Raw genomic sequence first — 139,148 nt, 5'->3', positions numbered from 1 at the left:
GCCCAGCTACGCCAGTTCTACACATACACACTGCTCCCAGCCGAGGTGGGTAGCCCAGCAGGCATGAAGGCCAGGGAGGGCGTGGGTTGGGCTGCCTGCAGCTCACCTTCCACTTTCCCTTGCTGCTTGCAGTCCTTCTTCCACACGGTGCTGGAGAACAGCCTGGCCTGTGAGACCCTCGTGGACAACAACCTGCGGGTCACCAACTGGAACCGCAAGCTGGGCTGCAAGTGCCAGTACAAGCACATCGTGGACTGGTGCGGCTGCTCCCCCAACGACTTCAAGCCACAGGACTTCCTCCGGCTGCAGGTGCTTGCCCGAGGCCCCAAGGCCCCTGGCTAGGTCTTCTCCCCTGGCTTTTCACCAGGAAAATGGCAGGGTGGGCCAGTCAGAGAATCTGGGGGGCCGCGGCCTGCAGCAACCCTCAGGGGCCTGGGGCTACAACAGCAGCAGGAAAAGCCGCAGGAGGCTGAGCTCTAGGCAGTGCTGAGGGGCCAGCCCCACCATGCCCTCTGGGGCTTCCAGAGCCCTTCACCCTCCTTGCCTCTCCCGCTCCAGCAAGTCTCCAGACCCACCTTCTTCGCCCGGAAGTTCGAGTCGACTGTGAACCAGGAGGTGCTGGAAATCCTGGACTTCCACCTGTACGGCAGCTACCCCCCCGGCACGCCAGCCCTCAAGGCCTACTGGGAGAACACCTACCATGCGGCTGATGGCCCCAGTGGGCTCAGTGATGTCATGCTCACTGCTTACACAGCCTTCGCCCGCCTCAGCCTGCACCATGCCGCCACTGCTGCACCCCCAATGGGCACCCCATTCTGCAGGTGAGACCCCCTTCTGACATACAGCAGGCCCTTGGGGTGTGGTGCCCTAGGGGGAGGCCAACCAGAGAGTGACGTCCCCTGCCCACAACAAGGCCCCAGTCTGAAGCAGGGAAAAATGCAAATACCGAAAAGACGGCTAGAGCCAGGCATGCAGGTGTTGTGGGGATGAGATCTGGGGAAAGGAAGTGCCTGGGGATGGGACTCCCCAGAGCCCCCTCCCTGGGACTCCAGGCCAAGTCAGGTGTGCTGATGGCATCTCCCTTTCTCCCTGCTGGCACCTTAGGTTTGAGCCCAGGGGCTTGCCGTCCAGCGTGCACCTGTATTTCTATGACGACCATTTCCAGGGCTACCTGGTGACGCAGGCGGTGCAGCCCTCAGCCCAGGGGCCGGCAGAGACGCTTGAGATGTGGCTGATGCCCCAAGGGTCGCTGAAGCTGTTGGGGCGCAGTGACCAGGCCAGCCGGCTCCAGAGTCTGGAGGTGGGACAGGTCCCCCACTTGCTTTCTCCCAACCCCCACCCAGACTTGGGGTAGTGGGAAGAGAGGGACAGACACCAAGGGAGGGGTAAGGTTATTTTTCCCAGTCATGGCAGCCATGGTGATGCCCCCATGCAGACATCCTGTGTCACCCCCCAGCCTGTGCACACTGAGGAGCACCTCCTGGTTGGGGTATGCAGAGGACATGCAGGGAGCAGGGAGGGAATTATCAGTTCCACTACAACACAAGCCCAATCTTCCAGACTACAGAGATTTCGCCTAGAGGGGCAGGGACATTCGAGTTGGGCCATGAAACTACACTTCTGAGTGGCTCCTCATAGTCTCTTTTTTTTTTTTTTTTTTGAGACAGTCTCACTCTGTAGCAGTGGCACAATCTCGGCTCACTGCAACCTCTGCCTCCCAGGTTCAAGCGATTCTCCTACCTCAGCCTCCCGCGTAGCTGGGACTACAGGCGCCTGCCACCACGCCCAGCTAATTTTTTTTTTGTACTTTTAGTAAGAGACAGGGTTTCACCATGTTGACCAGGATGGTCTCGATCTCCTGACCTCGTGATCCACCCACCTCGGCCTCCCAGAGTGCTGGGAATACAGGCGCAAGCCACCGCGCCTGGCCCCTCCTCATAGTCTCTTTCTTAGAGGCTTTGGCTTCATGTGGGAATGGTCTCTGGGCAGGACTTTGAACCTCATCCCTGCCGTATTGTCCCCAATAAGGGGGACTGACCTCCACTGCCTAGCAGTCAGAATGGAAGCCTAGAACGAATCTCAGAGCTGGGAGAGATATTAAAGATCTCCTAGTCTGACCCCTTCATTTTGCAGATGGGGAAACTGAGGCCCAGAAAGAGACAGTGACTGGCCTGAGATTACACAGTGAAAGGCAGCTTCAGAGGAGGGAGAAGGACCTTTCCCCCACACTCCTGCCCAGCTGCCTCTCTCTCTACAGGTTGGCACTGATTGGGACCCCAAAGAGCGTCTTTTCCGGAACTTTGGGGGGTTATTGGGGCCACTGGACGAGCCTGTGGCCGTGCAGCGCTGGGCCCGGGGCCCCAACCTCACAGCCACAGTGGTCTGGATCGACCCAACCTATGTGGTGGCCACATCTTATGACATCACAGTAGATATGGAGACTGAGGTCACGCAATACAAGCCCCCACTGAGCCGGCCCCTGCGGCCAGGGCCCTGGACTGTTCGACTCCTTCAGTTCTGGGAACCGCTGGGTGAGACCCGCTTCCTTGTGCTGCCCTTGACCTTCAACCGCAAACTACCTCTCAGGAAAGGTAAGCGTACAGTTCTCAAATGAGGCCCAGAAGCCAGACAGAATAGGACTCGCCAGAGAGGTGACCTCAAGAAGCCAACCATCAGAGCTGACTCCCATCCCTAGAGTCAGGGAAGCATGGAAGGGCTGGGGCCTTCATCTTCTTTCCTGTAGCATGCAGGGTCCTGCACTGCAGTGTGGTGGAAAAGGGAGCTTTACAGTCATGCACACTTGGTTTGGAACATAACTCTGACGAGTTCATTGGCTTTTTGTCCTTGGAAGTTACCTGGCCTTCCTGGGCCTCAGTCTTAGCACGTGAAGCTGGAATAGTACACCTATCAGGGACCTCCTGGTTCATGCAACACAAATCCACTCAACCTAGCTTGAGTTAAAAAGGGGAGAAGACTGGAAGAATGCAGAGGTCTCCTTCACAAAGCTAGGAAATGTCTCAGGCCTCACTGTGAACCAGAGGTGCTTTCTCCATCTCTCTGGGGCTATCTTGTTCCTCATCCTGTCCTGTCTCTATGCCTTTGCCTCAGGCTCTGGCTCCCCATCCATGGCCTCTCAGTGCAACAGACACTGACCAGAGACTTTTAGTCCCCAGGTTTCACATTCTTGGGACAGCAAATCTGATTGGCTATCCCAGTCCACTGTCTGGCCAGGTGGGCAGGGTCATGTGGCTCTCTGTCCATTTGGCTGAGGCTAAGGGAGCAGGCTCTGAACAGAGACACAGGCTGGGCAAATTTCCTGCAAGGGAGGGCCTAGTATAAGTAACTCCCCCTGGGAGCTATGAGGGATGAGCCTCTGGAGGGAAAGTGGCCGGTATGCAGGAGGTGATCAATTGGTAGGTGTTTCCTTCCCCCACCACGTCCTATCGCAAGAAGGTGGTTAAGAGGTGGGGTACCCTAGAGGAGGAGGGGGTGCTGGTGAGGCTGCAGCAGATCCAGGGCAGGCAAGCTGTGTCCCCCGCACACCTGGACCTCCCAGTCAAGGGAAGAATGGCAACAATGCACAGCAGGTGGGACAGGGGCTGCGCCTCAAGGACAAAGTCAGAGGAGGTACTCTAAGCCAAGGGGACAAAGCTGGCCATTGTCTGTGCATGAAGAGCTGAAGTGCCCGAGTACAGGCTTCTGAGGGCTCCAGGAGCCACCAATGATGGTCAAGAAAGGGTGTGGGACACAAACCAGACTGTTCCCTTCTTTTCTAAAGTGCCTTGAACCCACTGCTTTACTGCATCCTAAAGTTGGGAATCTAAGGCTTACTGCCTTGATTTTATAAAACTCAGTTTTATAGGCACAGAAAGTCCCTTGGATTAGCCCAAGGTCATTCAGCAAGCTGTGACTCACAAGTAGGGCTGCGACAGGAACTGGGGTACCCAGACCCAACTCCTGGGTCTGGCCTCCACGGAGTCTGTTGCAGGGGGTGTGCTTACTGCCTGCTCTGCACCCACAGATGATGCCAGCTGGCTGCACGCAGGGCCACCCCACAACGAGTACATGGAGCAGAGTTTCCAGGGCCTGAGTAGCATCCTGAACCTGCCTCAGCCGGAGCTCGCGGAGGAGGCTGCCCAGCGGCACACACAGCTCACAGGCCCTGCGCTCGAGGCCTGGACAGACAGGGAACTGAGCAGCTTCTGGTCCGTGGCTGGACTGTGTGCCATAGGCCCCTCTCCCTGCCCCTCCCTGGAGCCCTGCAGACTGACCAGCTGGAGCTCTCTGTCCCCCGACCCCAAATCAGAGCTGGGGCCTGTCAAAGCAGACGGGCGACTCAGGTAGCAGGGCCCCAGCCAGTACCCGTGGAGGACCCGGGAAATTGCACCTTACAGACAGTGGAGGGGTGTCCCCTCCCACAGGCAAGAACCAGAGGCCCAGGCTGCACACCCATTTCAGCCATCAAGAACCCACACAGACGGCAGGGAAGGTGGACACAGTATGAACTACTGCTGATGTCTCTGTTGGGGATCAGAGGGCTGGCGGGAACGTGAGAAGGGCGCCAGCAGCATTCCACACCCAGCTCTTCCTCACCTTCCTGTCTAGTTTGAATTTCTTTTTTTTATTATTATTTTTTAATTTAAAAAGGAAAATGGGTGGTTGGGAGAGAAACTAGAACAGAAGATGTGCAATAGGGCTCAGAGCAGCCCCAGGAAGTGGGCCATGTCTGTGGGGAGCAGGGGCTTGCTGAGCCCACCTGCTATTGTTCTGCACGAGGCTGGGCCTGCCTCAGTCTCCAGGGCCTCATGCCCCATTCTGGGCCTGTGGTGCTCGTGGCTGAGGCTCCACAGGGCTGCAAGTGCCCTGCCAGGCTCTAAGGCCCGAAGAACAGGTGATATCGGGGGCACTGCAGAGCTGGGCTCTAGCAGGACAGTTCTTTTGTAGCCAGGGGACCCTAGAAGTGGGGTGGGGCGGCTCCAGGGCTTTCCAGCATACCCTGCCCCTGGATGGGAAAGTCAGGGTCAGGGCCCACTGAGACCCATGCAGAGTTTCCAGGTGTGCACTGGAAGTGAGGTCACATGAGCAGCGTGGGAAGAAGACTCTGTCAAGACTCTCAGAAGAACCTGGAGTAATTGTGCCTGAAGCTCAGCGTGAAGTCTGAAATATGCAACAGAAGAAATATATCTCTATCTCTCTACTCTGGGCTCTGTGTTTTTCCTCCTGGGTGTCAGGAAGCCATCACCATTCATTGGGCCTCCAGAAGTCTTAGCTGGTACTTTGGTAGCCTTGAGAAGGTAAAGATCTCATTCCTCCAGATTAAGAACAGTTTAGAATCCACCCAGAGGGACTCAAGAACCCATCTAGCCTGGGTGCAGGGGTTCACGCCTGTAATCCCAACACTGGGAGGCTGAGGCAGGAAGATTGCCTCAGCCCAGGAGTTTGGGACCAGCCTGGGAAACAGTGAGACCTCGTCTCTACAAAATTTTTTTTTAATTAGCCAGGCGTGGTGGCGCACATCTGTAGTCCCAGCTACTCAGGAGGCTGAAGCAGGAGTTTGAAGCTGCAGTGAGCCAAAATTGCACCACTGCACTCCAGCCTGGGTGACAGAGTGAGACCCTGTCTCAAAAAACATCTAATCCAGCTCCTTTTTCTGAGGGGTAAACAGGCTCAGAGAGGCTCAAAGACTTCTTCTTTGCCACCCAGCAGGCCAGGGGACCAGCAGGACCTGAGCTTAGTTTGAGAGCCCTGACCCAGCACTCCCACCCCCACCACCAGGCCAGGCTGCAGCAGGTGCTGGCTTCTCTATCCTTGGCCTTAGCAGGGCCCATCCTAGAAGCCTGGCCCTGCCACATGGGGCACCTTCAACAGAGGCAATCCCAACCATGGCCTGGTCGTTATGATTGGAGCTTTTTCTTTTCGGGGCAGAAGCAGCAGCAGCCTAGGTCCCTGGTCACTGTCCTGGGACTCATGTTGAAAAGGGTTGTCCATCCTCCCTCCCTTTCCCAAGCCTCCTCTCCCCCTCCCACTTTCCTACCATTGACAGCCAGAGCTCGGTATCAGTCCTTCACAGCTTGCTTAATGTGCGAGCAAGGGTGAAGGTTTCTAGACCTCCAAAGTCACCCTATCAGCCAGCCACACTGAGCTCTGCTTGGGGAACAAATTCCTGCCCAGGCTGCCACATGTCAAGTTCTCCTAGTTGCCAGGAGGGGGCACTCCTGACAACCAACCGATAACAGCACTGGGGTTTTTGTCAGCTGCCATGGTGCTAACCATGCCTGCAGTATCTCAATCCTTACAACTCTTGGAGGGAGGCATTTTTATTATCATCATTTAGCAGATCAGAAAACTGAGGCTTAGAGCTGTGAAATGACGAGCCCAAAGTCACAGCTAACTATTAGATGGTGGCAGCAGCCTTCAGAAAGAGGCAGGAAGCCTCCAGAGCCACTCAGTCACTACACTCTCCTGCTCGCATAAGAGCCTGGCTGGGCAGGTAAGCAGGAAGGAGCTAATGGCAAGAATTCGAAAGAAAAGTTACTTAGGTTCAGAGGCTAAGATAATTCGTTTTTTCTGGCTCCTGTTTTAGTGAACATCTGAAGCTGTACCCTGGTTCTCCAGAATGTTGTGGTTTTTGTTTCCCAATATCAACTCTCAGGTCAATAAGGAGGAAAAATTAACAACTAGGTTCAGCATATTAGGCACAGGCAGTAAATATTAGAACACTTAGACTCTGCTGGCCAAGAGCTCACAAACTAGCCTGTGGGTTTAACCTGGGCTGTGGCTGTGCTGTGTTAGGCTAGCACAACGGTTTTCAAAGTAGTAGTAGTAGTAGTATTTTTAGAGACAGGGTCTGGCTCTGTTGTCCAGGCACGATCACGATCATAGCTCACTGCAGCCTTGACCTCCTGAGCGCGTGATCCTCCTAAGTAGCTAGGGTCACAGATGTGCACGACCATGCCTGGCATGCATGCATGCATTCTTTATTTATTTATTTATTTATTTATTTATTTATTTATTTATTTATTTATTGGCAGAACAGGGGTCTCTCCATGTTGCCCAGGCTGGTCTCAAACTCCTGGCCTCAAGCAGTCCTCCCGCTCCAACCTCCCAAAGCGTTGGGATGACAGGCATCAGCCACTACTCCTGGCCTCAAAGTACCACTAAAAAAAAAAAAAAAAATCTTAGGTAACACATGCACTCGCCGCATCCCTGTCCTTCTCCACCACCATATTAGATCAGGTCGTAGTTCCCCATTATTGTCACCTGCTGTAAACATTTTGAGTTTACATTCTTCAACTCAAGTGAGTCGTGATCCTGACAGAGGATTCTGATTTAACGGTCTGAGGTGGCAACCCACAGTGGTATGCTTTTAAAGCTCCTCAGGCCTTTCTAACAAGCAGGCAGGCAGAACTAGGGAAACGTAACCCCACCCCTGCTGCTCTGGAAGGCCTGTCTTGGCCCCACTGAGTTGGAAGCACTGCAGGACCCAGGACCAGGCTCCAGGACTCCTCCTGACAGGTTCAGAGGGCAGATTTGGGGGTGGAGGTGCTCCTCTCCCATTCTCTCCCCTGTTCAGGTCACTGAGGTGAGAGCTCAGCTTTGCTGCCTGAGTTTCTGGCAGACAGTGTTCTCTATCCCCCACCTTTCTGTAGGGTTAGCTCAGCCTGGAGGCTTGGGTTTTTTGAGGTTTCTTTGAAATCCACTCCTGGCTGGGCCACTGGGGTCAAAATCAGGATTTGGGCCAGGCAGGACACAGAGTGGGGGCGGGGAGCGGGCAAAGGCAGGCTGGGCCCCCAGAGCTGCACAATAACTGCTTTGGAGGGAGGAGAGCCTGGGCAGAGAGGCTTTTGTATTTCATGGCCTGGCGTACCCAGTTTCCAGGGCAACCATGGACACCACCGTTCTGTTAAGAGGTGGAAGCCAAGACCAGAAGACAGCCAATTAACATCCAGAGCCCAGTTATCTGAGCCAATGGGAAGTGGAGGTGGGCAGTGGGGCTGGGAGGGATCTGGGACTGAGAAGTGCAGAGATCTGGGCGAGTTGGAGTCCCACTGGCTGTCAGGTTCAGCAGAAGCAGGGCCTGTTCCCCCCAACCCCTGCTCTGAAGGTTGTAGCAGGACCCTCATAGCTGCCAGGCCTGCAGAGGCAGGAGAGGCTGAGATCCTGGAAAGCTGCTTACAGATGCCCCTGCTCTGAATGAAGCTGTTCCTCTGGGCCAGGGTTCCCAGGGAGGGGTGTGGCACCTCGGGGAGGGTCAGCCCTGTGGCCCTGCTGGCTGCCCTCAAGGCTGATGCCCTTTCTTGGCATCCCCTGCCACTGCTTCTCCGTGTGCAGACATCACCATGGACAACAGCCTCCTGGCCATAGTCGTGGCCACCGGTGAGTACCTACTGCCATTCCGTGTCCCAGGGGTGGGGCAGAGGCACCTTTGGCCCCTCACTGTAGGCAAAGCCCAGATTCTTCATCTATAGGGTCACCTCAAGCAACAGCCCTCCCCAGCCAAGACTTGAGAAGTATGCTGCACATGGCTGGTCTTTGATCCCTCTGGTCCCTTCCCTGTGCCAGGTCCTATGATGCCACAATCTTTGGTAACAAGAGGGGCTGGACACCAGGGGCTGTTGAGCTGGGCTCTTGGGTCCTTTCCTGCCTCCTCAGGATCCACTGTTTCTCAGGGTATCTGCTCCATCCCCTCCCTTTGTGTCTCTGTAAAATCTCCCTTACACACATCACCCCCTGGGCTGCAGGCAGGGAAGGGACAGGGCTACTCTGCTCCCCCTCACAAATCTCTGCCCCAGGGACTTGATGCAGTAGCAAAAAGGGAGCTGCCTGCACCTCAGTTTGCCTTGCTTGTCAAGCTGGTATCAGTACCAGCCAGGTCATTCCTACACCAGCTTCTGGAGTGAATTCCAATCTGGTGAGGAGATGGACCTGCACGTGCTGGGTCCAGGCTGCCCCCTGACGGTGCCTCTGGGGGGAGGGCAGCCTCATCCACGGTGTTCATCATGGCCATCCTGCTGCTGCTGCTGCTGCTGCACCAGCGCGACCCCCAGTGCTGCCAGGTCCTCTGCGCCTGCCACTTCTTCCGGAGTCCCAGCCAATACGTAAGCACCCCGACCCACCAACCCCTTGCCTTCATGCCCCCCACCCCCGACCCAAATCCTGACAAAAGGGCACCTGTGCTCTGGCCAAGGAGAAACAATTGTTCCGTATGGAAAAGAAAGGGCCTTTGGAATCTTTCTCTGCAGCATCCAGCCTGGGTTCCCTCTGAGTCAGGGGAGCAGTGTGGAAAGGGTTAATAACATCTAGGCCCCTCCCTGACCATTGTTAAACATAACTCAGTGCAAGGAGCTGCTCAGCGAAGACAAGGTCTTTTTCCAGCTCCCAGGGGAAAGTGCAGAGCCCCGACTTCTGGGGAAGGGGGTAAGTGGCAACTACAGCACTGTCAGTCCTCTCCCCAGGGACAGCGTGCCATATGGCATCCTGTATAGAAAGGAAACAAAATCTGAGCTGCAGCCCTCCAGTCTCTGACACCATTCCCCAACACTGGGCACCAGACAGGATGGAGGGGTAGAGACAGGAGGTGGTTTTCTCTGACTTTCCCACCAAAGGTCACGAGACCTGGCTACCAGACGGTGACAGAATGAGCTACTGGCCAGAAAGGAGTGGATTCTCTTTACACCCTAGTGCATTTCAGAAATGCTGAGGGTCTGAGCTTTGTGCCTTGGCCCAGGTGGAGAGGATTAAAGGGATGGAGAAAGGGGCATGGAGGGAAATAAAGGGTTTGGAATCTGCTGTCTTGCACACTGACCCTGAGCTTCACCTTGAGCTGTGCTTCATGATCCCAGGGCTGCCCGCCTCCCTACTTCAGCACCATGGGATGCCACACCGAGGTCCAGCCAGTGGAAAGGAGCCAAGAGTCCCAAGGGATACAAGTGAGGCTCCCTGGGCCTGCCACCTGGGATGGGGGAAGAAGTGTGTGCTGGGGTTCTGAAGCCAGGCAAGGGACCTAGCGTGGTTAAGGGGACTAAAAAGAATGCAGGGGAGGGGAAGGATGGGATGAAGACTGGAGAGGCTTCTTGGAGGAGAGGGAGGATGCAATACCCCTGAACTTAAGCTTGCTCTGGGGAAGAGGACCCAGACCGAAGCTGGATAACGCTGGTGCATGCCTCCCTGGCTCCCTTGGCTTTTTTTGGTCACAGGGCCACTCCCATGGGGGTGAGGTATTCTGTGTGGGGCTGCCCAGGAGCCACCAGCTGCCCCTGTGGCAGCCAGTTCGCCTGCCCAGCTATGAGAGTGTTCGAAAGAAGGACCAGCAGCAGCAGATTCACCAGCTGATTGCACAGAGCTTCGGGCTGCGGGCCTGCAGAGAGGTGAATGTCCAGCCTTCTCAGCCCTGGGTGCCCTGGGTAACCAAGCTTTTCACATATCGCATTTTAACACACAATACCCAATTAGAGGCCCTGGGGTCAGGAAAAGGACCACTAGTGGAGAACTCAAGGATATGACTGGAGACCCCAGTTCACCTCTTTGTGTAGATGGTGCAGACCCCAGCCCAAGGAGGCCTAACCAGAGGGGTTTCCATGGAGCCAACATCTCCAGCGGAGATGCAGAAAGCAACAGTCCAAAGAAAGGGTGTTGCATATATGGGAAGAGGGCAAGAAAGTGGCTAATGCCTTTGCTCTCCCATCTCTCCAGCTGCCACCAAGCTATGAGGAAGCCATAAGGTCACTGCCTCCACCACCGGCCAGCTGTGGCTCTACTCAGTCATCCCAGGAAGCAGCCACCTGCCCTGCTCAGGGGAACACCACAGTGTAGGAGGGAGCAACCACCTCTGTCCTGCCCTTCCCCTTTCTCCAGGGGATTGGAAAGGAGAGCACTGAGCCTGTGGAGGTAGCCCCCATCAATCTCCCCTGCCTAAAGACTACCCCAGCTGGGCCTTGGTACCTGATGCCCCCACACAGGGTGCCAAAGTAAACCCCACAAACCCCAGGTCACCTCTGTCAAGGACCTGCAGGAGGTGAGGAATCTAGGGTCGTGTCCTGGGAAAACAAGATGACATGTTCAAGGCAGAACTCCAGAACTGGGAGGCTTCTCTGACCTCAATCCCTGGAGTGTCTACCTTCAGGGCAGAGTAGAGTCCCTGAAAGGAAGCCACTGGACCCAACAGCCCCTGTCTGGGGCTGTAGCCAACACCACCTACCTCCAACAGCCAGGAATGACCATCCAAAATGAGATTTTCTTCCCGGCCCCTTCACTCAAAGCCAAGCCTCTAAAGGTCCTGGCTGGGATGACAATAGAGTGGCCTGACCCCAGCCCACTCTATGCCCTCACCGAGTATTCCTGAAGCCAGATTCTTTGCTACTGTTTATCGTTTGAGATAAATCAAGAACGAGAAGAGAATGTGGGCTTGGTGCGCCTAGCTCTTCAGGTGAGCGGGAAGAAGCCATTTGTTTCCTACTCTGCCCTACCACTGGAAAGACCTCGGTAGTCCAGGGCAGTTGGGGCCTGACTGAGCCTCTCAGAAGCATCTCCTGCCATCCCACAAGCTGTCTCTCTGCCCTAGACCTGGACAGGCAGGGAAGAGGGTTTCCTGTGGCCACCTCTGGGGCTGCAGCCCCAGCTCCCTTTGCATGTGGCTACAGGAGAACATGACTGTGTTGCTTCCTTTACTGGCTGCCCCCACCCCTCCTCCCAGGGCCCAGCCCCTGGCCTTTTCTGGGATCTAAGAGGAGAAGCAGCAATGACACCCTCAAGCACAAGCTCCCCTCCTCCCCCTCTGGAGGACAGTGCCAAAGCAAGTCCCTCCTACAAAGTCCCCCCTTCTCATTTCCTCACTCAGGTATGTTCTTTCCTGCTTTGAGGCTCCCCGTTGGTGTGCACTAGAGAACCTGGGTAAGGACCAACAGATCACCAGGCAGTTCCATCCAGGTGTGTCCCTAAATAGCATGCGTTCATGACGCTGGCTCACTTTATTTTTGGCCCCAGGTCAGGTCTCCCAAAGGCTTTCCCAGCAGTCACTTCGGAGTCTCCTGCAGAGTCACCATCAAGCAGACCTCTTCCTCGGGAGGCCGTGTCGCCACCCCAACCCTTGACTTCTGGTATCACCATCTCCTGTCACCTGGGCTCCAGTCTCTGTCCAATGGCCTCAACAGGACATCAAAGCATAGCTACCAGTTTGAAGGTGCCCTCAGGCTTGGCAGGAACCACGTGGACAAAAGTCTTGTAGAGCACAGCACCCTTGGGCAGCCTGGTGATCAGATCCACAGCCTCCATGTTTCTGGGATGAGGCACGTAGACCTCCTTAGTGTAGCGGACTATCCCCTCTTCCAGGGCATACAGACATTTATTCTTCCCAAGACCCACCTGCAACACACAGACCTGGTCAGCTGGTCAGCGAGGTGGTCCGTCCCAGAATTTTGGGACAGACTTCTTACACAGAGCCAGGCCCTGAGGCTGAAAGGGGGATCAGAGAGCTCCATCTCAGGTTCCCTTTCCCACTGGCTAGCACGTCCAAACCTTCTGCTTCTTTATTGACTCATAACAAATGAGGGAAAAGAAAGCTCCAACAGCCAACATGGGCCACTGCTCAGTCCCAGGGGCTGTTACCTGGAGCCATGTCTATGCAGCTGGTCAGAAGCCACACTGCACAAATCCCAAAACCCAGGAAGATGCCCTAAATCTTCACTTAGACTTAAACAACACTAGAACTGTCATATTAAAACACTAGTTTGATGTACATTTTCATTTAGATAGTGATCTATAAAGTTTAGGCTCTATGGAAAATATAGACCAAAGCTATATGGATAATGCATATGCTAATAAAACAATCATACTACTGCATTAGCTAATACCCATGTAAGCCCTTTAATACAGATTAAGTCATTTAATTCTCACCTAATGAAAGAGGTATTATTTCCAACGCTACTTTTCAGATGTGAAATATGAAGCAGAGAGATTAAACTGTGTTGTATATACAGTTTTTAACCATATTTTTTAGCTTTTTCTTTTAGAACTTCAGGCTGGGTGTGTGGCAAATTTTACCCAGGTAGTCCAGCATTATTCTCTGTCTCTCTGATTAAAAGAATGGGCTCTGGAGCCAGGATGCCGGGTTCAAATACCAGCACTGCTACTTACTCCTGTGTGGTCTTAGGCAAGTTACTTCACTGTGCCTCTATTTTTTCGTCTGTCAAATGGGGATAATATTAACTATTTTACACGGTCATTTTGAGGATTAATGCTCAACAATCATAAAGGGCCTAGAATACTGTCTACCTCAAAATGTGTTAGCTTTGATTATTATTGTTGACATAGCCACACATCTAACGTCTTAAGTTCTAAAAGGTAAAGCTACTACATACATAATCAATTCACATACAAATTAGCATCTTTGAAATAAATACAGGTTACTATCAACCTTTTTGTAACTACTAAAATTATCGAAAAAGGGGTGGGGGAGGGGAAACTGTTTACAAAGGCAACTAATATTTAAAATAATGTGGAGAGTACAGTATCGTTATGTCTCTGTAACAAAGAACTGTCCTACCCTATAAAAATGATGCCAACTTGCTGAAACTGAAATCCCCACCTGGTATGAACCTAATTCCTGGCACACTGAATTCTATTTCATTAAATTCAAGCTATCTTTCAACCATCTGCAAGTAAGTTTATACAAAGGAAGAAGTCTTAGACATAATGAAAAACTAATAAATTGAAATTAGTTTCCCAAGACTAAAATAATATTTTAAATCACCAGGTATCTTGTCCTCCAAGAACTGAGGGTTAGAAAGGAGAACCAAGAATACCAGGCCAATGCAACACCAAGGCAAATCATAGTGATCTGGGAGTTAGGCAGACCTGGTGCAAATCCCAGCAGTCACTTGCTCCTTCCACCCCGTCTAGGTCTCTGGCATTTCACCTTACTCACAGGGATGTGGTAAGGAAGAAATGAGATCGTGTAGGCATGGGAATCAGCACAATGCTTGCCATTTGGTAAGCACTCAATACATGCAACTGTTATTACCATGCTTAGGGGCAAGGAGAGGTCATCCTAGAAAAGGAAAAAAGGGGGCAGCAATGGAGCAACTCACATGGGCACCTGGGTGCCAGCGGAAATGGCGCTGTGTTGCAATGATGTTCCCAGCATGAACATAGTGACCTAGAAGAGAAGTCCACAGTGACTGGGGCAGCATAGCAAACTACCAAGAAAACATGATGGCCCAAATGCTGCACACCAACCTCCAAGCCTGCCCCTGGCCAAAAACAACTCCCAGACAGTCCAACACAAGCAGCGCAGGATCTGCCACCCAGCAGCTCTTGTCTCTAATTGCATGGTTATGGCTCACACCCACCCACTCGATGACCCTTCCTCAGGTCTTATCTGTTCCTTTAAACTGGAGCCAATTATGATGGTAAGGAAGAACAGGGCCAGGCACACGCAGGGTTCTTCTGCTCTCCTAAGGAACATGAGGACAGGGTGCAGCTAGGAAGGGGAAGCCAAGGCACATCCTCACCTTCCATTTTCTTAATGCCTTGGCGTCTGCCTGATGACTTTCCACCGAGGTTTTTGGAGCTACCACCCGACTTCTTGGATGCGTATCTGACAGCAAGAGCTGTAGCCGGAGTGGGGCTTAGCAAGGATGTAACTGCAGAGAAAACAGAAACATTGTTCAGACAGACAGGCTCAAACTATTTCTGCCTCAATGGGCCACATGCTGATAGGTGAGAGGCGGTGGGGAGATGAGAAAGCTGTGTCAGGGGAGCAGAAGTGCCACTGAGTGTATTAGTTCTCAGGGAATACCTCTAAGTCCTTGGCTTTCTCCTTTTGGGGGAGGGGGCGGGGGAGCAGTGAAACACAAATGGAAAAAAATAAACATCATGTGTTCTGGGTTCTGACACATTCAGTCTAAATGTGCTGAGGAGAAATGGACACCAGAGAGCTGCCTGCTTCAGAGGCTCACTCACCCTCATGCACCACGGAGGGGCCAGAACAGACTTGGGGAGCCCAGTACATCCAGAAAGGCTTCTGTTTCAGGCTCACCCACGACTTTCTTTCTTTCTTTTTTTTTTTTTTTAAAGACGGAGTTTCGCTCTTGTTGCCCAAGCTGGAGTGCAATGGCATAGTCCTGGCTCCCTGCAACCTCCGCCTCCCGGATTCAAGCGATTCTCCTGCCTCAGCCTCCCAAGTAGCTGGGATTACAGGTGTACGCCACCACGCCCAGCTAATTTTTCATATTTTTAGTAGAAACGGGGTTTCACCATGTTAGCCAGGCTGGTCTTGAACTCCTGACCTCAGGTGATCCCAAAGTGTTGGGATTACAGGCCTCACGCATGACTTTCTCAGCTGTCCACTCATCCACTGCTCACCAAATACTAGTAAACCAAAAGGATGGCTGGCCTAAAGGTGGCTCCCACAGGGTCCTGGCCATTTCAGAAGGCTGGGCCCTTTCTTCTCAAAGCACATCAAGCAGAGGTCCAACCATGACCCAAACACTGCCCTTGTTAATCTGACCTCTCCATACTCATTCCAAAGTGCTCAATAGCATTCATTTGCAGAAGTAAAATGAACTAGAATTCATACTAAGATGGTAGTCCCTTGCTGTATGACAAGCCTAGGGGTGCAACTCCTTGCCTGCAGGTCTCCAGACACAGCCATGATTTAAGGTCCATGCCAGTGTCTTTAGAGAAGCCTTGTGGGTCTCTGGAGCCTATAAGTTCAGAGTTCCTGAAGCCTGGGTTTCTGACATTTCCATGACACCAGAGACTAGCTGGGGCAAAGGACCAGAGATAAGGACTCAGAAAGACAACATGTTAAAACATGCCCGGCGCCAGGATCTACCTACCTTTAAACATCTATTCATTCATTTACATACTTCCTAAGCTCAGGAGCTGGGCTTTTACTTTACTTACATTATCTCACTCACAAATCTTTGCTCTTCACCCTACTCCCCATCCTCCTCCTCAAAGTAAATGGTGCCACCATTCATCCAGTTGCTTAGGCAGAAACCAGAGTCATTGCGGATTCCTTCTCTTTGCTGACCTCACATATTCAGTTCACCAGCAAGCTCTGTGGATGCTAACTCCAAAACAGATCTCAAATTCATCCGTTTTCCTCCAAGTTCACTGCCACCACAAACATCTTGGCTAAATCATCTCTCCTCAGGGCTATTACGACTTTCCATTTGATTTCCTCATTTCCACTCCTATCCCCTTTAAATTTACATAAGAGCAATAGTTTGCTTCTCAAAATGTAAAACTGGCTCAAGTCACTCTCCTGTCCCTCACTCTACACAGGGCTAGGTCTCCTGTCATTCTTTTTTTGGGGGGGGGAGGGGATAGGGCCCCATTCTGTCGCCCAGGCTGGAGTGCAGTGGTATGAACATAGCTCACTGCAGCCTCGACCTCCCGAGCTCAGGTGATCCTCCCACCTCAGCCTCCTGAGTATCTGAGATCACGGGCAAGCGCCACTACACCCAGCTAATTTTTGTATTTTTTGTAGAGATGGGGTTTTGCCATGTTGCCCAGTTGGTCTTGAACTCCTGGGCTCAAGCGATCCGCCCACCTCGGCCTCCCAAAGTGTTGGGACTACAGGCGTGAGCCATCACGCCCCGCCTCCTGTCATTCTTTAGGTCTTAAATGTTATCTCCTCAGAAGCCTTCCTTCACCGTCCAATCTAAAAAAAGACACACACACAGACACACATTATCTTTCTTCACAGCACTTGCCAGTCTACATCTACTTTATATGTTCATTTATTGGCTTATGCACCAGAGAGAACCGTTCGGGGGCTAGAAGCCAAGTCTTCACGTTTTCTGCTGATTTTCCGAACACCTACCGCCGTGTCTAGCACAAAGTAAGACCTCAATCTGCTGAATCAATAGATTAATTTTTTCAACCCCAATGTGCCAATGTTACTAATACTTCTACAGAGAAAGGATCCACCCAAACCCCCAACCGCCAAGGAACCCGTCCGTGCTGCTGAGGCAGGAGAAAAACAAGTGCTCTTCAAACGCCCTCACTCACGGCTCCACCCAGGATGTGTCACGTGACCAGCGACACCGTCCCTCAAACCTGGAGTACCCCACACACTTCCCCTCGCATCCAAGGTCCTCCGCGGGGATCAGTGTCACCTCCTTCCCTCCCTGCTGGAGCTCCACTCTGCCTCCCCGCCTCGCCCCGCTCTGACTACTGCGTCCCATTACCGGCTGTCCGGGTCCTCAGCGCCAGCACCACCGACGCCATGCTTGCGATCACTCACTTCCGGTCTCGAAAAGTTTCTACTTCCGCTATCAGGAGATCTACTTCCGGGCCCTGCGTGGCAGTTGAAAGAGTGGCGGGAGAAGTTGCAGGTGAGCGTCCCCGGTCGCAGGCCTGCGGATTGGGCAGGGCTTCCCTCCTGAGCACCGCTCTGCAGAGTCTTGGTGGCTAGGGTGTCCAGGAGCCTCTGCAGCGGACCGCCAGCCTGAGAGGCGCAGAGCTTGTCGGGCAGGGGCCCGCTTGTCCCACTCCCCTGATCTGCAGATGTCAACGGAGGCCCAGCGAAGGGTCAGAGATGAGGCCCCCTCCCTAGTCATTCAACTTACTCTACTTAGCCAGCTGTGTGCCAGATGCTGTATTAAGCGCGGTGGATGCATTATTTTATTTAATTCTCACTACCTTATAAAATGGGTGCTGTTACCATCCCTGTTTTACTAAGGAAGAAACTGAGGCCTAGGCAGGTTACATGTCTCCTTCTGGGTCATACCTACAGTGTTAGTAAATGTTCAAGAAATGATTAGCTTTGCATATGACCCAGCAATTCTACTCCTAGGTATATACACGAAAGGGATTTGAAAACATACCCCCACAAAAACTTGTATGTCAGTGTTCATAGCAGCATTATTCATAATAGGCAAAAAAAGGAAACAAATTAAATGTCCAAGTGATGAATGGATAAACAAAATGTAGCATATCCATACAGTGGGATATTATTCAGTCATGAAAAGCAATTAAGTACTGATACAGGCTACATCATAGATAAACCTTGAAAACATGCTGAGTGAAAAAAGTCAGTCACAAAAGGCCACATAGTGTATGATTCTATTTATATGAAATATCCAGAATAGGCAAATGCATAGAGACAGATTTATGGTTGCCAGGAGCTGGGGAGAGGGAGGGAAAGGACAGTGATGGCTTAATGGCTGCAGGAATTCTTTTTGAGGTGATAAAAATAGTGATGATGGTTGCACAACATTGTGAATATACTAAAATCTACTGAACGTACACGTTTAAAAGGATATTATGCTGTGCAAATTATATCTCTATTTTTATTTTTATTTTATTTTTCTTTTGAAGCAGGGTCTCACTCTGTCACCCGGGCTGGAGTGCAGTCGTACAATCACAGCTCACTGCAGCCTTGACCTCCCAGGCTCAAGCAATCCTCCCACCTCAGCCTCCTGAGTATCTGGGACTACAGGTGTGAGCCACCATACCCAGCTAATTTTTGTATTTTTTTGTAGAGATGAGTTCTCACTATGTTGCCCAGGCTGTTCTCGAACTCCTGGGCTCAAGTGATCCTTCTGCTTTGGCCTCCCAAAGTGCTGGGATTATACGCATGAGCTACCATGCCCAGCCTATATCTCAATTTTTAAAAAGAACAGTTTTTGGCCAGGTGCAGTGGTTCACACCTGTAATCTCAGCACTTTGGGAGGCCAAGGCGGGCGGATCACTTGAGGTCAGGAGTTCAAGACTAGCCTGGCGAACATGATGAAAACGTGCCTCTACTAAAAATACAAAAATTAGCCAGGTGTGGTGGTGGGGCGCCTGTAATCCCAGCTACGGCGCCTGTAATCCCAGCTAGGCTGAGGCAGGAGAATCGCTTGAACCTGGGAGTGAGGTTGCAGTGAGCCAAAATTGTGCCACTGCACTCCAACGTGGGTGCCAGAGTGAGACTCCATCTCAAAAAAAAAAAAAGAATAACTTTTGACATCTCCATTTCAAACGTGAAGATCAACAAGGGGTTGGAGGTGTTAAATCTTGTTACCACCTCCCCCCATTAAAATTTTGTAATGGTAACTCTACTTTGTTTATACTTCAGCTTGACCTGGAAAGAATTTGAGGAGGATTCCTGTTAGATTACCAGGAGTTAGAGTTCCAGATTGAATGTGTAGGGGCCATGTCATATTTCTCTGTTTCTGTATTCTCTATATCTTATATTTATGTCATAAAGCCTGGCTATGGAATACAGCTAGTGGACTGAATTGAATGCTCCAGTCTGTGTCGTATGTCTCTTTTCCTTTTAGGGAATTATTTGATAGCACATACTGATGGCTCTAAAGAAGTCATCACCCTCACTGGATTCTGCTGATAGTGACTCTGAGGAGTTGCCAACATTTGCCTTTCTGAAGAAGGAAACATCTTCAACAAAGAGGAGACAGCCTGAAAGGGAAGAGAAGATTGTAATGGTTGACATCTCAGATTGTGAAGCCTCCTGTCCTCCAGCACCAGAGTTACTTTCACCACCTGTCCCAGACATAGCTGAAACTGTCACACAAACACAGCCAGTCAGGTTGCTAAGCAGTGAAAGTGAAGATGAAGAAGAATTTATTCCTCTGGCTCAAAGGCTTACATGTAAGTTTCTGACCCACAAGCAACTGAGCCCTGAGGACTCTAGCTCCCCAGTTAAAAGTGTTTTGGATCATCAAAATAATGAAGGTGCATCATGTGACTGGAAAAAGCAGCCCTTTCCAAAGATCCCTGAAGTTCCCCTCCATGATACCCCAGAGAGGAGTGCAGCAGATAACAAGGACCTGATCTTAGATCCATGCCGTCAGCTTCCAGCCTACCTGTCTACCTGCCCTGGCCAGAGCAGCAGCTTGGCAGTAACCAAAACAAATTCTGACATCCTTCCACCCCAGAAGAAAACCAAGTGGAGTCAGAAGGTCCAGGGAAGAGGCTCACACGGATGCCGGCAGCAGAGACAAGCAAGGCAGAAGGAAAGCACCCTGAGAAGACAGGAAAGAAAGAATGCAGCACTGGTTACCAGGATGAAAGCCCAGAGGCCAGAGGAATGCTTAAAACACATCATTGTAGTGCTGGATCCAGGTCCTCACATGTGTCTTTGTCCTGTGCTGAGTTATCTGCTTTCTGGACCCCCCACTGACAGTCCCTTTTCCATCTGTTGCAGTGCTTTTACAGATGGAAGGTGGGGGCCAGCTCCTAGGAGCACTGCAGACCATGGAGTGCCGCTGTGTGATTGAGGCGCAGGCTGTGCCTTGCAGTGTCACTTGGAGGAGAAGGGCTGGGCCGTCTGAGGTAGGGGTTTTCTGGCTGACATTTCCTCCCTCTCCTCCCCTTACAATTACAGGATAAATATGCTTTTATTTTAAAGGATTCTTATCAGTCAGGGCCCCAGCAGGAAGACAGATGGCACATTCAACTCAGGGTAATTAAAAGAAGATTGAATAAAGGGACTGTTTGCCAAGGCATGGGCAGGGTACAAGGAAACTACCAGTGACAGCATGGTACCTCACAGTAATAACAGCACAACTTACTGTTTTTTGACCTCAGTATTGTTGACATTTTAGATTGGAGAATTCTTTGTTTTGGGGGCTGTCCTATGATGTGCACAATGTTTAGCAGCATTCCTGGCCACTATCTACTAATGTACCCCTCTCAGTCATGACAATAAAAAATGTCTGCAGACACTGCCAGATGTCATTTGTGGGGAAAAATCACCCCCGGTTGAGAACCATTGGCATAGCTGTTACCATCCCTATGCCTGAAGGGATGAGGGGAAGGAGTGGTTAACAGAATTCAGGAGAGAGAAATGGAGAGAGGACCACCTTGAGCGAAGCTATGAGCTGCCACAGAGGGGGACAGCAAACCCTAGGTGACCCCACTGGGAGGGAGCCAGGGGAAAAATACCCTGACTTCACTTTTCTCCTTCCCACTAGTCTTCTCCTCGGGTCCCTGCTGGTGACACCCAGCTGGGAGCCAGAAGACATGTGGGCCCTGTGTTTTTTGTAGAGATTGCAGAGTGTAGCTTGTATTTTTGGTAGACGGGGTTTTGCCATGTTGCCCAGGCTGGTCTTCAACTCCTGAGCTCAAGCAATCCACCTGCCTCGGCCTCTCAAAATGCTGCGATTACAGGTGTGAGGCACCTTGCCTAGCACTAAGATTCTTTTTTATCTCACCAGAAGCATCTTGTATAAAAAAAGAAAAAAGATTTTTTTTTCCTCTCTTTGATTTCTTTTTTTGGATCTGATAACTTTCTCAGTAACTCAGGACAGTTCCCCACACTTTTTACTCTGGGGGTATTAGCAAGCCTTTATATTCATAGAGCAGCTTACCCTCTCAAGGCACTCCCACATTCTCTCTTGTGTTTCCATCAGTCATCCTATAGGGTAGGACTTCTCCCCACATCACAGGTGGGGAAACTGGGGCTCAGAAAAGTTAAAAGCCTTGTTGAGGATCACAACGGGAATGAGAACCCAGAGCTCCCCCAACCTACACTTTGCTGTAATATAGGTCTTGCTTTGCTTATAGGGACCCAATCAGAAAACTTTCTATCAAAGTCCTGTTCCCCAATTACTCCATAATACTGTACTGCTGGAGGATTGTTGGCCTTGAGGCATCCTTGACTTTGATTATGCCCTACCTGTGATAAACAGGAGGTACTCTCATAGACTGAAGTTTCCCTTGTGATTCTTGTCTTTGTCACAAAAAAACCTATCTGTTTGTAAGGACCACTCGGCTCACAGCATCTGCCTTCAAAGCCAGAGTCATTTACTTGTACTAAATCCTTTGGAAGAGTTTCCCTTCCCTCCATTCCCGTATTCAAAATGGCCCCAGCCCCTTTCAACTTGCTATGTTCCTTTCTTTTTTCTTTTTTTTTTTTTTTTTGAGACAGAGTTTCACCCTGCTGCCCAGGCTAGAATGCAATGGCATGGTCTCGGCTCACTGCAGCTTCTGCCTTCTGGGTTCAAGTGATTCTTCTGCCTCAGCCTCCCAAGTAGCTGGGATTACAGGCGTGTACCACGACGCCCAGCTAATATTTTTGTATTTTTAGTAGAGACGGGGTTTCACCATGTTGGCCAGGCTGGTCTCGAACTCCTGACCTCAGGTGATCCGCCCGCCTAGGCCTCCCAAAGTGCTGGGATTGCAATTACAGGTGTGAGCCACCGTGCCTGTCCTGCTATGTTCCTTTTTTTTTTTTTTTTTTTTGATGGAGTCTAGCCCCGTTGCCAGGTTGGGGTGCAGTGTTATGATCTCGGCTCACTGCAACCTCCACCTCCCAGTTTCAAGCAATTCTCCTGCCTCAGCCTCCCGAGTAGCTGGGATTACAGGCACGTACTGCCACACCCAGCTAATTTTTGTATTTTTAGTAGAGATGGGGTTTTACTGTGTTGGCCAGGATGGGCTTGATCTCCGACCTCGTGATCTGCCCACCTCGGCCTCCCAAAGTGCTGGGATTACAGGCGTGAGTCACCACGCCCGGCTGCTATGTTCCTTTCTTATTCACTGTCTCTGAGATGCAGGGCACCAAGACTGAATGATTGAGGGCTGGGAGGGACAGCGACACTGTTTCTTGCCACAGTGACTTCATTCCAGAAAGGATAATGCATAAGGGGTGGGAGTTAGTTCATTCACCCAGAAGACCTGGGCCACTCTCACAGGTGCTCAATACCTGCTGACCTCCCTCCCTGTGCTGTGTTCTGGGTACTTTGGCAGGACGGAGAGGACTGGGTGGAGGAGCCAACAGCACTGGTGTTGCTCCGGGCAGAGGCCTTTGTGTCCATGATCGACAATGGAAAGCAGGTGGGCAGAGCCAGAGGGTGGGAGGACACGGAACAGAGGGCTGACTCTTACTAGGAAGCAAGTATTAATGCAGTTTCTGCCCCTTCATGCAGGGAAGCCTGGACAGCACTATGAAAGGGAAGGAAACGCTTCAGGGCTTTGTAACTGACATCACAGCAAAGACAGCAGGGAAAGCTCTGTCACTGGTGATTGTGGATCAGGAGAAATGCTTCAGGTTTGGATTTGCCCTGGTGATTTCATGTTAAAAGGGGCAGCTCTTGGGCCAAGAGGGGTGAGTTTAGTTTATTCATTGCAGATGTAGGTCACTCTGCAAGGTAGTCCATCTCTAACAAGTCCGGGGGGATGCTCTGGTCCAGTCTTCTTCCGTATCTTCTGCCTGACTTCAGCCTGGACCTGCTGTTCTTTGATTTCCTCCCCTGCACCAGTGCTCAGAATCCTCCAAGAAGAGGGAAACAGGGAGCAAATAAACAGACCAAGAAGCAGCAGCAGAGACAACCAGAGGCCAGCATAGGGTCCATGGTATCCAGGGTAGACGCTGAAGAGGTAAGAACGTCCTGTTGCCTGAATCGGGCTGGGTACTCACTGGTCACCTGAGACTTGCTATTGATAGAGAATAAAATGCCTGCTGCGTACTGTTTTCTGCCTTGGCACTGACTAAGAGAAGGTACCAAACAGGAAGCCAAGGGGCTGGGGTGTGGCTTTAGTGGACAGTGACTTGCAGCTAGTCTCTTCCTACCCTTCCAGTCCATCGTTGCTTTTGGGTTTCTAGGCATTGGTGGATCTGCAGCTACACACAGAAGCTCAGGCTCAAATTGTGCAGAGCTGGAAAGAGCTGGCCGACTTCACATGCGCATTCACAAAGGCTGTGGCTGAGGCGCCCTTCAAGTGAGTAACCCCAGCAAGTCCAGCCTCCACGCTGGGCCTGTCCTTTACCATGGCTCTTGCAGTCAAAGCAAATGTCCCTTTCCCCTCATCTCTGCAGTCAGCCCATTGTCTCTCAAGCTTCAGGCAGAAGGAGCTGACCTCACACTGGGGATTCTTGGGAAGAGTCCTCAAGCCTAGCGCCTTTTCAAATATTCTCCTTTTGCCTATATGTAAGTATGTGTTCTGCAGGCTGACATCATAGGCCAGGTTACCATAGGCCAAGTTACCAGGATTAATTACAGGTCAGATCACAATGTAATAAGCACTAGGAAAGCAAATTTTTAGCCTACTCAGTTCAAGAAGTGTTCATTGTCAGAATTTAAAATAAGTAAATGACCTCAGAGACAATCCAGTCCAAGTCCCTTATTTTATACTTGAGGGGACTGAGGCCTGAAGAGATTGACTTGTCTAAGCTCCTAGCAGTTAGAAGAACCAGAAATAGATTGCAGATTGCCAGATATCCAAAGAATCTGGTATCTTTTCTTCTACTAAAATGGACTAGATGTAGTTTTTAAATGAATCAGCAACTGGCCCTATACCTGGGAACAAAGTGAGCACTCAAATTGTAAAAGGCACAAAAAGGCCAGATGTAACATGGCGCCCACCTCTTCCAAGGTCAGTGGGGGGGTTTTTCAGTTGCCACTTGAGGGGAACAGGTGTAGAAGAGTAATGAGCAACTTACAGCTCTCCAACCATGCTGTTGCAGGAAGTTCCGAGATGAAACTACCTTCTCCTTCTGTGTGGAGAGTGACTGGGCTGGAGGGGTGAAGGTGGACCTTGCTGGCAGGGGACTCGCACTAGTCTGGAGGAGACAGATTCAGCAACTGAACCGAGTCAGCCTGGAAATGGCCAGTGCAGTTGTGAATGCCTATCCCTCCCCACAGCTCCTGGTACAGGTATGCCGCTCCAGGGCTCAGGGGTCACTGCCCATTGCCTGCAGGCTCAGTGGGCCCCCAGATTTCCATGGACAACTGTTGAGGGCCCACAAAGGCCTCACAGGTCAGCAGTGCAGGTCTACTAAGATCGGTGTTGCTAATGCTGACCCAGGGAGGGAGGACAGGTTCTCATGCCCCAAGCCAAGCGTAGCACCCTCCATGCTCATGGAGAAGGGATCACCATGGATGGTACCATATTAAGAGGTCATCTACCACTTCCAGGCTTATCGGCAGTGTTTTTCGGAGCAAGAACGCCAGAATTTGCTCGCAGACATACAGGTGCGCCGTGGGGAAGGTGTGACATCCACTTCTCGCCGCATTGGACCAGAACTATCCAGGCGTATCTACCTTCAGATGACCACTTTACAGCCACATCTCTCTTTAGATAGTGCTGACTGATTCTAGCCCTCAGGGATGAGGATGAAAAGCTGGAAACTTCCACCTCCCCAACCTCAGAGCCTGACTGCAATGAAGAGACTGGCAGCACCTCCTGGAACACAAGCCTAGGTGAGGCCCAGTCTTTCTTGGGTCTTATTATTTGTGAAGGTCTCTCTGCCTGTCAGCTGGGGCAGAGACTGAAATACTGCCACCTACCTTTGGCATTTAATGTTCCTCTCCTGGCAAAAATTCACTGCCACAGACAAACCACCCCCACTCCTACCCAGCCAGCCCTCAAAACACAAAGGAACAAAGACAGTCCACTCAGACACTTATTTAATAACTGTAGAAATCCAAAAGAATTAGCATCAAATCTTGAAGTCGTGAGTGAAGCTGCGGGTTGGCTTGACTGGGCTCAGCCACTGAGCTGCCTCAACCGGCCAAGGAACGGGATTATGATGACTATGCGGACTTCTATATTGTCTTCATCTCACTGTGTGTATTATGTATTTAGTTTCAATAAAGCATTTGTACCAATGGTTCTGGAGCTTGGAGGAAGACTAAAGGAATGTGTAGTGATTCTGAGTAAGGTGTAGACCTACGCAGCAGAGCTATGGGGGAGAAGATTAACAAAGTCCTTTCTTCCAATATCAGGACAGTCATGAGTGGCAGTCCCATCCAAAAGGTCATTAGGGCTAAAAGGCCCTCTGTGTCTCTGAACTATGAGATTCTTGCTCCCTCCGGGGGAGCCAAGGAGCTTGCAACTGGGAGTTTGCAGTGAATGAGCACCATGACACAGTCATTTCTGATCCCTCTATCCAGCTGTTGTGAAAAGATGAAGCAAAGGAGGCAAGAAAATGCTTAATTTAGCAGACAAGAGAATGGACAGTGTGATCCTTGTTTGTGCTAGCCATTGGGTGATGCACCACTTTTCAGCTCCATGATGCTACTTGTTTCCCTTCATATCCTGTTTCCATTTATGCCCTTCAGTTATGGTCTAGAATCAAACAATTCTAAACCTCAGTGTCTTATGAAGCTGACACTTCAAAACCTGCAGAAGCAGGTTGCCTTTGAGGTATTTAGTCACACCAAGTACAACTAGAGCTGTCATAGACAGTGTAGGTTTGCAGAGATCCACCTCCTTGCTTACTGGCAATTAGGGAGTTAATGCTCTAAAATTGAGACAAGGAGCCTGGACTGTTGCCATTTTATGGAAGCCACATAAGTTGGGCAGGACTCTACAGGAGCTGCCCGTGACCTGATGATAGCAAGAGATTTCTATCTCTGAGTCATGAAATCTGTCTACCATGAAAGAGTCTATGCTTCGCCTGAGGAATAATCAATTCTGGTGTGAGTTCTAGTCTCTCAGGACATTATAAAGGAGGGAAAATGACGTAAAGGGAAGAAAGAATACCAGAGTGGGAATCCAGTTTTGCCTCAAAGTAGCTGGGCGACCAGGCAAGTCATGGAAGACCTCAGTTTCTCTGTCTGCAAGTGTTACATTGGACTGGATGGTCATGAAGTCCCTTTCATAGCCAGAGATTTTGTGTGGCTGCTAAAATGCTTACATCTCTGAGGTCCTGAAGAAAACAGGAATACCCCTACCTCCCAGTTTAGACTGGATTTACTGAGCGTGGTGTTCTAGTCCCCCCCAGTTCCTTCTGATCTACCCTGATTCCCAGGGAGGAATGAAAGAAAGGGTTTGTGGCATACAAAAGTATAAATGTAGTGACAGCTGACCATTTAGTAGAAACGAGCCTTGCCTTTACACAGCTTTATATAACAACTAGAAAAGGCTATGTATTCTCTCTCCCCACCCCCAAGCCTACTCCTTTAGGCATGCAGGTAACTGCCCCCCACGCCGCCCCCGCCACCTCCCATTTCTCCTCATTCCACCAGGTAACCCTGACTAAGGAATGAAGAAGTCCTACAAAGAGGAGGTCTCATGTACCAATCTGCAGCCATTTGATGATGGCAGGTAGGTCTGATGCTAAAAAGAGGTTGTGTCCAGCAGAACCCAATTCCATAGGAATCCAAACTCCAAGGCTGGGAGGCAGCAGGTGCTGGGGACAAGCTCACTGCTGAGAGTCGGTCTGGAGGACCCACTGGAGGATCTCATGGCGGCGTAGACCCTGGACCGCATTGTCATAGATGGTGTTCACGCTGGTGCAGAGGGGCTGCTGCTGCAGCTCTGTCACCCGACAAGCAACCAGCCCTCCCGCCACACCAAATAGCAGCAGCAGCAGCAGCAGCTTCAGCACAGCCCAGGAACGAGTGTGCTTCCGGGGTGGTGGCTTGCGGGGACGGGAGCCAGACTTAGATTCTGGAGGAAAAGTAACAGTAGACAAAGCAAGTTCAGTCAGAGGAGACCTGCTCTATACCAATCTCTGCTAGTCTCCTCCGTGCAGATCTACCTACATTCCTTCCTCAAGCAAAAACTCCCCAGGCCCTGAAGAGAAAAAATGTCTCCAGAGACCGAAACAGAAACAACTTTTCCCTTGGATCTCAAGGGGGTAGATTTGAAACTGGCACTCATTCTGCATGTCTCATGTAGCTCACAGCCCTCAGGGTTCTCCTTGTTCTCCTTGGTAACATGGTGATCCACGCCTCTTGGGATCGCAGAGGGAGAGGCTTATCAGGAAGCATCCAGCGCTGACAGAGTACTGTCCACTTGGGGAAACACGGTCAGGATTTATCATTATTGTCATTATTATGATATAATGTGTATATAAAAAGAAAGCCCAAAAGGTAATACACCATATTGTAAGCAGTGATGATTGCTAGGAATGGGGGAGTACAGGTGGTTGCCATTTTCTGATATATGTATCTAGATAGGTATCTTTTCTCAATTCTCTGCAATGAATATATGTTACATTTTTAATTAGAAAAAAATTAGTTTTGAGATTTTTAGACAAAATTTTTAAAAACTTGACTGATCATCCACAATGCCAGGAACTGCATGATCCTGCTTCCTCATTTAATCCTTATCATTACCCTGTATGATCTTCATTTTCAACAAGGAAATTAAAAACCAGTGAGATCAGGAAGGTGGAGGCCTGTGGCCCTGTCCTGTTCAAGACAAGGGTGAGTAGGGGCAGGGCCACAGGCCTCCACTCTCTGTACAGAGCTCCTTCCCTCACCTGCCTCTCCCTCAGGAGTCCCTTTTCACCCAGAGGGTATCTGATCCTCTGCAGCATGTGGAGCCACGTCACTAACAAAATTCAACCATAGTCAGGTAAAACACAAAAATGTGTTTTCTATACAATGTGGCTCCCTGAATGCAGGCCAAATGACTCCTCTAGTGTTCAAGCAGCGAGGGGTCTCACTGTTGCCCAGGCTGGTCGTAAATGATCCTCCTGCTTCAGCCTCCCAAGTAGCTGGGACCACAGGTGTGTGCCACTACACTTGGCTAATTTTTTAATTTATGTAGAGACAGAGTCTCTCTATGTTGCTCAGGCTGGTCTCAAACTCCTGGGCTCAAGTGATCTCTTCTCACCTTAGCCTCCCAAAGCCCTGGGATTAAAGGCCTGAGCCACAGAACCTTACTGTAAGGCACTTTTAAGAGTAAACTTGCTGGGCACAGTGGCTCACACCTGTAATCCCAGCACTTGGGGAGGCCGAGGCAGGCGGATTACCTGAGGTCGGGAGTTTGAGACCAGCCCGACCAACATGGAGAAACCACATCACTACTAAAAATACAAAATTAGCTGGGCGTGGTGGCACATGCCTGTAATCCCAGCTACTTTGGAGGTTGAGGCAAGAGAATCTCTTGAACCCAGGAGACGGAGGTTGCAGTGAGCCGAGATCATGCCATTGCACTCCAGCCTGGGCAACAAGAGTGAAACTCTGTCTCAAAAAAAAAAAAAAAAAGGAAACTTGACCATGTGTGTGATTTTTGCATATCTCAATGATTTCAGACCCTCACCTCTAGAAAAAAGTGAGACTCTGTTCTGGGAATGCTCCAAGACACATCTGACCCAAACACCTGCACAGAAGTATGTGGGCACTGGAGAAACAAACAAGCTGGGCACTGCCTCCCTAGGAGAGTCCCCCATTCCCTGTAACCAAACCTTCTCATCCACTCCCAAGCTTTAGAGTGTACTTTATCTAAGGTTTGCAGGCCTGCTCACCCCAGTTGTCTATGCCTGGAAACATAAGTGTCTCCACTGTACCCCTGCTGGAATCTTACAACAGGCAGAAAACTTACTCGGGGCCTGATTTGCTTCCTTCTTAGGTTTCTTCTCCTGCTCCCGCTTGGCTGCTTTGAGGGCATCATACTCCTTTCTCCGGCGCTCCTTCTCTTCCGCCTTCTCCCGCTTCCGCAGTTCCCGCTCCTGAGCTTCCTTAGCTCGCTGCTTAGCCTCACGCTTCTTCTCTGCCTCTACAACAAAACATACCAAAATTTGACTTCTCTCTCACAAACACTCAGCAGTTTGCTTTCCCAAGTGATTAAAAGTACAGATTCTGCCACCTTTACCCTGGTGCCATGGTTCACGTAAGAAATATTCAAAGGAAACAGCCATCCTTCTGCTCCTGGAAGTAGCCCTCCCCAAAAGCAGCTGCTCTCAGGGTTTGCTGAATGGTTTCTGATTATGAGGTTCCTATCCTCAAGCAGCAGAGAAATTAGGGTAAAATAACAAGGAGGACCTAAGAAAGGCATGAGGGATAAGTGGTGCTCCTCTAGAATTAAGTACTAACTCAGAAGGCATAGCAACTGATTGCCTTCTAGAACTCAGCTATGAAGAGAAAAAACCATGGCAGTTTTCTATGGGACTCCTATCTTCCCAAGCTTCAGAAATGAATGTGGCATGGGGGTACAAGTGAGAAGAGAAAATGAGCACTCAAGTTTAGGGTTAGAAACAATGACTCCAGGAGCAGTAGTTCATGCCTATAACCCTAGGACTTTGGGAGGTGAAGCTGGGAGTATCACTTGAGGCCAGGAGTTCAAGACCAGCCTGGGCAACATAGCAAGACTCTCTCTATAAAAAAATGAAAAACTTAGCTGGGTGTGCTGGCGCATGCCTGTAGTCCCAGCTACCTGGGAGGCTGAAGTGGGAGGATCGATTGAGCTCAGGAAGTGGAGGTTGCAGTGAAACATGATCGTGCCACTGCACTCCAGCCTGAGTGACAGTGAGACCATGCCTCAAAGAAAATAAAAGAAAAAAAGTAACAATGGCAATGTTGTTCTAAAAAAGTGAACCTACCTTCTTACTACTGCACTGACTTTTTTTTTTTTTTTAAAGCTAGTCAAGTGAAGCAGTGGGAGTGGAGAAGGAAGAAAGAAATCTCTAACTGGTTGTGATGAATTAGTTGTAAACACCACTGCACTAGGACCAGCCTGCACTTGACTCGTCTTAAAAAACAAATACTTGAACTCATGAATCTGAGAACTGAACACAGGAACACATTCAGATTTACTCAATGGTTCAAGCATGTTTACAAACTTCCAAATTACAACCTCCAAATTATTGGGTTCTAAAAATGCATTTCCAAATTAGTTATTTGGAAGTCTGAAATACATTTTGCCAAAGCCAGAATGCCACAAATGATGGTTAAATGTCCTTTTAGGGCTTAAAAGCCTATGTTAGCCATAATGTAGCTAAATAGTACTACTGTAAATACTGTAGCTTTCCACTGCTTCTCCATGTAGAAACAAGCTCCAAGTTCCAGCTGGGCACCAGAATGCCAAGAACACACTCCACCCAGCCTCTAGGGAACATGGGCCACTGAGAGGTGAAGGCAACAGGGGTCAGAGTAAACACGGGTATGTCTTGCCACAGTGGCCATGCGTAATAAGGGATGGCTGTAACTTGGCACGGTGCTCTCAGGGACTGCCTGTAATCAGTACTGTACACATCCTTTCTTGAACCACAAGAGTCCTCCAGTGAGGGGCTCAGAAATCAGCCAGCCAGTCAACAGAGCACCTACTATGTGCCAGGGGTTATTTTAAGGGCTTGAGATGCAGCAATGGAGAAAACAGGCCACATTCCAGTGCCTATATCATTTACTTTCTAGAGAAGACAATAAACAGGTGAACGTAACGATGACAGTGATCTGTGCCCTAAAGAAACTAGCAGAGGGGCACCTGTAGTCCCAGCTACTCAGGAGGCTGAGGCAGGAGAATGGCTTGAAGCCAGGAGGCGGAGGTTGCAGTGAGCCGAGATCGTGCCACCGCACTCCAGCCTGGGCAACAGAGTGAGACTCTGTCTCAAAAAATAATTAAAAAAAAAAAAAACTAGCAGAGGGTATGACAGAGTGACAGGTAGAATGGCTACTCTAATCCAGTGGTTCTAAAAGGGTTACAGTTAACCTAAGGCAGCATTTGAGCAGAGATGTGGGATTATGAAGCCAGCACTTAAAGAGACTAAGGGAAAAGGAAACCCAGCAAAGCCCCTGAGTGAGACTGCAGTTGGTGTACTCAAGCTGAAGTTAATGGCCCAGTTTCACTTGTGTGTGCAACAAGGCCGGTGGAGAGCAGGCAAGTAAGCTTGGGCCAAGGTGGGTTTTGCTGGCCTTGTCAATGAGTTTGGATTTCATTCTAAGTTCAGTGGGATGCCATCAGAGGGTTTTAAGCAAGTAGCAGCATAATTATTTATGTTGTAAAAAGATCTCCCAGACTGTTGTGAAGAGAATGAGTTTAAGGAGATGGCAGCATCATGGAGACATGCTGGAAGGCATTGTGGTGGTCCCAGAATGGTGGCTGGTTAGAGATGGCACCGGAGCTGGAGAAACAGTCCCACATAGGACTTGCTGACAGATTGGATGTGGGAATTACAGAAAAAAAGGAGTCATTAACATCTTTCCTATTTTAGGCTTGAATAACTACAGGGAAAGTGATTTCCTATTACAGGGAACACTGGGAGGGACTGAAGGGCCATCAGGAATCTGTTTTAGCCACATTTCATATGAATGCCTATTAACCCTCCAAGCAGAGATGAAATATAAGCAGTTGACTGCCTCTAGAGCTCAGCAGAGAAGCCAGGACTGAAGAGAGATTCATCAGATAAAGATGATACCATCCACCATAATACTGTCCCCCCACCGCCCACTAACTGTTCTTCATGACTATTCTACTGGATCCCGCTCCTGAAGCATGAGAATCCACTGGCTGGGATGAGGACCTGAAAGATAACTACAAGAGGGACAGCCACCTACCACGTTCTACTTCCAGCCGCCGCTGCCTCTCCCGCTCCTGATCTGCCTGCACGGCCTTCATGTGCTGTAACACCTGCAAAGGAAAAGGAGGAAAGTAGTGCTCTTCATAGTCATGTTTGCTCAGGGAAGTCTCAAAAAACAGACTATTTTCAGGCTTCCAGATTATCATGGTAGCAATGTAGAACTAATAAGAGTTAGGCTGAATGTGGTGGCTCACGCCTGTAACTCCAACACTCTGGGAAACCGAGATGGAAGGACTGCTTGAGCCCAGGAGTTCAAGACAAGCCTCGGCAACATAATGAGACCCTGTCTCTACAGAAAAATGTAAAAAATTGGCCAGGCACAGCGGCACATGCCTGTAGTCTCAGCTACTTAGGAGGCCAAGGAGAGAGGATTACTTGAACCCAGAAGGTCAAGGCTGCAGTGAGCTGTGGTCACGCCATGGCACTCCAGTCTGGGTGAAGACTGAGACCCTATCTCAAAACAACAACCACCACCACCACCACCACCACCAAACTAATGGAGTTAATTGTATCTTTGTATCCTAAAATTACTGTGCCAACCTTAGTTGGAGAAGAGTGCTATGAGCCCAGGTCATTAAAACTGTCAGAAAAAAGTGAAACACAATGCCAACTCGAATCTGTAAAAAGTTCTGCCATTTACACTCACTGTCACATGCATGATTCCATATGACCCTCAGCAACAACTTGGGAACAGCACTTCCTCCAACACGCTTTCCTGACTGCCCCTCCTGTGGCTACCTTAAGTCCCCCTCCATCTACTCCTGTGGAATTCAACACAGGACATTGTAGCTACTTGCTACCTATCTGGCTTGGTCTTAAGATGGCAGATTCCTTAATGGCAGGAACCGCTGTCTGGTCTGTAGGTATCACACAGAGGTGTGGCTAGCACAGAGTTTAGCTAATTGCAGGCATTCAATACATACATGAGGAATGGCTAATTCCCATTTCAAAAGGAAGAAAACCAAGACTCATAGGGTGATTTGTCCACTGCTAATGGCCAGAAAGCAGCACAGCTAAGACCTGAGCACAGTCCCCTGCATTCCTAGGGCAGAGCTTGTCGCACACACTTTCACCACATGCAGAGGAGAGCTCCGAGAGAAGCCTACACACAGCATACTTGTACTCGGCAATCTGAGCTCCCCAGATCCACATCAACTCGCTCATGGATGACCTCTAACCACACAGTCACAAAGATTCTCGCTATGGTGGGTGGAGGAGGTAAAGACCTTTTCTGTTTGTATTTTTTTAAAGGTGGTATTCTTTGGCTGTAGGGGACAGAGTGTAAGCTTGGAGCCCAACGCAATCCTGACTACCCCTTATTGTATAACCCTGGCAAGTGACTTAACCTTTCTGAGCCGATTTTCTGATCGAGAAAACAGAGATAAGATATACTTCTATGGAGTGTTGTGAAGAATAAATAATATAACTTGTATTGGCTGCCTTGTATAATCTCTGGCATTATATGTGCTCAGTAAGTACTGCTGCTTATTTTCTTTACCATGTGAGTAAGAAAAAAGAAGAAAACCCAAACTATTAGCAAAAGGGTCTTGTTTTACTACTGCACTTAACAATTACATTTGAATATGCATGCGCACGAGACAGACATGTATATTCATATGTAATTCTTATTTCTAGAAAACTCCAGACACGCATACCTCCAGACAAGCACATACCCATCATAAGAAGTATTCAGGAGCAGACCAGCAAAAGGATCTCCTTTCAAGAGCCTGGTTTGGGCCAGGCGTGGTGGCTCACACCTGTAATCCCACACTTTGGGAGGCCAAGGTGGGCAGATCACTGGAGCCCAGGAGTTCAAGACCAGCCTGACCGATATGGTGAAACTCCCATCTCTACTAAAAAAACAAAAATTAGCTGGGCGTGGTGGTGTGCGCCTGTAATCCCAGCTACTCAGGAGGCTGAGGCAGGAGAATCTCTTGAACCCGGGAGGTGGAGGTTGCAGTGAGCCGAGATTGCGCCACTGCACTCCAGCCTGGACGATAGAGCGTGACTCTGTCTCAAAAAAAAAAAAAAAAAAAGAAAAAGAAAAGAAAAGAAATCAGGTCTGGACCCAGAGTTAGGGCTCAGGGCACTCAGGCAGTAGAGAAGTTATGGGTCCCGTTGCCATGATGCAGGGAGAGTGTGGAAAGTAAGAGTCCAGGGTGTTGGCTGAGGAAGAGGAGTGAGGGGAGTGGATCACCTGAGGTCAGGAGTTCAAGACAAGCCTGGCCAACATGGTGAAACCCCATCTCTACTAAAAATGCAAAAATTAGCCAGTTGTGGTGGCATGCCCCTGTAATCCCAGCTACTTGGGAAGCTGAGGTGGGAGAACTGCTTGAACCCAGGAGGCGCAGGTTGCAGTGAACTGAGAGTGCGCCACTGCCCTCCAGCTTGGGTGACAGAGCAAGACCCCGTGTCAAAAAAACAAAAAAAAATTATCTGAAAACACAGGCAATGCAGAAATGGGACAGACTGTCATAGTCTGGAGTCTGTGAGCTCCTGGAGGGTAAATTTTTGTCTAGCTACTCTAGTTCATAGCATACAGTAAGCACTTGATGAATACATTGAACAAATCATTTTTAAAAGTTGCTTTAATATGTACCACGCAGATTAAGACTAACCCATATACCCACCAGGGTTTAGGTCTTACCTGGTCAGAGCTAGTTAAGACCTAAACTAATTCCTGCAGACAGACGACCTGATTCTGACTGGCCCAGGCCATTTCCCTACAAAGCCTAAAGGTGTGCTGCAGCTCTAGGACAGCTGTGCTAGGGACCATGGCTTTAGTTACCACATCCACTATGCTGCCTGGAGCTTTGTCTGAAAGACATATGCAAATACAAGAGGCCTTTGTACTCAATCAAAATTATTTTTGTATGTCAAAAACTGTGGAATATCATCAATTTCCTATGGTTCCACATATTACCTACTGAATGAATGGATGGATGGATGAATGAAAGGTGTGTATATGCTGAGGGTTTCTTGTGTCAGAGAAATGAAAGTAATGCCGACTCCTCAGGGCTCTGAGGATTGTGAGATGGTGCATGGAAAGCATCCAGAACAAGGAAAGAGTAATCAATGGTAGCTACAGTCAGCCTGCAGAACAGACATCACTCCTACAGCACCCGGTTTTCAAAAGAGGATTTCACTGATCACTTATACTGTTCTCATCTAAGGGAAAACTCTTGTCTTAGCTACTTGGTTGTGTTAACTTTGTGCTTGATTTGTTGTAATAAGAGATGATACAGATGACGAGATTATATAAGAAGCCCTGAGCTAATGATAAGAAGTATCTTACTCTCTTACCCTCTACTTGAGACAGCAGAGACTCATCATTCACCCATGAATTCTAGTATTTAAAGTTAAGTCTTTTTTGTTCAACATGCACCTTAAACATAGCCAAGTTAGTCATCTGGTGCTCAGCTGAAGCAGCAGCAATCTGTTCCAAAGCTGGACGGAAAAAGTGACTATAGTTGGAGTTATTAAGAGATAGGTGTAATGCTGTTCTTAATAGGTAGGGTACGGCACCTTCCAGGCTACTGACCACAGACAATGGTTGTCTTGCATGCTGCTTTCAGTTCCTCACTCCTATGTCAGATGACTCAACTGTAATCAAATACCAGGTCTGCCCAGGACGTGCCTGCTTACAGCTATAACACCTTTATCATCACTTTTATTATCAACATTCCTACGACTGTGCCTCAGAAAGGCCACAGCCCCTAACCCCCGGTACTACTAAAACAACTGTCCACACAGTGTCATGTTGCATCATGCAAGGTCCTGGCTCCTTAAGAGAGGAAGTACTGCAGTAGAGAAGGCAGTCCTGTTCTGCGACTTGCGAAGTGAGTGCAGGCCAGGCATGGTGGCTCACGCCTATAATCCCAGCACTTTGGAAGGCCAAGATGGGCGGATCATTTGAGGTCGGGAGTTCGAGACCAGCCTGGCCAACATGGCGAAACACCATCTCCACTAAAAAATACAAAAATTAGCTGAGCATGGTAGCAGGCGTCTGTAATCTCAGCTACTCGGGAGGCTGAGGCAGGAGAATCGCTTGAACCTGGGAGGCGGAGGTTGGAGTGGGCCGAGATTGTGCCACTTGCACTCCAACCTGGGCAACAGAGCAACTCTGTCTCAAAACAAATAAAAAACAAAAAGATAAAGTAAATGCAGAAACAAAGGTCTCCGTTTGACAGGCTCATAGTGGACATATTTCACTTGGACCTGAATGCTTAACTCCACACAAAGCTCCAGGTGCCCTAGGAGGGAAAAACAGGAGGAGGAGAAATCCCAGGGGAGTGTATAAGGAGCCACTGGGAGGGAGCTTGGTGCTTACCTTGTTTGCACACTGCTTACACTGCTTCTCATCCAAGCAGTCACCTGCCACCTTGGCCAGGACAGGATCCAGGGGGTTATCCTTCAGGTCCAACCACTTCAGGTTCTAAAGAGATGGGCGACGGACAAAGAGGCTCATTAAGCCCGAGTTCACATACATAGTCCCTCAGGGTGAAACAAAATGAGCAGGAAGAATGCCCCTCTGTGTTCCACGTATAGGGAGCGCCATCTGAGGCAGGACCAACAAGGGGGTATTTCTGTCAGCCTTTCTCAGGGCCGTGCTCCAGAGTCCCTGAGTTCTCTGCCACCCTGCCATGAAACACTGGTTCAAGAATTGTTACCTTGAGCTGAGCAAAGCTGACAGGCAAGGTGACCAGCTTGTTGTTGAGGAGATCCAGGTGCTGGAGGTTGACCAGACGGCCAAAGTCTGCCGGCAGCTGCTGCAGCTTGTTCTTACTCAGGTCTAGCTTCACCAGGTGTGTGAGGCCACAGAAATCCGACTAGGATCCAAAGAGAGAACCTAAGCTAGGCTTGTCCAACACACGAGCCACGACAGCTTTAAATGTGGCCCAATACAAATTTGTAACCTTTCTTAAAACATTACGAGATTTTTTTTCCTTTTTCAGCTCATCAGTGTATTTCATGTGTAGCCCAAGACAACTCTTCTTCTTCCAATGTGGCCCAGGGAAGCCACAAGATTGGACACTCCTCATCTAAGCCTTGGGCTCACACACTTCGGTGTAACAGTCTGGAAGCCCTCAAGTCAGAGGTACCCCATGTAAAAATCCTGGCTCTACCGTTAGCAGCCGTTCTTCCTCAAATGAAAATGCAGAGAACACCTACCATTCCTGGTGATAATTACCAAGATGTGTATGGAAAAGGGCTTAGCACAAAGTAGGCACAAAACACTATTCCTTCATCCTCAGTTCTTGCTCCAGCCCACCCTCCACACTGTTCCTGGAGAGGTGTGGTTACCCATTCTGTCCTTCCACAGCACCCTATGCTCACCATTCATAGGATCTGTCAAAACAGCGTGCTCGTTCATTTTCTTAAAAAGATCAGGCACTCCTGGAGTACTCAGTCTGATTCTTGTTATTTGCAGCGCCTAGCACAGTACTTAACACAGGTGCTCAACAGACATTCTGTGAATAACTAACTGAACGGGCTGGGGTCCATCCTACCCAAGTCCTGGCTCTTTCTCAACACAGGTCAAAACATCCCCCTGACATTAAACCTTTGCTAAGCACCCATCTGAAAGCGATGGTACGACCTCAGTTAATGAGGCACTATTCATGCTCTCTAGGGACTTGGAAATGCCAGTGGATCTGCAATGCAGAGTGAAATGGAAGTTGTCAGTACAGACAACAGAACAAGCTCAGATCGAAAAGTGCACTTGGCTGAATGACCATCTGGCAAAGTGTACAGAAGGAGTGCGGCTGCAAGGAATTGCTACCCTGCTTTTATTTTTATTTTTATTTTTTTAGAGGCGGGATCTTGCTATGTTGTCCAGGCTGCTCTCAAACTCCTGGGCTAAGTGATTCTCCCACCTCAGCCTCCTGAGTTACTGGGATTATAGGCATGAACCACAGCTCCCAACATATTCTTCTTTTATTCAACACAAAATACTTTCTGGAAGAAGTGAGATCTCGATGCTTTTTGAATGTCAGAAACAGTTTTTGATGAGCTGTGACAAGGTACTGTGGACGATGAGCAAGGTCTAGGAGAATACTGAGAGGTGAGTGGACTAATAATCCAATGAGGACATCGCCAACTTCTGAATTCGACCTCTGAGCCACAGCCAGGGCCAAAGAGGAAGTCACCCTGGAGTACAGCAAGGAGTGGCACGGCTAGAGTGATGGGTGGAAGTGGCAATAGCACACTTAGGCCTGACGGTGCAGGAGCACTACTATGTCAGAGAGGCTGAGGGGCTGAATGAATCCACTGTCTACACAGGTGGAGCGGAAGGAAAACTAGCAGACGTTGTGCAAGAAAAATAAAAAGGATTTGATCATGGATTGAATGTGCTGACCACATTGAGCAAATCTCAACTAATTCAAGTCCTTTGGGAGAATAATGATAAGGTAGCTGATAAAATCACCTTCTTTCTTGCTCCCCATCAAAAGATGCACAAGGAAGCTGTTCACAGCTTTCTCCCTGGAACGCAGAGCAACTTACAAAATGGTCTCTAGCATCCTCTATGCAGTAGGGAGGTAAACTATTTTTCAGAGGAATAAAATAATGTAGAAAAAAGATGAGCCCAGTAAGTTACTCAGCATCCTGTTGAGTTTAGTTTTCTGTAGCCTGACTTTACCACTGTTCTGAAGAATGAGGCCTCCATCTCAATTCCTTTCCCCCTGAGACTAACCACCCCATTCCACTGTGCCTCCCCTACACACTCAGATTTAGCTATAGCCTGCCTGTAGGCCTATCCTGAAATTATGCCTTATGACACCCTCCCACCCCCCTCTCAACCCCCGAAACAGGAAGGAGATGCATCCGAGGCACCAGAAGGAGTCATGGCTGCATGCCAATCTTACCGGTAGAGTAGTCAGTTTATTACAAGACAGATCCAGGATGGTGGCCTTTGGAAGGGCAGCCTAGGTAAAAGAGGATGAGAAAAACCTGTCAGACCAACACCTGGAACAATTCAGTGACATCTGTTAATGAAGCGTTTTCCAGAGAATGTTCCCATGATTAGGAAAGGCCTTTTAAAATGGCAGTAAAGAGTAATGTTCCTGGGAATAAAAGGAAAAATAAGCCAGTCAACCATGATCTAAGGAAGAATGCAAAGAGAAGGGATGTGGCTGTACAACCTCCAAGAAGGGAAACCTTACGCGAGGCACAGGGACTCACACCTGTAGTCTCATAGTCTCAGCTACTCAGAAAGCTGAGACAGGAGGATCGCTTGAGCCCAGGAGTTTGAGGCCGGCCTGCACAACACAGTGAGACCCCATCTCAAAAAAAAAAAAAAAAAAAAAAAAAAAAAAGAAAGGAAGGCAGGCAGGCAGGCAAGCAAAATTTAGATTCTTAGACATTATTCCTAGCACTTTAAAAATAAATATTACCCAGCGTCCCTCTTATTAGGTTTCAGGGCAGGGACAGTGTCTAATAAAGCTTTCCAATTTCCATATTCCCCAGTTCAGGCCCTTCCTCAGAACAGGTACTCAATATCCACACATGTTGCCTGAATCATGACTGATCGAGTAAGTAGCGGAGTGAATGACAGAGTGAAAAAACAAGGCCCTGCCGGGTGCGGTGGCTCACGCCTGTAATCCCACCACTTTGGGAGGCTGAGGCAGGCAATCACCTGAAGTCAGGAGTTCGAGACCAGCCTGACCAACACGGAGAAACCCTGTCTCTACTAAAAATAGAAAATTATCAAGGCATGGTGGCACACGCTTGTAATCCCAGCTACTTGGGAGGCTGAGGCAGGAGAATCGCTTGAACCCGGGAGGCAGAGGTTTCAGTGAGCCGAGATCACTCCTGGGCAACAACAGCAAAACTCCATCATCAAAAAAAAAAAAAAAAAAAAAAAGGCCCTCACACCCCATCTCTATTTTCCCATGGTGCCCAGGCTGGACAAGCTCAGCAAAACTTTCTCCCTAAGGTTAATGCTGGGCTGTTCAGATGCCTGGAGTATATGGTTTCAGAGAGCAGTCCTAGGGCAGGGTGAAATAAGGCTGGCCATCTATCTTCCTGGGGTAGAAAAGGAGGCATATATTCAGTTAAGGATCCTCTGGCAACCTGCACTTTCTGTCACAAAGTCGTAAAAGTGAAGTTTGACCACCTAAAAAAGTTGTAAATACTACAGTGGGAAAAACACAACAACAGCTACAAGCATCAGTATTTGCTCCTTCCAAGCATTTTCCATTACAATGGTATTTAACCTCCCAATAAGCGTATGAGATGGAAACTATTATCACCATTGTATAGATGAGGAGATCTAGGCATAAAGGCTAACTAGCTTGCCAAGGGCCCTCAGCTATTAAGCAATGGAGCTGGGAGGGGCTGGGAACCCGGTTCTAACCACTGTAATACCCGTCCACGGTGGAAGAAAGACTGGGCCCAGCGCCCAAGGCAAATGTAATTTATCAACGGCAGAAAGCAAAGTGTGGGTCACCCAAAGTGAGTCTAGTAGGGCGTTGGCGGGGGTGGGAGGGGAAACGGAGTGGGAAAAGGAGGGATGTGGGAACTAGCTCCACGCTGACAAAACTAGATGCCTACTAATCTCCCTGGAGCTGTAAGCTTCAGTTTACAGGGGAAAGGTTGGGGGAGAGAGGGGCGAAAGGGACTCCCGCCAGTTTCAGCGGAATTCGGATGACAGTTTACCAGCCAAGCTGGGGGGAGACTTTACTTTCTTCGAGTTAGGCTGCCTCAGGGCTCGGGCAGCCAGCTGGAATTGCCAGCTTCCTAGAAGAGCCAGGTTCTGGGCCACACCCAGGTCTACCAGGAGGCCTACTCCCCTGGAACAAGTCACTCATTCATTCTCGAATACATCCAGTAACTGCTCCGTGTGCTCCTACTCAGAGTCGGGCACGGAGCTGGGCGCTGTGAAAGCCCCCCAAAGGTGACAGATTCGCTTCTTAGCCTGTAAAAAGCCTAGGGCCAGAGAAGCAGATCTTCCCTATGTTCTGGAACTGCGCCAAAGTGACACGTGTACATCCCGGGAAGAACCTTGGGCTGGACGCGGCCTCCTAGGGGACTTAGTCCCACCACCCCGCTTCTTTTTAAAGAAAAGGAAACTGATGCTTTTAGAGAAGAGGAAAGTAAGTGGCCCACGTAGGGGCCAGCGCCCGGCGAAGGTGGGCGCCTGGGCCTCGCGGGACGATACTGACCAGCTCCTTCACCGGGACCTCATTCAGGTCGCTGAGGCTCAGGTCCAGTTCGTTGCCGTCCAGCTTGTCGCGGAGGTTCCCGCCCTTGCTACCGGCCTTGGTCATGGTAACGCCGGCTGAACGGGCCCCGGCTCCGGGGTTCCGGCGGGTGAAAGGAGCTGAAATGTCGCTTGTCAGTTCAGCGGCCCCCCACCCAAACGACGACGCCTGAGCCCTCCGTCGCCGCCGATGCCAGACCGCCTCCGCCCGCTGGCCGCACTCCGAGCCTCGCGCCTAGCTCCCACCGGTGCCGCGACGACGACCACTTCCGTGTCCACGTCACCTTCCGCGACCACTGAGATGGGCTGGGCCAGAGCGGCCCGAGCGCTGCGGGCACGCCCCCTGGTGCCCAGGGTGATGCACTGCACGTCGCCGCCGCCGGAGGGGTGGGGTTGAAGGCTGCCAGCTCGGTTCACCGGTGGCCCGCGGGCATTTTTGCTGGCAGTGCCACGAGGCAAAAGGGCACGGACTGGGCGCCAGAAGACTGGGTTGACATCCAATACTGACCTCATCAGATCACCCCAATCACCCTGATTAGGAGCAGAATCTGGGTGTCCTCTAAAACTGCTCCTTGTCCTCTCCTTAACCCCCGAATAACCATCATGGAGAAAACTCGACTTCCTGAATTTCTCCTCTCTCCTCCCCACTCACTGCCTCAGTGCTTGTCTCTGTCCTTCCATCCACTTTCACCCAGCTCCCCGGTGATCTTTCTAAAAATCTGGCCAAGTCTCTCCCCTACGTAAAACCCTTCAAACTTGCAGCTACCTCTAGGATACGGACCACTTTCCTTTGGAAGCTGGGTCCTGCCTGCTTTCGCAGCTTCCTCACACGCTCCAGTCCCTGCCTGGCCTAGATGCTGTGTAGATTTCCAGGAGGTGGCTCCCACGTCTGGCCCTCCCCAGCGATGGCCCTCCCTCCCCGCCACTCACCTCTGTCTAGCTAATTCCTTAGTCCTTCAGGAAATCTCCCCTGAACACCGTGAATGCCAGACTGAGTTAGCCCCCCGCCAACCAACTTAGGGCCCCGTTTGCTACTTTATCATCAGAGACAGTAGAGCTTGATGGCCAAGTGGGACCTCTGGCACTAATACCCATCCACTGGGTATTCATCCTGGCTCTGCCACTTGCTACTTATAAAACCGTAGAGAATCACCAGGCTTCAGTCTTATCTATGAATCAGTCTATGAGACATGTAGCTAACAGAGGTTGGGGAGAACTGAAGGAGTAAAACACACCAAGAGCTTACAGCAGTCACTGGCACTTAGTAAGTACCCAATAAATATTAGCTACAATTCATGATCCACCTTGTATTATACTCATCTTTATGTGTCTGTCCTTCATTCTGGACTGTGAGGACAGGGATTTTTGTCTTAATCATCTTCGTATGCCCAGAGTTGGCATACCCTGATGCAGGGTAGCTACTCATTCAGATGTCTGTTGAATAAATGAATAGATGGATGGATGAATGAATGAATGAATGAATGAAGCACTTTACCCACTCCAAACCTCAGTTTACTCATTTTGAAATAGGGATATTAAAGCTTATCTCAGAGGGCCCGAGCAGGATAGCTCACACCTGTAATCCCAATACTTGGGAGGCCAAGATGAGAGGATTATTTGAGGCTAGGAGTTCAAAACCAGTCTGGGCAACATAGCAAGACCCCATCTCTAAAAAAATAAAAAATAAAAAATCTTGTCTCAGAGGGAAACTATGAAGACCAAATAAAGTAAGTGCAATTGTTACGGGGGGTGGGTGGCAGGGGTCCTTGTTCTTAGAACTCCCAAGATGGTGGCGGGCCACTTCCAAGATGGCGGCAAGCCTCTTGTTCTCTGACCTGGGTTTCTTGGCCTCACGCATTCCAAGGAATGGAATCTTGGGCCGTGCGATGAGTGTTATAGCTCTATTCAGCTCAATTAGGACAAACCCAGGCACTTAGCCACGCAGGAACAATGGCAAGCCTTTAGCCTGATCCAGAGCAGCAATGGGCGCCTCACTGGATCTGGAGCCCAGTAGACACCCTGCCAGATCCAGAGGGGTGGAAGTCAGCAGCGGGTCTGCAACAGCGGCAAACAGCAGTAGTGGACGGTAAGGAAAAGCTCAGCTCAAGCCATAAAAAACACGGACCAGAAAAGTGTGCAGTTGCAAGATTTAATAGAGTGAAAACAGAGCTCCTATAAAATGGCAGGGGACCCAAAGGGGGTTGCTGTTGCCGGCTCGAATGCCTGGGTTTATATCCCGATCATTGTCCCTCCTCCTGTGCTCTCAGGTGATAGATGATTGGCTATTTCTTTACCTCCTGTTTTTGCTTAATTAGCATTTTAGTGAGCTCTCTTTACTACCTGATTGATCAGGTGTGAGCTAAGTTGCAAGCCCCATGTTTAAAGGTGGATGCTGTCACCTTCCCAGCTAGGCTTAGGGATTCTTAGTTGGCTTAGGAAATCCAGCTAGTCCTGTCTCTCAGTGCCCCCCTCAACAGGAAAACCCAAGTGCTGTTGGGGAGGTTGGCCGATGACCGCTCTAACTGCTTCCTGCTAAATTGGGGCGTAGTAGGGGTTGTGCAGTTGAGATTTCCTCGGGAGGGTTGCCTTTGATGTCACCAACATCAGAGCATGGGCTAGCAGGCTGGTCCAGGGGTCCACGGTAGATCTTAGTCATGGACCGCATCTGGGGCTCCATTTAAAGAACCATTTGTAGTTTTACAGCTTCGATTCTGGAACAGACAAACTTAACAAGGAGGTTAAAGATACAGGGATTGAAATGTATGGCCTGTAGTGTAGGGGATTATTTCTTTGGCACACTTCACAGGCCCTGACTATCTGCTTGATAGTTTTGAAAAGGCCTGTCTAGTAAATAATAATTTGGCCATCTGATGGGTGCTATCAATGCCTAAGTGAAAGGTTTGGTGAAGGGTTTTAAGTAATTTCCATTGGTTAGCTGCAGGCAAAAGTATTTTTCCTTCTCCAGTAGCTAGTCTTCCTGAGGGGAGGAAACTATGTCCTCGTCAGGTTCCCCATTCTATTTCTCCTGCTGAGTACTGGGGCTTGGTTTCCTGGAGGGGATTACCCCATACTAGGGTTCTTCTATAAGCATTTCTAATGGAGGGTCCCGCCTTGCGGCTCTTTTGGCTTCAATATCCGCTTGGCGGTTCCCTTCTATTTCTTCTTTCCTTTCCTTTCCTTTCTGATGACCCCGGTAGTGTAAGACTGCCACCTCTTTAGGTTTCTATACAGCCAATAATAATCTCCTGATGGCTTCCTGATGTTTGATAGGTGTTCCCTTGGAAGTTAGGAATTCACTTTCTCTCCATATTGCTGCGTGGGCACGGAGGACTAGGTAAGCATACTTTGAGTCTGTATATGTATTTACCCCTTTCCCTTCTCCTAATTCTAGTGTATAATGGACCCTGCTTTTGCTAGAATGTCTCTCCCTAACAAGGGAGTGGGGCTTTCAGGCATAATTAGAAAAGCATGTGAAAAGAGTAAGTTCCCCAGTCACATCTTAGTGGCTGGGAGAAGTATCTAGTGACTGGCTGTCCTAGGACCCCTTGGATAGTGACAGATCTGGAGGACAGTTGTCCGGGACAGGAGAGTAAGACTGAGAAGGCCGTGCCAGTTTCCAGGAGACAGTTAACCTCCTGGCCCTCAATGATCAAGCATACCCAGGGCTCTGTGAGGGTGATGGCATGGGCTGGCGCTTGCCTCGGGCACCCTCAGTCCTGCTGCTGGATCATCTGGTCAGTGGCTTCTGACTCAGAGGATCTTCATCCCATGGGGCAGTGGGCCTTCCAGTGATTCCCTTGACATAAGGGGCATCGACAAGGGGTGGCTTATTTCTATTTGGACAACCTTTTTTTTTTTTTTTGAGACAGAGTCTCACTCTTTTGCCTAGGCTGGAGTGCAGTGGCATGATCTCGGCCCACTGCAAGCTCCGCCTCCTGGGTTCATGCCATTCTCTTGCCTCAGCCTCCTGAGTAGCTGGGACTACAGGCGCCCACCACCGCGCCCAGCTAATTTTTTGTATTTTTAGTAGAGATGAAGTTTCACCCTGTTAGCCAGGATGGTCTCGATTTCCTGACCTCGTGATCTGCCCGCCTCGGCCTCCCAAAGTGCTGGGATTACAGGCGTGAGCCACCGCGCCCGGCCTTGGACAATCTGTTTTAAAGTGTCCTTGTAGGCCGCACCAGAAGCAAGCCCTATTAGGCATTCGATTTGCTCAGCCTTTCCATGTTCCAGAGCCTCCAAGGTCCGCTTGCCTGAGGACCATGACTAAAGCGGTGGCCTTTTTCTTATCTCATTTGTCCTGTTCTGCCTGTTCCTCCTTATCTCTATTATAAAAAAACCGAGGCTGCCAAGTTCAATAGGGTTTCTAAGTTTTGCTCTGGGCCTAAGGTGGACTTCCGAAGTTTTTTTTTTAATGTCTGCAGCTGACTGAGTGATAAACTTATCAAGATTAGTTGGCCTTCAATAGAATCAGGTGACAGAGAGGTATGCTTCCTCAATGCCTCCCTTAGTCTCTCCAGAAAGGCAGTAGGATTTTCTTCCTTTCCCTGTGTTATGGTGGACATCACTGAATAATTCATAGGCTTCTTCCTAGTTTCCTTAGTCCTTCTATCTAGCACGCCAGTTAGTAAATGTCTGTGGCACCAATCTCTATGTTGTGATTCTGCATCCCAATGAGGGTCTACACTGGGAACTGCCTGCTGGCCTGTGGGAAATCATTCTCTTTCCTCTGTTGTCATCCTATCATTGACCTGACTGAGATACCAGATATCACCAAACTCTTGGGCTGCAGTTATGGCGGCACTTCTCTCATTTGTGGTTAGTGTCTGATCTAGCGGTAACATTATATCTCTCCATGTCAGAACAAAGGATTGTCTTAACCCTTGTAAAACATCAATATAGCCTTCAGGGTTATCTGAGAATTTACCTAGGTCTATTTTTTTTTTTTTTAAGACGGAGTCGCACTCTGTTGCCCAGGCTGGAGTGCAGTGGCATGATCTTGGCTCACTGCAACCTCTGCCTCCTGGGTTCACGCCATTCTCCTGCCTCAGCCTCCCGAGCAGCTGGGACTACAGGTGCCCGCCACCATGCCTGGCTATTTTTTTTTTGTATTTTTAGTAGAGATGGGGTTTCATCGTGTTAGCCAGGATGGTCTCAATCTCCTGACCTCGTGATCTGCCTGCCTCAGCCTCCCAAAGTGCTGGGATTACAGGCGTGAGCCACCGCGCCCAGCCTTACCTAGGTCTATTTTAATTTGCTTCAAGTCTGACAGGGAAAAAGGTACATACACTCTGACTGGGCCGAATTCTCCAGAATACATCTTAGGGGCATTTTTGCCTTGGGGGGAATGTTTCCCATCTGAAAAAAAAAATAGAGATGCCAACACCCCTAGTGATTTTCCCATAAGCATTAGTCCTAGAGGGTGCTCTATGGTCCTAATGCTTATTCCTTTCCAGGGTGTGTAACCACCCATGGACTTCTGCTTATCGGATTAGTTACGCTCACCGATGTAGCAGTCCTGCACCCCTTTTCCCGAGCACAAAGAAAGGGGTCCGAGCTGCTGGATTCTAGTTGTCCTTTACCAGCGTGCCCAACATTGCCTTCATGCTCAGAGGTGAGTTCTAGAGCTGGGCTGAGTTCTTGAGTATTTCATAACAACCCAGCTGCCCCATCAAGATGCATCCCCATAAACAACAGTTCTTATGCAAATTGGCTTCAGAGAGGGTGTAGGTAACCTTTTGAGTTAGGATTGAGATACAGTCTTCTTGATTCTGTAAGTACTTTAAGGCTTGGCTGAGTGCAAACAGCTCCCACGTTTGAGCAGACCAATTATTAGGCAATTCTTCTAACTCTGCTTCCACAAGAGTCTCCCTATCAATTACTGAATACCCATTGTGTTTTTTCCTCAATCACCTGGGAGGAGTCATCTATCATTCTTTTCTGAAGGGAGTTCCTTCTAGGTCTGGTCGGACCTTTGTATGGTAATTAAGATTTAAATCCCCTGTTAGGAAATCTGCTGGGTTAAGGGAATTTTCAGTGGTTAGTGTTAAATTACCTTTTTCTAACAGAATAGCCCCATACTTTAAGATTTTTGAGTTAGTAAGCTACCTTTTTGCTTTTTTGACTTACAATAATTCTGAACTGGTGAGGTGTGCTCACAGTGAGGTTTCCTCAAAAGGCTACTTTTCTAGGCTGGGCGCGGTGGCTCACGCCTGTAATCTCAGCACTTTGGAAGGCCGAGGTGGGTGGATCATGAGGTCAGGAGATCGAGACCATCCTGCCTAACACGGTGAAACCCCATCTCTACTAAAAATACAAAAAAAAAAAAAAAAATTAGCTGGGTGTGGTGGCGGGCGCCTGTAGTCCCAGCTACTCGGGAGGCTGAGGCAGGAGAATGGCGTGAACCCAGGAGGTGGAGCTGGCAGTGAGCCGAGATCATGCCACTGCACTCCAGCCTGGGCGACAGAGTGAGAATCCGTCTCAAAAAAAAAAAAAGTTACTTTTCACTTTCTTCTCTTAGCAAAGCAGTTGCTGCTACAGACTGAATGCATTTGGGCCATCCATTGATTCCTGGATCTCAGTGCTTTCAGGCTATGCCCTTGTTTACACTGACAACAAGGCAGTATTGGAGTGTTATAGGGTCACAGAGCAGACCTTCAATTATCAATTATAGGTTTTAAATTTACCCTGGCTTTTAAAGGAATAGGGCACACTGTTTTTTCTTTACTACATCTATCTCTCTTTTTCTCTCTCTCCCTCTCTTTTTTCTGTCTGTCTTTCTCTGTCTCTTCTCTCCTTGACTTACTCAATTCACTTTCATCCTGATCTATTATGTTGTGTAGACCCAGTTCCAGTTGTTAATGTACTGGGTCATCAGTTCTAAGGCCCTGGCCAAGGAGCCAAGGCTTGGAGATTGTATTGCAGAGGGATAAGCTGGGTAGAAATTGAGGGAGGAGAGCATCTTACACAAAGGGAGAGCAATCCTGCTAGCCATTTACAAACTTGGGGCCCTGGCAAGGGTGTTGGGGAATGGGTCCCACCTAACTACCCATGTCGAGAGCTGTATGCCTAAATTGGGAGGTACATCAGGGACAAGACTCCCTGGGTTCATAGCCTAGATGCCTAAGGACACAGCATAGAGCTTCCTTAGATCCCTTTGGAGATACAACCTGCTCTAATACTTGGGAGAGGAAGTGAAAGTCTGAAGCATTCGTACCTAGGAGGCAGGGATCAGAGGAAGTAGATTCAGAGGTGAGGAGAATTTTGGGGCTACACTTTCAAGAAAGTCATGGTCGGGACCCAGGAGGTATGGGTCAGAAGGAAAGGTAGGGGTGCACGCATGGGTGACTGTTGAGCAGAGACTTCTGGCTGCACCATGATCTCAACTGGCTAACCCCAGGAGTTCGGGAAGACAGCTTTCTGTCTCTAGTCAGCCCTCAGCTTCCCCAGGAAAATTGAAAGCGGAAGCTGGTTCCAGGCAGACCAACACTTCCAACCCAGAAGGGTTGGGGGTTGTTAGAAAGCCCTTTCCAAGACAGCCTTATACCTGAGTCTTAAGTGAGGCGGCCACGCTAATCGTTTTTAACTGGCCGACAGATGCCCAGTATTTTCCTCCAATTCTAAGGAAGGATAGGACAGAATAGCAAGTGAAAGTGGTCCAATATTACTGCTTTGGAGGTCCCTTCATGGTTGCCAATATCTTACCAGGGGGTCCTTGTTCTTAGAGCTCCCAAGATGGTGGCAGACTGCTTCCAAGATGGCGGCAAGCCTCTTGTTCTCTGACCTGGGATTCTTGGCCTCATGCATTCCAAGGAATGGAATCTTGGGCCATGCAGTGAGTGTTATAGCTCTCTTCAGCTCGATTAGGATGAACCCGGGCACTTAGCCGTGGAGGAACAATAGCAAGCCTTTAGCCCAATCGGGAGTGGCAGTGGGCACCTTGCTGGATCAGGAGCACAGTGGACACTCTGCAGGATCTGGAGGGGTGGAAGTCAGCAGCAGGTCTGTGACAGTGGCAAACAGCAGTGGTGGACAGCAAGTGAAAGCTCAGCTCAAGCTGTAACAAACATGGACCAGAAGATTGTGCAGTTGCAAGATTTAATAGAGTGAAAACAGAGCTCCCATAAAATGGAAGGGGACCCAAAGGGGGTTACTGTTGCCGGCTTGAATGCCTGGGTTTATATCCCGATCATTGTCCCTCCTCCTGTGCTCTCAGGTGATAGATTATTGGCTATTTCTTTACCTCCTGTTTTTGCCTACTTAGCATTTTACTGAGCTCTCTTTACTACCTGATTGGTCGAGTGTGAGCTAAGTTGCAAGCCCCATGTTTAAAGGTGGATGCGGTCACCTTCCCAGTTAGGCTTAGGGATTCTTAGTCGGCCTAGGAAATCCAGCTAGTCCTGTCTCTCTCTCACAATGGCCTACTCCTTATTTAACAAATCCCTGCTGTGCACACCCCAACCTGTCCCCAGCAAGGCACTGTGCTGGGCTTCTGGGAAACAGACGAGGGCAATTGGATAATACATACATTAGCATTTGGCAATCTCTAAATCCTTGAGCATCCATTATCTTATTTTGATAATGTACATGAGGAGACAGTGAGGCACATTTTATCGTACTCCCTCTCTTAGGGAGGAAGAAACCAAAGCTCAGAGAGGAAAAGTCACTTGTTCTCAGCCACACCATTGGTTGAGGGGCAGACTTTTGTATTCCAAATCCTGTTTCTTTTCACTACACCCTATTTTTCCTACCATGAAGAAGCCTACAGTCCATGCAAATAATTATTATACAAGGTAAAAGGATAAGTGCCTGAACACATAGAGATGAGATCTGTGCATGAATATGTAGTGCTGTGTGTGTGTGATAACATCAGGTTGACAGGTGCAAAAACATTATTTGTGCCTCAGACTGTGCTTTACATATATTATGTCTTTTAACTCGGCCTTCACAACAGACTTATAAGGCAGACATTATTTCAGTTTTACAGGTGAAGTGATTGAGGTTCAAAAAGATCAACTATTTAATGACAATCACAACAGGAAAGTGAATGAATTCCAAGAAAGGTGGGTGCAAACCCAGCATGGTGGGGAGGAGCCTATACGGAAGAGAGAAATCAGAAAAGACACCATGGAGAAGGTGGCATTTAGGTTGGGCTTTGAAGGATGGATGAGGTCCAGACAGGTAGAGATGCAGCCCAGGGAAGCAGAGAGGCAGAGCAAGGAACTGACCACGGGTACTGACTTTGGGGAAGATTTGTTTAAATCTCTTAGGCTAGAGCCCTGCAGCTTTGTGAGAAAGTGAAGCCTGTCATCTGTTGGCAGCCTTTTTCTTGGAAACAACAGGCTGGCCCTATGCTGAACCCCCCAAAACCAAATGCCACTTTGTGCTTGGATGTCTGAGGTTGTTAGGGGAGCTGCCAAACAGAACACAAGTACCAGCAGCAATTGAGAAGCCTAAGATCAAGACTAGGACAGGAGTCATCAGCTGCCTGAAAACCCTTGGGTGTCAGGCCAGTGCAGCCACTGCTAACTCTGGGGCAATCTTGGCAACTTGTTACACTCCCAGCTTCTGTTCCTCCTTCTATAAAACGGGTATAATAGCCAGGTGCAGCAGCCATTGCCTGTAATCCCAGCTACTTGGGAGGCGGAGGCAGGAGGATTGCCCGAGCCTAGGAGTTTGAGGCCAATCTAGGCAACATAGTGAGAGCACCCCCCTATTCTAAATAAATAAATTTTTAAACATTGAAAAAGTGAGCATAATAATATGAAGTAGCACATCAAGGATCCACAGAGAGACAGGTGAGAAAGAGCCAATAGCACCATGCAGCAGGAATCAACATTTTTAAGGGCAGCTGAGTCCCTTTGGCAGGTGGGTTGAAAAAAAAAAAAAGGCAGGCCCGGCATGGTGGCTCGTGTCTGTAATCCCAGCACTTTGAGAGGACAAGGCGAGTGATCACCTGAGGCCAGGAGCTCAAGATCAGCCTGGCCAACATGGTGAAACTCCATCTCTACTTAAAAAAATACAAAAATTAGCTAGGTGTGGTGGCATGTGCCTGTAGTCTCAGCTACTCTACTCGGGAGGCTGAGGCAGAAGAATTGCTTGAACCCAGGAGGTGGATGCTGCAGCGAGCCAAGATCACACCACCACACTCCATCCAGCCTGGGCAACAGAGCTAGACTCCATCTCAAGGAAAAAAAAAAAAAAAAAGCAGTCTCAGGCCTTGAGGGTGTGAGCCCCCAAAGTATATTTTAATATTGATCTCCATTTATATAGTTTACTTACTTACATAAATTTGCTTATTTCAAGAGAGAGTGTCTGTCTCCCAGGCTGGAATGCAGTGGCATGATCTCAGCTCACTGCAGCCTCCACCTCCTGGGTTCAAGCGATTCTCCTGCTTCAGCCTCCAAGTAGCTGGGATTACAGGTGCGCACCACCATGCCCAGCTAATTTTTGTATTTTTAGTAGAGACGGGGTTTTGCCATGTTGACCAGGTTTGTCTTGAACTCCTGGCCTCAGGTAATTCGCCCGCCTCAGCCTTCCAAAGTGCTGGGATTACAGACATAAGCCACCACGCTTGGCTATAAATTTGCCTTAAATACTTCCACATGTAGAGACATACATGTGGAATGTAAGTCACCATGTTCCTGTAAGTCAGCCTTTCCCAAGGTAACCCTCAAATTGAAGGCAACCGCAATTAGAAATCCCAAGATTTTTGTTTCGTTTTTGTTTTTAGAACTAAGTAAATATTCTCTTTTTTTGTTTGTTTGAGACAGGGTCTTGCTCTGTTGCCTGGCTGGAATGCAGTGCTATGATCACAGCTCACTGGAGTCTCCACCTCCCAGTGCTCAAGTGATCCTCTCCACCTTAGCCTCCCTAGTAGCTGGGACCACAGGCATGGACCACTGTACTCGGCTATTTTTTAATTTTTTGTGGAGACGGGGTCTCCCTATGTTGCCCAGGCTGGTCTTGAACTCCTGGGCTCAAGAGATCCTTTCACCACCACCTAGCAAAAGTGCTGGGATTATAGGCAGGCCACTGTGCCCGGCCTAATATTATCTTAAAATGCATATAGAGGGGCTGGATGCAGTGGCTCATGCCTGTAATCCCAGCACTTTGGGAGGCTGAGGTGGGCAGATCACGAGATCAAGAGATGGAGATCATCCTGGCCAACATGGTGAAACCCTGTCTCTACCAAAAATACAAAAATTAACTGGGCATGGTGGCACGTGCCTGCAGTCCCAGCTACTCGGGAGGCTGAGGCAGGAGAATCATTTGAACCCAGGAGGCAGAGGTTGCAGTGAGCAGAGATTGCGCCACTGCACTCCAGCCTGGGCAACAGAGTGAGACTCCATCTCAAAAAAAAAAAAAAAAAGCATATAGAGGGGGCCAGGCATGGTGGCTCATGCCTGTAATCCCAGCACTTTGGGAGTCTGAGGCAGGTGGCACCAGGTCAGGAGTCCAAGACCAGCCTGGCCAAGATGGTGAAACCCCATCTCTATTAAAAACACAAAAATTACCTGGGCGTGGTGGCAGGCACCTGTAATCCCAGCTACTCGGGAGGCTGAGGCAGAGAATTGCTTGAGCCAGGGAGGCGGAGTTTGCAGTGAGCCAAGATTGTGCCACTGCACTCCAGCCTGGGCAACAGAGACTCTGTCTCACAAAAAAAAAAAAAAAAAAAAAAGCATATCGAGGGATATGACAACAATTGTACTTTTTAAATAAATATTTTTAACAAAAAAATGCACATAGAGGGAAAAGTCAAGTTCATATAGCAAGATAAATGTGCAAGAATTGCTATGAAGCTGGGCACAGTGACTCATGCCTGTAATTCCAGCACTATGGAAGGCCAAGGCTGGAGGGTTGCTTGAGCCCAGGAGTTCAAGACCAGACTGGGCAACATAGGGATGGATACTCTGTCTTTACAAAAAATAATAAAATTATTCAGGCATAGTGGCCCACACTTATGGTCCCAGCTACTCAGGAAGCTGAGGGAGAAGGATCACTTGAGCCCAGGAGGGTGAGGCTGCTGTGAGTCGTGAGTGCACCACTGTACTCCAGCATGAGACCCTCCCCCTATCAAAATAAAAATAAAAAATAAAAATTAAAAAAAGGCCAGGCGCAGTGGCTCATGCCTGTAATCCCAGCACTTTGGGAGGCCAAGGTAGGTGGATCACTTGAGGTCTGAGGTCAGGAGTTGGAGACCAGTCTGGCCAACATGGCAAAACCCCGTCTCTACTTTAAAAAAAAAAAAAAAAAGCCAGGTGTGGTGGCACCCACCTGTAGTCCCAGTTATTCGGGAGGGTGAGGCAGGAGAATCGCTTGAACCCAGGAGGCAGAGGTTGCAGTGAGCCAAGATCGTGCCACTGCCCTTCAGCCTGAGTGACAGAGCAAGATTCTGTCTCAAGAAAAAAAAGTCAAATCCATCAACAAATGAGTAGTTGAAAAACTGAGAATGTATTTATACAATGGAACATTACTGTGGAAAATTATGCAGCCATTAAAGAGAATGACTAGGAACTGTATGTATTGATCTGGAAAAAAATGTTTATTGCATATGGTCAAGTAAAAACATGCAAGTCATTGAGTATGGTACATGGCCTGATCTCATTTTTTAAAAACAGAATTTCATTTTGACATTATTTCAGATTTACAGAAAAGTTGTAAGAATAGAAAGAAGAATTCCTGGAGCTGGGTGCGGTAGCTTACATCTGTAATCCCAGCACTTTGGGAAGCCAAAGCAGGAGAATCACTTGAGGCTAGGAGTTTGAGATCAACCTGGGCAACATGGCAAGACCCCATCTCTATTATAAAAATAAAATAAAATAAAAATAATTTCTGTGTACTTTTTTTTTTTTTTTGAGACAGTGTCTTGCTCTGTCGCCAAGGCTGGAGTGCAATGGCGCAATCTTGGCTCACCGTAACCTCCGCCTTCCAGGTTCAAGCAATTCTCCTGCCTCAGCCTCCCGAGTAGCTGGAATTACAGGCGGGCGCTACCATGCCCGGCTAATTTTGTATTTTTAGTAAGAGACGAGGTTTCTCCATGTTGGTCAGGCTGGTCTCAAACTCCCAACCTCAGGTGATCCACCGGTCTCGGCCTCCCAAAGTACCAGGATTACAGATGTGAGCCACTGCGGCTGGCCCTCCTGTGTACTCTTTACCCAGATCTCCCATTTGCCATTTCACTACAGTTGCTTTATCCTTCTGTCTCTCTGTCTACACACACACACACACCCACACACACACATACACACACACACACACAATTTCTAAACTGTTTGAGTATGTTGCAGATATGATGCCCTTTTATCACTAAATATATCAATTTTTTTTCTAAGTACAAGGAAATATATAACCACAGGGCAATTGTAAAAATCAACAAATTCACACTGATCAATACTACTCTCTAATATATAGACTTTATTCTACTAATTGTCCAGCATGATTTTTTTTTTTGTAAAAATAGCCAGATTTAATGGCTTATGCCTGTAGTCCCAGCTACTCGGGAGGCTGAGGCAGAGAATGGTTTCAGTCCAGGAGTTTAAGTTCAGCCTGGGCAGCATAGCAACTCTTCTTCTCTTAAAAGAGAAAATATAAATTTTATATATAATATTAACAGAGATATGATATGTTAATATATAATATATAATAATATATATAATATTCCTAGGCTCAATATATATGAGCCTAGGAAAATGTATAGATGAATATCCATACTTTTTAATCTAGTTCACCTTAAAAATTTGCTAAAATCAGCCTTATTATTTTTGTAATAAATTATAATATAGAAAAGTTTATTACAAATAAATAAGCAACGAATGAATGAATAAATAAAATCATCATATGTTGAGATGGAACTGAGATCAAATCTGGTTTTACCAACTTTGGACACATTACCTAATCTCTCCAAGCCTGGATTCCTCAATCATAAATCTCCACCTATAGAAGAAACTATTTTGTTTGTTTGTTTATTTATTTTTTTACAGACAGAGTCTTGCTCTGTTATCCAGGCTGGAGTGCAGTGGTGTGATCTTGGCTCACTGCAACTTCCACCACCCAGATTCATGTGATTCTCCTGCCTCCACCTCCAAGTAGCTGGGATTACAGATGCGTGCCACCATGCCTGGCTAATTTTTGCATTTTTGGTAGAGATGGGATTTCACCATGTGGCCAGGTTGGTCTCAAACTCCTGACCTCAAGTGATCTGTTCACCTCAGCCTTCCAAAGTGCTCAGATTACAGATGTGAGCCACTGAGCCCAGCCTCTTCTTGTTTGTTTGTTGGTTTTGAGACAGGGACTTGGTCTGTTGCCCAGGCTAAAGTGCAGTGGTGGCGTGATCAGGTGACTGTAACTTTTTTTCTTTTTTTTTTTAAATAGAGACGGAGTTTCACCATGGTGCCCCTGCTCGTCTTGAACTCTTGGGCTCAAGTGATCTGCCCATCTCAGTCTCCCAAAGTGCTGGGATTATAGGCCTGAGCCATGGCACCCAGCCAGCTCACTGTAACTTCAAACGCCTTTGTTCAAGGATTCTCCCACTTCAGCCTCCTGAGTAGCTGGGACTACAGGCGTGCACCACCACGCCCAGCTAGAAGCTATTTTTTCATAAGGATTAAATGAGTTCTTAGTCCATAGAAGGCACTCAAAAAAATCATTCCTGTAAAACCGTTCATCTCTTCCTTATTCCTGCCTTCTCCCCTCTGTTCATTCCATTTGGCTTGGAATGTCCTCTCCTTCCTCCCTTTCCATGGTCACCATCCTTTTCATCCTTCAAAGTCCAATCCAAATACCACCTCCTCTAAGAAGTCTTACCTGATCACCCTCACCAAAAGTGAGCCATTCTGCTGATGCCCATAGCACTATGTCCCGCTTTGCATTAGTTGTTGGCATGGGTAGCCATGATAGCAGAGGAGCTCAAGAGGAGTCTGCTGGGGGTTTCCAGAGAAAGGCTTTCCTTGCTCATCAAAGGCATGCCAAGACCATGAGGGAAGGCACTACCTACTTCAAAAAAATAAAACAAGGAAGACAGAGGGAGATCCGACAGAGAAGAGGAGGAAATGTGAGCACAGATGCAGAGATTGGAGTGATGTGGCAACAAGCCAAAGAACAACAGGAGTCACTAGGTGCTGTAAGAGACAAAGAATGGATTCTTCTCTGGTTCCCCTCTAAGGAACTAGCCCTGCCAACAACCTTGATTTTATTTATTTATTTAATTTTGTTTAAGACAGAGTCTCACTTTATTGCCCAGGCTGAAGTGCAGTGGTGTGATTGATCTCTGCCCACTGCAACCTCTGCCTCCCGGCTTCAAGCGATTCTTGTACCTTAGCTTCCCGAGGAGCTGAGATTACAGGTGTGTGCCACCATGCCCAGCTAATTTTTATATTTTTAATAGAGATGGAGCATTGCTGTAGCAGGACAAGCCACAAACAAAACCCCTCAGACACTGAGTTAAAGAAGGAAGGGCTTTATTCGGCCAGGAGCTTCAGCAAGACTCATGTCTCCAACAACCGAGCTCTCCAAGTGAGCAATTCCTGTCCCCTTTAAGGGCTCACAACTCTAACTGGGTCCACATGAGAGGGTCGTGATTGATTGAGCAAGTAGGAGGTATGTGACTGGGTGCTGCATGCACTGGTAATTAGAATGGAACAGGACAGGGATTTTCACAGTGCTTTTCTATATAATGTCTGTAATCTATAGATAACATAACCAATTAAGTCAGGGGTCAGTCTTTAACTACCAGGCCCAGGGTGTGGTGCCAGGCTGTCTGCTTGTGGATTTCATTTCTGCCTTTTAGTTTTTACTTCTTCTTTCTTTTTTTTTTTTATTTTTTATTGATCATTCTTGGGTGTTTCTCGCAGAGTGGGACTCGGCAGGGTCACAGGACAATAGTGGAGGGAAGGTCAGCAGATAAACAAGTGAACAAAGTTCTCTGGTTTTCCTAGGCAGAGGACCCTGCGGCCTTCCGCAGTGTTTGTGTCCCTGGGTACTTGAGATTAGGGAGTGGTGATGACTCTTAACGAGCATGCTGCCTTCAAGCATCTGTTTAACAAAGCACATCTTGCACCACCCTTAATCCATTCAACCCTGAGTGGATACAGCACATGTTTTAGAGAGCACAGGGTTGGGGGTAAGGTCACAGATAAACAGGATCCCAAGGCAGAAGAATTTTTCTTAGTACAGAACAAAATGAAAAGTCTCCCATGTCTACCTCTTTCTACACAGACACGGCAACCATCCGATTTCTCAATCTTTTCCCCACCTTTCCCCCCTTTCTATTCCACAAAACCACCATTGTCATCATGGCCCGTTCTCAATGAGCTGTTGGGTACACCTCCCAGACGGGGTGGTGGCCGGGCAGAGGGGCTCGTCACTTCCCAGTAGGGGCGGCCGGGCAGAGGCGCCCCTCACCTCCCGGACGGGGCCGCTGGCCAGGCGGGGGGCTGACCCCCCCACCTCCCTCCCGGACGGGGTGGCTGGCCGGGCGGGGGGCTGACCCCCCCACCTCCCTCCCGGATGGGGCGGCTGGCCGGGCTGGGGGGCCGACCCCCACACCTCCCTCCCGGACGGGGTGGCTGGCCGGGCAGAGGGGCTCCTCACTTCCCAGTAGGGGCGGCTGGGCAGAGGCGCCCCTCACTTCCCCGACGGGTCGACTGGCCGGGCGGGGGGCTGACCCCCCCACCTCCCTCCCGGACGGGGCGGCCGGCTGGGCGGGGGGCTGACCCCCCCACCTCCCTCCTGGACGGGGCGGCTGGCCGGGCAGAGGGGCTCCTCACTTCCCAGTAGGGGCGGCCGGGCAGAGGCGCCCCTCACCTCCCAGACAGGGCGGCTGGCCGGGCGGGGGGCTGATCCCCTCACCTCCCTCCTGGACGGGGCAGCTGGCCGGGCGGGGGGCTGACCCCCCCCACCTCCCTCCCGGACGAGGTGGCTGCCGGGCGGAGACGCTCCTCACTTCCCAGATGGGGTGGCTGCTGGGCGGAGGGGCTCCTCACTTCTCAGATGGGGTGGCTGCCAGGCGGAGGGGCTCCTCACTTCTCAGACGGGGCGGCTGCCGGGCGGAGGGGCTCCTCACTTCTCAGACGGGGCGGTTGCCAGGCAGAGGGTCTCCTCACTTCTCAGACGGGGCGGCCGGGCAGAGACGCTCCTCACATCCCGGACGGGGCGGCAGGGCAGAGGTGCTCCCCACATCTCAGACGATGGGCGGCCGGGCAGAGACGCTCCTCACTTCCAGGATGTGATGGCGGCCGGGAAGAGGCGCTCCTCACTTCCTAGATGGGATGGCGGTCGGGCAGAGATGCTCCTCACTTTCCAGACTGGGCAGCCAGGCAGAGGGGCTCCTCACATCCCAGACAGTGGGCGGCCAGGCAGAGACGCTCCTCACTTCCCAGACGGGGTGGCAGCTGGGCAGAGGCTGCAATCTCGGCACTTTGGGAGGCCAAGGCAGGCGGCTGGGAGGTGGTTGTAGCAGGCCGAGATCACGCCACTGCACTCCAGCCTGGGCGCCATTGAGCACTGAGTTAACGAGACTCTGTCTGCAATCCCGGCACCTCGGGAGGCTGAGGCTGGCAGATCACTCGCGGTTAGGAGCTGGAGACCAGCCGGGCCGACACAGCGAAACCCCGTCTCCACCAAAAAAATACGAAAACCAGTCAGGCGTGGCGGCGCGCGCCTGCAATCGCAGGCACTCAGCAGGCTGAGGCAGGAGAATCAGGCAGGGAGGTTGCAGTGGGCTAAGATGGCAGCAGTACCGTCCAGCTTCGGCTCGGCATCAGAGGGAGACCATGGAAAGAGAGGGAGAGGGAGACCTGGGGAGAGGGAGAGGGAGAGGGAGAGGGAGAGGGAGAGGGAGAACTACTTCTTTCTTTAGAGGCAGAAATTGGGCATAAAACAATATGAGGGGTGGTCTCCTCCCTTATTCCCCCCCTTTGAAAATCTCACTCAATAGTGGGAGTTCTCACTTTCATTTTTATTACCTATGTCTTCTTGCAAGACAGATCGATAGTGATTCATATATTACACTTGTGCTGAAGCATTTTGGTGAACTAAGGCAGTGATGAAGCTTTTTATCATTTGAAGAAGTACAGGTAGCAAACAAGGGAGCAGCAAGTAGGTTTCTATTACTATTATAACTCTTATTACAAGAGTTTTAAATCTTCTTAATGCTGGGAACCATTTTCCAAACATGGCATCAGGATCAAATCCATGCCACACTTGCACAGGCACATGTGCCAGTTTTGTCATATTTCTAACTATGTCTTCAACTACTTGCCCTTTATCATCTATGTGTAGACAGCAATTAGTAAGGTTAAATTTCCTACAGACCCCTCCTTCAGCTGCTAGCAAGTAGTCGAGAGCTAATCTATTTTGATAGATAGCATTTCTCATCTGAGTTTCTTGCCAGGCCAGAATAGTCAAGGCCCTGCCAGTCTTATTAGTGATTATTTCTAAGACAACTTGTAACTGTGTGATTCGGTTGAGCATGTAAATGGGAGTCGGGTATCCCCACGAGCTGTCTTGTGCCTAAGTACCAGGCCTATAATATTGTATGATTCTCTCAGGGGGCCATTTATCATCTTTTTAATTTTCTAGTCATGCTTCTCTTTTTGCGGGAAGCACAGACAGGGAAGCCCACGAGTTCGCCTGTCTTTATGGGTAGTAGGAAGAAAGATGGTTTAATAGTGCCAGGAACACAACTACCTGCCCACTGGTCGGGTAATTTGGTGTAAGCTCTATGCGCACATATCCAGTATAGTCCAGTGGGGACTGTCCAGTCCCGGTGGGACTCCGGGTGGGTTCACACTGTTTGCAACTTCGGGAATTTACTAAATGGATTTTTCTTAGTGTGGTTTGAACTCCACTAGGCGGCTGTTTTTGTAGTATTATTATACAGTTTTTGCCCAAGGCAGCTGAGTCTTCCCACAGGAAGGGTGAAGTCCTTCCTTACTCTTGCTATACAGTATTGTCTAATGATTGAGGCTTTTAGGACCTAGAAGTTATCAGGGTGATTATTTTGAGCCAGGAATTCATCAGGAACTGGGTCTGTAGGTACTAATTCTCGGGTTTCCTATGGCCATTGATCTCCCATTACAGTTCCTCTACATATCTACATACATAACATGAAGTGACATTGAGAGACTGGGCTACATGCTCAGCTAATTGCAAAAACAAATTTCTTGTTTTTCCTGGAATTTCTGGTACTGGCACAGTCAGTTTATCACAGAAGGTTTGAAATACTGGCTAAGGAGAGGGTTTATAAATTCCTCAAACCACGATATTTACTTGAGGATCCAGTCCAGCCCCATCGATTCCTAGGGTTACACACTTCCCTTTTTCCAGTGAGGATCAAGGGAGTTGGTTATTACCAATTCTAAGGTGTTACACTGACCACTGGCACATGAAGGGCCAGTTTTCCCTTTCTGAAGGTGGACAGGATCCTTTTTATTTTTTATCCAAGTAGCCTAAATGACACAAGAACAGTATCCACATTATTTCCACATGGTCCTAATTCATGACAAATGTACTTATCTTCTTCTATACAGCCTCTTTCTTAATTAAGAGAATCATATCCTATTTCTAACTTATTACTATTAATGACAGCGCAGGCATCAAACTTTAAGGTGACTTGTTTGGGCACCCCTTTTTCTTTTGTTTTGGCTAACACCTTACTCGTATTGTTTATGAGCCTTCACCAGTCCTCAGTCCTTAATCTTATTTCAAAAACTGTGGTCATGGGAGGCTCAGATGGGTCATAACACACACGAGGTTGCTCATTTCCTGGGCTACATACCTTGCATAGAATAGCATTATACAAACATAGCATTATACAAACAAGTTTTTTTTTTTTAGAGCCCCAGTACACTTATAATAATCATAAAATAATAAGACTGTAGCAACTTTTTGTCCTACCTCAGTGACTTGATGTATGCACTGGGAGCAGTCCTCAGTCTGAGGAAGGTCAGTTAAAGTCCTTACTGTACAAGTCCAAATTTTAAGGAAAATGAGTCCCATGATGAGTTTTCTCATGCTTCAGCTGTGTGTGGACCAGTCAGCTTCCGGGTGTGACTGGAGCAGGGCTTGTCGTCTTCTTCAGAGTCACTTTGCAGAGGTTGGCAAAGCTGCTCCCGTCTACGTACCGCTCACAGTCTACTGATGTTCAAGGATGGGTTTGGAGGTTGGGCCTGGTAGAATAAACTGAGTCCTACACCTCTACACAGTTATGTTCAACTGGGCTCTCTGATACCAGCAGCAAGGTGGCGGGGTTTAGGTTGTTGCAAACTTCAATGGTTATGAGAGGATTTTCACATAGCAAGCTTTGGTACTTGGTTAATCTAGCATTTGTTAACCAATGATGTCCTTTGGTAGTCATTAATGTTACCACAGCACGGGGGGCCTGTATATTCAGGTTTTGCCCAAGGGTTAGTTTTTCTGCTTCTTGTGCTAACACGGCTGTTGCTGCCAGGGCCCTTAGACATGGGGGCCAGCCTTTGGAAACCCCTTCTAGTTGTTTTGAGAAATAGGCCATTGGCCTTGGCCAGGGCCCCACAGCCTGGGTTAAAACTCCAACTGCCATTTTTTCTCTTTTTGACACATAGGGTGTAAAGGGTTTGGCAGGTCAGGTAGCCCCAAGGCTGGGGCCGACATGAGTTTTTCTTTTAACTCATGAAAAGCTCGTTGCTGTTGGTTGTCATAGATGTAATTTATCCAATTTATATTTTTATTAACTGTCACCTACCAAAATATTGACTCAAATCCTGCAGCTATTTGATTTCAAGATTTAAATTGATCTGGTATTCTCCATAGGACTCCAGTTGTGTCTAAATCGACATGAGAGTGAAAAGGCCCATAAGGGGCTTCTCTCGCTTTATGATGCCTTATTTTTTCTCCTTCTAGTTGATGAAATGCCAGGGTGAAAGGGATAGCCAATTGGACTAAAGTACAAGTGCCACTCCAGTTATTCGGCAGAGTGCCCAGTAAAGGTCCACCACAATACCACCACACATCCGCTCGGGGATGAACAAGGGCTGACTGATTGATAAGCTCTTGAAAATTTTTAAGCTCACTACATCCCTTCAGGTCTCTAAGGAATGCTAAATTTCCTCCCTGTCATGAGAGACACGAAGTGAACTTAGTGTTGGGAGATGGAGGCTGGATGGCCCTTGGGGGCTGACCCGCTGACGCGCAGGGTGCCAGATATAGCAGAGAGAGCTTGGCACAACTTATTACTCCAGACTGTAGAATCCTGGAAAAGAGCTACCAGGCAGCCCATGCCTGGTCGACTGGAGGACCACCTTAGCGGAAAGGGAACAATCTGGGCCTCTGGCCTGCCATGTGTACAAGCATAACAATTGCTTTTGTTTAACGTGTGGATGGAAAATTTGATCCATTCCAATGAGGCATTTGCATCTTGGTATGCTGTCTTAATTGCCAAAGTTTGTTTTAAGTCTTTAACTTCTATGATCCTCTAGTAAAATGAGTGTATGATTTTGGGAAATTACAAAAACCGGTTGGGGCAGCCCATCCTTGCTCTTTAGTGGTCCACAGAATGTTGGACCAACTACGGCATAAAAGCTCTACATTGGGGAGCAAGACTCCTGGTTGACACTGGAGTCTTTATCGAAATTTCCCCAGATTAAATGGTCCTAATTGACTAATGCCCAGTCTGAGGGGAGTCAGGAGGGACAGAGGTACTTTTCTGAAGTAGAGAGCTGTCTTTGACTTGGCAAGTCCCCACAGGGTATAACAAGGCAAACATTAAATGCAGTAGTTTGGGGCTAAATCGACTTGGTTATGTTAATAACCAGATGGTCAGCAATAGAGCAAGAAAAGAAGAAAGAGTAATAGAATAGATGAACGACTTAAATTTTTCTTAGCTTTAGTTTGGTAGGGTTTTCCCCTGGGACAGTGGCCCACGACTCTGGAGGGGGTGGCACTTTGACTCGGGTGTGATGAGTCCATCCCTTTTTCGCTGTATGAACAGCAGTCTCAGACGTTAACAGCACAAGGTAGGGTCCTTCCTAGGCTAGCCTGAGTTTTTCTTCTTTCCACCCTTTGATAAGAAACTGATCTTCAGGCTGGTGCTGGTTTCCTGGAAATTCTAGGGGTGGTACCTGTGCTAAAAGACTTTTAGTTTTGAGGGAAAGGAAAGTGGAAGATAAACCAAGTATATAATTTCTAAGAAACTGACTTTTTGTTTTAAATGTGGGGACATCAACAGTGGACTTTATAGTCTTTGGTGACTTCTTACTGAGAAATTTCCTTTAGCACCTATTTGTATTAGTTTTTAGACCAAAGAAAGCCAAACACCATTTTATATTTAATAATGCTTCTTGTATGATTTTTATACTAGATAAGCTAAATTTCACCTTTATATTAGTGTGCTATTAATGTTAAACTTAGTTTTAATAAAACTTTGTATACACATTTATTCAATTTTTAATGTCGGACCATAAGGTAAGATTTTTATAGACTCTTTTTAACCTTTTATAATCTTTGTTAAAGAGCAGGTTAGTGCTTTAAGAAAAACCAGTTGTGTTTTTACTTTAATGTCCAGTTCACAGAAAAACTGAATGATACCCCTTTAACTTTAGCTAATATGCTTACACACAGGATTTTCTTTACAATTAACGTTTTAAAACTTGCTTAAACCTTCAAAACAAAAATTTTTTTAACCTTTTAATGTAGGTAAAAATTTACATTCTTATGCTTCCTTATAATCCTTTTACCAAAGGTATATTTTACTTTCCTTATACACCTTTCACATAAACTTTTTTTCAATAGTTTTACATTCAGAAGGCCTAGTTACCTTTAAATTATACAACATTTCTTGCATAATTTTTTTAACATTTTTTCTTTCACGACTTTTGCAGACAATTCTTTGACATGTCTTAACTTTCTGACTTATTACAAACATTTTTTTTTAAAACAACCAGTTAATTTATTTCAGGACAAGAGTTTACCATATAACACTCTTTTTACATAAATTCTGTCCCCTCTTTTTTTCCCTTTTTTTTCGAAGATGATAATCATTCTTTTCCAAAGCGAACTTCTTTTATGTCTGTGGACTAGACTAAGGCCACAAGATTAGAAGTTACTATAATACATATTACACTGTTAACTTTTAGCAAACTTTACTTTTGTTGAAAACCTTGTAAGTTTGGGATTTTAATTATCCTTTGCTATTAATAAGACCTTGTTTTGTCCAAATTAACTTAGAATTGGTATAGATGGCTTTTTTTTTTCCTTCAATTACGTGGGAGGAAACATCCATCATCTTGTCCTGAAGGGAGTTCCTCCTAGGTCTGGTTGGACCTTTGTATGGTAATTAAGATTTAGATCCCCTGTTAGGAAACCTGCTGGGTTAAGGGAATTTTCAGTGGTTAATGTTAAATCATCCTTTTTTTTTTTTTTTTTTCCTTAGGATACTTCTGAACTGGTGAGGTGTGCTCACAATGAGGTTTCCTCTAAAAGTTATTTTTTTACTTTTTTCTGTTAGCAACGCAGTTACCGCTACAGATTGAATGCATTTGGGCCATCCGCGGGTTACTGGGTTAAGGATTTTTGATAGGAAGGCCTCAGTGCTTTCAGGATGCACCCTTGTTTACACTGACAGCAAAGTGGTATTGGAGTGTTACAGGGTTACAGAGAATACCTTCAATTATCAATTATAGGTTTTAAATTTACCTTGGCTTTTAAAGGACTAGGGTACACTATTTTTTTTCTTAACTGCTTGTATATCTCTTTCTTTCTTTCTCTCTTTGATTTTCTATCTCTTTTTCTCTTTGACTTTTCTTTTGCGTCTCTATCTCTCTGCCTCTCTCTTTCTCTCATCTCTCTGTCTCTCCTTCCTTGACTCCCTCTTTGTCTGTCTCTTCCTCTTTCTCTCTCTGCTGGTCTTTCCTTGCCTCTGCCAGCTGCTTATGCTGCTGTTCTTTCAACCACTGTGGGGAGGTGGGGAGTCTAAAACCAGCTGTAACCAAGTGTCTACGTACGGGAACTGGTCTGGGTGCCCTGGCTGACAGGTTACCTTGTGCCATACCTTTGAAACAAGGGACCTGTCCAGGCTTCCTTCTGATGGCCAACCCACCTCTAATGCTGGCCAGTCTATCTTCCACAAAGTTTTAAGTTTTCATGGTGTCATAGTACTCCATAGTCTCCCTTAAATCCTTTCTTGACATTTTTCAACATAGTTCCTAGTGGGGTGGGCTTACTTCGTGCCTGACCCATGCTTCTTCAAGACAAAACACCACACTCACACCAAACGCACACCACAAAACAAAGAACAGGTAAAAAGGACACCCACACACTTTTACAGTTTACACCAAACCAGAATCAAAAACAAAATCAGAGTATCAAGAAATCCAAGCCAGGTCAAAACCAAAACCAAACCAACGTATGAAGCAATCCAAGTCAAGTCAAAAACAAAAACCAAAGTGCCGGTACAGGCACACTGTGGGTGATCAGGCCACGCTTCCACTCAAATGGAGTGGGCAAGTTCCAAAGACTAGTTTTACCAAGTTTCAGATGTCTGGACTCCAAGTGCCAGTTCCTTCCCGGTGTTCAGCCACTGCGTTGATCCTCCATGGGGGCCTGCCACACGCTGCTCTGGCGAGGCGTTCCACCGGGGCAATTGCTTACCTGGGATCGCTCTCAGGATCCACATCGCTCAAGCTGGCTGGAGTCCCCTGCAGGGATGCTCCACAGGGCAGGCCTAAGCCACCTAAGGGGCTGCCTCAACCATCCATTCATCACCATGCTTCCCGGTCAGGGAACCAAGAAATGAAGCGTGACAAGCTGCAGACAAAACCCCTCAGACACCGAGTTAAAGAAGGAAGGGCTTTATTCGGCCGGGAGCTTCGGCAAGACTCACGTCACCAACAACCGAGCTCTCCAAGTGAGCAATTCCTGTCCCTTTTAAGGGCTCACAACTCTAAGGAGGTCCACGTGAGAGGGTCATGATCGATTGAGCAAGCAGGGGGTACGTGACTGGGGGCTGCATGTAACAGTAATTAGAACGGAACAGAACAGGACAGGGATTTTCACAGTGCTTTTCTATACAATGTCTGTAATCTATAGATAATATAACCAATTAGGTCAGGGGTCGATCTTTAACTACCAGGCCCAGGTGTGGTGCTGGACTGTCTGCTTTTGGATTTCATTTTGCCTTTTAGTTTTTATTTCTTCTTTCCTTGGAGGCAGAAATTGGGCATAAGACAATATGAGGGGTGGTCTCCTCCCTTATCACCATGTTGACCAAGCTGGTCTCAAACTCCTGACCTTGGCCTCCCAAAGTGCTAGGATTACAGGCATGAGCCACCGCGCCCAGCCCAACACTTTAATTTTAATTGCGTAAGACTCTCTTCAGACTTCTGGCCTCCAGAACTGTAAGACAATAAATTTCTGGGGTTTTAAGCCACTACATGTGTGCAATTTGTTCCAGCAGCAATAGGAAACTGACACACTGCTTCTTTCTCAGGACTAGATGCAAACCTCCAGGAGGCCTTCTGCAACACACCTTGGGTAGGTGCCTCTCCCGTAGCCTTGCTCACACAGCACTGGCCGCACTGCAGGCCATTGTCAGTCGCAGGGTTGGTGTTTTCTCCTAGACAGTGAGCTCATTGAGAAAAGACACCATGTCTCATTCATATCATGCTTGTCAGCAAGTAGTTACTCAATGAATGAATGCTGAACCAATGAATAAAAAAAGAAAGTTAAATTAGATTTCGTTTCACACTGGGTCTTTATCCAAGACTTCATAGTTGACTTTAGTTCTTGACTTTGACCCAAGAAAAGTAAAATATTACACCATCCAAATAAAGATTTTTGTCCTATCCTCTTACAAAAGCAAGGCTTTCACAGTTTTTTGGCAGTTGCTGGGATTATGGCTTAGTTTTCAATTTGGGGATGTAAGCAAGAAAATACTGATCATTTAAAAACACGTCTGCCTGTGCCTGCAGCAATTGTTAGTCGTGATCGAGATAATTTTACTCAGCTGGGTGTGGTGGCTCTTGCTTGTGAATCCTAGCTCTTTGGGAGGCTGAAGCAGGAGGATCACTTGAGCCCAGGAGTTCAAAATCAGCCTGGGCAACACATTGAGATCCTCACCTCTACAAAAAAAGAAAAATTAGCCCAGTGTGGTGGCATGCGCCTGTAATCCCAGCTACGCAGGAGGCTGAGGTGGGAGGATCACTTGACCCCAGGAGTTCAAGGCTGCAGTGAGCTATGATTGCCCTACTGCACCATTCCAGCTCCAGCCCAAGTGAGAGTGAGACAGTCTCTTAAAAAAAAAAAAAAAAAGATAACTAAAAGATAACTTGACTCTACACAGCAGTTCAAAGCAAGTTCCTTATTTTCACTTTCAGTTTCAGAGTTTGAGAATGAGAAACATCCATGTTTAGAACAATTTTTATTAGCCTTTTTTTTTATATTGGCTACTGGATCTAATTGGCTTGATTAGCAGAATATACACATTCTGTTCCAAGTCATTTCAATATCTTTGAAAACTGAAACTTCCTTCCTCAACTTCCTCTCTCCTTTTCTTTCTGTGGCTGCCAGCGGTCTCTCTTTTTTTTCCACCTCTCCTTCGTGATCACTGCATTTCTTATTAGACAGCTCAGTTCTCAAACACACAGTGAAGGAAATTCTTTTAAAGGGCCATTTTTTATTTACGACTTGGAGACAGTCAATTACAACAGAGAGCTATGAAAAATTACACCAGAGAAAAGGGATTTGCTCAAGGTCATTGACAGAAAAAGCACTAGGGCTGGATTCTTTCCAGATCTGACACTGAAGTTGATTCCAAGCCTAAGTAACCTCTTTGCACTCATTTTTTTTACAGTGAAAACCTCATCAAACACATTAGTTCCTGTAACTGATTGAAGCCTCCCTCAGGCATGTTAATAAAAAATTTTATTAAGAGAAATCATATACACCATCTTAGAAAATAATATAAGAAAACAGCTTTTTTTTTTTTTTTTTTTTTTCGAGACTGAGTCTTGCTCTGTCGCCCAGGCTGGAGTGCAATGGTGCCATCTTGGCTCACTGCAAGCTCCGCCTCCCGGGTTCACGCCATTCCCCCGCCTCAGCCTCCTGAGTAGCTGGGACTACAGGCGCCCGCCACCACGCCCGGCTAATTTTTTATATTTTTAGTAGAGACAGGGTTTCACTGTGTTAGCCAGGATGGTCTTGATCTCCTGACCTCATGATCCGCCCGCCTCGGCCTCCCAAAGTGCTGGGATTACAGGTGTGAGCCACCGCACCAGGCCAAAAAGAGCTTTTTTAACAAAAGCCTGTTCTCTGCCCTCACTCTTCCTCCCACTGCTATGCCCCAAAGAAAAGCTATTTTAAAAGTTGTGGAAAAATAGACATAAATAAAATATATCATTTTAGCCATTTTTAGGGTTACAGTTCAGTGGCATTAAGTATATTCACATTGGTACACAACCATTACCACCATTCATCTCCAAAAACCTTTCACTTTCCTAAACTGAAACTCTATACCCATTAAACAAATAATAACTCCCCATTCCCCCACCACACCCCCAACCCCTGGCAAACACCATTCCACTTTGTCTCTAAGAATTTGACTACTCTAGGTGTCGCATATGAATGGAATCATACAGTATTTATTCTTTTGTGTTTGGCTTATTTCACTTAGCACAATGTGTTCAAAGTTCATGTGGATTGTAGCACGTGTGGGAATTTCCTTCCTTTTTTGAAAGCTGAATAGTATTCCATTGTATGGATCTACTGCATTTGTTTATCCATTCAATCATTGATGAATATTTGGGTTGTGTCTGTCTTTTGGCTATTGGGAACAATTCTGTTGTGAACATTGGTACACAAATGTTTGTTGGAGTCCCGACTTTCAATTATTTTGGGTATATACCCAGAAGAATTGCTGGATCATATAAATCATTTTTAATTTTTTGAGGAAGCACCATACCATCCACTGTGGTGGCCCCATTTTACATTCCCACCACCCAATGCACACGTGTCCAGTCTCTCCACAACCCCACCAATACTTGTTATTTTCTGGTTTTTTGCAGGTGTTCTTTTTTTTTTTTTTGAGACAGGGTCTTGCTCTGTCACCCAGACAGGAGTGCAGTGGTGTGATCTCAGCTCACTGCAGCCTCAAACTCTTGGGGTCAATATATACATACATACATACATATATATATTTATTTGGTGAAATATCTATTTAAGTCCAAAGAGAATCATTTGAACTATTGTAACGATTTCTGTTTTATCTTCTTCTGCTACTTGCCTCTAAATGGCATACCTATTTTGCCAGTTTTAGATTTTCTGTTTGATAAGTGGGTACTTGCACCCCATCTCTCCTCCCTAAGTGCTGGTACTATAGTTTTATTATTATTTTTGTACATAATGACATACCCTTTTATTTTTATTTTATACTCTCCCCCGCCCCTTCCCTCTCAACTACTATCAGATGTAACTTCCAAGGTTAGTGATACTTACATTTACATTCTATTCTGTAACTGTGACTAGGTCTTCTGTAGGTTGATGTTATGAAAGAAAAAAAATCAATAAATGGTGTTTACATTTTGAGCCTGCTTTTGAAGCACAGAAGCAGGACATGGGCAAAGGGGCGGGAATAAGGGCTTTCTCATGGTAGCCAATGGCATGAGCCAAATTACCGGGACCATAAATCATGCAAGTCACATGCAGCATAAAGGAGATGTGATGGCTCAGGCAGAAGGCCCCTTGGGGAGCAACGGGGAATTTAATTGGTTAAAGGGAAGGGAAGCTGGAGAGCCTGGATGGCTCACTGCCCTGCTCCCCACTTCCTTATATTAGCCAAAGAATGCTGGGTCAACATGATTCCCCCACCATGACTCACAGACTTCCACCAGCCGTCTTGACTTTCTCCCAGCCCTCCTCCCCATCCACAGAACCAGTGCCTACCAGGGCTTTGCACAAATAAAACAATTCTCCCTCCTAAAAAAGGTTTGCAATTCCTACACAGAGGAAGGTCTTTGAGTGAAGACACAAGAGGAAGGAGAGGATGGAAAAAGAAACAATCACTGAAAACTGGCCGACTACCAGTTCTGTGCCACCTACTCAATTCTTACCCAGCCCTCTGCGTGAAGTTGGTATTATTATCCCCATTTGACAGATAACGAGGCTGGAGAGGCCCCGTGACTTGCCCAAAGCCACAAAGAGACTACTGGCAGAGCTTTGGCCTATGTTTAAGAAGCTGAACCTCTTTGGGATTCAGTTTCTTCATCTATAAAAACAAAGACACATTCCAAGGCATGCCTGTTCCTTGCAGGGTGTTTGTGAGGGTCAGAGAAAATGTCCTTGAAGAGCCTGGCATGTACAAGATACCCTGAAACTGGTGGCTATGATGCCACGGCCTGTGCACCTAGGAAGAGTCAGGAAAGCCCAGTGTCTTGAAAAGCCGAGGCTGGAGCAAAGTTCAAGGAGGAACTCACTTCTCTCCCACTCTAGGACTGACCCTCAAACTAGCCAGGAGAGTGGAAGGACCTACAAGATCAGTACCCACCCCACACTTCATAGGCCAAGAGAGGGACAGTGGTTTACCCAGGGTCACCCAGCATGCTAGAGGCTAAGCCTGCCAGCCACGGCTGGGACCCCAGACTTGTGAATGCCCCAGCCCTCCACATTCCCTGGTCCGCTATCAAAGACAGTTAGTCTAATTAGGAAAGCACACCCTTGCAGGCCCAGCGTCCTGTGATCTCTTTGCTCCTCTGTCTCTTCCTGCCCCAACCGCACAGAAACTGAAGTGTGGGGACCCTCCCTAGGAACCGGGGTTCCAGGGAGGATTTGAGGTCACGCTCAAGATCATAAAGAGGCCCAGCATGGACTCCTTCTCATGACCCAAGTGGAGCCAGAGTTCCCAGATAAGGGCAAAGGTCACCTCAGGCCAGGCTCCACTCTCAGCCACCCCTTCTGCCTGGCAGGGTTTACTTCATCTCCTCCAGTCAGGAGAGGGGAGGTCACACTGCCAGGGCCTTTGCCCCATTCTTCTCCAGCTCCTTCTCTAGAGGAAGAGTCATGGCTAGGCCGAGGCAGTGTGGACCTGGAACAGGTATAAACTGTGCTACTCTTTGGTGCCCAGTGCCACTTTTCCTAGCAAGGACCAGAGCGGGATTATCACCTTCTCTGTCCCGCAGCTCTGCCCAGGTCTTAGTACCCCACTCACCCCTGGGCCTCAGGAACCCTAAGGAGGGGCATAGGGTTGCTTTCCATTCACACCTGGAGCAGCACAGGGAACTGTGCCACAGGCCCCAAGACAGGCAGATGGAGGATGAAATACACAGGTCCCAGTCCCTGAGGCCACCTTACGTGTCCGGCCCCCAACCCTGTCCAGAAGGTCAAGGCAGAGGCGCCGAGGAGGGATGGGAGGATGCCTCCTGTGAGATGGGGTACAACTGGTGTCCCTTCTGAAGCTGACATCTGGCCTCAGCTGGGACTCTGGCGCCAGCGGGCCCGCAGGGGGCTCACCCACGACACCCTTTGTTCTGGCTGCCTCCCCATCCCCGCGGGCCCTCTGCTCCAGCTGGCATGCCTCAAGGACGCTTCGCGCCTGCTGCTTTGGCCCCCGGCTCGCAAGTAGCGGGGCCAGCACGTGACCCGAGGGGGCAGGGGATGGATGGATCTTGACCTTGCCATCTGGCCCCTCACGGATGTGCTGCTGGCTCTCCCAGCAGCACAAATCAACAAATTTTTGCGCTTCTAACATCCAGGCCCGTGAGGATGGTCGCGAGGAAGATCTGTTTCGGACTGCAGCTGGGGCCTTCGGATCCAGAGGAAACCAGGGCTATTCTTCGAGGGTGGGAGGGGGAGGGCCGTGGGGTCGGAGGGGAAGGTGGCCCCGCGCGAAGTCGCCGCCGCCGCGCCTCGCCCCGCCCCGCCCCGCCGGCGGAGACCGAATCCGCCGCACCCCATAGGCAGAGGCCACCCTCCCCGCCTCCCCGCCCGCTCCGCGCCCGCCCCGCCCCGGCTCACTTTAAAAGTTTACTCGGGCCGGGACGCAGGGCAAAGCGAGCCATGGCTGTCTACGTCGGGATGCTGCGCCTGGGGAGGCTGTGCGCCGGGAGCTCGGGGGTGCTGGGGGCCCGGGCCGCCCTCTCTCGGAGTTGGCAGGAAGCCAGGTTGCAGGGTGTCCGCTTCCTCAGGTACTGGCCCCCCGCGGGAAGAGAGGGGGCGGGGCAGTTCCCCGGGAGAGGAACTTGGAGGTCCCGGCGAGCTTCGGAAGCCCCACCTCTGGACGAGTGCACTGGGGGGAAGGTACCCGCCCCTCCCCCGCCCCCCGCCAGCACCTAGGCAATAGGAAAAGCTGGCTTGGCCTGGTGGACTTGGGTGGGGCGGGGGGGCTTTGGTTGGTGGCTGCAGTGACTTCGAGTTCTGGTCCAAGACTCTCGATTCCTTCTCCTTTATGGGCACAGAGGGCAAGGAGTGTGGGCTTTAAGGAGAATATTCCCATGGGGAGGGGCAAGGGCCAAGGCCTGGGCTGTCCCCCCAGGACACTGCCTCTGAGTTGGAACCCCTTCATGGGCAAACTTGGGGATCAGCCCCAGTCTCCCCGACCCAGGCCACTAAACTTAGCAGTCTCCTGTCTCCTCATCAGCTGCTCACTAACATGGCTTTAATTCTTTGCTGCCTACTCCTGGGCCTATTTCCTTCTGTCCTCAGTGCAAGGGGTGGGATGGAAGCTGGCAGGCAGAGGATTTCAGTTCCCAGTAGCTTCACTGCCTCTGCAGCAGCACCGTAAGTAAAGCTGCCTTCCCGGTGTGACCAGTCCTTGGGAGGACCCCGTGAGATGGCAAATGTGAAAGTGCTTGAGACACAGAGAGCAGGCTGCCACTCATGTTATCAGGGCTGTTAGCTTCAGCAGCACCAATGGGGAGCCCTGTGCACTACTGAGTCTGTCCTACCACTCAACTCGGCCAGATACTAAGTCTATGGTCAGGACAGCACTTTCAGCAACATCAGATGGGGTGTGGGCCTGGACATGGAAAAGGGAGAAGTCAGAACAAAGCTGTGTCTCAGAGAACTAGATTTGTTTTTGTTTTTAAAAAGGCTAAGTAGGAAGAGTTGGAGGGACATGCAGACTCCTTTTTGGCTAGAACTCCAAGATCACACTTTCTGAACTTGCTGATTTCTGAATGCTAGAAAGCATGCAATGCCTTAACATCACTCTGCCTAATTTGCTGAGAAAACTAAGTGGATCAAGGCTGGTCAGTAGATGGGATTGAGATGAGGACAGTGGGGTCCTCTTCCCAGTGACCCTGGGAAGTCACTCACTACTTCCCAGGGTCTCCCTAGACAAGTTCGGCCCTCCCCTGACCCCCTAGTCTCTTAAGCCTCTCCTCTGGACTCATGGCTGCCCCCTCAGGCTGGGAGGACTCTGAGGAAAGTTACTCCCCAAAGTGTACATATTTTATCACACTAAATCAGGCCACAGGGGAGTCTCTCAGCCTACTCTGGCTCAGGAGGCTGCCCAATAGAAAACAAACAAACAAACCAATAAATAAGTAATAAATCAGGCCACATGGCAACATTTCTGACCTTTGACTTTTTTTTTATCTGTAAACAAAACAGGTCACTTACCTGCTACAGCCCCGGGACCTCTGAGAGCACCAAGCTTCAGAGAAATTCTTATTGCTGTGTCAGGAGGAGACTCATTTATCCAGACAGATGATTTTCTGAGTGTTTGGCCTACTTTCTTTCTGCCCCTTCCACTCTCTTGTGCCTGCACCCTTATTGTCTGACTGTGGTGGTTTTACCTGATTTCTCTCCTACTTTCCCCTTCAGAAGCCTCAGGGCTCAGGCCGGGCATGGTGGTTTATGCCTATAATCTCAGCACTTTGGAAAGCAGAGGTGGTAGGATCACTTGAGCCCAGGAGTTCAAGGCTGCATTGAGCCATGATCATGCCACTGCACTGTAGCCTGAGCAGCAGAGCAAAACCTAGACTCAAAAAATAAAAATAAAGGCTGGGTGGGTGGCTCATGCCTGTAATACCAGCACTTTGGGAGGCCCAGGCAGGCAGATCACTTGAAGTCAGGAGACCGGTTTGGCCAACATGGTGAAACCCCGTTTCTACTAAAAATACAAAAATCAGCCGGGCGTGGTGGCATGTGCCTGTAATACCAGCTACTAGGGTGTCTGAGGCAGCAGGAGAATTGCTCCAACCTGGGAGGCGGTGGTTGTAGTGAGCCAAGACTGCACCACTGCACTCCAGCCTGGGTGACAGAGCGAGACTCCATGTCAAAAATAAATAAATAAAAATATAAATAAAGGCCAAGCATGGTGGCTTATGCCTGTATTCCCAGCACTTTGGGAAGCTGAGGTGGGTGGATCACTTGAGGTCAGGAGTTAGACCAGACTGGCCAACATGGAGAAACCCCATCTCTACTAAAAATACAAAATTAGCCTGGCGTGGTGGCGCATGCCTGTAATCCCAGCTACTTGGGAGGCTGAGGCAGGAGAATTACTTGAACCTGGGAAGCGGAGGTTGCACTGAGCTGAGATTGCACCACTGCACTCCAGTCTGGGTGACAGAGAAAGACTTCATCTCAAAAAAATAAAAATAAAAATGAAAAAAGAAGCCTCAGGGCTGAAACCATCAGCAAACATTCCTGAGAACAGATTCTGCATCATGCTAGCACATGCTGTGGATATAGAGGCCACAGAACTCAGTCCTCACCCTGCCAGGAACTTGCAGCCTCGTAGGAGGAGAAATAAATCAAGGTGAGCACTATTCGGTGTTGCAAGTGCCATGGTGAGGAATGCGCTTGGACTTTCGTCCTCTGTTTTCTCCGATCTGCTCACACACAGCCTGCTTTCCTGTTGCCCAACACCCAGACCTATTACTTACCAGACCCTGGTTTTGCCTGAGAGAAAAGAGCAAGGGCTTTGAAGTTAGACTATCCTGGATGACAGCCCTGGGTCCTCTCCCTATTGGTTGTATGACCTCGGGCATGTTATCTAACCTCTGAGCTAGTTAGTTCATTACTTACTACCTTCTTGCTGTGTTGTTGGGCTGATGAATAAAACAAGCTTGCTCTTGTTCTCAGCCTTTCCTTTGAGGCAGGGCTGGTCCCTGGAAACCCTTGACTGGTGTCTGGGTGGGAATTCTGACTGATTTGAAAGTAGGAGAGGATCCCCTGATTGGTGGCCTCTTTCTGGAACCCAATTATTTCTCCTAGCTGATTGCCAAGATGGTGACTTCCACCCAGCTACATGTCCAGTCCTTGGGTCTGCTGGACGTCCTCCTCTCCATTTGACGCAGGGCTGTTCAGAGTCTTTCTCTTTTTCTTTTTTTTTTTTGAGGTGGAATTTCGCTCTTGTTGCCCCAGGCTGGAGTGCAATGGCATGATCTCAGGTCACTGTAACCTCCGCCTCCTGGGTTCAAGCAGTTCTCCTGCCTCAGCCTCCCAAGTAGCTGGGATTACCGGTGTGCGCCACCCGCCCAGCTAATTTTGTATTTTTAGTGGAGATGGGGTTTCACCATGTTGGTCAGACTAGTCTCAAACTCCTGAACTCAAGTAATCCACCTGCCTCAGCCTCCCAAAGTTCTGGGATTACAGGCGTGAGCCACCACGCCCAGCCCAGAGTCTTTCTCCCCAGAAGGAAAGAAAAAGCTGTCCTTTGCTCTCCAGAACTCCTCACGACCAACTGCTTCCCCCTATCTATGTGCCTCCTTCCCCAAAGAAGGTGGATGGCTTAGTCTGGGGCTTCAGCGAACCTCCAAGGAAGGAATTCAAGGAGAAACCTGGGCTGAGCAGGCTTCCCCCAGACCTCCCCTAAAGCTGGCCTGGGGCTGCCTATGAGGCAGCTGCATCCAGGGTGTTGAGAACACTCAGAGCTGGGAAGGCAGAGAGATCAGTGGCTAAAGCCTCTCAGAATTAGGTGTGGTGCTCAGAGCTGGGGATCCAGTGACTTGGTGCTGATGGTAGGGACAGAGGGGTAAGGGGGCTTTGTGGACCACCCTCCATGGGGATGGCTATGATTATATAAGACTGGACCTAAGGGAAAAATCTGAGGCAAAAGTAATAAAAGTAGAGAGTTTATTTGGGCCATGTTTGCAGACTGCAACCGGGAGCATAGACTCAAGTTGCCCTGAATATATGATCTGATGAGCAGCAGTTACAAGTGGGGTTTTAAAAGAAAAGAAGGCTGGGTGCAGTGGCTCACACCTGTAATCCCGGCACTTTGGGAGGCCGAGGCAGGCAGATCACAAGGTCAGGAGTTTGAGACCAGCCTGGCCAATATGGTGAAACCCTGTCTCTACTAAAAATACAAAATTAGCTGGGCATGGTGGCGGGCGCCTGTAGTTTCAGCTACTTGGGAGGCTGAGGCAGGAGAATCGCTTAAACCCGGGAGGAGAAGGTTGCAGTGAGCCGAGATTGTGCCACTGCACTCCAACCTGGGCGACAGAGCAAGACTCTGTCTCTAAATAAATAAATAAATAAATGAAAAGAAGAGACAGTTCCTAAGTGATTTACCAAGAATGTACATTAAAATGATATAAGCTATTGATTCATTATACTTTGTTCTTTGTATCACAGATTTTGTTAACATGAAAGTAATGGGTAAAGCAGCTAGTTAGGAGCAAAATGCCTTTAAACAATTGTCCCTGGGAAGGAAGGAGCATGACTGAAGTCTCATGTCTCTCTGGGCTTGATACATTTTGCATACATCACATAGCTCAGACAGCTGCTGAGCTATTTTTCTGTTCTTGCGACCAACAATTTACACACACATGGAAAACTACAAAATGCTGTTTCTATACAAGTGCCTTGTATTAAGCCTGGAAGTGTTGTGGGTGGTAACCATAACTAGTTACAAGAAATAGACTCTTCCCATAATTTCCAAAACATGATTTATGAATGATTTGGTAACGATATCCCTATGCATTCCACTGGGGATCCTCCAGTCTAAATGTAACAGTAGAAAATAACTATGAACTTGGCTGCTGGAATCAGTGAATAGTACACATCTGTTTTAGTTACCCTCCTCTGCTTTGAATGCTGTACATTGCTGCAGTGTACTGTGAAGCATGTAAAGGTAATAAAAAGATGAATAAGTTTGTTTTCATTGACAGAGCTGTTTTTCTAGAAGGAGTCTACAGGGAAAGTCCATAGACACACTGATTCAAGGCAGAAAGTTTGCAGTGCCATTAAAGATGTCAATCAAAGCAGGAGGAATCTGGTTTGTGGAAATGGGAGGGGGAGACTTCCCAAAGAGCCTGGGGTTAGAACCTGATCCCTGAAAGGTTAGGTCTGCAGTTTGAAGCCTTTGTACTTCCGTGAAATCTCACTTGTGCTTCAATCGTTGTGAACCCTGGTGCGATCATAGCTTGCTATAATCTCAAACTTCTGGGCTCAAGCATTCCTCCCATCTCAGCCTCCCAAGTAGCTAGGACTACAGGCATGTGCCGCCATACCCAGATCATTTTAAAATTTTTTGTAGAGATGGGGTTATGAAGTATTTCCCAGGTTGGTCTCAAACCGCTGCCTCAAGCCATCCTCCTGCCTTGGCCTCAAGTGCTGGGATTATAGGGGTGAGCTGCTGATCCCGGCCTCTATTTTACTTCAATCTACAGATGAAACTTTGGAGCCAGGCAGATCTGGATTCAAATGAACCACTTTCTAGCTGAGTAGTTTTTTTACTTAAGTTAAACTTGACCTTTTTTTCTTTCTTTCTTTTTTTGGTGGAGACAAGGTCTCGCTCTGTCACCTAGGCTGAGTGCAGTGGCACGATCACAGCTCACTACAGCCTCGAACTCTTGAGTGATCCTCCTATCTCAGCCTCCCCAGTAGCTGGGACTACAGGCCTGCGTCACTACACCAAACTAATTTTTGTATTTTTTTGTAGAGATGGTGTTTTGCCATGTTGCCCAGGCTGGTCTTGAACTCCTGAGCTTAAGTTACCTGCCTGCCTCAGCCACCTCCCAAAGTGCTGGGATTACAGGTGTGAGCCACACGCCTGGCCTTGACTTTTCTTATGTATAAATAGTGCATTGTGAGGGTTAAATGAGGTCCCATAAGAAAATGCTTAACACACAGTTTGATGCCAAGGACATGTTCAACCCATTGCATGGGTCAGTGAGCAACCTGTCCTAGTGGTGAGCTATTTTACAGGAATGCTTGTGTAATGATGGCTTGGCCCATTCTTACAGTGACCCCAAGGCCCACAGTATAGTAACTGTGTCTGGGGAGTAGGAGGGAGAAGGTTCCAGCAGGGTAAACTACCTAAGCAAAGGTGGGGCTGCTGGAGATGGGTGGACAGGCCTGAGCTTATGCTGAAGATGGGAATAAAGCTGGTCATGCATTCAACAGGCCAACATGCAGGCTGTAATTTCATCTTCTGGGTTGGCCTTGCCATGGGAGTGTCCTAATAACGAAGGGTAGGAACAATACTGCCAGTGCCTCTCCCTTTAGAACTAAACATGTTGTATTTCTAGCTTACAAATCGTGCTTTATAAACCTCAGTGGCATGCATGTATTCCTCCATTTGGGAGTTAGTTGACGGGAAAGCAAATCCCAGTCCTACCAGTCCTAACTTAGTGTGGCTTTAGGCAAATTACTCAACCTCTGCAGACCTTAGTTTGTTTGTAAAATAGGCTGTTTGGACAAGATGTGCTCTACCTTTGGGAGAAGATTCTGTGATTCCTAAAGAGGCTGGAGTTTGAGCCTGATCCCTAAACCCAATAAGGCTGTGATTTGAAGTATGCAGCCTTCATACGTGTGTGAAATTTCACTTGGTCTCTTATGAACCCTGAGTATGCAGCTTCCTAACCTGACATTCTGTAATTCTGTAGTCCCCTGAGCAAAAAGAAGCATCAAGTTTTGTTTTATACACACACACGCACACACACACTTAAATATGTTTTTCTTTTTCTTTTTTTTTTTTTTTGAGACGGAGTCTCGCACTATCACCAGGCTGGAGTACAGTGGCGCGATCTGGGCTCACTGCAACCTCCGCCTCCTGGGTTCAGCAATTCTCCTGCCTCAGCCTCCCAAGTAGCTGGGATTACAGACACCTGCCACCACGCCCAGCTAATTTTTTGTATTTTAAGTGGAGACGGGGTTTCACTATGTTGGCCAGGCTGGTCTCAAACTCCTGACCTCGTGATCCGCCTGCCTTGGCCTTCCAAAATGCTGGGATTACTGCACTCAAACAATCCTACTTCCTCAGCCTCCTGAGTAGCTGGGATTACAAGCACAAACCACCATGTGCACCTGGCTACCTCAAAGGTTTTCTTCCTAGAAAACTAATATCTAGCCTTGTATGTATTTTAGTAATCCTATCAAGGGACAAGTGTCTTGACTCAGCCCCCATCCCTGATTCCTAGGTACTCTTCTCCTGGGGTCTCTGTCCAGCTATTCCAAAAGAAAAAAAACCTGCAGCATGGATGCCTCCTGACTCCAAGTATTTCAGGCTACTCTGTCGCCTGGGATGGAGTGCAGTGGCATGATCACGGCTCACTGTAGCCTTGACCTCCCAGTCTCAGGTGATGTGCCCACCTCTGCCTCCCAAATAGCTGGGATTACAGGTGTGCACCACCATGCCTTGCTAAATTTTTTGTATTTTGTTTTGGTAGAGACAGATTTCCACTTTGTTGCCCCAGGTGGTCTCAAACTGCTGGGCTCAAGCAGTCCTCCCAACTCAGCCTCCCAAAGTGCTGGGATTACAGGTGTGACCCACCGCACTGGCCCTTCTATGTCTTCTTGAGAGAGTTTTCTAAACCCAAATTATCACTTCTTATGTATTTTCTGTACATACTTACAAACACACCAGTGGTTCCATTCAAGATGCTGAAAATGGGCCAGGCACAGTGGCTCACACCTATAATTCAGCACTTTGGGAGGCTGAGGTGGGAGGATCGCTTGAGCCCAGAAGTTTGAGACCAGCCTGGGCAACATAGGGAGACCCCATCTCTACAGATAATACTTTTTACAAATTAGTTGGGTGTGGTGGCATGTGCTTGTGGTTCCAGCTTCCTGGGGGACTGAGGCAGGAGGATTGCTTGAGCCCAGGAGGCCGAGGCTGCAGTGAGCCGTGATCATGCCACCACACTCTAGCCTCAGTGACAGAGTGAGAGCATGTCTCAAATAATAATAATAATAATAATAACAAAACAAGATGCTGAGAATGGAAGCTTCCACCAATATAGAGTATCTTGTTCAAAATCTTTACTGGGCTGGGTGCGGTGGCTCATGCCTGCAATCCCAGCACTTTGGGAGGCTGAGGCAGGTGGATCACCTGAGGTCAGGAGTTCGAGACCAGCCTGGCCAACATGACGAAAACCCATCTCTACTAAAAATACAAAATTAGCTGGGCATGGTGGCATGCACCTGTAATCCCAGCTACTCGGGAGGCTGAGGCAGGAGAATCTCTTGAACCCAGTGGGTGGAGGTTGCAGTGATCCGAGATAACACCACCTCATTCCAGCCTGGGCAAAAGAGCAAAACTCCGTCTCAAAAAAAAAATTTTTTTTTTTTTACTGTAGTCCTTACTGCTCTTTGTAGTCATTTGTAGTTTGTTCTTTGTAGTCGGTGTTTTTCGTAGGTCACATACTCCTCAGGGTGGTTATGTCGAGTGGTAGAAAGATCATGGGGCTTTATGATATAATTACATACAGTAAACTGCACAGATCTTTTTTTTTTCTTTTTTTTCTTTTGAGACAGAGTTTCACTGTTGTTGCCCAGGCTGGAGTGCAATGGCGCAATCTTGGCTCATCGCAACCTCCGCCTCCCAGGTTCATGCGATTCTCCTGCCTCAGCCTCCCAAGTAGCTGGGATTACCGGCATGTGCCACCACACCTGACTTATTTTGTATTTTTAGTAGAGATGGGATTTCTCCATGTTGGTCAAGCTGGTCTCGAACTCCCGACCTCAGGTGATTTGCCCGCCTCGGCCTCCCAAAGTGCTGGGATTACAGGCGTGAGCCACCGTGCCCGGCCTGTGTCTGGCTTTTTTTGCTCAGAAGCCAAGGAGTGCTTTTGGGAGGAGCAGCTCATTAACCTTGACAAAAACTCACAAAAGTGAGTCTTACATATTAAACAGCTCAATGTTTCAGAGTTCTGTATGTATTCTAGTATTATTCCTTTGTCAGACATGTGGCTTACAAATGTTTTTCCCCACTTTGTAGCTTTTTTTCATCCTCTTAAAAGGGTCTTTTGCAGAGCAAAATTTTTTAATCCTTTTTTTTTTTTTAATTTTTTGAGAAAGGCCTCACTCTGTCACCCTGGCTGGAGCACAGTGGTGCAACCACGGCTCAGTGCAGCCTCAACCTCCTGGGCTCAAGTGATCCTCCTGCCTCAGCCTTCCAAGTATGTAGGACTATGGGTACACGCCACAAAGCCCAGCTAATTTAAAAAATTTTTTCATAGAGATGGGATTGCACTGTGTTGACTAGGCTGGTCTCCAACTCCTGTGCTCAAGTGATTTTCCCACCTCAGCCTCCCAAAGTGCTAAGATTACTTTACAGACGTGAGCCACTATGCCCAGCCCATACAGCAATTTAAAAAAATTTTTTTAATAAAGTCTAATATATTAAGTCTAGTTTATAAAGTCTAGTTTAGTGAGTTTTTTTTTTTTTAGATGGGATCTCATTATGTTGCCCAGGCTGGTCTCCAGCTCCTCGGTTCAAGCAATTCTCCTGCCTCAGCCTCCCAAGTAGCTGGGATTACAGGTGCATGCCACTGCACCCAGCGCTCAGTGAGTTTTTTTTGTTGTTGTTTGTTTGTTTTTAATGGATCATGCTTTTGGTGTCAAGCCTAATAACTTTTTGCCTAGCTCTAGATCCAGAAGATTTTATAATTTTTTTTTACACTTAAGTCTGATTCATTTTATTTTTGCTTATATAGAATGTGAGACTTAGTCAAAGTTCATTTTTGTTGTTGTTGTTGTTGTTATTTTTTATTTTTTTTATTTTTTATTTTTCGAGATGGAGTCTCGCTCTGTTGCCCAGACTGGAGTGCAGTGGCGCAATCTCGGCTCACTGCAACCTCCGCCTACCGGGTTCACGCCATTCTCCTGCCTCAGCCTCCCGAGTAGCTGGGACTACAGGCGCCTGCCACCACGCCTGGCTAATTTTTTGTATTTTTAGTAGAGACGGGGTTTCACCGTGTTAGCTAAGTTGGTCTCGATCTCCTGACCTTGTGATCCACCTGCCTTGGCCTCCCAAAGTGCTGGGATTACAGGCGTGAGCCACCACGCCCGGCCTGTTGTTGTTATTATTTTCCTGCGACAGAGTTTCACTCTTGTTGCCCAGGCTGGAGTGCAATGGTGCAATCTCGGATCACTGCAACCTCTGCCTTCCGATTTCAAGTAAATTTTCCTGCCTCAGCCTCCCGAGTAGCTGGGATTACAGGCATGTGCCACCACGCTCAGCTATTTTTTGTATTTTTAGTAGAGACAGGGTTTCGCCATGTTGGTCAGGCTGATCTTGAACTCCTGACCTCAGGTGATCCACCTGCCTCGGCCTCCCAAAGTGCTGGGATTACAGGTGTGAGCCACAATGCCCAGCCAGTTCTTTTTTTTTTTTTTTCCTGAGGCTCTTTTTATGCTTTTAATGGCCAGCATGCATTAAAATGGCCATCAATTAAGAAAATGACCATTTAGTAGTGATCTTTTTGGGATTTTATTTGTCACAACAGCACCTTTGTCTTGAACAATAGTTGCACATTGTAACTAGTATAAATATATCACCTATTTATTCAGGTACATAAAAATTATAATTTTATTTCAGGATAAAACAGCTATTACAGGTTCAGACTCAGCAGTTCAGCATTGTCCTTCCTGCACAAGCGTTGGCCGTCTCTACTCCCATATCAACGACCACTGGAAGGTCAACCACTAGCCTAGTGTCTGTGCAAATTAGGCAAAGGAGCCCCCCAAGAGGATGCAGCCCCATGGCATGTGGCTTGGCGAGTGGCACATGGACTAGAAGAATGAGATCACAAAACTTTCGGTGGTGTGCAAGGGAGACGGGAAGGGAGAGCCTGCCTTTCGACTGCCATGAGCTAGGAGATATATTGGACCAATGAGCTATAACACAAGAGTGAATATGTTGAATGAGGACTGAGGACTTAGCTATGAGTACAGCATGTGAATTTCATGGACAAGTCAGGGCTCTTGCTTATTGCATAAATGTTGGTCTTGGCTAGGCACAGTGGCTTACGCCTGTAATCCCTACACTTTAGGAGGCTGGAGTGGGAGGGTTGCTTGAGGCCAGGAGTTTGAGACCAGCCTGGGCAACACAGCAAGACCCTGTCTCTACTAAATAAATAAATAAATAAATCCCAGCTGAGCGTGTGGCTCCTGCCTGTAGTCCCAGCTACTAGGAGGTTGAGACAGGAGGATCACTTGAGCCTAGAAGTTTCAGGCTGCAGTGGGCCATGATCACGCCATTGCACTCCAGCCTGGGCAACAGAGTGAGACCCTGTCTCAAAAAAAAAAAAGTTGGTCTTGACCTTGACCCTTTATGTAACAGGTGCTGTGGGTCTCCTGCCCATGCTAGGAAGTTGCTTCATCTTTTGGATGTTGTAGACACCCTTAGTAGGAGATCATCAAGCTCCTTGTATTTTCCCTCTTAAAACTTTCATGTGAAAAAAAATTTGAAACACAATTACATGGAAAAATAACAAACACCTGTGTGTCTGACAGGGAATAAAAATTTAACCTTTCTTGTTTTCAGAAAATTATAAATGAAAGAAAACACTACAGATCAAATTGAAGTCCCTTTTCTGTCCCTCCTGCAGCTGACCCCCACCAGAGAGCCACCATCATAAATTTAATATATGTTGTGCTGAAGCACATTTTATACTTTTAGCGTGTCTCTGAATCCATAAATAGTACAGTTGTCCCCTAGTATCTATGGGGGGTTGGTTCCAGGACCTCCCTTGTATACCAAAATCCTTGGATGCTCAAGCCTGTGATATAAAATGGTGCCATATAACCTATGTGCATCCTACTATGTACTTTAGATAATCTCTAGACTACTTATAATACCTAATACAGTATCTACACATCACTTCATTTGTGTGGATTCAACATAGTACTTAGTAAGCAGCAAGCTCAAGATCTAAGTTATTAGTTTTACCTGCTGTATAGCAGTCCATCCTATGACTGTATCTCTAGCAGTGAAATTGCTGTGCTGAAGAGTTGACATTTTCAGCTTTTTTATGTATTGCTGTGGTGAGACTGTGCTACTGTGACCACCAGCAGCAACCAAGTTTTGCTGTTTTCCCACATCCTTGCAAATATTTAGCATTGCTGGACTTTAAAGTGTCTGCTGCTGGGCTCAGTGGCAGTTTGCTTTTCAGAACTTTGTGGAATTTTTTTTTCCAAATATTTTTCTTTTTTCTTTTCTTTTTTTTTTGGAGATGGAGTCTCACTCTGTCACCCAGGCTGGAGTACGACAGCGCCGTCTAGGCTCACTGCAACCTCCGCCTCCCAGGTTCAAGAGATGCTCCTGCCTCAGCCTCCCGAGTAGCTGGGATTATAGGCATCTGCCACCACACCTGGCTAATTTTTGGATTTTTAGTAGACATGGGGTTTCACCATATTGGCCGGGCTGGTCTCAAACTCCTGATCTCAGGTGATCCACCTGTCTCCGCCTCCCAAAGTGCTAAGATTACAGGCCTGAGCTACCATACCTGGCCCCAGTATTTTTCAATCTAAGGTTGATTGAATCCACAGATGCAGAAACCGTGGATACAGAGGGCTGACTATATCTTGTATCATTTGATCTGTTTTTAAAGTATATATTTGTTTAAACATGGAAAGTACTTAGAATCATGTTATGTGAGTAATAAGTGCTCTTAGTCTTGGATTTTTTTGTGTATCAATAAACAATACATATTTTATGCCTTTTTTTTTTCAAGAGACAGGGTCTTGCTGTCTCCCAGGCTGCTGGAGTGCAATGACGCCATCATGGCTCACTGCAGCCTCAACCTCCTGGGCTCAAGTGATCCTCCCAGTTCAACCTCCCGAGCAGCTGGAACGACAGGTGCATGCTACCACACAGCTTTTTTTTTTTTTTTTTTTTAGAGATGGTCTTGCTATGTTGCCCAGGCTGGTCTCAAACTCCTGGGCACAAGCAGTCCTCCCACTATGACCTCCCAAAGTGCTGGGATCACAGGCATGAGCCACCGTGTCCAGCATTATTATGCTTTTATAATTTCAGCAAAAATAGTATCATAGTTCTTTTCTTCTTTCATACAGTAGTATGTGTGTTACAGATCTATTCATCTCAGATGGACATAAGTTGAGACCTGTAGATCTAAGTTATTGGTTTTACCTGCTGTGTAGCTGTCCATCCTATTACTATATCTCTAGCAGTGAAATTGCTGTGCTGAAGAGTTCTTTTTTAGGTATTGCCCTGGTGAGACTGTGCTACTGTGACCACCAGCAGCAACCAAGTTTTGCTATTTTCCCACATCCTTGCAAATATTTAGCATTGCTGGACTTTAAAGTGTTTGCTGCTGGGCTCAGTGGCACGACCCTGTAGTCCTAACTACTTTGGAAGCTGAAGTGGAAGGATCACTTGAGGCCAGGAGTTTGAGGCCAGCCTGGGCAACATAGACACTATTGCTAAAAAAAAGAGTTTGCCGCTCTGGTGGGGGTGAAAGAGTATCTCGTTGTGGTTTTAATTTATACTTCCCTGATTACCAGTGAGATTGGGCATCTTTTAAAATGTTTATTGGTAATGTCTCCTGTGTCTGTTCTGTTCCTATTCATTGCCCATTTATTGTGTGAGATTATTTGTCCTTATTGATTTGTGTTTTTTAAAACACAGGCTAAATATTAATCCTTTGTCTCTTATATATAAAATGAAATTTATAAATCCAGGCCGTTGCTTGTCTTTTAGCCTTGTTGATGATGTATGTTTCTCTGTGGACCTAGGGACCAGCCTCCCATGGAGGGTAAGGAGCAGAGGCCAGTCCATGGCTTGGAACAAAACAGGATATTGCTTTCAATTTAATTTTGAAAGCCTCACTGGTGGCTAGCTAGTATGGCACCCTCCCCAGGAAGCAGGGGGTGGCCTCAGCATGGGGACTGTTCCTGCAGTCTCTGGGCCCCTCACAAATCAAGGTTCTGAGTCCTTCATCCTCCCTCCCCAGTGGCTTCTGAAGAGGTCTTGCCCAGGGCCTGAGGCATTTCCACCCCCCGACAGGGGCAGGGTCCACCTGTAAACCTCTGGCCCAGGTTCCAAGAACCTCTACCCAGCAGGTAATATGTAACAGGAGGCAAAACAAACAGCTTCTCCTCTTATGTTCTCCATGGCAGACCTGTTTGCCCAGGCATTTGCAATCCTCCCTGCCAACTGTGGCTCCCTCAGAGCCCAGCTCTGCCTGTGGTCTCTACATGACCGTGTCAGAACTGTGCAATCCTTTGTGCCCAGTGACCTCTAGCCCCCGACTTTAGTTGCCGGCCCTGAGTGTCACAGAATGCCACAGCTATTTCACCTGCATTGCCCTGAACCAGCTGGCTCGTGTTTTCTGTCCAGTTCCTGCTGGTAGGCAAGGCTGGGCTGGGCAGGGCTAATGCTGGGGCAGAAGGCTTTCCAGGTGGGTCCGACCAGGTGGCTGCACAGGTAGGGTGCAGAGCCACTATGGGTTGGTGCCAGGAGAGGTGAGCTGGCTCACAAGAGCAGAACAATGAGAGAAGAGGCAGCAAAGAAAAAGAATCAGATACCACAAGGAGATGGAAAAGTCAGTGTGTGCTCAAGGACTGCCAAGTGGGAGGCCTAGTGGGGGCAGCTGCTGAAGGGGCCATCCCGGGAGGGGCTCCCCATGGGCTGGAGGCACTCAGACGGCTCCCCGTCAGCCTGCAGGGCCCCCAGGGCAGGATGTGGATGGGCTGCAGAGTAAAGAGTAGTACTCTTGGAAAAGGGTCCAGATTTGCCACCCATCAGGGTCAGAACCTTAAGAAAATGAACTACTTGCTTCTTCATCCTTAAAAAGAAATGATCTGAGAGTAATGTGAGAATCGTATGAGACACGCAGGCTGTGCAGTGGCACGATGTCGGCTTACTGCAGCCTCGACCTCCCCAGGCTCAGGTGATCCTCCCACCTCAGCCTCCCCAGTAGCTGGGACCACAGGTATGCACGACCACACCCAGCTAAATTTTTTTGGTGTTTTTTGTAGGGATGGGGTTTCACCATGTTACCCAGGCTGGTCTCGAACTCCTGGGCTCAAGGGATCCGCCCACCTTGGCTTCCCAAAGTGGTGAGATTACAGGCGTGAGCCACCATGCCTGGCCTGGTGGTCCTTTTTAAGTCACAGGGCTCTGAAAAGATTCATGTTGTATTGTATTGGGGTCTTGGAAGCCAGGCAGTCCTGGGTTTGAATCCCAGGTTGGCTGTTTACATGCTCTGTGGCTTTGGGTGAGGTGCTGCATTTCTTGGAGCCTCATTCCTTCATCTGTAAAATGGGTATGTATCTTGGTCAGGGAGTGGTTATGAAGATCACAGATCAGGCATGCAGACTCTTTGAAGAGAGCTGGCATGAGGACACAGCAATAAACATCAGCTCACATTTTTCTGAAATCTGTTTTATCACCCACAGTGTATTAGACATTTTCCATGTCATTAAATGTAGTGTCTTTATTTATTTATTTATTTATATTTATTTATTTATTTTGAGACAGGACCTTACTCTGTCTCCCAGGCTGGAGTGCATGGCACAATCATGGCTTACAGCAGCCTCGATCTTGTGGGCTCAAGCAATTGTCCCACGTTAGCCTCCCAAGTAGCTGGGACACAGACACACACCAGCATGCCTGGCTAATTAAAAACATTTTTTTTGGCTGGGCATGGTGGCTCACACCTGTAATCCCAGCACTTTGGGAGGCCCAGATGGGTGGATCACCTGAGGTCAGAAGTTCAAGACCAGCCTGGCCAACATGGTGAAACCCCATTTCTACTAAAATTACAAAAATTAGCCAGGCGTGGTGGTGCACGCCTATAGTCCCAGCTATTTGGGAGGCTGAGGCAGGAGAATCGCTTGAACCCTGGAGGCAGTGGTTGCAGTGAGCTGAGATTGTACCACTGCACTCCAGCCTGGGTGACAAGAGTGAAACTCCGTCCCAAAAAAACAAAACAAAACAATTTTTTTTTTTTTTTTTTGTGAGACAGGGTCTGCCATATTGCCCAGGCTGATCTCAAACTCCTGGAATCAAGTGATCCTCCCGCCTTGGCCTCCCAAAGTGCTGGGATTACAGCCATGAGCCACTATGCCTGGCCTTTTAGTTTAGTTTTGTTTTAGAGACAGGGTCTTTCTCGGTCACCCAGGCTGGCATGCAGTGACACATTCATGGCTCACTGCAGCCTTGACCTACTAGGTTCAATCGAACATCCTGCCTTAGCCTCCCAAGTAGCTGGGACCACAGGTGCACACCACCACACCTGGCTAATTTTTAATTTTTTTGTAGAGACGGGGTCTCAATATGTTGCTCAGGCTGGCCTGAGCTCCTGAATTTAAGCGATTTTCCTGCCTTGGCATCCCAAAGTGTTGGGATTATAGGTCGTGAGCCATTTTGCCTGACCATGTCTTCATTTTTTAATGGCATAGTGTTGCATTGTATATGCTCTCTAATTTAGTTATCTAATCTCTTACTCATAGGAATAATTTTTTTTTCCCAGTTCTTTGCTAAGTGGCAATTAATCATACCTTTAGGCATTTTTTAGGTTTTATTTCTTTTTTTTTTTTCTGAGACGGAGTCTCGCTCTGTTCCCAGACTGGAGTGCAGTGGCGCGATCTCGGCTCACTACAACCTCCGCCTCCTGGGTTCAACTGATTCTCATGCCTCAGCCTCCCGAATAGCTGGGACTATGGGTGCACGCCACCATGCCCGGCTAATTTTTGTATTTTTAGTACAGACAGGGTTTTACCATGTTGGCCAGGATGGTCTCGATCTCCTGACCTTGTGATCCGTCCGCCTCAGCCTCCCAAAGTGCTGGGATTACAGGCGTGAGCCACCGCGCCCGGCCAGGTTTTTGTTTGTTTGTTTGTTGTTGTTGTTTTTTAGAATAGATCCCTAAAAGTAGAATTGCGAGGAGGCCAAACAGCTTCTCCCCTTAGATTCTCCATGGCAGACCTGTTTCAAAAGGTATGCTATATTCAGAATGTTAGTAGATATTACCAAATCAGAAGGAATCCAGATTTACAGGTTTTGAAGCTAACACAGTTTGGGATGCCCTCTTTCTAAACAAGAATAAAAAGCTCTTAAGTATCAGATTTTGTGCAAACTGAAGATCGATTTAGAATAAGAAAAGAATTTGCTACCAATTGCTGCGAGCTTGAAGATTCTCTTTTGAGCTCTCTTTAAGCAATTTGTCAGAAATGCTGACAGATAAATGCTTCTTGATTTGCAGCCAGACTTCCCTCTCCAATTTCCAGGCACGCCCAGCACTAGGATGGTAGGGAGGGGCCAGGCTGGGGGGCATGCTAAAGTGTAAGTTTGTTAGGCTTCCTGCCTCTATACTTACCATCTTCTAAAAATCTTATACCAGTTTACACTCTGGTATATTTCTCCACATCCTTGCCAACATTCCATAAAATCAATAACTCCTGTTTTTATGTTGAAATTCATAGCCATTTTATTAATCTTCTCTACTTGGGGAGTTTTTTTTAGGCCCTATTGAATGCAGCGTGATCATCTAGTGCTCTAGCTTATCTTAAAATAACCTCTCCCACTGATTGCATAAAGCCAGCAAGAACATGAACCTACTTGGGTTACAAGGATTAACTCTTATTTAGCTGCAACTGCTTTCTAGTACTGCTTATGAATATTCTTTGACAAAAGTGCCTATCATGGAAATTTGAAATTAAACATAGACTCCTCTAGAAAGACAGCAATCTTTGGTTTGGGTAGAGGATTACTGATTTATTCTATTTTCTCTTCTTGTAATGTTTCATTTATTACAGTATCAGACAGTTTGAATTATTTTATATCTACATATAATTTTTGGAATAGCAGCTTTTTGGCCCCGGTGGTATAATAATCTAGATAAGTGATCAAAAGGAATTGAGTTTGAAATATCAGCCACTGGCTGGGCGCAGTGGCTCACGCCTGTAATCCCAGCACTTTGGGAGGCTGAGATGAACGGATCACTTGAGGTCAGGAGTTTGAGACTAACCTGGCCAACATGGCAAAACCCTATCTCTACTAAAAATACAAAAAAATTAGTTGGGCGTGGTGGTGCATGCCTGTAGTCCCAGCTACTCCGGAGGGTGAGGCAGGAGAATCATTTGAACCAGGGAGGTAGAAGTTGCAGTGAGCTGAGATCGCACCACTGCACTCCAGCCTGGCGATAGTGTGAGACTCCGGCCCAAAAAAAAAAAAAAAAAAAAAGAAAAAGAAATATCAGCTGCTAAAGGATCAGAGACTAGATATCTTCCCCAGCCCCCGAGTTTCTCTCTCTGCAAACACACGCACACGCGCACACACACACACTTTTGCCACCATTTGAAAATAAGTTGAAGGCATCATAATATCCATATTTTTCATCTTTGCTTATCTCGTGGGGAACAAATGCCTCATGTTTGTTTTTCTTTGATCTGTGACATGGGCATCTCTTCCTATGCTTACTGGCCATTTGTCTTCCATCTTCTGTGACTTTGTGGCAGATTTGGTCATTATTGTCTTCTGTGTGTAAGTGTCACTTGGTCTGTTTTGGTGGAAAAATGTTTGCAATTAGATAATGTGGCTTTTTTTGAGAGACTGGGGCTCACTCTGTTGCCCAGGCTGGAGTGCTGTGGCATAATCATAGCTCACTGCAACCTTTAAGTCCTGGGCTCAAGTTATCCTCCTGCCTCAGCCTCCTGAATAGTTGAGACCACAGGTGCATGCCACTACCCCTGGCTAATTTTTAAATTTTTTATAGAGACAGGATCTCACTGCATTGCCCAGGCTGGTCGTGAACTCCTGGACTCAGGGAATCCTCCTGCCTCACCCTCCCAAAGTGTTGGGATTGTAGGCATGAGCTACCGTGCCTGACTTACATGAGGCTGTCAATCAACTTTTTAGCAGCATCTTGGAACAGTTGCTTAACTTTTTCGTCTCAGTGTTCTCCATCTTTAAAACAGGAATAAAAGTCCTTATCTCCCACAAATTGCTGGGACAATTTGCCTCGAAAACCTGTATGATTGCATTACAGAGGAGATACTCAGTGTTCCTTTTCTCTTCTGTTCAGATACCCTGCAGATTTACCCATCTCTGCCTTCCCCTTTGAGAGTGCTTATCTTTTTCATAAAGCAGAATCATTACATTCCCGATGTGTCATCAAAAGTGTCTACAGACTGGGCATGGTGGCTCACGTCTGTAATCCCAACACTTTGGGAGGCCAAGGCAGGAAGAATGCTTGAGCTCAGGAGGTCAAGACTAGCCTGGGCAACATAGGGAGACACTCTGACTCTACAAAAAAAAATTTTTTTAATTATCTAGGTCTGCTGGTACATTCCTGTGTTCCCAGCTACTCAGGAGGCTGGGATAGGAGGATCACTTGAAATTGGGAGGTCAAGTCTGCAGTGAGCTGTGATCATGCCACTGCACTCCAGCCTAGGCTTCAGAGCAAGACCCCATCCTATCTTTAAAAAAAAAAAAAAAAATTGTAAAGCTGCCCTCTAGATCTTGCTGGAGCCTTGCATTCAGTAAGCCATATTCTAAATGAACAACTATGCGTCATCAGCTGCTCTGTGCTCCTGAACCTGTAGAACATGCATCCACATCTGAAACAGGTTGGCAGGGCTAACAGTCGCATTGTACCATGACTGTCCAGAAAACACAGCCTCAGGAAGGAAGCCTATGACATTCAACATTGGGACTGTTTATTTTCTTGAGTAATTTCTAAGACAGAGATCATGAACAGATGTGTTTTCTTGGCTTGCCCAGCTTTATTTATTAATGTATGTATTTTGCACAGACGTGCTATGTGCTTTTATTTTTCTGATGGAATGTTAAATAGGTACTGCAATGTTGCTAAATTTAGTTCATTAATTATGACTACATTGGCAGTAGCTTAAGCCCTAGAAGGTTTTTTTTTTTTTTAAAAACTTCGTGTTGAAATATATGACAGATTCAGAAAAGTACACTTTTTTTTTTGGAGGCAATCTTGGCTCACTGCAATCTCCGCCTCCCAGATTCAAGCGATTCTCCTGCCTCAGCCTCCTGAGTAGCGGGGATTACAGGCACGTGCCACCATGCCTGGTTAATTTTTGTATTTTTAGTAGAGACGGGGTTTCACCATGTTGGTCAGGCCGATCTTGAACTCCTGACCTCAACTGACCCACCCACCTCGGCATCCCAAAGCCACCACACCCAGCCAGAAAAGTACACATATTTTAAGGCCCACTTGATGCACTTTTGATAAAGTGAACACACCCATGTAACCAGCACTCAAATCAAGACACAGAACATGACCAGAAACCAGGAGTTCCCTCGTGACCTCTTTAAGTCACTGACCCTCACCAACTGACCATTCTCCTGACTTCTAACAGCATAGATTAGTTTTGCCTATTTTGTACGTATAAATGGAATTAGACAGTATACCTTTTAAAATCTGGCTTCTTTCATTGAACATTGTTTTATGAGACTCATTCAGATTGCTGGGCATAATCATAGTTCCTTTGCTCTCATTATTGTATAATTACAAATAAGTCACCACTTATTTATCTATTCCATCGTTGATGGACATTTGGGTATTTTAAATATTGGAAATGATACACATATCCTAGTACCTGTCTTTTGGTGAGCACATGTTTGATTTCTATTGGATATATACCTAGGAGTAGATTATGCACATTATTTTTTAAGTGTACATTCAATGGCTTATAGTATATTCATAGATATGTGTAACCATCACTATAGTCAATTTTAGAACATTTTCATCACCTCACAGAGTTACCCTATGTCCTTGTAGCTATTATCTCTCTGTCTTCCCATCCCTCCCAGCACTAAGCAACCACTTAATCTGTTTTCTGTCTCTATAGAATTACCTATTCTGGACATATATATGGAATCATACTGTCTTGTATGATTAAAATAAGGATGGCCAGGCGTGGTGGCTCACTCTTGTAATCCCAGCACCTTGGGAGGTTAAGACAGGTAGATCACTTGAGCTCAGGAGTTCAAGAACAGCCTGGGCAACATGGCGAAACCCAGTCTCTACCAAAAATACAAAAATTAACCGGATGTGGTGGCGCGCGCTTAGAGTCCCAGCTACTCCGGGGGTGCTGGGACAGGAGGATCTCTTGAGCCCCAGAGGCAGAGGTTGTAGTGAGCCGAGATAGCACCACTGCACTCCAGCCTGGGCCACAGAGTGAGACTCTGTCTCAAAATAATAATAATAATAATGAGATGATCAAAGTATGATTTCACGAGTCACACAGTTTATTGCCATACAAAGAGTTTTTTTTCTTTTTTTGTTCACAGTGCTTAAAGCGGGGAGAATAAGAAAACAAATCTCATAGGGAATACACTCAATAGAGGAGGTCCCTTAGCCACATAGTGAGTGAGTTCCAGTCTGTTAGAATCCAATTATTAAAGTCTAATTGCTCACTTAGGATGAAAGCAAGCCTCTGTGGAAAGTAGTCTGACTGAAGCTTGAGGCGTACCTTTATAGAGAGATTCTCAGCTAGATGGCTTGACCATGCTAGAGGGTATACCGGAGTTGGTGAAGCTTTGGAAATTAGCTCAAAGGCTGATAGGGTGTGGCCTTAGCTCAGCCTGAGCTTTCACTCTTCAGAGAAGCGCTGAGTGTAGCCCTGCCACAGCCCAAGGTCTCAAAGTGTCTGTCAAACTCTTGGGTTTGTATGTACAGTCTGGCGTTGCTTAACAACGGGAACACATTGTGAGAAATACATCAGACAATTTTGTCATTGTGCAAACATCATCAAGTGCACTTACACAAATCTAGATGGTAGAGCCTATTACACACCTAAGCTATGTGGTAGAGCCTGTGCTCCCAGGCTGCAAAGCTGTACAGCATGTTACTGTCCTAAAGACTGTAGGCAATTGTAACACAAGGGTAAGTATTCGTGTATCTGAACATATCTAAACGTAGAAAAGGTATAGTCAAAATACAATATTACAGTATAATCTTATGGGACCACTGTCGTATACGCCATCCATCATAAGCCAAAATGTCATTTTGCAGTGCATGACTGTATTTTAGAGTCCAGTAGCTGAGGTCAGTAGTTCACAAATGGGGTCTGATAAGGTGTGATTGTGTCACATTCTCAAGGGGAGGGGAGTACACTCCATGTTCTTGTCACAGCAAAACATGTCACTCCCATAGCAAATGTCAACATAAATAACAAACAGAAAAAAAGTCTTCAAGTATAACGAGTTTAATTGGGAATGAGCATTGCAATGAGGAATATGTATGCCACAGTAAACTATGGGCATATTCACAGGGGTAAAGAAGACAAGGATTTTTAAAGGTAAAATGAGGGTTACATATGTTGTCTTGAAACAATTATCCTTGGCTACAAGGATCAAAAACAAGGGTGGCATCAGTCCAGGGCTGGACAGGCAGTTGCTGGGCAAATGTCCTCACAGAAGCATTTTGTGTGTGTGTGTAAGATTGAGGTGGCCTTTGTGCAAGGTTGTGGTTTTGGCAAAGTCTCTTGTGATATCTTTTGTTATCAGGCAGTCGTGCACCAGAACCCTCCCTGCATGTTCTTACCTGGCTCCATTTTGTCAGGGTTTGACACAAGTGACTCCATTTTGATTCTAACAACTTTTTCACAAACTATGTATGTATTTGGAATTATTTCAAAGTTGTATAACATATACAATATGTAGTCTTTTTTTTTTTTTTTTTTTTGGAGATGGAGTCTCACTCTGTCACCCAGGCTGGAGTGCAGTGGTGCAATCTGGGCCCGCTGCAACTTCTGCCTCCTGGGTTCAAGCAATTCTCCTGCTTCAGCCTCCCGAGTAGCCGGGACTACAGGCGCCCATCACAATGCCCAGCTAATTTTTGTGTTTTTGGTAGAGACAGGGTTTCATCATGTTGCCCAGGGTGCTCTCGAACTCCTGAGCTCAGGCAATCTGCCTCCTTCGGCCTCCCAAAGTGCTAGGATTACAGGCATGAGCCACCACGCCCGGCCCAATATATAGTCTTTTGTTACTGGCTTCTTTCACTTATAAATGTTTTCAAGGTTCCACCATGTTGTAACATGTATCAGTACTTCATTTCCTTTTTTTTTTTTCTTTGAGACTGAGTGTCGCTTTGTCACCCAGGCTGGAGTGCAGTGGCGCGATCTCGGCTCACTGCAAGCTCCGCCTCCAGGGTTCTTGCTATTCTCCTGCCTCAGCCTCCCAAGTAACTGGGACTACAGGCGCCTGCCACCACGCCCGGCTAATTTTTTTTGTATTTTTTTTTTTTAGTAGAAACGGGATTTCACCGTGTTAGCCAGGATGGTTTCCATCTCCTGACCTCATGATCCACCCGTCTCGGCCTCCCAAAGTGCTCGGATTACAGGCGTGAGCCACCACTCCTGGCTTACTTCATTTCCTTTTTAAAAATTGCTTTATTGTAGTAAAATACACATAACATACAATTTACCATCTTAACTATTGAAGTTTGCAGTTTAGTGGTATTAAGTACAGTACACTCACACTTTTGTGCAAGCATCAGCACCACCCACCTCCAGAACTTTTTCATCTTTCCCAACTGAAATTCTGTACCCATTAAACGATAAGTTCCCATTGCCCCCTCCTCAGCCCCCTCTACTGCTAGACAGCTTTTACCTTCAGTTTCTTCTTTCACTTAATAAACGAGAGGGTCCATTGCTGACTAATGGGATTGCTTCTCTAAGTGGAGGCCTTTTCTAAGTGGAGGCCTTCTTGCATATATGCGATTGAGTTTATCCTAAAAACGGGTAACAGAAAATGTGGTTGTAGAAAGACAAGAGGTGGAGACACAAACTGGCCAAGGGTTTTCATACTGGGTGTCCTATCCACAGGCCACAGCAGCCCCGCCGCAGATCTGCCCGATTCTTTGGCATCAAGAAGTTGATCCAGCTCACGCCTGTAATCCCAGCACATTGGGAGGCCGAGGCAGGTGGATCACTTGAGGTCAAGAGTTTGAGACCAGCCTGGCCAACATGGTGAAACCCCATCTCTACCAAAAAATACAAAAATTAGCCAGGTGTGGTGGCACACACTTGTAATCCCAGCTACTCAGGAGGCTGAGGTGGGAGAGTCGCTTGAACCCAGGAGGCAGAGGCTGCAGTGAGCCAAGATCATGCCACTGCACTCTAGCCTGGGAGATAGAGTGATACTTTGTCTCAAAAAAAAAAAAAAAAAGTGATCCTGCGAGCCATTTCCATTTTGTGGATTTGCTGGCAGGTTTCAGAACTCTCCTGCTGTCACTGTCAGCATAGCTTCTCATAGTACTACCGACGCTTAATGTCCTTAATGAGTTCATCCACAGTGAGGACTCTCTTTAGGGTCCTGTATGTGCCTTCCACATTCCCTTCCTGTGCCATCATACTGCTGGCAATGAACTTCAGGTTTTAAATCCATGAGCTTGGATCTAAGTCTCCACTCTGCCAAACCTGATGTTCCATACCCAGATGACCTCTGTAATCCAAATAATAGATTCCATTGTATGGATGGATATGCCACATTTTGTTTATCCGTTCATCTGTTGCTGGACATTTGGTTTGTTTCCGCCTTTTGGGTATTGTGAATAGTGCTGCTGTAAACATTCATGTACGGGTTTTTGTTTGTTTTGTTTGAGACAGAGTTTCACTCTGTCACCCAGGCCTGTGTGTGGTGGTGTAATGGTAGCTCGCTGTAGCCTCGACCTCTCAGGCTCAAGTGATCCTTCAGAGTAGCTAGGCCTCCAGAGTAGCTGGGACTACAGGTGTGCACCACCATGCCCAGCTAATTTTTAAATTTTTTTTGTAGAGATGGAATCTCACTGTGTTGCCCAGGCTAGTCTCAAACTCCTGGGCTCAAGCGATCCTCCCACCTTGGCTCAGAGAGTACTGGGCTTACAGGCATGAGCCACTGTGCCTGGCCCAAGTTTTTGTTTGAACACATGTTTTCAGTTCTTTTGGGCATATATTATAACTAGGAGTGGAATTGCTGGGTTATATGCTAATTCTATATTTAACTTTTTGAAGAGCCACCACACTGTTTTCCAAGCAGCTGAATCATTTTACATTCCCACTAGCAATATATAAGGATTACAGTGTCCTCACATGCTTGCCGACACTTGTTATTTTGTTTTTTTATTTTTTATTTTATTTTTTTTTTGAGACAGAGTTTTGCTCTTGTCACCCAGGCTGGAGTGCAATGGCACAATGTTGGCTCATTGCAAACTCCACCTTTCAGGTTCAAGCGATTCTCCTGCCTCAGCCTCCCAAGTAGCTGGGATTACAGGCACCCATGACCACACCCGGCTAATTTTTGTATTTTTAGTAGAGACAAGGTTTCATCATATTGGCCAGGCTGACCTCGAACTCCTGACCTCTGGTGATCTGTTCGCCTTGGCCTCCCAAAGTGCTGGGATTATAGGCGTGAGTCACCGCGCCCGGCCCTTGATTTTATTTTATTTTTTTGCCTTCCAAGTGAGCATGATGTGGTACCTCATTGTGGTTTTAATTTGCGTTTCATCTGCTTGTTAGCCATTCATAGATTACCTTCAGCAAGATGTCTACTATTTTTTAATTGAGTCATTATGTGCATTATTTTTAATTCGTTCATTTGGTCATTCATCTGAGCACCTCTTATGTTCGTGGCACTCAGACACTTGGGATAAAGCAGTGAACACATTAGTTGCCAACACTGAAAAGTCAAGAGAATTTTTAAAAAATAAAATTTCTTGCTCCTGACTTCTCTACTCAGATCTGGGCCTGAGTTCTCAGGAGCCAGCCCTCTGCTGGCACCTTTAAGGCGGGGCTGTGCTTTGTTTCTTCAAGGCTCCTATCTGGCCTCAGTCCCACCTGGGCCCTGAGAGCCTTGGGTTTTACAACACCCATGCTAAGTATCTGATGCCTTTCCAAGTAGTTACTTTAGTTCTGAGTTGAGAACAACTGGCACTGCTGTTTTTCCTCTAACTCCTTAAGTTTCCCATGTCGCATTGAAAAAAAAATTCCTAAAACCAAATCCCTTTAAGAATAGAAGTTGGGGCACCGTGGCTCATACCTGTAGTCCCAGCTACTTGGGAGGCTAAGATGGGAAGATCTCTTAAGCCTGAGAGCTTGAGGCTTCAGTGAGCAGTAGTTGTGCCACTGCACTACAGCCTGGGTGACATAGTGAGTCTCAAAACAAAACGAAAAAATAGAAAAAGAAGTGTTGGGTCGAGGGGTGGGCTGGGGGAGGGAGAGCATCAGGGTAAATAGCTAATGCATGCAGGGCTTAATACCTAGGTGACAGGTTGATAGGTGCAGCAAACCACCATGGCAAACGTTTACCTGTGTAACAAACCTGCACGTTCTACACGTGTATCCCAGGACTTAAAATAAAGTTAAAAAAAGAAAGAAAGAAAGAAAAAGAAGTGGCCACCCTTTATGCCCCAGGCATTTGTGGTGTGGGCAAGGAAGGAGAATTGGTTTGTTTATGCTTCCTCTTTCGAAATGATGGGTGGTTCCTATGTTTATGAGCACATTGCATTGATATGAGTTTGTAGAACTCTTTTAATTCCTTGGAAGAGCCACCTGTTTCCTACTCAACCCTGCCCTACCCTGGTCCCAGTTTCTTGGGATCAGTTAGTAGAGATTGTGGAATAATAAAATTGAGGTTATATTATCTCTGATGATCAGATAGGAGATAAATTCCAAACCAGAAGGAACAGGAATCACCTATGCCCTCTCCTTTCTCCCAGATCTGAGGGTGGGGCGTGGGCAGGCATGGCTGTAACATTGAGGCAGTTGCACCGGGTCCTCTGCTCCTGGCTCGGGTGTTCATCAGCCACGTGATCCACTTGATCTCTTTGTACTTCAGCTTCTTTACCTGTGGAATGGGAGTTCAGGATACTCACCTGCATTTTTTTAAACATTTTTTTAAAATTTGGGACAGAGTTGCACTCTGTGGGCCAGGCTGGAGTGCAGTGACGCAATCTCGGCTCACTGCAACCTCTACCTCTTGGGTTCAAGCTTCTCCTGCCTTGGCTTCCTGAGTAGCTGGGATTACAGGCACACACCACCACACCCAGCTAATTTTTTGTATTTTTAGTAGAGACGGGGTTGCACCATGTTGGCCAGGCTGGTCTCAAACTCCTGACCTCAGGTGATCCACCCACCTCGGCCTCCCAAAATGTTGGGGTTACAGGCATGAGCCACCGCGCTCGGCATCACCTGCATTTTTCTAGGATTATATTAGTGTGTCTCAAAGAAACCCAAACTGAGAGTGACTGAAAGAAGATGGGGGCAAGGGAATGATTGTGTGTCTTGACTATTATCAATATCAATATCCTGGCTATAATATTGTACTATAGTTTTGCAAGATGTTAACATTGGGAAAATTTGAATATTGATGCTGAAGAGTGCATGAGATATTTCTGTATTGTTTCTTTTTTGTAGTTTTTTGTGGTTGTTGTTTTGGGTTTGTGTGTGTGTGTGTTTGTTGTTGTTGTTGTTGTTGTTGTTGTTGTTGTTGAGACAGGCTCTTGCTCTGTTGCCCAGGCTGGAGTGCAGTGGGTGTAATCAACCTTGAACTACTAGGCTCAAGAGATCTTCCTGCCTCAGCGTCCCAAGTAGCTAGGAGTACAGGTGCATGCTACTATGCCCAGCTAATTAAAAAAAAAAAAAAATTGCCAGCCTGGGCAACATGGCAAAACCCCATCTCTACAAAACATACAAAAAAATAGCCAGCCATGGGGTCATACACTTGTAGTCCCAGCTACACAGGAGGCTGAGGTGGGAGAATCACATGAGCCCGGGAGGTCCAGGCTGCAGTCAGTGAGCCATGACTACACCACTGCACTCAAGCCTGAGCGACAGAGTAAGACTGCCTCAAATTTTTTTTTTTTTTTTTTTTTTAGAGACAGGGTCTTGCTCTGTCACCCAGGCTGGTCTCAAACTCCTGGGCTTGAGCAATTCCCCTGCCTTGGCCTTCCAAAGTGCTGGGATTACAGGCATGAGCCACCGTACCTGGCCTCAATATTATTTCTTACATCTGCATATCAATCTACAAATATCTCAAAATAAATAATTTAATTTTCAAAAGCAAAAAAAAGAAAAAAGAAAGGAGATGGGAGTTTCTTTATCTGGGAGACAGCCAGTCTGTGACTGGTGTGGTAGCTCCTGCTGTCCAGGCGTCAGGCTCCTCTCTTGTTGCTCTGTGGTGCCCCAAATCACTATGTGGTCCAAAATGCTACCATTCTTTTCCCGTCACAAGCAGCATTCCAGCCTGAGGAAGAAAAAAAAGAGAAGATGTCCCTTCCTCTGAAAGTTTCTTCTCTGAAGTTGCACACACTATCTCTCTTTAAACCCCACTGGCCAGGACCTCACCATCTGGCCAGATCGGCTGCCGGGGAAGCTTGGAAACCTGGTCTTTATTCCTCACAACGTGGCCAGCTAGATGTCTGAGGGTGTGTCATGAGAGAAGAAGGACCTATTGGGGTTTCTGTCACACCACCTGTCAGAGCCGCTGTGAAGACACAGGAGGAAACACATATGCCAATTGAACTGGATTTTTTTTTTTCCCATAAATCAGCCTGCTGATTTCCCAATTAGAATTTCCAGAAGACCACTGTTTGGTCTGAAAACCATGGTGAATAATGGAAAACCAAGTTCCAAACTAAATGGGACTTCTGGTCATTGTGAGAATAGGAGGATGCTTGTTGTGAGGCTGAACACCTGCCGTCCAGGCTGGAGTGCAGTGGCACCATCTTGGCTCACTGCAACCTCCGCCTCCCGGATTCAAGAGATTTTCCTGCCTCAGCCTCCCGGGTAGCTGAGACTACAGGCGTGCACTACCACGCCTGTTTTATTTTTGTATTTTTAGTAGAGATGGGGTTTCACCATGTTGGCCTGGCTGGTCTCAAACTCCTGACCTCAGGTGATCCACCCACCTCGGCCTCCCAAAGTGCTGGGATTACAGGTGTGATGCATCATGGCTGGCCAGTTCCCAGACTTTATAGGTGGGGAAGGTGAGCTTTAGAAAGGAGAAATCCTGTGTCTTAATTTGAATTCTCCTGAGAACAAGGACTTGGGTGCAGGTAGTTTATTTTGGAGAGTGATCCTAGGAAGTGGGGATAGGAAGTAGAGAGAGCAAATAGGGAGTGGGGAAGCTGATGAGGGGATGTTATTAACATCATCACCCTAGGCAACAAGAGCTTCATTCACCTGGACCTCTGAGAAGGTACAGATACCTCCCAAAAAAGGGGAGACTTGGAGCTCCAGCCCCATGGGGTTGACTGCTGTCCCTGGAGGCATGAGCTCCTCTTCCAGGCTGGGCTGGCCTGCAGAACCAGGGACTCCCACATTGAGGAAGTTCCTGAGCAGGTAGCAGACTCCCAAGGAGCCACCCCAGCAGCTGTAGCTAAAACCAAGGGTGGGCGGAGGAGCTGTGACATAAGACACCCATCACCCACCCAGCCAGCAGCACACCTGCAATGAGACCTTGGGTCCTCGAGTCCCTGGCCTGGTGCATTCTCCCCCTGTCCCCCGAGCTTCAGAGCATCAGCAGTGTTCCTCCTTCACTGTGACGCTTGTCCTCACCTCCCAGGTGAGGAGTCTAAGAAAACAGCCTTTCCATCGGCCCCTGTCGTGACAGACCCTCCAGTGGGATGGTAGTGGCTGCCTCACCCATTTACAGGGCAACCCAGTTTTGCTCCTTCTGCCTTGAAATTTGTTCCTCCCAGAAACTGTCCTTCACAAGGCATGAACAATCAATGGAAGATATACGTGGTCTTCCTAGCACTACAGCTGCAGAATGAGCTGTGGAGTGCCCCGTCAGGAGTCCTGAACAGCTTCAAACTTTTCCCCTTTAGAAATGCCTGACACGCCCCAACCCCAGTAATCATCATGCATTTAACTTAGGGGTTGCCTCACCCTTGGGAGATCCAAACCCCCAGGCTGACTTCCCGTCCTTCATGGAGGAGAAGGCTCTTGTCTGCAGTGTACTCCTCAGTTTCTACTCAGGGCCAGTGACCTGGAGCCTTGGCACAGAAACCCTGAAGAGAGAAGCTGAGGTAAATCCACTGCTTTGGCCAAGCAGACAGGTGACCTGCAAGAGATGGGAACAGCCTCATCCTTAACACTGCACCCTCTGATAAAAAGGTACCTGGTGGCCGGGCGCAGTGGCTCACACCTCTAATCCTAGCACTTTGGGAGGCCGAGGCGGGCGGATCACCTGAGGTCAGGAGTTTGAGACCAGCCTGACCAACATGGAGAAACTCTGTCTCTACTAAACATGCAAAATTAGCCGGGCGTGGTGGCACATGCCTGTAATCCCAGGTACTCGGGAGGCTGAGGCAGGAGAATCATTTGAACCCAGGAGGCGGAGGTTGTGGTGAGCCGAGATCACGCCATTGCACTCCAGCCTGACAACGAGAGCGAAACTCTGTCTTAAAAAAATAATGGGCCGGGCGCGGTGGCTCACGCCTGTAATCCCAGCACTTTGGGAGGCCGAGGCGGGCGGATCACGAGGTCAGGAGATCGAGACCATCCTGGCTAACATGGTGAAACCCCGTCTCTACTAAAAATACAAAAAATTAGCCGGGCGTGGTGGCGGGCGCCTGTAGTCCCAGCTACTCGGGAGGCTGAGGCCGGAGAATGGCGTGAACCCGGGAGGCGGAGCTTGCAGTGAGCCGAGATTGCGCCACTGCACTCCAGCCTGGGCGACAGAGCCAGACTCCGTCTCAAAAAAAAAAAAAAAAAAAAAAAAAAAAATAATGATAAAAATAAAATAAAATAAAAAAGGTGCCTGGTGGCCAGGTGCGGTGGCTCACACCTGTAATCCCAGGACTTTGGGATGCCAAGGTGGGAGAATCACTTGAGCCCAGGAGTTCGAGACCAGTTCTGGCAACATAGTAAGACTCCATCTCTACCAAAAAATAAAAATAAAAATTAGCTGGGTGTGGTGGCACACACCTGTAGTTCCAGCTACTTGGGAGGCTGAGATGGGAGGATTGCTTGAGTTTGGGAGGTCGAGGCTTCAGTGAGCCATGGTTGCACCACTGCACTCTAGCCCAGATGACAGAGTGAGATCCTTTCTCAAAGACAGACAAACAAACAATGAAAAAAAAAATGAAAAAAAGACCTCTGGGAAGTCCAGGTGTCACACCCTATTCCTAGGACTGTGTGTCCTCACTGGCCTGCTCCAGGTGACAGTTTCTGAGCTCTTACTCAGACCTAGGTGGGAATGTGAACACAGCAAATTCTGTTCCCATAGGAGAAGGTGTGCTCTGGCTTCCAGACCTTCCAGGCCATCATTGGATATGAGCTAGGCAGTCCCTGGTGGACTCCAGGTAGAAGCTCCCAGGGCCCCCTAGGCTGAGGACCACACCATTGGTGGCCATCTCTGGCCAGGAGGGTGTGGAGGTTTGGAGGGACACGCAGCATCTTCCTTCATCACTAGTGGGATGGGAAGAGGACCAGTTTTCCACTCTAGACCTTGGCAGATCTCAGTAGACCCTGAGGGCCCACAGATTTCATAGACATATGGAATTGAGTGAAATTACAAGGGGGAGAAGCAGGAGGAGCTGAGGTTGGTAGTTGAGATGTGAGGAGTGTGGGGAAAGAAACCCCACTTCTGTCCCATGTACCCCTAGGAGAGAGTAGGTTATCTTCTTTTGGTTCTCTTCTTTACCGAATAGCCTTAATCTGAGAGTTGAAATGATTTGTTTACATACATTTCTCTTCCTACCACACTATGGCTACTTAGAGGGCTGGGAGCAGTGTCTTATCCATCCCTGTATCCCTAGTACCTGGCACAGGGCTGGCACATAGTAGGTGCTCACTAAAGCTTGCTTGAATAGATGAGTCAAAGGCGGTTGGGGTGGCTTAGATGGCCAAGAGAGTGGTTGTCAAAGTGTGATTCATAGAATCCTTTTCACCCAGTCCCACATCAGAATCACATGGGATTCTGTTAAAAATTCAGATTCTCCCAGTCCACTCCCCAGAAGCTCTGCAATGAGTAGGCATTGCAGGGGCCCAGGAATTTGCATTCTTTGTGAGATCCTGAGATGATTCCGAAGCAGCTCTCCATGGACCACATCTTGAAAAACTGTCACTTGGAGGAGGGAGTGACACTGGTTGAGAAGGTTCCTTCTGATGTCCCTGGAGGGACAAGGGAGGGATCAGCCCATAAACACAGATCCTGGTTCCAACATCCATCCATCCCTCTTCACTTCATAAATGATGTGGGTCCTCTTGGGCCCATGGGTGGAGAAAACCCCAACCCCAGAACCTGGAGTTTGGGGGCTCTCCTCATTCTTCCAGGCCCAATGTCCTCTGCTCTGGACCCTTTGGTTTCAGCTGGGTTCAAGTTCCAGTCACCCTCCCGTTCTCACAGCACTCCCTTTCATTTTCCATGCCCCAGCCACAGAGACAAGCTCTCTTCTGCTGGAAAAGCCCTCCTCTCCCTTCTCTGATGATTAATACTTCCTCACCCTTCAGCTGTCAGCTTAGGCATAAATTTCTTAAGGGAGTTTTCCTTGGAGCCCCAGGTGATCCCAGATTCCCTCTTACAGGTGCTCCTAGGACCATGGCCCCTTCCTTATCTCAGCTTTCTAAACATACATTCATCATTACCAAGGTTGACTGCACTCCTCTCTTTCCCACCAGACCCTTATCTCTGCAAGGACAGGGACTGTATTTGGCTTTGTTCATTTTTTACCATTGGGCCCTCTCTGTGGTGGGTGTTTCCTAAATATTTGTTGGAGGAATAAATGTTGGCTAATTACTCTGTAGGGCTGAGGAGGCCATAGTATGGGTGGCCCCAGGGCCCAGGTCTAAGAGAGGCTACCTTAACCCAGCTTTGAGGGGACAGACAATGGGCCTCAGATGGGCTGGGATTCCCCCCACAGTCTGCCTCATGGCTCCCATTTCCTGATTTTCTAGGCTGTTCCCACCCACGAAGAGCTAATATGTCTAATTTCCCCAGAGACAGGGAGCTTCTTAGAAGAAGGACTGTGGCTTGTTCTATCTCTAGTCCTAGCATAGTACTTGGCACATACGGGTGCTCACTGAATGTGTGTCGAAAGCATGGTCGATAAATGCCATGAATGGACGGTAAAATGCCTGTCGACTACAGAGCACTTCACCATTCCCAAAGCACCTTTGCAGGCCTGTTCACACTTGAACGTCATGGCCCTGCTATGGAATAGGCAAGGCAGTCTCTTCATCCCCTTCTAGCCAAAGAGTAAACAGATAACTTGCCAGGTCCCACTGGGTTTTATTGGTTTGTTGTTTGAGACAGGGCCTCTCTCTGTCACCCAGGCTCAAGTGCAGTGGTGCAACCATGACTCACTGCAACCTCTGCCTCCCAGGCTCGAGTGATCCTCCCCCTTCAACCTCCAGAGTAGCTGGGACTACAGGCATGCGCCACCATACCTGGTTAATTGTTTAAAATGTTTCGTAGAGACAGGGTTTCCCTATATTGCCCAGGCTGATCTCGAACTCCTGGGCTCAAGCGATCCTCCTGCTGCAGCCTCCCAAAGTGCTGGCAAGACTTTACAGGTGTGAGCCGCCATGCCTGGCTCAGGTGCCACAGTTAATAAAAGGTGGGGAAAGTTCAGTGGAGCAGTAATGGAAGTGCAGGTTCTCCTCCAGCTTGACGTGCCCTTACTTAGGGGTTGTCTCTTACCTGGCAGGGCTGGGAGGAGATGGGTAGTTCCTGAAAGGCCGATGGAGAAAAGTGGGGAGTAGGTTACTACTCCTGTGACTGGCCAGGCCTCTACCCAGACCTGTTTCCACCTGTGCACTGAGATGGATAGGCAGCCACATGTGAGAGGCGAAGAGTCCCGGCCCCAGACTAGAACCCGAGCCAGGTCCCGAGCTGGCTGCTTCCTCCACTCAACATCCCCAGCTCAGTACTCGCAGGCTCTTGGTGCCCCTTGCTTATCTGACATCTGGCCCCTTTGCCTTAACTGGCTGCTTTCAGCCAGCTTCTTAATTCCCTAGAGACAGAAACTGCCTGCCTTGTGACATCATCTGAGAGTGGGAGCTGGAGCCCAGGTGCCATTTGGCATATAGGGGCTTTCTTCTTCATCTGCAGGTGCCCAGGATCTTTAGCACCTGGCACTGAACACCTGCAGGCCTGTGGAATAACAGGGGCCTCCCAGCTGCCTCTCTTAGGGCCTCCATCTGCCCTCTCCTTTATCCCTTTCCTATTCTGTCTTTGGCTTTCAGGCCCTCAGGAGAAAAACTGGCCCACCAAGGAGTCTAAATTCCTAAGACCTTGGATTCAAGCCCAGGGTCCAGGCACGCTTCCCTGGTTCCTCAGGAAGGACCCCAGTGACCTGTTTATTCTCCAGGAGGCAGGGGCTGGGGGTGAAGTCATGGTCCTGCTTTGTAAGATCTGTCTGTCTGCACAGGCAGGCTCTCACAGGCTTCACTATGGCATCTCACCTTTCCCGGGAAGGTGAAGGAGGGCCCTTTGCTCCAGCTTGGCGTAACCTTGTCCCTGTCCTGCTGCCTTGGGATTAGGCTTGAGGTTGGGAAAAGGGTCTGGGGGATTTTAGGCTTACAAGAAGATCTGGAGGAAACCTAGTTGTCTCTAACACATTGTCAGCAGCCTACCCCCTGGCTTGGCTGGGTGTGCCACGCCCTTGGTTCCAGGGAGGCTGATCTGGGACAGTCAAACCCATAGCTCCTCTCCCTACAGTTCCAGAGAGGTGGATCGCATGGTCTCCATGCCCATCGGAGGCCTCAGCTACGTTCAGGGGTGCACCAAAAAGCATCTTAACAGCAAGACTGTGGGCCAGTGCCTGGAGACCACAGCACAGAGGGTCCCAGAACGAGAGGCCTTGGTCGTCCTCCATGAAGACGTCAGGTTGACCTTTGCCCAACTCAAGGAGGAGGTGGGTCCTGACCTGGAAACCTCAAAGTGGGCAAGTACTAGCTCCCAAGCTGCCCTAGCTGGGCAGAACCAGGAGCGTGGGTACCTGGCTATGGGGCAATGTGCTAGGGCTGCCAGAGAACCCCAAGGGATGGCAGGAGAAGGAGACAGGACTGAGGCACAAGGGGTCCAATGCCTCCTGTTATCAGCAGCTCCTGGGGCACTTGTTAACTATGCAGGCCCCAGGGCAGACCCACTGAGGCTGGGAATCTGCCTGTCCCTTTGTCCCCAGTGACTGTGATGAGAACTCCCGGGCTAAGGGCTGAGGGTGGGAGTCTTGGGCCCCTTCCTGCTTGCCCCCTCTCACCCCTTGTGCCCCATCTTTTACACTAGGTGGACAAAGCTGCTTCTGGCCTCCTGAGCATTGGCCTCTGCAAAGGTGACCGGCTGGGCATGTGGGGACCTAACTCCTATGCATGGGTGCTCATGCAGTTGGCCACCGCCCAGGCGGGCATCATTCTGGTGAGGAGGGGCTTGCTTGGCACAGCTTGGTGTGCGTGGGGGAACATCACTGAAGGGGAGCCCCTCAGGCCCTCAGCCCCAGGATCAAACCAGCGCCTTGTTGGTTTCTAACCAGGTAGTGCTTTCTCCTGAGGCCCACCAAGGAGGCCTCTGGGAGTTAGGGGGGTGTAGAGTGCTGCCTCTATGCCTCCTGGGGGCAGAGGGGCAGCAGGAGGGACAGGGTCTGCCCAGAATACTGATATGCCCTCGCCGCTTCCACCAGGTGTCTGTGAACCCAGCCTACCAGGCTAAGGAACTGGAGTATGTCCTCAAGAAGGTACAGCTCATTCGTGGGGGAGGGGCCCGGCTGGGGCCTGGCACAGGGGGCTGCACAGACTCTGCTTGTCAGAGTCTGACGGTGTGAGCTAGGGCATGCATAGGCGGGTGACATGCAGAGTGTCCTTCCTTAGGCCATGTGTGATTGGAAGGTGGCCCCAACTCCAAGGAGAGCGTGGTTGGTCAGACACAAACCTGGCGTGAGTGTGCAGGGACGGGGGCATGTGTGTGTCAGGGCAGAGGTGTGTGTGTGCGTGTGTGCGTGTGTCCATCCTCATATGTGATGCATATGTGTCTCAGGGTGTGGTGTGTGTGTCTTGGGGCTGGTACATGTGTGCATTTGTCTTGGAGTGTGGTGCCTGTGAGTGTGCTGGAGGTGTGTGTGTCAGAAGCGGGTGCATCTGTATGAGAGCAGCTGATTAGTGAGGACTCCCCCAGAGCTCTAGTCTGGGGCTCCCCGCTGACTGCAGGTGGGGGACTCCCCTTCCACAGGTGGGCTGCAAGGCCCTTGTGTTCCCCAAGCAATTCAAGACCCAGCAATACTACAACATCCTGAAGCAGATCTGTCCAGACGTGGAGAATGCCCAGCCAGGGGCCTTGAAGAGTCAGAGGTGGGTGTGTCCCAGGTTAGTGGGTGGTGCATCATTCAGCATCCCTGATTCCTTCACTTCCTACCCACCCTGCCCCCTCCCTCAGCCCCTGTCTCTCACCATCGTCCCCAACCCCAGGCTCCCAGATCTGACCACAGTCATCTCGGTGGATGCCCCTTTGCCGGGGACCCTGCTCCTGGATGAAGTGGTGGCGGCTGGCAGCACACGGCAGCATCTGGACCAGCTCCAGTACAACCAGCAGTTCCTGTCCTGCCATGACCCCATCAACATCCAGTTCACCTCGGTAGGGCAGAGGTCTCCAGGCCCCAAGCCCAGATGGACACATGCCCCCTGCCCCTGTGACACTTCCGCGGGGATGGGGAGACAGCAGAGGAGAGCATGCATTCTTTACTGAGACTGGCCTTCAGCTGTCCTCTCTGCCCTGGAAAATATCAGCACCTGGTGTCCTTGTCACATTTCCTCCCCTAGCCCCCCACCCTCTCCACTCCAGCCCTCTTGTTCCCGGTGCAGTGGCAGATTCACTGAACCAACACAGGTTGGAACTGCTACAGGCTGCCCCTCATTTAGCTGATGAGGAATCAGAGACCCAGAAGAGAGAATTTGCCCAAGCCAGCTTGTGGGTGGCAGAGTTCTCTGGGCCATGTAAGTGGCATGAGAACGGAGACCTTATCTTCTGCATTGCTGGACCCTGACACCTGGCATCGTGGTAGACCTTTTGCAAATATACTGAACAGATGGATCTGGGGCAACAATCCCCATCTCCTGATTCCCGGTCCCGTGCTCTTCAAGGCAGTGGCCCAGGGTGGGAAGGAGATGAGAAGGAGGCCAAGCCATGCCCTGTTTGCCTTGTCAGGGGACAACAGGCAGCCCCAAGGGGGCCACCCTCTCCCACTACAACATTGTCAACAACTCCAACATTTTAGGAGAGCGCCTGAAACTGCATGAGAAGGTGAGGCGGCACTAGGCCCAGGGCGAGGCTGCAGGAGGGGTGGCTCAGGCAGGGGTGGGGGGCTGGCTGGGCTCCCCTTGCCAGCTAGAGAGGAACTGACTACTGGCTCCAAGACAGACCCAGCCTCCTGTCTCCATCACCAGACACCAGAGCAGTTGCGGATGATCCTGCCCAACCCCCTGTACCATTGCCTGGGTTCCGTGGCAGGCACAATGATGTGTCTGATGTACGGTGCCACCCTTATCCTGGCCTCTCCCATCTTCAATGGCAAGAAGGCACTGGAGGCCATCAGCAGAGAGAGGTGGGCACTGGTGGACAGGCTACTTGTGGGCTGATAAAACCCTCTTGTTCCTCACTCCTGGGCCCTGACACCTTTCCAAGCTGCCTCCTCCCTCCAGCCAGGAGACTGAGGATGGGGACAGTGGAGGACCCCCAGGAGAGGACCAGTTCCTGCCTCAGGAGCTTCTCCTGCCTATTCCCTTTGCTGCAGTTTCATGGCGGGGTGGGTGAGAACAGGGAGTTCTCTTCCACTTCCAAGCCTAATTTCGAGACCTCCTCCTATACAGAGGCTCCTTCCTGTATGGTACCCCCACGATGTTCGTGGACATTCTGAACCAGCCAGACTTCTCCAGTTATGACATCTCGACCATGTGTGGAGGTGGGGTGGGGCCAAGGGCAGCCAGGCTTGGGGAGGGGGCTGCTTCCCCCACAGAAATGGCCTGGGTGAGTTAGCTATGCTCCCAGTCTTTTATATAGGGGGCAAGAAGGACGCTGTAAAAATGTGGGTGGGAGGGAGGGAGATCCCCAGTGTCCCTGGACACCAGCCCAGGGCCAGCTGCCAGGTGTAGGAAAGTCTCGGGGTCAGAGGAGAAAAGGGAATGTTCCTCCCCTGAATGAGCTGTAGGTGAAAGGACTCCACTGGGCCTGGAGAATTGGGGAGCTGTGTCAGCCCTCTCTCTGATTCAGGTGTCATTGCTGGGTCCCCTGCACCTCCAGAGTTGATCCGAGCCATCATCAACAAGATAAATATGAAGGACCTGGTGGTGAGTGGTGACTGCGGCCCGGGCTGTGGGCAAGCCAGGCCTGGGATGACAACAGATTGACAGACATGGGGATGAGTCCAGGCCAGATGTTCAAAGGAGACCCTCTCAGCCAGCCCTCCTTCCAGAAAGCAGATGTGAGAAAAGATAGTCTGACCTCATCAGCACCTGGTGGGTGAAAGAGATAGGTGGCAGGGGAGTAAATATAATACATACATACATTTATATTTATAGAAATCTCAGGAAGAAATTGCAGCATGGGAAGATGGGCAGCAAAGCACCGATGTCCTGCTAGAACGTCCTGGCAGGTGGGGGCTGGCAGAGTTGGGGCATGGGCTTTAAAACCCTTTCTGGAAGCAAGGGGTGGGGCAAGGATCTGATGATTGTTTCCACGTGGCAGGAAAGAGGAACAGAGGAAGGATGATCCTGGGAGGGTGGCCATCCTGATGACCAACCCGTTGTGGTTCTGATTGACTTGCGGGGGGGTCTCAGCAACAGCTTCTCCAAGAGGAGCTGGAGGGTGGGGAAGGCATGAAGGCTGGGGAGAGGCTCAGCCTTCCTTCTCCCCAGGACACTGCTGGGTGGAGCTGGGTTGGTAGTGGAGTGCCCGAGGCCCCCTGCCAGGATGTGTCTAGGTGTAGGCAGCTCTGTGCATCAGCAGAGGCTGTGGGGAGAAGGTATGGGTGGAGGTGGGAAGGTCAGTAGTCTCTCCGGTGGAAGGCAGAGGCCAGTCACCAGGACTGGCTGGGTCAGAACCTGCAGAGGCAAAGATCAATGTCAGTACTCCAACAACACAGATGATGCTTGAAGAAAACGGTGGAAGTCCTGGGCAGGACCTTTTCCTCCCTTCAACAGGGGACCCAGTCCTCCCCTCCTCTCTCTGTAAAAATGGAGGGTCTGCCTGACCCTCCAGGGGCAGGGGGTATCCTGGAAGATACCAGCTCACTTGCTGGAATCGCCAAAGAGGGACATAGGGGACCTGTTTACCTGGCCCCCACCTGTTTAATGGCGGCCAGCTTTCTTGGACCTCTTGGTGGGGAACTTGCAGCTGCGGAAGGCGTCCGTGTCACGGATGTGCTGGCCCTTGAACTTGGCAGGTGAGGCACAGGTGGCATCTGGGCGGGAGGCCTTGGCTTCCAGCCACCTGGAGAGACAGAAACTTGCTGGGGCTGGGGAAGAAGGTGGGAGTGCTGGGGGGAAGGGCAGTGAACTATGGGGCCAGGATTGACTTGGCCACAGGATAGTCTGAAGCTGTCATCTTCATTTTACAAATGGGGAAACTGAGGCTCCCAGGGTCCCATGCTTATTAGGTAGCAGATCTAGGATGCATGTCCAACATGTCTTAGTGCAGGGCTAATGTGCCTCTATCACATAAGGGTGGGCTCTGGGAGTGACATGGGAGTGTTCTTACCGCCGAAGGCCCCGGAGCTGGCAGGTACACTTCCAGGGGTTATTGGTAAGGGCAAGGGTCTCCAGGCTGTCGAAGGGGAAGTTGGAGGGTAGCTGGTTCAGGCGGTTGTTCTCCAGATGGACGTGTTTCAGCGTGGTTACACCCAGGAAGGCACCATCTGAGAACTGGGGAGCAAGGTGGGAGCAAGGTGGTCATGAGTGAATGAGTAAGCACCCGAGTGCCAGAGGGGCAGGATCCTTCCCTGAACCTGAGCCATAGCACTTTGAGGAGTTTCCCAGTTTTCAAAGCAGTATGACCAAGTGATCTCAGATAATCCAATCTACACAACCCCCTTTGAGACAGATGGTGTTATTTTCTTTTTTTTTTTTTTCTTTTTTTTTTTTGAGATGGAGTCTCACTCTGTTGCCCAGGCTGGAGCACAGTGGCACGATCTCGGCTCACTGCAAGCTCCACCTCCCAGGTTCACGCCATTCTCCGGCCTCAGCCTCCTGAGTAGCTGGGACTGCAAGTGCCCGCCACCATGCCCGGCTAATTTTTTTGTATTTTTTTAGTAGAGACGCAGTTTCACCGTGTTAGCCAGGATGGTCTCGATCTCCTGACCTCGTGATCTACCCGCCTCAGCCTCCCAAAGTGCTGGGATTACAGGCGTGAGCCACCACGCCCAGCCATGTGGTGTTATTTTCAATATGCAAATGGGGAAACGGAAAAAGCGCAGTCCTTTGCCCTGGGTCACAGCAGTGGGTAAACAGTAGCCACAGGACCACACCCAGCTCCTCTTCCCCTGGCACCACAATCCCTGCACAAACACTGGGACTGTGGGGCTGCCAGAGTTTGGCCCCAGCAACCCAAACTGGTACATGGTGAACTTGGTCTGTGCTTGGTGGAGTGGGCAGTGGGCCCAGGCTCCCCACAGTCCCAGGGTCCCAGGACTTCCCTCAGCTCTGTCCTCACTGCTCCCCCACTGCCAGCCAGACGCTATTTGTGAAGCCACCTTGGTGGAGCCTTTGGCCAGGCTGGACGGCTCCAGAGGAAATGTTCTATTGGTGCCCACACCTTTGCCCAGGCGCCACAATTCCTGTCTGGCCTCCCCTGCCCCAAACCAGCCCGTGATTCGCTGCTCTGCTGCCCACTGAAAGACCACTCTGGCACTGGTGGGCCACAGGGGACTCCAACTTCAGCTGGGGAGAGGCAGGGCTGAAGAAGGGCAGGCTTGAGCAGGCTCCTTCCACCCAGACAAAGGTTGGCTGCTGCCCAAGGGAGATTCTGCCCACATCTCCACACCCGCACCCTTTCCTGTGGCCCACATTGAGGTATGAAGGTCTCCAGTAACCAGATTCTCCTCTACCTTGTTGGTCCCCACCCAAACCTCCTGGCTGAAGCCCCTGTACCAGGGTGATTTTTCCAGTCCCAGAGAAGGGATTCTGCTCTGATCCAAGGTAGCCCCACCTGGCCAGACACTGGGCACCCCAGGGGAGAAAGGAATGAGTGAGGATGCAGACAGGAGACGGGTCTAGTGACGGGGGAGGGCAAAGGGCAGTTAGCAGTCTGGAGACGGTGAGTCACGCCAGTCTTCTCTGTGGAGAGACACCTGGGGTCTTGTACCAAGGATTGACAATAGTGGTCTTGCGTTTGCCCCTTCACGGAGCCCATGGGCACGATGCTTGCATCCTGGGGGAGCTCTTGGTCCCATGCCTACTGAGCTGCGATGGACTTGAGAATGCAGTGAATTGTGTCTGTGTGGATTGGGCAGGGCCATCCACTGGGGCCTCTATGGGGCATGGAGAATGTCTTCCTCAGGCATTTGCTTCCCCTCACTCCCCAGTCCCCCACTCCCCCTTAGCACACATGCACAGCCCCCACCAGGAACAGGGTCTCTTTGTGGGCCTGATCTGCCCAGCTCCTCTGGAAGGCTCCTCAATAAACAAACCTTCCTTTATGGGGTGGTAGGTTTACTGGAGACGGGAAAAACAGCAGAGGAGGGGTGGAAGGCCCAACAGGAAGAGGTGGCTGCTGCTCACAGTTGGGGGTTTGGAAGCACTGGAGATGGCCCTAGGGGGCCATTTGTGGGGCCAGGGCAGTCCCACTCCTTTTATATGTAAGAATCCTAGGAGGGCAGTGGCCGAGACTGGCAGCAGACAGGGATTAGGTTAGGGATGTGACAAGGTGAGGAAGGGAGGTGGCAGAGCTGCTCACCTTGGAGATAGCCAGAGGGACAGGGAACCTGGGGATGGGGGATGGTGCCAGCTGTGGCCCTGGCTCCTGGGGCCTCCAGGAAGGGAAGAAGGAACCAGGGCAGAGCCCACAGCCAGGAGCTCACCTTCTCCAGGTTGGTGTTGTCCAGCCAGAGGGTCTCCAGGTATCTGCCAAAGGACTGGAAGGCATTGTCCGGGATGCTTTTCAGGGGGTTGTGGGACAGCTTCAGCTCCTCCACCACCCGTAGCTTGCTCAGGGCAGCTGAGGGGTAGCTGGACAGCTGGTTCCTGTCCACGTGGAATTTGGCGAGGTTCTCCACGTCGTCCAGGGCCCCGGGCTGCAGGGAGCTCAACGCGTTTTCCGACAGGTAGAGCCAGCGCAGGTCCTTGGCTCCCTGGAAGGCGCCTGCGCGCAGCTCACGGATCTTGTTGTTGTTGAGCTGCAAGATGAAGAGGTTGACCAGCGGGGAGAGCAATCCCCGGGGCAGCTCAGTGACCTTGTTGTGGTCCAGGTAGAGGTAGGTCAGCTCAGTCAGGTCGTCGAAGGCACCTGCGCGCAGCACGCGGATGTCGTTATGGGACAGGTACAAGTAGATAAGCTGCTTGAGGCCACGGAAGGCACCGGCGGCCACCTCGCGGATCTGGCAGTGCTGCAGGTGCAATGACACGAGGTTCGGCATGGCCCGAAACGAATTGGCAGCCAGCACCGGGAAGTTGTTGCGCTGTAGGTTGAGCAGCTTGGTCTTCTCTGACACCTTGGGGATCTTCTGCAGCCCCACCTTGTCGCAGATGACGTGCTGCAGGTCGCCGTGGCAGTGGCAGTTCTGGGGGCAGGCGGCCAGCGCCGGCAGCAGACCAGCCAGGAGGCCGAGGCTGAGCAAGAGCATTGGGCGGACCATGGCTGGGACGCCTGGGGCCGGGGCTGGGGGCAGCAGCGGCGGCGGGGCGCGGGCAGCGGCAAGTCCTAGGCGCTCGGGTCTGCCGCCCTCTTTATACGGTGGCCCTGACCGCAGCCGGCAGCCGAGCCAGCTCCTACGTGGAGCATCGAGGCCACTGGGCTTAACTCGCTCGCGCCCAGAGATGCGCCCCCGCCCTCCACGGGGAAGGGGGCGGGGCCCTTCCCCCAGCCGGCTACCGTGCATGAGGGGGTGGGACCGTGGCCCCCGAGCCCCCCGAGCCCTGAGCCCCGGCTCTAGCCCCCTGCTCTCCTATGGTGCTCCTCTGCCTACCGCCTTTCCCGGGGCTTTTCTGGGAAGGGGGAATAGTTATGTCTGGAGCCCCGAGTTTACATCGGAGAGAGGGAGGCGTTCCCTGAACTTATTTGTTTGCTCAGGTTTGAGCCTCCACGCCGCGCCATCCACACACGCTCGGCCGGGTGCCCTGGATGCGAGGCGGGAGGAAGCGGGGCCGGACAGCCGGATGCGTCTCCCTGCAGTGGGCCAGCTGCCTGCGCTTTAAAGGGGCGCTTGTGCGGCGCCTGCCGAGCGTGAGAGCCGCCCCGGCGTCGGTCTCCCACTTCGGACTCGACGCGCCGAAGCTGGCCCTGGGTAGACCCGAGCTCCTTACCCACCCTCGGGCGCGCCCACACCCCTCTCTTCCAACCCCGCTTGCGTTTCTGTCGCCGGCGCCCTCATCCCCTTTTTCCACCGCTGAAGGCTAAGCAGAGAAGTGGGAAGTGGGGGAGAGTGGCCCACAGGAATGGCAAACACACCTGGAAACCACAGGCCACAAGCACAGTCGCACCATCCCCCCTCCTTCATCGCCCCGAAATATCTCCATCCCTCATCCCCAACCCTAGTGGTCAGGACCCGCCCCTGAGGGGTCTCAGGGTGGCGGCTGAGTGGCGCCGAGGTGTACTTGGCAGAGGCCACATTCGGGCGGTGGCCCCAGGACTGTGAGGAGGGGTGCGGGAGGGGGTGGGGCAGGTCGAGGGACCAGCCCTGGACGGCTCTGGCTGCCAGACCCTAAGTTCTGTGGGCAGTCCCGCCCCAGCCCGCCAGATTTCTGTGTGCCCACTTGCCAGCCACGATGTCCGGATTCCTGTGGAAAGGGGAGGGTGAGCAGGCAGGGTCACAGCTCTGGCCTCAGGGTGAGCTCCAAGCTGCCTGGCACAGGATATTGTCTGTGATGAGGGGTGGAAGGAGAAACCAGAACCCACATTGAACCAAACCCCAGCCGTGCCAGAGCCAGAGCAGCTGATATGGGGGAAGCTTGGTGCAGGGAGGAGGATGGCTGAGATCTGGTGTCCGTTGATTAAAGGGGACCTAGGATACGGGGTAACTAGCCTCTCTTCCCTTACCCAGTACCCTCGTGTTGGGGCCTAGTTTCCAGGGCCTGCCCTTTTCCCAAACCTCTCTGCCCCTTGCCTCTAGGATAGGAGGGTCATACTTGGCCTAGACCATTCCTTGATGGTATTTAGGCTTCTCCAAGGCTGGCTTCTGGTTTTTCTGTTGCTCAGGCTTTCCAACCACTGGAAATGGGGGAGGTGGGGTGGGGGTACCACTGGTTTTTAAAATCACTGCTTAGGTTGTTTTTTTATTTTGATGGAAATAAATTCACGGGAAACTCTCCAGAGCTTGGGGGACGCCTGCCCCAAGGCCAGGCACTTGTTCAGGGTTTGCAGAATGCGGGGGTGGGGTTGTATCTGTGCCACTCCTAGCTGGGCCAAGGCAGGCTGGCTTTCTCATCAAGTTTATGGGGCATTCAGCTTGGAAGGGAGGAGCCGGGGATGTGGCCTGAAATCAGGAAGGTGGGGTTAAGGCAGCCAGGGGATGGGGGGAGAAGTGTGGGGTGTTGGTAATACCGGAGCCACAGGCACAGACAGGTGGCTGCTCCAGGGAAACGGGGCACTGAGAGAGCTCCAGCTGGAAGAGAATGGTGTCCCTGCTCTCAATTTTCTTTCAGATCTGGGGCCCTGCAGAGATCTAGTCTGCTCACTCCCAGCACCTCTGCCTCCTGACCCCAGGCCCCTACCAATGATGTCTCTTTTTCCACCATTCGGCTGCCCTCCACTTTCCCTTTTCTTTTATGAATTCCTTCCGATTTCCTCAGATAGCTCACCTGATCCCTCTGCACATACTGAGCCCTCTTCAAACACCCTTTCTGGACCCTCTAGGTTGCTTATGGAACCACAGAGAACAGTCCCGTGACATTCGCGCACTTCCCTGAGGACACTGTGGAGCAGAAGGCAGAAAGCGTGGGCAGAATTATGCCTCACACGGAGGTAAGCCCCTGACCAAGACTCCGAAGTCCCACCTCCCGTCACCCAACTGGGGTGCACCCAGCTGGGACATCTGTTGCTTTCAGTGAGAGAGTCAAATGGCTCACTCAGGATGCCTAGAGCACCCCAGCAGCAGGGGCGTGCTAGGCCTGGCCCGGAGTGTTCTCTGTGGGCTAAGCATGAAAGGGGAAGAGGTGGAACAGTGGCTGTGAGCGGCTGCCAGCTGAACTTCTCCGCGGCCTCCCTTCCTGTCTGAGGTGTGTTTTTGCCAAGCCCACTGTCTGTTTCAGGGCAGCCAGGGTAGCCTCAAAGAGGAGCCAGAGCACAGAGAGTTTTCCTACACAGCTTCTTTTCCTCCAGTGGTCCTCGCCTCTCGCTTTAGCAGAGCTCTTCTTCTTGCTTGGCGTAAACACTTCATTTCCCAAGCAGCCTATCCCTTTGGGGCGGTCCCTTTGCCCCTCAGAGGTTGCCCCAGAGTGCACCTGAATCTCAAATGCCCAGCCATGCCTCCTTTCCTGCTCCAACACTGGGGCTGTGCCAGCAGGCTCCTGATTTCCCCTGCACCCTTCTGCTCCCGCCCCTGGGGGATTGCTGCCCCCGTGCACAAGCAGCTGCTTCCCCTGGGGCTGACCGCTGTCCTGGCGTGAATCTGCCCTGCCCTCCCGCCAGAGCAGCCATGTACCCAGGGATTGAGTAGGGATGTGAGCCCCCTCCCGTGTGTGCTACAGCTGCACTGCCACTGTCACTAAGATGCCCACCTGGAAGGGAAACAGGGGCAGGCATCACCCACCCCATTTCACGGACACAGACACTGAGGCACACAGAGGCTCAGCTTTCCTTGGCACGGTGGCCGTGGCTCTTTTCTCTACCAGGCTTTCAGACTCTGCCTCTCCTATTCACATGGTGTTGCCATGCCACCCTGTTTGGCTTATTTGCTGCTTAATGGGAAGTAAGAGGAGACTCCCTTCTCCTCTGCACGGTTTATAATTCTTCAGCTGGCTCTGCAGTCCACAAACCTCTTTCTTTGCAGCAGCTGCCTGCCCACTCTGTTTCCTCAGCCCTCCCAGCCTGGGACTCAGCTCTTCTTTCATGCCCAGCTCAGGTCTCTGACTGGCTTTGGGTCGACTCTAGCCTTTGTCTTCCTTCTCTGGATGGGGATAAGCAGAGCCAGGGGGCCTCATTCCAGGCAGTTGGGTTGGGGGGTTGGGGGCAGGCAAAGCTCTCTCCATTTCCAAGGACCGCCTATCCTGAAGCAAGAGGATAGGAAGCCCCAACCTGAGGCCATCCTGTCCCAGGCCCGGATCATGAACATGGAGGCGGGGACGCTGGCAAAGCTGAACACGCCCGGGGAGCTGTGCATCCGAGGGTACTGCGTCATGCTGGGCTACTGGGGTGAGCCTCAGAAGACAGAGGAAGCAGTGGATCAGGACAAGTGGTATTGGACAGGGTGAGAAGGCAGGGCGGGGTGGAGGCTCTGGCTGCTGAGGGGAGGCTGGAGGTCTTGAGGCTGAGCCGGGAACATTAACCTGGCACCATGAGGATGTGGGTATCAAGATGACCCCTCACATGCTGGAGTCTTAATTTCCAAAATGTATACGGTGGGGATGATCATACATAGCACAAAAGAAAGCAACTGGGTCATCACCCTACACCAGCAGCTGCAAAATCTGAGTCCAGATTCAGTCACTCATTTGTTAGCTCAGCAAATTCTTACTAGAATTCCTTATGTGCTAGCACCGTTCTCGCCGCTAGAGGTCCAGAGGAAAGTAAGATGAGAAGGATCCTGCTTTTTGGAGGAAGACAGATGATGCCCAACATCGATAAATAACACCAAGAAAATAGGCCAAGCGCGGTGACTCACACCTGTAATCTCAGCACTTTGGGAGGCCGAGGCGGGTGGATCACCTGAGGTCAGAAGTTTGAGACCAGCCTGGCCAACACAGTGAAACCCCACCTCTACTAAAAATACAAAAATTAGCCGGACGTGGTGGCGGCATGTGCCTGTAGTCCCAGCTACTCGGAGGCTGAGGCAGGAGAATCGCTGTAACCCAGGAGATGGAGGTTGCAGTGAACCGAGATCGTGCCACTGCACTCAAGACTGGGCGACAGAGCAGGACTCCATCTCAAAAACAAACAAGCAAACGAACAAACAAAAAACACTAAGAAAATGAAATAGGGTTATAGGAGAGAAAGTGGCTGTGGTGGTGGGGGAGCTTCCCTTAGATTGAGTGGACAGAGAAGATGTCTGGAGACATTTGAGCTGAGACCTGGAAAGAAGCCAGTCGTGAAAAGCTATGTATAGATATGTTGAGAGAGACAGAATATGTTATAGATATTGTTTTTTTTTTTTTGTCTACCTCCCCTCCCCTTACTGGACTATTAATTCCAGAGACTGTGTCTTGTTCCTGCTATGTCTCCCAGAGTCTAGAGCAGTGGAAGACACATAGTAGCTGGTCAATAAATGTTTCACGAGTGAGCAAGCAAGTGAGTGAACAAGGCAGAGATGACAGGTTGCCCCTGGGCTTTCCTTACAGAGATGTCGCCACAATGAATGAGCAGGGCTTCTGCAAGATCGTGGGCCGCTCTAAGGATATGATCATCCGGGGTGGTGAGAACATCTACCCCGCAGAGCTTGAGGACTTCTTTCACACACACCCGAAGGTGCAGGAAGTGCAGGTGAGGCACTTGGCTCAGGCGAGCCCCCAGAAACAAGAAACGCACATGAACACGGTGATGTCTGATATTTTTCTTTGGCCCTGGAAGGTGGTGGGAGTGAAGGACGATCGGATGGGGGAAGAGATTTGTGCCTGCATTCGGCTGAAGGACGGGGAGGAGACCACGGTGGAGGAGATAAAAGCTTTCTGCAAAGGGAAGGTGGGAGCCTCCGCCCAACCTAGCTGATGCTGCTCTGTTCTTTGCTCACCCACTCCTCTGCCAACCAGCCCAGGGTGGGGATTGCTCTGCCCTTGACGAAGCTGACTCCCGGCCAGGCCAGCCCCTGGTCTCCTACCCATACCCCTGTGAGCTTGCGCAGCCTCACGCCTTACCTCCCTCCCTCTGGTCTGCAGATCTCTCACTTCAAGATTCCGAGGTACATCGTGTTTGTCACAAACTACCCCCTCACCATTTCAGGAAAGGTGTGTAAGGTGGAGGAGGCTGGGGAGGGCAGCCTGGGCTCTGGGGCCCCATGGGGCCCCACCTCTGTTTCCTTCAGCAATGGGTGTGGAGAGGCTGGCAGTAGGGTGACCGGGTCACCTAATCCTGGTTTGCCTGGGGACTTTCCCTGTTTTGGCACTAAGAGCCTGAGAAACCCCTTATTCTTGGGTGAACCAAGACAGCTGGTAACCCTAACTCCATTTTCTTTCCTCTAGATCCAGAAATTCAAACTTCGAGAGCAGATGGAACGACATCTAAATCTGTGAATAAAGCGGGAGGCCTGTCCTGGCTGGTTGGCTTGCCTCTCTCCTGTCAGAATGCAACCTGGCTTTATGCAGCTAGATGTCCCCAGCACCCAGTTCTGAGCCAGGCAAATCAAATGTCAAGGAATTGACTGAACGAACTAAGAGCTCCTGGATGGGTCCGGGAACTCGCCCGGGCACAAGGTGCCAAAAGGCAGGCAGCCCGCCCAGGCCCTCCTCCTGTCCATCCCCCACATTCCCCTGTCTGTCCTTGTGATTTGGCATAAAGAGCTTCTGTTTTCTTTGGCTTCTTGCTGGTGGGCTCTCTTGGCAGCTACTACAGGATGGAGAAGGGAAGACACTGAGGGAACTAGCACTTTCAGATGTCCTATTCCTTGTCATTGAGAGTGCAGAGCACCTTGATGTGGATTATCTACTTAATTTAACCCTCACCCTTGGTATCCCTTTGAGATACCAACCCATTTTTGTTGTTGTTCTTGTTTTTTGAGACAGAGTCTTGCCCTGTCACCCAGGCTGGAGTGTAGTCATGCGATCTCAGCTCACTGCAACCTCTGCCTCCCTAATTCAAGTGATTCTCCTTCCTCACCCTCCCAAGTAACTGGGATTGCAGATACCCACCACCACACCCAACTAACTTTTGTATTTTTAGTAGAGGCGAGGTTTCACCATGTTGGCCAGGCTGGTCCTCAAACTCCTGACCTCAAGCAATCCGCCTGCTTCAGCCTACCAAAGTGCTGGGATTACAGGCATGAACCACTGCGCCTGGCCCCAATTTTTTATTTTTAAGCTACTCTAATTTAATTCTTTTTCACATTGTTGCCAGATTAGTCTAGCAAGAAGTATTCTTTTTATATATGTATAACAGCTTGATTGAGATGTAATTCACATACTCTCCAGTTCACTCCCACCTCCCCCATTTTCTAGAGACAGGATCTCATTCTGTCACCTGTGCTGGAGTGCAGTGACAGTGCAGTGCTGGAGTGCAGTGACTCACTGTAGCGACATGATCATAGCTCACTGCAGCCTCGAACTCCTGGGCTCGAGCAGTCCTCCCACCTCAGCCTCCTGAGTAGCTGGGACTGTAGGAATGTGCCACCATGTCTTAACTAATTTTTAAACATAGACACAGGATCTTGCTATGTTGCCTAGGCTAGTCGAGAACTCATGGGCTCAAGCAATCCTCCTGCCTCAGTCTCTCAAAGTGCTGGGACCATCTACCATTTAAAGTATAGAATTCAGTGGTCTTTAGTATATTCACAAATATGTGTAACTATCACCACAGTCACTTTTAAATATTGTCATCACCTAAGAAAGAAACCCCATACTCTTTATTATCTCCCATCTCCCAGCCCCCTTCCTCCCCAACCAAGCTCATTTTTAGTTTTTATTTGTTTTGATTGGTGAACCTGGGGCATCCCTCGTAGGCAGGGCCAGATAAAGCAGGTTGTACCTTGACCCAAGAAATAAAAACAGCTGGGTTCCAAAAGGCGCATAGATTCCCAGTTCACAGGAATGGAAACTTGCCTCCTGCCTGCCCCCTTACCTCCCAGCGCGCCTGCCCCCTTACCTCCCAGCGCGCCTGCCCCCTTACCTCGCAGCGCGCCTGCCCCCTTACCTCGCAGCGCGCCTGCCCCCTTACCTCCCAGCGCGCCTGCCCCCTTACCTCCCAGCGCGCCTGCCCCCTTACCTCGCAGCGCGCCTGCCCCCTTACCTCCCAGCGCGCCTGCCCCCTTACCTCGCAGCGCGCCTGCCCCCTTACCTCGCAGCGCGCCTGCCCCCTTACCTCGCAGCGCGCCTGCCCCCTTACCTCCCAGCGTGCCTGCCCAAGGCAGCAGCAGCCTCCTCTTGACTTTTTAAGAAATGAACATAGGTTTAAGGTATTTTCAGTACCAGGCTCTGCGCTAGGTACTTTCACATTATTTTCTCTCCAAATCTTCCCAACAATCCTTTCAAGTAGCCATTGGTACCACTTCACGAATGACCCAACAGAAACTCAGGGAGGTTCCGTATCTTGCTCAAGGTCACACAGCTGGATCAGAACCCAGCTGTCTGTTAGGCAGGTTCACTGCACACTGGTTACCAACTTGTCAGAGTCCAGTGAGGCAAACACCCACAAGTTACATAACGCTGAGTCCAGCGAGGCAAACACAAGTGACGTGCAACGTGTTTATTACCTATAGGTAGGCACTAAGGGACAACAGAAGGCTGGGATTCATTTGGAGCTGGACCCCTAAGGCTCAGGAAAGCTGCTGAGACAGCTGGGGGATGGACCGTTGTCTGCGCATGCCCGACTTTTTTTTTGTTGTTGGTTTGTTTTGAGATGGAGTCTCGCCCTTTCACCCGGGCTGGAGTGCAGTGGTGTGAACCCTGGGATTCAAGCAATTTTCCTGCCTCAGCCTCCCTGGTAGCTGGGATTACAGGCGTGCACTACCACGTCCAGCTATTTTTTTTTTTTTTTTTTTTTTTTTTTTAGTAGAAACAGTTTCGCCATGTTGGCCAGGCTGGTCTTGAACTTCTGACCTCAGGTGATCCACCCGCCTCGGCCTCCCAAAGTGTTGTGATAACAGGCGTGGGCCACCACGCCCAGCCAGCCAGACTTGTACTGAAGCTGAGGGACCCCAGAAACCAGCCCGCCCTGTTTTTCGTTTTGTTTGTTTGATACAGAGTCTCACTCTGTCTCCCAGGCTGGAGTGCAGTGGCGCCATCTGGGCTCACTGCAACTTCCGCCTCCCAGGTTCAAGCAATTCTCCTGCCTCAGCCTCCCGGGTAGCTGGGACTACTGGCACGCACCACCACACCTGGCTAGTTTTTTGTATTTTTAGTAAAAACGGGGTTTCACCGTGTTAGCCAGGATGGTCTCAATCTCCTGACCTTATGATCCGCCCGCATCGGCCTCCCAAAGTGCTGGGATTACAGGAGTAAGCCACCGCGCCCGGTTTCTGCCCTGGGTTTTATACCCTGGGGCCATGTGACATGTTGGGCTGAAGTGTTGAAGGACATGCTTTTTCTAGGGGGACTGGAACAGAGCATGGCTGTGCTGGCCAGTCCTTCCTTCCCTCAGGATGTTGCATTCTCTGCATACTCTACAGTTTTATTTATTTATTTATTGAGACAGAGTCTTGCTCCATCACCCAGGCTGGAGTGCAGTGGCACTGTCTCAGCTCACTGCAACCTCCGCCTCCCAGGTTCGAGGGATTCTCGCTGCTCAGCCTCCCGTGTAGCTGGGATTACAGGTGCCCACCACCACGCTTGGATAATTTTTGTATTTTTGGTAAAGACGGGGTTTCAGCATGTTGGCTAGGCTGGTCTTGAACTTCTGATCTCAAGTGATCTGCCCGCCTCGGCCTCCCAAAGTGCTGGGATTACAGGCGTCTACAGTTATTCTTGAGAACTACAAGCAAGAAAGGAGGGGAGAACCAGGTCAGTTCAAGGCCACTGGGAGAACTGTCCTGCACCGCCTGTCTCTGAAGCCCATGATGTTTCTGCTTTGTGGGACAGTTGTTCAGGTGCCTGCTTCCCCAGGCCTTCCCCTGCGCCTTCCCCCTCTCTCCTGCACACACCATCTGACTGTCCTTCCAGCACATACACCTCCAGATGCTTGGGTTGGCCTGACCCAAAACAGTCTACTCTCCCGGCCAAGCCAATTGCCCCTGGGATTTTCTGCTCCTCCAAGATCCCGTGCATAGCCCTGGTGGTGGTTCATGCCCTTAATCCTTAGTTACTCTGGATGCTGAGGCAGGAGGATCGCTTGAGGCCGAGGAGTTCAAGACCTCCCCTCTCCCAAATATTTGTAAATGAAATTAAAAGAAAGATCCAGCCCAAGTGTCTCTTCTGCCCTACTGACTCCCACACTCTTACAACAGATGACCTCACAGCACTGAGGCGGACGGCTCTGGTGTCCAGCAGGCACGGAATTAATACGCCTTGCCTGTCCTGGCCGGTTGGCTTGCCTCTCTCCTGTCAGAATGCAACCTGGCTTTATGCACCTAGATGTCCCCAGCGCCCAGTTCTGAGCCAGGCACATCAAATGTCAAGGAATTGACTGAACAAACTAAGAGCTCCTGGATGGGTCCGGGAACTCGCCCGGGCATAAGGTGCCAAAAGGCAGGCAGCCCGCCCCGCGGCCTGGGGAAAGAACCGACAGGCGGCCGCAGTGAGCGCCCGGGCGCCCGGCAGGTGGCGCCGCAGCCCCGGGCCCGGGCCCTCTCGTCGCGCGGTCACGCAGCCCCTCTTCCTTCCGCCGGCTGCGCACTCACAGTGATCCCTGCGCACGTCTCCTGCTCGGGTCAGTGCGCCGCGCTGCGCTGGGCGCCATGGCGCTCCCCGGAGCCCGGGCTCGCGGCTGGGCGGCAGCAGCCAGAGCGGCCCAGAGGCGCCGCCGCGTGGAGAACGCAGGAGGGTCCCCGAGTCCTGAGCCTGCGGGCCGGCGCGCGGCGCTTTACGTACACGTGAGTAGGGGCGGGGGCGGAGCCCACGGTGTGTGGCCGCAGCCCTGGCCGTGACCGTGGCGGTCCAAAACCCAGGTGGCGGTTTGTCACTCTGTGAACCCGCTTGCCGTGTTTCCGTGCCCCCGTACGAGGTCTGGGATGGGACCCTGTGCTTTGGCAGGGAAATGACTTGGTCCAGAAACCTGAAGTCTCTGCTACTCACCGGCTCGGTGACTCTGACCAAATGGTTCAAATTTCATAACAATTTTCGTCTTAGCAAGACAAAATTTTCTTAAGAGCAGTGTTCTGACTCGGTAGCTGGGAAAATGGCTCATAGGAAAATTGTATGAAAATTATATGATCCCAGAAAGAGCTTGGGTTGAGTTCCTTCCTGACGTCTGCTGGTTGGAAGAGGCAGCGTAACAAAGGAGTGAGCCTCAGTTTTCTCACATTGAAGTGGATGTAATAACCCCAGTGCGACCTGCCTTGGGGAGTTGTGTGGCTTAGATGTCCTAGCTACTGTGGAAAGACCTCGGGATAGGGGTGGGGGTGGGGTTGGGGATGTGTGCGACTGAACCCTGGAAGTGGCCAGGGCAGCTCTCACCGCGCACGTGCACTCACTGCCCCCAGTGGCCTTACTGCGAGAAGCGCTGCAGTTACTGCAACTTCAACAAGTACATCCCTCGCCGCGTGGAGGAGGCTGCCATGCAGAAGTGTCTGGTGACCGAAGCTCAGACGCTGCTGCGGCTCAGCGGGGTGCAACGGTGGGTAGTGGGGGCTGTAGGCAGCGTTTTGGGAAATATTTGGAGGAGTGGTGGGGGATAGGTGCAGGCATCCCAGAGGGCTCCCCCAGGTCTCATTTCTCCATCCTCTTTCCCCAGGGTGGAGTCTGTGTTCTTTGGTGGGGGGACCCCCAGTCTAGCCAGTCCCCACACGGTGGCTGCTGTCCTGGAGGCTGTGGCACAGACAGCCCACCTGCCTGCAGACTCGGAAGTCACATTGGAGGCTAATCCTACTTCAGCTCCGGGCTCCAGACTGGCAGAGTTCGGGGCAGCAGGGGTTAACAGGTTGTCTATAGGCCTCCAGGTAACCCATGGCACTCACCCCATCCCAGTGCACCCCGCCCTTCAGTGCCATCTCCTCTTTGGTCACATTCATTCATTGGGCAAACATTGATTGAGCACCTTCTGGGTGCCAGGGACACAGTAGGGCCTAGTGCGACACTTTTATAACTCCTTAATTGTCTGCTGCTGTCATAGACCACAGACTTTATGAGAAAGGGATCAGGTGTGGCTTTTCTATTTCAAACACTTACCATAGTGCCTGGCACATAGTAGGTGGTCAAAAAAGATATGTTACATGACACGGGAGACGCAGACATGTAGCCAGATTATTGCAGCATGGTAAATGTCACCTGTAAAGGGGGTCTCTATAAAAGGCTTCTAGAGTACAGCCTGAAGGGAGGTCACTCTGATGAAATCACTGAAACTTCTCTGGAGGAGATGTTTGAATGAAGAGGAGGAGTTCACCAGGTGAGGGGGTGTGGGGGAAACGACACAGGCCATGGAAGAGCCTGGCATGTTTTGGGGGAGCTGTGAGTCATTCCTTGTGACTGGAGAGGCTGGAGACAAGGTTGCAAGGTAGAGTCCAAAACCTTTGGTGCCTACTAAGGAGTGTGGGTTTTGTCCTAGTAATGATAGGGAGCCATTGAAGGTTTTTAAGTAGGGAGAAACCTAGTCCTCTCAGGTTGACCTCTGATATTTCTGTAGGACTTCCGGGTTGTGGGCTTTGTTCTGATGGAATATGCTGACAGAAACACATCACTTCTAAGATATTCTTACCCCAAAGCGCATATCTTGAATCTAATTGTCAGGAAACCCTGAATTAAGAGACTTTTACAAAATTATTGTGGTAAGAACAGACAGCATGAGATCTACCGTCTTAACAAGTTTTTAAATGTACATACAGCACTGTTAACTATAAGCACAGTGTTATACAGCCAATCTGTAGAAATTATTCATTTTAAATAATTCATTTAAATAATTATAATTCGTAAATAATAATAATTTATTTAAATTCATTAAATTATTCATTTTAAACAACTGGCCTGTATTCTTCAAAAATGCCAGTGTCATGAGAGACGAAGAAAGGCTGAGAATCTAAAGGAGACAGAAGAGACAGCTGAATACAATGTGTGGCCCCTGACTGGGGAGGAAGGAGGAAATTACTACAGTAGATGTTATTGGACCATTAGCCAAATTTGAATATGACAATGTATTATGTAATGGTGTTGTGTCAGTGTTGCATTTCCTGAACTCTGTAATTGGATTGCAGTTATGTAAGAGAATGTCCTTGTTCTTTAGGAAATACACACCTAAGTATTTAGAGGTTAGGGAGTATAATATCTATAACTGCTATTCAATATAGTGGCCACTAGCCACAGACTAGTGAGCATTTGAAATGTGGTAAGTTAAGTTTAATTCACTTAAATTTAAATAACCACATGTGGCTACTACCTATCATATTGGACAGTACAGATATGAACATTTCCACCATTGTAGAAAGTTCTTTTGGACAGTGCTGGTTTATAATTTACTGTTAAATGATTCAGCATAATAACAGGTATGTATGTTTAAAGAGAAACAAATATGGACAAATGGTGAATCAAGATGAAGGGTTTTTTTTGTGATTTTCTTTCAACTTTTCTATAGGTTAGAATTATTTAAAATTGAAAAGTAAAGTAAATAAAGACTTGATTTTGGAGTCAGACAGTCCTAAATTCCAGGTTGAACTTTGCAACTGTATGGCCTGGACAAGTTACTTAACACCTCTGAACCTCAGTTTTCTCATCTGTAAAATAGAACTAATATTGGAGGGTTACAAAGATTAAATTAGACACTACATAAAGGTGCTTGGCACATAGCGACCCTTCTGTGAACGGCAGCTCTTGGTGCCAGCTTGACCTTCCCCCTCCTGCCTTCCAGCTGCCTGCCACATGCTGCGTTCTCCCTGTATCTGTGTCTACAATGGGGTGGAGGGTTCTTGTCTCTCTCTGAGCTGCTGGTATGCTTACACCCACCCTCTTTTCCCAGTCCCTAGATGACACTGAGCTCCGGCTGTTGGGACGGACGCACTCGGCCTGCGATGCTCTGCGGACGCTGGCAGAGGCCCGGCGCCTCTTTCCCGGGCGCGTGTCTGTGGACTTGATGCTGGGGCTGCCGGCACAGCAGGTGGGGCCGTGGCTTGGGCAGCTGCAGGAACTGCTGCACCACTGTGATGACCACCTCTCCCTCTACCAGCTGTCCCTGGAGCGGGGCACCACACTCTTCGCCCAGGTGCAGCGGGGTGCCCTTCCAGCCCCTGACCCGGAGCTCGCAGCTGAGATGTACCAGAGGGGCCGGGCTGTCCTTCGAGAGGCTGGCTTCCACCAGTATGAGGTCTCCAACTTTGCCCGGAATGTAAGTTCTGGGGCTGATGGCTGGAGGTGGAGGATGGGCAGACTGCAGTGTGACCAGGGCGTTGTGACCTTCTGAAGAGAAGGATCCTGGCTGAGATGGTGGGGCATTCTAACCTGGGGCCCCTTACCTGAGTCTAAAAATGAGGCCTGCCCTCTTCACTCTGCACTATTTCCTCCCTCCCCGCAGGGGGCGCTCAGTACCCACAATTGGACTTACTGGCAGTGTGGTCAGTACCTTGGCATTGGGCCTGGTGAGTCCCGTGAACTACAGAAAGGGTGACTCAGGAGAGGAATGTCGTGGCTGTGTGAACTTGGGCCACATTAACCTCTCCAAGCCTCTATTTTCTCATATGTAAAATGTGGCAAAAAATAATACCTCCCTATAGAACTGTTGAGCATGAATTATAAGGGGCTTAATGTTGCACCGTGCACTAGGGTTCTCAGCCTTTAGTGTGTATGAGAATCTCCTGGAGGGCTTGTTAAAACCCAAGCTGCTGGGCCCCACCCTCAGAATTCCCAATTGGACAGGGCTAGAGGAGAGCCCAAGAATTTATATGTCTTGGCATTTTGGGATAGATGATTAAAAAAAAAAAAAAAAGAAAAAGAAAAAAGGGCCTGGTGTCATGTGCCTCTAATCTGAGCTACTTGGGAAGCTGAGGTGGGAAGATCGTTTGACCCCAGACATCCAAGACCAGCCTGGGCAGTATAGTGAGACACCACCTCAAAAAAAAAAAAAAGAAAGAAAGAAAGAAAGAAAAGAAAAGAAAAATAATTTATATTTCCAGTGTGTTAGAGGCAGTTGCTCCAGGGACCACATGATTTAAATCTGGTAAGCACATAGTATTAACAGCCATTAATGTGGGGATGGTTGTTGATGTTGTCAGGGGCCCATGGACGATTTATGCCCCAGGGGGCTGGAGGCCACACCCGGGAGGCTCGGATCCAGACACTGGAGCCTGACAACTGGATGAAGGAGGTGATGCTGTTTGGCCATGGCACCCGGAAGCGTGTCCCCCTGGGCAGGCTGGAGCTGTGAGCATCCAAGGGCACAGGGCTCTCCCCCAGGGTCCCCACACCCGAAGACCATGTCTATTTGTATATCTTTTATTTCCTGTCTTGTCCTGGCCCCTGCCTTGCCACATACTGTATGGTCCCTGTTAGCCTCCTCTAAATGCATCCCAGTGTAGAATTTGGAGAATGGGAGGAGCACAGGCCTCCTCTCTAAGACTCCTTGGTGATTTTTCTTTGAGGCTGGAGGAAGTTTTGGCCCTGGGGCTACGCACCAATGTGGGGATCACTCACCAGGTAAGGAGTTAGGATTCTTGCACACCACTCCCTCCTAAAGTCTTGCAGAATCAATGCCCCCTCCCTGCCACCCCCCCACACACATATACCTCCAATTTCTGTGAGATTGGCAGCTAGAAGTGGGGCCCAGGTCCAGCTGAGGCCTGATGGGCAGAAGCAGTGAGCAGTGGTGCATAGCTAAGAACCCTAGACCAGGGCTGCAGAGACCCAAGTTCCAGCCCTCATTTTACTGCAACCTTGGACACAAATCCTTTCACCTCTCTTAACCTCAATTTTCTGAGCTCTGTGAAGCAATAGATAGATAAAGGGTTTCCACTTGTTTTTAGGGAGCACTGAAACCTCTCATAGGAAGCACAGTAGATAATTATCAAGCAAATCCAGAGCTGCTCTGGATAAAGCAGAGCCATAAAGCCCTGGCTAGAGCTGGCTGAGAGGGGAGGGAAGAGAGGAGGCATAGAGGAAGGCCTGGCTTGGCTGGAAGCTGGGTTCCAGTCTCAGTGGAATAGGAGTGAAGCTGCCCTCCTCCCTGCTGGCCCATTGGCCTGGTTCTGCTTTCATGCATGTTCTGCATGTTCTGCTGAGATCTCCATGCTGAACTGGACCCTCCCCCACCTCTCACCATACCCCAACTATGTGGCCCAGAGTAGCCAGGCCAGCTCCCCACCTCTGACCCTCTGGCTTCCGCAGCACTGGCAGCAGTTTGAGCCCCAGCTGACCCTGTGGGATGTGTTTGGAGCGAACAAGGAGGTGCAGGAGCTGCTGGAGCGGGGCCTACTGCAGCTGGATCACAGGTGTGTTGGGGGGTGCCGGGCAGAGGGGGCTGAGGCATACCAGGGAGCCCTGACTACAGCTCTCCACAGACCCAGGAGAAGTGAGAAAGACTGACTGGTAAGGAGGGACCTGCGGGTGCTGGGAGCTCGGCCCTGCTGGGGGATGGGCTTGAAATTGGTAAGATGAAGTAGTCACCTTCAGGCCTCTTGGTTTTCCAGGGGTCTTCGGTGTTCCTGGGAGGGTCTGGCTGTGCTGGACTCTCTCTTGCTGACCCTCCTGCCTCAGCTCCAAGAAGCCTGGCAGCAGAGAACCCCCTCCCCTGTGCCAGGAGGATGACAAAAATGTTCCTGTGTTCCAGGGTAATGCCAGGTGGGTTTTGAGAGCTGGGTCAGTACTGCAGACATCTCTTCTCCATTGTCGGGTGCCGTCTCTGCTCCATGTGGTTATTGCTCAGCCCTGGCATCCCCAGGGGAATGGCAGCAGTGAGGTAGATGGGAGGACATTTCTGGTCGGAGAACTGGCATCCCATTCAGCATCTCAGGACTCACAGGCCAACATGTGTTCCATGGCTGGGAATTGCCTACCACCCACATCAGCTTCTGTTTACCTTTTTGGCATCAAATAATGAACAGTGTTTGGAAATCTTTCTACAGGCAATTACCTCCCCAAGAGAAGCCTTCCTTATTTTGGAGTAAGGTCCTAAGACAGCTGGATGAGTCAGGAAAACCATGTCCCCTCTAGGTATTATTAATATAAGCAGGAAGGGATCTACTATAGGAATAAAGTATTTATAAAACCACTGAAAGGGATAGAGAAGTGAACATTGGAGAAAGCCAGTAGCAACTGTCAGAAATCAGCAACATGCAGGAGGCACAGAAAACTCCTGCTGATGGTCTCAGCTTCCAGCAGCACAAAAGCAGATGATGTACTGGAAAATGCTCAGAAGATGCTACAAAACCTCATGCCTACTGTCTGCCACTGCTGGAGAAGGAATCATGGTTTCTAGAAGTGCCTCTCATTAGTGGACTTTAAAGCAAATCCTGGCTGGCAGGAAATTCTGAGGAATATATTTCTTAGGCTTCCAGCCTCTACCATGCAGGAGAGAACACAGAAGGACTGATGTATGTTGGTGGATCCATGTATGTGTCCAGCACAGCGGCCTGCTGGACTCTGAGAACTGGGAAAGATCAGAGCAAGCCTTGCCTCTTATCTTCGGGAAACCAGAATATGTTTGGGGTGGTAGGAGCCACGCAGACTCTTCTGAGCCCCCTCACTCACTTCCTTCCCCCTGTGCCTTTCCTTTGAGAGTGAAGGTGGGTGGAGTTGACCAGAGAAAGGGGAGAGAATTTGGGAAAGACCCAAAGTGTTTGTAATTCTTCTTTGTCCTTTTACCTACAGAAATGGTCACATGGTTCTATTTAAATAGCCTAATAAACACATCTGGAGCCTGTCTTGACTGTGGTCCTCTCCTTTGAGCTCCTTCCTAGAGCGTGGAATCCTGATTTTGGGACTAGAAGCTTAGGCTAGGGCTGAGATTCCTTCCCCCGCTCCCTACATTTTATTTTTGAAGGATTTCAGACCTACAGAAAAGATAAAAGAATAGTTCATTGGAAGCCATATATCCTTTGTCTACTATGTATCTATAAAGTCTGGAAATAGGCAAATATTCATAATGCCATCAAGAACATCTTCAATCTATTGAAAAATATGATAGGCCAGAAATACGCATGCCTATAATCCCAGCACTTGGGGAGGCCAAGACGGGAGAATCACTTGAGCCCAAGGGTTTGAGGCCAAGCTGGGCAACATAGCAAGACTCTGCTTCCAAAAAAAAAAAAAAAGTTTCCATACTTTGTGGTTACCCTATAGATTCATCAATTGTTAATTTTTGGCCACATTTACTTCATCTTTAGATAAATATGTCTGTATAATTTTTTTTCTGAATAAAAGTTGTAGACATCAGGCCAGGTGCAGTGACTCACACCTGTAATCCCAGCACTTTGGGAGGCCGAGGCAGGTGGATCACTTAAGGTCAAGAGTTCAAGACCTGCCTGGCCAACATGGCAACACCCCTTCTCTACAAAAAAGAAAAAAAATACAAAAATTAGCCAGGCGTGGTGGCACGCACCTGTAGTCCCAGCTACTCGAGAGGCTGAGGCAGGAGAATCGCTTGAACCTGGGAGGTGAAGGTTGCAGTGAGCCGAGATTGTGCCACTGCACTCCAGCCTGCGACAGCGAGACACCGTCTCAAAATAAATAAATAAATTCATTAGCTACATACAATCATTATAGATAATTTTAGCCTTTCTCCATTAAAAAAGAGCTTTCCATTTTTTAAAGGGCTGATACTTTTTTTTTTTTTTTTTTGAGACAGGGCTTCACTGTGTCGCCAAAGCTGGAATGCCATGGCATGACCACAGCTCACTGCAGTTGTGACCTTTCAGGTTCAAGTGATCCTCCCACCTCAGCCCCCCAAGTAGCTGAGACTACAGGTGTGTACCACCATGCCTGGCTAATTGTTTTTTTGTAGAGATAGGGTCTCCCTATATTTCCCAGGCTGGTCTCAAACTCCTGGGCTCAAGTGATCCTCCCACCTCGGCATCCCAAAGTGCTGGGATGCAGATGTGAGCCATTGTGCCTGGTGAAGGGGTGATACTCTTAACCTGGAAGTTGTATGTTATGTGTGTGAGACGGAGTGGGGAGGGGCATTTTCCTGGGAAGAGGCTCCATAAGTTTCATACCTTATGTCATAGGGTACCATGATGCCAGAAGTAATCTAGTACCACTGCCAAATGAGGCATGCTAAGCTCAGCCTCTAGCTGAGTGACTAAGAATGGGGCCTCCCCACCTCTCAGGTAAGCACGTGCATTTCCCATGTGCCCAGTGGGTGTGAATATCAGTCCTTCCTTGAGCCTGTGGTAATATGGTAAGTGTTACTACCTCTCCTTTATTCATGAAATATTAAGCGAGCACAAATGGTGTGCCAGGGACTGCACTGGGCAGCAGGGAGGAACAAGACCTGTCTTGGCCCTCGAGGCACTCGCTGCCATGTTGATAGATGTGTAAAGAGATTAATTCCAGGCTTCTCAGTCAAGGTGTGCAGGCAGGTCGTGGGAGCCAGGGGCACGTTTGGTTCAGAGGGACTAGGAGCAGGACAGGGGATACCCTTTTCTTACCACCTCCGTTGCCCCTGCTGCCCTGGAAAGCCTGGCCCTGGGGCAGCCTGTGGGGTCACCCGTGCTGCTCGGGGAGCTGCTTCCTGAGACTTCCCCTGATCTTGACATTCAAGAAGCGAGCACGGGGCCAAGGCAGGTGCGCCATCAGATAACCTGGGACCACTCAGGTTTCTCCCAGCTGCCAGGGCTCGTGCCACTTGAGACGTCCGGGCGCTCCCTGCCAGGACACCTCATAAGGCCGGTGCAGAGGAGCTGGGTAGGAGCCAGGGCCAAGTGGGGGTGGCACAGATCACCTTCTGTGACTCAGTCTGGTCTTTCCTTCACCAGATGAATCAGAAGCTCCCGGAGGTGGAGCCCCAGAATCTAGTTTTTCAATGCTCATACATGGCCCTAATGATCATTCCCTTTTGGGAACCCCTGATTACAATCATTTCTTGCCTTCCATGCCAGGAGGCTGGGGGCAGGAGGAAAGGGAGACATGGCTATTTCCAGTGTCCTGTGACAAAGTGGGAAGGGGGGGCCTTCATTTCACATCCCAGCCCTTCCATGACTCATCCATCAGGGGGCTTCTCCTTCCCCATAGTGGGACCTGGCTTGTCATCTTTTCACCTGCTCTACATGGATGCAAGTAAAAGGGGTGAACAACCCCCTTTGGTGATGAAGTTGGGGACATATAGTACATGTGGGTATGTGGTACAGCTTGAAGCACTAAACCCTCTGTGTGCAGGCAGAGCACTGATCATTTGAAAGCCCTCCAACTGAGCCACCCCTCCCTGCTGCCGAATTGTGTGAGGTCGACAGGACAGCTCTTTTCATTTCCATCTTACAGATAGGGACATTCATGGAGGTCCTCTAACTCGACTCAAGTCCTATAAGCAGTAAGCAGAAGGCCCGGTATAACACTTCTGGGCATCCAGAACTTTGTGTCCCATCGTTGTTTTCTCCTTGCTGTAGGTCCAGGTCAAGTGGTCTTCCTCTTAAATTAGGCAAAGTCCAGACCTCTCAAATTTAGGGACAGGGAGGGTGAGGGTCTCACTGTGTCCCCCAGGCTGGAGTACAATGTTACGATCACAACTCACCGCAGCCTCAAACTCCTAGGCTCAAGTGATCCTCCCACATCAGCTTGCCAGCCCCTTGTAGCTGGCATCATGCCTGTGAGACCGCTCACCTCTCCTCTCACACCCTTCTGCAAAGAAAAGAACTTTAAATAATAGAATGAAATCACTTGTGTGGTAGACTGTATCATGTCCAAAATGTTTGCTACCCCTCCTTGGCATGAGCCTCACCTGAGGGCCTGGGGAGGATTATATACCCCTACCTTGTTGAACCTGGAAGGGCCACGAAACTTGCCTGGCACTGGTTGTAAGAACCGGTGGGTGGTCCATCAGCTCTCTGTTGCAGTGACCTGCAATGTTCACATGGAGACTGTTTTGTCAGCCTAGGTCCCAGGGTGAAGAGGATGGTCAGAGCAGCCAGCCACAATAGACATGAACAGTAGAGAGAAATTAACCCCTGCCATTGGAGACCAGTAGACTTTCCAGTTGTTGCTGCACCATATTTGACACTAAACTGTCTGATTCAGTTTGTAATCCCACCATTCAAAGATTAGCCATTGTTAAGATTCTGGTGTGTATCCTAGCAGAAATTCTGATATGCAAATTAATGTATTTAGATACACAATCTTACAAAAATGGGATAATACACATCTTGCTTTGAAGCTTTATTGTCTTATCTAATATGTACTAAGTGTCTTTCCATGGTAAATTTATATCTAGATCCAATTTTTCAGTGTTGGGATCACAGTATGGCTCCATAGTGTACTAATGCATGGTTATGCCAAAAAATGTTGTTTTCCCAGTTTCTTTTCTTTTCTCTTTCTTTCCTTGTTTCTTTTCTTTTCTTTTCTTTTCTTTTCTTTCTTTTTTTTTTTTTCATCTCTGTCACCCAGGGTAGAGTGGAGTGCAGTGGCACAGTCATGGCTCACTGCAGCCTCAACCTCCTGGACTCAAGCAATCTTCCCACCTTAGCCTCCTAAGTAGCTGGAACCACCACACCTGGCTAATTTTTAAAATTTTTGTAGACAGGGTTTTGCCATGTAACTCACGTTGCTTTTGAACTCCTGAGCTCAAGCAGTCCTCCCCCGTTGGCCTCCCAAAGTGCTGGGATTACTGGGGTTACAGGTGTGAGCCACCGCCCTCAGCCTCCAGTTCCTTTTTTTTTTCTTTTTTTGAGACAGAGTCTTGCTCCCTTGCCCAGGCTGGAGTGCAGTGGCACAATCTTGGCTCACTACAACCTCTGCCCCCCAGGTTCAAACAATTCAACATCAACCTCCCAGGCTCAAGTGATCCTCCTACCTCAGTTCTCCACCCCTTTGTAGCTGATACTACAGATACACACCAGCGTGCCCAGCTAATTTTTAAATATTTTACAGAGATGCAGTCTCACTATGTTGCCCAGGCTGGTCTTTTTTTTTTTTTTTTTTTTTTTGAGATGGAATCTTACTGTATCACCCAGGCTGGAGTGCAATGGCGTAATCTTGCCTCACTGCAACCTCTGCTGCCCAGGTTCAACCGATTCTCCTGCCTCAGCCTCCCGGTGTAGCTGGGATTACAGGTGCCTGCCACTGCCACTGCGCCCAGCTAATTTTTGTATCTTTAGTAGAGATGAGGTTTCACTATCTTGGCCAGGCTGGTCTTGAACTCCTGACCTCGTGATCCACCTTCAGCTTCCCAAAGTGGTGGGATTACAGGCGTGAGCCACCGCGCCTAGCCACCCTGGCTGGTCTTGAACTCCTGGCTTCAAGTGATCCTCCCGCCTCAGTCTCCCAAAGTGTTGGGATCACAGGCGTGAGCCACTGCACCCCGCTTTATTTTTAATAAATATAAATTCTGTGATGAACATGTTACGTAAATATTTTTATGCAATGGTTTGATCATTTTCTTAGGTTTAGGTTAAATCTCAAGAAGTGGAATTACTAACTCTAAGGATTTGCACATCCTTTGTTTGGATACACTATGCCAGACTACCCTCCAGGAAGGCTGCCCAATTCACACCACTTTTGCCAGCCTGCTAGTGCTCTTTTCTCAACCTCATCAATGGCAAGCATGATCAATTTTTCCAGATGATTCCAACTTGAAGAGCATTCCTTTTTTATTTTTTTTTTGAGACGGAGTCTCGCTCTGTCGCCCAGGCTGGAATGTAGTGGCTTGATCTTGGCTCACTGCAACCTCCGCCTCCCAGGTTCAAGAGATTGTCTTGCCTCAGCCTCCAGAGTAGCTGGGACTACAAGTGCACACCCCCACACCTGGCTCATTTTTTGTATTTTTAGTAGAGATGGGGTTTCGCCATGTTGGCCAGGCTGGTCTCAATCTCTTGACCTCGTGATCCACCCACCTTGGTCTCCCAAAGTGCTGGGATTACAGGCGTGAGCCACCACACCCGGCCTAAAGAGCATTCTTGATCCTAGCTTTATCATCAGTACTGCCTTGGCAACTGTTTCATCCATCTGATTGATTACTGCCAAGTCAGAAAGCAAAGGGGATACAACCTCTGGGACCACCTAGGTAGAAGACTGAGCTGGAATTCAGTCTAATTTCCATGTCTTGTACATTACCTCTGAGTTTCTCTTACTCAGCCGACCCCCTCCTGGGAGAATCCTAGGTCTCCCTTTTATCTTTCTCTCCCTGCTGTCGCTTCTCCCTGAGGGGATTTTTAAGGCCAATTTTAAAATTATTATTATGAAACAACAAAATAGAAATATTGGACAGAATTCTAAATGAAAAAGAAAAAAGGATCACCCATAATCAGTGGTCCCAAAAAAATACATTTTTTTATTTGCCTTATTTGCTTGTGTTCCCTTCCAGTCCTAGTCCAAATGCAAGCCATATTTTTACCCAGATGTGACCCTGGCCCAGATCTAATTTTGCATTCTGCCCCTTTCAATTCTCTTGTCATAAGCAGTTTTCCACATTGCTACATGGTCATCATCTTATTCTAATTGTTGCACAATATTCCAATGAGTGAATAATTTAATTATCATTACCCTAATATAAGTCACTTACATGGTTGCTCAATTTTCCTATAATAAATACTGCTGTAGTGCCTGCTTTTGTGGATATGGCTTCTTCCTTCATTTGAATTATTTCCTCAGGTCAATTCTCAAGGTGAGATAGGTCAAAAGGTATGAAGGCTTTAATGATTCTTGGCATGAGAACTGGAACATTGTTTTCCAAAGGGTTTTTCTTTCTTTTTTTTTTTTTATTTTCCTGCTCAAAAGTTAATACATGCTATCTTTCAATGATTTAGAAGAAAGCAAAAATTCTACTACCCAGAAATTACCACTCCTAACATATGGCCAACCATTCCTCCAGGCATCTCTGGATATACACATCTATCTATATGTATAATCTGCATAGATATACATATAGATGTAGACATAAAAATAATTTTTCACAAAAGAGATCACATCCCCATGCCAGTTTTGCAACCTGCTTTTTTACTCAACAACATGTCCTGGGTTTTTCTAATTGGTTCTGCCACTACCAGTGCCTAGGTGGTAGCAAAAATGTAGTACAGCAGTAGCTGTAAGCCACACACTGTACCAAGAATTTTATGTACATTAGCTAATTTAAGCTCTGCAATAACCAAATGAGATAAGTTCTATTATCATCATGCCCATTTTACAAATGAGGAAACAGGCTCAGAGAAATTGCACAGGGTCACAGAGCTAGGGAATGGTGGGGCTAGCACTCCAAAACAGATGTTTATACAAGTAATACACGAACACATGTCTATTGTAAAAGATAAAAATAATAAATGCAAGCAAGAGCATAGCATAGAAACTAAAGTGTGGGCTGGGCGCAGTGGCTCATGCCTGTAATCCCAGCACTTTGGGAGGCTGAGGCGGGCGGATCACGAGGTTAGGAGATCGAGACCATCCTGGCTAACATGGTGAAACCCCGTCTCTACTAAA

The 139,148-nt window shown here is 49.0% G+C and overlaps 7 protein-coding genes across 13 annotated transcripts in view; 4 read left to right on the top strand and 3 right to left on the bottom strand.

Moving 5' to 3' along the window:
- The window catches only part of XYLT2 (xylosyltransferase 2), a 15,117-nt gene extending 9,920 nt beyond the window's left edge, over positions 1–5,197 (top strand). For both annotated transcript variants that reach the window (XM_004041330.4, XM_019027470.3), the window contains exons 6-11: positions 1–45; positions 133–309; positions 559–821; positions 1,105–1,300; positions 2,258–2,591; positions 4,022–5,197. The exon at positions 1–45 is cut by the window's left edge and continues 172 nt beyond it. In XM_004041330.4, the coding sequence (XP_004041378.2) occupies positions 1–45; positions 133–309; positions 559–821; positions 1,105–1,300; positions 2,258–2,591; positions 4,022–4,344 (1,338 nt within the window). In that variant the 3' untranslated portion in view covers positions 4,345–5,197. The remainder of the gene's footprint in view (positions 46–132; positions 310–558; positions 822–1,104; positions 1,301–2,257; positions 2,592–4,021) is intronic.
- Positions 5,198–11,928: 6,731 nt separating this feature from the next.
- MRPL27 (mitochondrial ribosomal protein L27) lies at positions 11,929–19,279 on the bottom strand. 2 transcript variants are annotated; one of them, XM_004041334.5, is made up of 4 exons: positions 17,196–19,279; positions 14,508–14,639; positions 14,085–14,152; positions 11,929–12,360 (listed from the first exon to the last, which is right to left on the bottom strand). In XM_004041334.5, exons 1-4 carry the CDS (start codon positions 17,233–17,235, stop codon positions 12,154–12,156), a joined length of 447 nt encoding a protein of 148 aa, XP_004041382.1. In that variant the 5' UTR covers positions 17,236–19,279; the 3' UTR covers positions 11,929–12,153. The 2 variants fall into 2 exon arrangements, with proteins under 2 accessions (XP_004041382.1, XP_018883013.1); XM_019027468.3 differs by lacking the exon at positions 17,196–19,279 and adding an exon at positions 14,959–17,038.
- On the top strand, positions 17,294–25,568 carry EME1 (essential meiotic structure-specific endonuclease 1). The gene is made up of 9 exons (XM_004041332.5): positions 17,294–17,342; positions 19,275–20,076; positions 20,159–20,286; positions 22,705–22,791; positions 22,884–23,005; positions 23,217–23,334; positions 23,561–23,676; positions 24,422–24,611; positions 24,873–25,568. Exons 2-9 carry the CDS (start codon positions 19,299–19,301, stop codon positions 25,047–25,049), a joined length of 1,716 nt encoding a protein of 571 aa, XP_004041380.5. The 5' UTR covers positions 17,294–17,342; positions 19,275–19,298; the 3' UTR covers positions 25,050–25,568.
- Positions 25,348–42,239, bottom strand: LRRC59 (leucine rich repeat containing 59). The gene is made up of 7 exons (XM_004041331.4): positions 41,371–42,239; positions 39,073–39,132; positions 36,877–37,035; positions 36,537–36,641; positions 32,184–32,256; positions 29,236–29,409; positions 25,348–27,351 (listed from the first exon to the last, which is right to left on the bottom strand). The coding sequence occupies exons 1-7, from the start codon at positions 41,473–41,475 to the stop codon at positions 27,104–27,106; spliced, it is 924 nt and encodes a 307-aa protein (XP_004041379.1). The 5' UTR covers positions 41,476–42,239; the 3' UTR covers positions 25,348–27,103.
- Positions 42,240–72,290: 30,051 nt separating this feature from the next.
- On the top strand, positions 72,291–121,327 carry ACSF2 (acyl-CoA synthetase family member 2). The gene is made up of 16 exons (XM_019027291.4): positions 72,291–72,556; positions 107,188–107,383; positions 107,755–107,883; positions 108,146–108,199; positions 108,691–108,809; positions 108,927–109,092; positions 109,663–109,758; positions 109,902–110,059; positions 110,325–110,416; positions 110,725–110,801; positions 117,517–117,624; positions 118,917–119,068; positions 120,156–120,297; positions 120,385–120,495; positions 120,690–120,758; positions 120,993–121,327. The coding sequence occupies exons 1-16, from the start codon at positions 72,429–72,431 to the stop codon at positions 121,041–121,043; spliced, it is 1,848 nt and encodes a 615-aa protein (XP_018882836.2). The 5' UTR covers positions 72,291–72,428; the 3' UTR covers positions 121,044–121,327.
- CHAD (chondroadherin) lies at positions 110,998–115,797 on the bottom strand. Of its 2 annotated transcripts, none has more exons than XM_004041335.5 (4): positions 114,527–115,797; positions 112,210–112,373; positions 111,797–111,942; positions 110,998–111,554 (listed from the first exon to the last, which is right to left on the bottom strand). In XM_004041335.5, the coding sequence occupies exons 1-3, from the start codon at positions 115,541–115,543 to the stop codon at positions 111,801–111,803; spliced, it is 1,323 nt and encodes a 440-aa protein (XP_004041383.2). In that variant the 5' UTR covers positions 115,544–115,797; the 3' UTR covers positions 110,998–111,554; positions 111,797–111,800. The 2 variants fall into 2 exon arrangements, with proteins under 2 accessions (XP_004041383.2, XP_055243650.1); XM_055387675.2 differs by having other exon boundaries at positions 111,786–111,942; positions 114,527–115,573.
- Positions 121,328–125,245: 3,918 nt separating the features above from the next.
- Positions 125,246–134,463, top strand: RSAD1 (radical S-adenosyl methionine domain containing 1). 4 transcript variants are annotated; one of them, XR_008680039.2, is made up of 11 exons: positions 125,289–125,488; positions 126,098–126,231; positions 126,349–126,553; positions 128,560–128,925; positions 129,112–129,175; positions 129,809–129,956; positions 130,175–130,229; positions 130,917–131,020; positions 131,219–131,369; positions 133,375–133,492; positions 133,754–134,463. XR_008680039.2 is itself a non-coding variant. In XM_004041336.5 (9 exons), exons 1-9 carry the CDS (start codon positions 125,354–125,356, stop codon positions 131,334–131,336), a joined length of 1,329 nt encoding a protein of 442 aa, XP_004041384.3. In that variant the 5' UTR covers positions 125,246–125,353; the 3' UTR covers positions 131,337–132,450. The 4 variants fall into 4 exon arrangements, 2 of the variants coding, with proteins under 2 accessions (XP_004041384.3, XP_018882835.3); XM_004041336.5 differs by lacking the exons at positions 133,375–133,492; positions 133,754–134,463 and having other exon boundaries at positions 125,246–125,488; positions 131,219–132,450; XM_019027290.4 differs by lacking the exons at positions 133,375–133,492; positions 133,754–134,463 and having other exon boundaries at positions 130,917–131,117; positions 131,219–131,330.
- Positions 134,464–139,148: the final 4,685 nt, after the last annotated feature.

The sequence above is a fragment of the Gorilla gorilla genome, chromosome 4, assembly GCF_029281585.2.
Source record: "Gorilla gorilla gorilla isolate KB3781 chromosome 4, NHGRI_mGorGor1-v2.1_pri, whole genome shotgun sequence".
NCBI lineage: Eukaryota > Metazoa > Chordata > Mammalia > Primates > Hominidae > Gorilla > Gorilla gorilla.
This window is presented reverse-complemented; position numbering and strand designations above follow the sequence as displayed.

Excerpts from the sequence above, each read along its gene's own strand:
- ACSF2 (XM_019027291.4), top strand. The coding sequence starts at position 72,429 with ATGGCTGTCTACGTCGGGATGCTGCGCCTGGGGAGGCTGTGCGCCGGG. Across the intron at positions 110,060-110,324 it reads GAGGCCATCAGCAGAGAGAG|AGGCTCCTTCCTGTATGGTA; the intron begins GTGGGCACTGGT and ends CCTCCTATACAG. Across the intron at positions 110,802-117,516 it reads TAAATATGAAGGACCTGGTG|GTTGCTTATGGAACCACAGA; the intron begins GTGAGTGGTGAC and ends TGGACCCTCTAG.
- CHAD (XM_004041335.5), bottom strand. The coding sequence starts at position 115,543 with ATGCACGGTAGCCGGCTGGGGGAAGGGCCCCGCCCCCTTCCCCGTGGA. Across the intron at positions 112,374-114,526 it reads ACAACACCAACCTGGAGAAG|TTCTCAGATGGTGCCTTCCT; the intron begins GTGAGCTCCTGG and ends CTTGCTCCCCAG. Across the intron at positions 111,943-112,209 it reads CAGCTCCGGGGCCTTCGGCG|GTGGCTGGAAGCCAAGGCCT; the intron begins GTAAGAACACTC and ends CTGTCTCTCCAG.
- MRPL27 (XM_019027468.3), bottom strand. The coding sequence starts at position 15,115 with ATGCCATTGCACTCCAGCTTGGGCAACAAGAGCGAAACTCCGTCTTTA. Across the intron at positions 14,153-14,507 it reads AGGCATTAAGAAAATGGAAG|GTCACTATGTTCATGCTGGG; the intron begins GTGAGGATGTGC and ends CTTCTCTTCTAG. Across the intron at positions 12,361-14,084 it reads GCTGGCACCCAGGTGCCCAT|GTGGGTCTTGGGAAGAATAA; the intron begins GTGAGTTGCTCC and ends TGTGTGTTGCAG.
- LRRC59 (XM_004041331.4), bottom strand. The coding sequence starts at position 41,475 with ATGACCAAGGCCGGTAGCAAGGGCGGGAACCTCCGCGACAAGCTGGAC. Across the intron at positions 36,642-36,876 it reads TCAGCTTTGCTCAGCTCAAG|AACCTGAAGTGGTTGGACCT; the intron begins GTAACAATTCTT and ends CCATCTCTTTAG. Across the intron at positions 29,410-32,183 it reads GCGGCTGGAAGTAGAACGTG|AGGCAGAGAAGAAGCGTGAG; the intron begins GTAGGTGGCTGT and ends GTTTTGTTGTAG.
- EME1 (XM_004041332.5), top strand. The coding sequence starts at position 19,299 with ATGGCTCTAAAGAAGTCATCACCCTCACTGGATTCTGCTGATAGTGAC. Across the intron at positions 20,077-20,158 it reads CATTGTAGTGCTGGATCCAG|TGCTTTTACAGATGGAAGGT; the intron begins GTCCTCACATGT and ends CATCTGTTGCAG. Across the intron at positions 24,612-24,872 it reads CCCCACAGCTCCTGGTACAG|GCTTATCGGCAGTGTTTTTC; the intron begins GTATGCCGCTCC and ends TACCACTTCCAG.
- RSAD1 (XM_004041336.5), top strand. The coding sequence starts at position 125,354 with ATGGCGCTCCCCGGAGCCCGGGCTCGCGGCTGGGCGGCAGCAGCCAGA. Across the intron at positions 126,232-126,348 it reads CGGCTCAGCGGGGTGCAACG|GGTGGAGTCTGTGTTCTTTG; the intron begins GTGGGTAGTGGG and ends CTCTTTCCCCAG. Across the intron at positions 129,957-130,174 it reads CCCCTGGGCAGGCTGGAGCT|GCTGGAGGAAGTTTTGGCCC; the intron begins GTGAGCATCCAA and ends TTTTTCTTTGAG.